Source organism: Nipponia nippon, unplaced genomic scaffold (genome assembly GCF_047370975.1).
Source record: "Nipponia nippon isolate SJK-2023a ecotype South Korea unplaced genomic scaffold, ASM4737097v1 scaffold_6, whole genome shotgun sequence".
NCBI classification, from domain to species: Eukaryota; Metazoa; Chordata; class Aves; order Pelecaniformes; family Threskiornithidae; genus Nipponia; species Nipponia nippon.
Genome location: NW_028262380.1, coordinates 46,447,089 through 46,591,267, shown reverse-complemented (window position 1 = coordinate 46,591,267; position 144,179 = coordinate 46,447,089). Strand labels below are relative to the sequence as shown.

Below are 144,179 nucleotides of genomic sequence, written 5' to 3'. Positions count from 1 at the left end.
TTCTTTAGCAAAAATCCCTGAAACTAGTGATTTCTGTAGCATACCAAGACTTTGGGATCATTTCACGTCCTTTTTCTTTCTTCCTTCTCCTTGCTGTTTTACAATTAAAAAGCAAATGCTGGTACAGGTACTTTTCCCAGTCACTGCAACCTACGTTAGTTTAACACTTCTCCTTTATTGACAAGTTAATACAACAACCTTAGACTGCTGTGAGGTGCCAAATATTGTGGTCCTTGTTCAATTGAATTACGCTAGCAGAAGTCCTTAAAATTGACAAGTTGGACCAGCAAAACTCCATTTCTCTCAGTAGAGCTCACATAACCCATTTACCACATTGGTACAGTGTGACGTCTTTAATACACCTTCCTTTATACCAAGAGTGTTTTGCTACTCCAATACCCAACTATGCTGGAGTGGTAAAGCACTACTGAAATTGAAAACACTTAGGAATCTAAATGCATACTATTTCTCAACTTTAAAATACCCTATGCAGACAGAACAATACGCTCCATCACGAGCAAATTAAGCAAGAGGCGTGTTTCCCCATTTTTTTTTCTATTTGTTATCCTCATCTTAGTTTACAGAATTTTTATTTGTGGTAGTTCCCTACTAACATTATTATTGTTGTTGTTGTTATTTGTATTCATGGTTGTACTTTAAAGGCAAATTTGTTTCTCTAAAGGAGATTTCTGTCAAAGAGATTGTATCAACAGAAGGATTAGCTTCTTTTCCTTCATGCTTTGAAACAAAGTTGGCTTTGAAGAAGTCTTATCACTTTACTAAAGATAATGTTGCAGACTGTTAAGTCACAATCTGATTACTCAAAGCAAGTTAATTAATCTTCAAATGCATATTTAATTGCATATACTATGCATCTCAGCACAGCTCAAGCAATAAGTACATTAGTCATTACTTTTCAGTAAAAGGTGAAATGAATCATAGAATCATTTAGGTTGGAAAAGACCTTTAAGATCATCAAGTCCAACTGTTAACCTAGTGCTGCCAAGTCTACCTCTAAACTATGTCCCTAAGCACCACATCTACACTTCTTTTAAATACCTCCAGGGGTGGGGATGAACAACATATAAGATTTGAGAAGTATGAATTTGAATCAAAAGTACATTAAAAGTATATCATTTGGGACCTGCAAGGCTGAACCTCCAGATGACTGGCTTTGTTACAGATCAGCATGGCTGAACATTATTATTATTTGACAGCTGCTCTGTGTCTAATGTGAATGAGTTACTGGTCATAGTTCCTGTCAGGCTGACAAGTCTCTACATAGTAATTACCACCAAGTGCCACAAATCTGCAATTTACTTGGGCAATTCAATCCACAGGTCAAAGACCAACCTAACAGCAGAGGGGCGAGACACAGAGGCAGGACAATGTGTGCTGCCCTTCCCTATGATGCATTTTCCCCGTTCAGAGCTAAGACCTTAGAATTTTTTTTGAAAACTTGCAGAGAAAAATTTTCGGGGAACTTTGAAAACTCTTAAGTTAGATACCTCTATTCAATTCACCTTAGCAAAGTACATTCAATTTGATGTCCATTACCAATGTATCCATTTACTTAATTCATTTGCTTTAAACAGGGATATTTCTACTAATGTTTGCTCTTTTGTTGCCTCTTACGATCTTTTTACTATTTTAAAGGGATACTATCAGTTTATTATTTTTAAAAGAACCAATTTCTAAACTCTGGGTTTGGCGAGAGCAACTGTTAAAAAGCATGTGTCAGTTTTAAAAAGTCAGTTACAAAGTCCTTTCTTTTCCTTTACTGTCTTTTTTTTAAGTGTAACAATTTTCTCTGGCACTTTAAATAACATGAATTTTTGATTTTCAGCTTGATGACCTCTTTTATAAAATGTCATCTTTCAACTACTCCATATTTTAGTGAAATAACCTCGTAACATTTTCCATAGCAACATGCTATGATGTAATTGCATTTGAATTATGACCACTGCAAGAGACTATGAACGAGAAAAGCCTCACAAGCAAAGTAAAGCAATAGCTAAGCACATTTTCTTTCTGCAAATACCATCTATTTCAGAATGTTTCTATGTGCACGTTTTCCTGTAATAAACATTGTAGTACAAACATATGATGGTGGTGGAAGATGCTCTCATTCTGAGAGCCATGAAATTATTTAAATTGACCATTTCTTAACACAGCTCTTCCTTTAACATACGAGAGAAATGAACTCTCTCCATTGCCAACTGGAAGAGAGTTAATTAGATTCTCATCCACCTGTAGAGCCAATTAGGCTATTAGTTACAAATAAGGCACCTGACAAACACAAGGCTTCTTCCCTCTCAAGACTTCATTTACAGACTAAAGCTGCACTTAAGAAGGCTGTTATTCACAAATGCCCATTAAAACAGGTGGTTTAGTTTCAGCTCCTGGAGATTTCAAAAGCCATCTGATGATTGGTAGATATTATTTAGAAGATAATGATTGTTCCCCAGGGCTCAGTGTTGGGGCCAGTCCTGTTCAAACATCTTCATTGATGATCTGGACGAGGGGATTGAGTGCACCCTCAGTAAGTTTGCAGATGACACCAGGTTGGGTGGTAGTGTTGATCTGCTGGAGCGTAGGAAGGCCCTACAGAGGGACCTGGACAGGCTGGATCGATGGGCCAAGGCCAACTGTATGAGGTTCAACAAGGCTCAGTGCCAGGTCCTGCACTTGGCTCACAACAACCCCATGCGATGCTACAGGCTGGGAGAGGAGTGGCTGGAGAGCTGCCCAGCACAAAAGGACCTGGGGGTGTTGGTCGACAGCCACCTGAACATGACCCAGCAGTGTGCTCAGGTGGCCAAGAGGGCCAATGGCATCCTGGCTTGTACCAGGAATAGTGTGGCCAGCAGGACCAGGGAGGTGATAGTGCCCCTGTACTTGGCACTGGTGAGGCTGCACCTTGAACACTGTGTTCAGTTTTGGGCCCCTCACTACAAGAAGGACATTGAGGTACTAGAGCGTGTCCAAAGAAGGGCAACAAAGCTGGTGAAGGGTTTAGAGAACAAGGCTTGCAAGGAGCAGCTGAGGGAGCTGGGGTAGTTTAGTCTGGCGAAGAAGAGGCTGAGGGGAAACCTTATTGCTCTCTACCACTACCTGAAAGGAGGTTGTAGTGTAGCGGGGGTCCGTCTCTTCTCCCAAGTAACAAGCGATAGAACAAGAGGAAATGGCCTCAAGCTGCGCCAGGGGAAGTTTAGGTTGGATATTAGGAAAAACTTCTTCACTGAAAGGGTAGTCAGGCATTGGACCAGGCTGCCCAGGGAAGTGGTTGAGTCTCCATCCCTGGAGGTATTTAAAAGAAGGGTAGACATGGTGCTTGAGGACCTGGTTTAGTGGTCGACTTGGTAGTGCTAGGTTAACAGTTGGAATTGATGATCTTAAGGGTCTTTTCCAACCTAAACGATTCTATGATTCTGTGATTTTGGTTATATGCTACTATTCCTTTTGCTTATTTGGAAGACTAAGGTATTTCAGTTGTAACATCATGTCTAAAATCTGCTAGGAACCTCGTATAGTTTACATACACATTGCAAATATGTTTGATGCACACTTACCATAAACAAAAACGTACTGAATCCCATGATTGACTTTCTACTGTTGCTTCAAGAAGAAATCAGGTCTTTTAGGATACAAACTCAGAATGCTTTTAGTATTAAAGTTACTTACGTTGGAAAAGGAACTACTATTACATAGGTATGATGTTTCCTTAAAAACAAAGAGAAAGATGAAAACAAGCAAATAAAACCCCTTATCTTTTAGCAAAAAAGAATTCAGCTAGTAATTGATAATTGTAAAGCCACTCTAAATCTTGACACTTGTGATTCTGCTGAATTTAAAGGGACTATCCTCAGAAAGATATAATGGAAGAAAAACTTGACTCAGCGAGGACAGTCTTTGAGAAGGATGAATTAAACAGTAGTCATCAAAAAAGTTTTCAGTGTCAGTTTGTGCTGCTTATATAAAGGGATATACTTGTCATGCAACATAATTTTTGTTGCAGAATGCTCTTTCACAGTTTTAAAGAAGCAGGGAAGACTAATCCTACATGACAGCTAACAGGCATAACCAATGTGTTAGTTGTCACAATATTTTTTTTTAATATAGAGCCTTCATTTAATTTCTTTGGCTTCTGTCTAATCATGTACTTTCAGGCATTAGTAGTAGAAAACCTGGATTTTAAAAACCAACAGCTTTTTGTGAATACTGAGATCAATTATCAAATAATTTGAGCAGATGCACAAGATTGTGTATATAAATCTTGGACATTACTCAGAAACTCTTTTGGAAGTACTTTGGAAGTGCTTATTTAACTGCTTATGGAAAGAATTCTTCCACCTTGTTCTAAAATATCTGGTACTGTCCCCAGAGGAGCAAGTATGAGCGTGCCAAGGTAATGGTATAATTTAATTAGATATCGATTTGGATGATCACATAGTACGGTCATTTGGTAGCATTCCTTCTTGGAAAGAATTTAACCTGCTTGATAAATAGTGTTCTGCTTGAAAATCTTTTCTGTGAAAGTGTTCATCTTTCCAGAGTTGAATTGGGGATGAGTCACAAAGCACCCAACTGTCAGAGCGCTACACATCAGGTGTAATTGAATTTTTTGTATCTGAATCTTCTTGTGGCACAAGAATCAAATCTCTAGGATCTAGAGGGAACTCAGTGTGGAAAGAAGTTTTAAAGTTGACTCTGAGAAGGTGACCTCTAAAGTTACATAGAGGTTTTTACTGCAGCAATAAAGTCCTCTGTAAGTGGAATCTATTAAGTATGCAAAGCACAGAGGTGCTCAACATCTGGCAGAATTAGACCTTAGTTCTATGATCTGCTCATTTTATTTTTACAGGGTAAATGGGCATTTTTGTTTAAAAATCAAAAGCTGGATGCATCTAGAGCAGACAAGTATGACATCAAAAACCAAAGGTAATCCACTTTGGCAACTTATGGCGGTCACATAAGAATTTCTTTTTCTAGGAGTTGGATGTTAAATTTTTCTTGTGCATTTTAATTGTATATTTATTAACCTTACAGTAGCATCCCACAGACCTCAGCTGGAAGCTGTTCTAGCAGTGTATGGCTGTGTTCAGGAAATGGTTGCTGGTACTGAAGTTAGGTTCAACTGAAAGAAATAACCAGTTGTTACTAAGTTTTGGTTCAGGATAAAAGTATGATTTCATCCTAGAGAAGATACTTGTAAGAGAAGAGATCAACACTGTGCAGTGTTTAGAGAGTTTTTATGCATGTCTTTAGTTGCTGTAGTACAATACAGGATAACATAAAGAAGCTGTTTAATCTGAGAGACCGCTTAGTTTCAGCTATACAGTCTTGCTGAAATGAAAGGTGAAAAGTAAAACAGTAGAAGTTCCGCATAAAATTAATAGTGAGTAAAGAAAATTTTGAACAACTATGAAAAATTGAAAGTTATATTTGCATATTTACAAAACCACTTATTCTCACCCATGTATTGGATTTATGTCTATTGAACTATGTAAAAACTGAGTCTTAGCAGTTGGAGTCAAACATCTCTCAAGGTTTTTAAACAGTTAAAATAGAAATACTGGTACCAACATAGCCAACATGTAAACATTGTAACCATAGGCTTCCTCTTCCATTGTTTAGTTTTAGCACAGAGGTCTATTTTTCAACAACATCAGTGTTACCCAGCCAGACAATCAGTCAACTATTTCCTTTGCAAAAGCATTTTCATTCTGTTCCTCCTCCTGTTATCAAATGAGTAAACAAGTTTGTCTATATAGAATAAAGGTGCATTCTGTTCTGTTGGTTACCAAGACAAATACAGTACGGAAAAATCCTTTGAAACATCCCCTCTTTGGATGAAAGCCCAGGAATATGAGAACTGATCCTCAAGAGCTCTGGTCAGATCTCAGCCCTCTGTGGTACTTAAATGCCAAGTTACCATTCCAAGCAACAGCTATTACTCAAAGACCATGTTTTGAATGACTAAGAGGAAAAAACACACCGCACTTCCGTCCCTGCAAACTGGCTGGAATATTGGCTTGGACTAAGCTGTTGTTATGCTATAAGGAGATTGTAGGTCAATGTCAGATATTAGTTCTGGAATCCATACATTTAAGGCTATGTTTTTACTGATATACTTATACATGTATATAAAACCTGACATCAAGAAGTTCTTTTTATCCTTTCTGAACTCTTGATAACACTTCAGACAGAAGACTATAGTAGCACTATCCAAATAAAAGCATCAAACCTTTTTTATTTAACAATTGTTAATATGAAACTAAGAGTTCTTAGCCAAAAGCAATCTGCTAACATCCTGCTGTCTTGCAGAGCTATTAATATACCTTCTCATTCTGATGCCAAATGTTTTAATACAGACTTTCACTAAGATTAGCAAATACAAAGTGTGCAGCCTCATTCCCTCCCCACCATATCCTGACATAAGAGTTTAGTCCCATAGGCAACACAAACAATGCACACTTGCTCTATGATTTGCTATAGATAAAGCAAGTGGAAAAAGTAAATAATCTGAATTAATATCTGCCTTTGTAAAGCTGTACATAAAGGTATCATTATTTAAGAATTCTGCCTTGCTCAGGGCATATTAAATACAAGAACTTTTTTTAATCGCTGATCGCAGCCTTTCTAATCGGTCTCAAGTGATTCAAAGTGCTCCTACTAGAAGCATACACAAGAGAGAGTACTTCAAATTTTCAAGGATGTACTCCAGACCATAGACTTTATACAGGTGTTTTTCAAAAGGCCCTCTTTCCCTTTTTCAAGGTAAGTGTAATAAATATTCAGTCGCTAACAAAATATTACTTGGATCATGCTCCTTCTCTGTGCTAGGTTGTCTCTAGGCGAAGGGTGTGTTACCCTTAACGTCACCCAACAGTGTGCTCCCCTCGTGGTGCTGTTAGTAAAAGGGTCTCTCTTCCTGCAAGAAGAAGAAGAAAAAAAAAAAAAAAGAAAAGAGAAAGAAGAATCACTGAGATCTTTACTAGTCCCAGAATTTTATACTCAGCTTTGGCACAGAAATAAATCAGAAGTATGTTCTTCCCAGTGTCCAATGGGTACTCTAAAGTACTTGTAGACACTTAGAGGTCTGCTGGAGATCTCAGTGATATGGATAGGTCTTTGCTTTTGCTATAGCCAGTAGTGAAACTCCTATACTATCAGTGGTGGAAGAATAGGGTCATTTTGACAGATTTCTACTTAGTCAGAATACAGCTTTAACTCTACATATTTCAGTGGCCAATAAAGATGCATAGCTAACTTATATATCATGAAAAACTGAGTCAGACTTTGCCCAGTACTCTTGTTGACCCTGACCTTGATCATAACTGTAATCTAATTTATTCTAGTTCAGGACTTGCGCAATTCCTTGAGCTGTGTGAAGTTATTCTTCACCTCTCTCAGGTAAAATTAGCACAAATTTCTTTCAGATTTCTCAAGGCTGAACGCAGGTTTCCAGATCCTCAGTTACTAAATCCACTTTTGTGGGTTTCTTTTTAATAACTTAGGGTTGTCTTTGTCATACTAGAAAGTAAATTTTTGTCTTTTCTCCCACTCTTGGCAATGGAGAACCATTATTCATTTCCATATTCCTTACACGTAAACCGCAAAACCTGTAATTATAAATACAACTCTAAATGTGTCAGCAGTGATTAGCAGTAGACAATTTTAACTGTGAGTGTAAAATATAAGGAAATTCAAGAACATATATGTTATAAAATGCACTAAGAGCAATAAAGTAAGTAAACTTTGGCCCCTCTTGGGTCAGACTTTTCCAGAATGTGTTTTCTAATGTAAAGACTGCTTTAAACAGCTATTGATATGTGCCCTTTAATGAAAGAAAAATACAATATTGTCTTAGACTGAAATTTCTAGGAGGAGATATGCCTAAATAACTAAAGGACGGGGAGGGGGGGAAGGCATCCAAATTACAGGAAATCCTGTCTTCTGCAAGGTTTTGTTACTACTTCTTAATCTGATGAGAAATGTAAAAAATAATGTACTAGACCTTGATTCCCAAATTCTGTGAATGTCAACAAAAAATTATGTAGCATTATTGGTCTCAAGGGTTTGGCTGCAGAGGATAAATTAATTTTTGCAAGCACAACAGTAGAATGTAAATCTTCTGAAGGGGGCCTTGCAATATGTAGAAGCTAGCTTGATGTTTTTTTCTAGGACTATATAATTTTACTGTTTGTAAATGAATTTTCATTTTTGGTAGATAAATAACTGACAACCAGTCAGATTCACACAGGAGAGAAATTACAAATTTTATTTTCCTTTCTTTGATCTGAGGGCTGACTCAAGGCTGCTCTGAACCCATCCTAGTTCAGCTCATTTGATGACTAGCTTCAGTGAGCCCATTCTGAAGCTGAGGACAGCTACAATTCAGTGATACGGTCACATCAAAGGGTCTCCACATGCCAGAACTGGGAGATCACAGCATAGCGCTGACTCTGCTGACTGCCTGCTTCCTTAGGAGTCTTCTAAACAGTGGGAAAACCCAACAAACAGAATAAACAATCTTCTGTTTTCCATCTGACAACATACAGATAAATAATTAATCATGGGAGAAAAAAAATAATAGTTTGTGATCTGAAATATATGTTGTGGAGAAATGCTTTTCAGTCTACGGACCATTTCAAAGGCATCTGTGAAAGGTAACTGCTTGATATGAGGCTTAAATTTGCTGTAAGTGATTTGCACCTTCACTAGTTAGCACTCCACAAATCAAAAACTGTTGAACACTTCTATGGAGAGATCTTGTGATGCAGGGAAGGGGCAGTGTGTAGGACACGTCTTTGTACTAGAGCAAAACAGATATCGCTCTGCAGCACATCACTGTTGCTGGCATGTGACTTGGGCTGTATATACACAAAGAAGCGCACTATTTTGAACAACCATGGCAGAACAATTTGAAAAAAATTAGCCTAAAAGTTTAAGAATATTGCAAACATTCGTTTCTTGAGAAATAAGGAATGAAAAAAAGAATAAAGCAATGAGTAATATATTTTTCTTTAGGTTATTTTTTATTTATTCCCTCCCTTCTAAGCAGAAGCAAACAATTTATTCTCTAGAGCTCTGAAAGGTTAGTCACTTGCAAGAAAATAAGGATGTGAAGAATAGCTAAGTAAAAAGAGCTAAAAATGTCAAATGCCTGGGGATAAAGCAAAATAACAAAGCAAATACTTCTGTGTTTTTCAAATTGCTGGGTATTGTGTCTTTGTGCAGACAAGTAAGCATATCAGTTTAAATAATACATTACCTTTTGCATAAGGGGAATTGTCACTGGATGTGAAGAAAAAAAAATTCAGAACTGGTGAAAGACTGAGGCCAATATTCAGCTTTTTAGTGAGCTGCTACAGTACAACAGACAGTGAGCTCTTTGCTGTCGGAAAGCACACTCCCATGCATGCCCAACAATCCGCAAGCACCAGGTAAACTCAGAGTTGCCAAGTCACGAAAGTAGGTTCTGTGTGAGAGGACACTCAGCAGGTTAATGGTAGAGTGTATTCAGAGGTTATTATACCACCCCATTCCTATACAGGGCCCAAGAACGAAACAATATTTTAAAACTGATTATTTCAGAAAGTTGACTTTCAAGTTTCTGTAGCAAAAAAATGCTTAGTGTTAGAGCCTTCTGATTTGCCATATATACTTGCTGTTGGTATTGTGAAGTCTAGAGGTTATTTTTTTTAATTTAAAAAAAGTTTGCTTTTTTAACTACTTTCTTTCTGCTAATTTGTTTTGTGCTGCTCTCAGTCTTCATGACTCCTATGCCCAAAAAGCATAAAAATTTGGAGAAGCTGGCTTGCAGAAGTGTAGATTCAACCTCTGTGTTGTCCTGCTAATTTTTATCAGTTTCTAATCTACAGTTAAATGATTGGAAGAGATTGCCTTAGTGCAAATTAGATGCAAATTTAACTAAAGACCTTCTAAACCATGTTCTGATTACACACCCTAATCTGCTTTCTAAGTCATGTTCCTGCTACACGTCGTAGTCTGCCTTCATTCACTTGATTCCTACAAACCGCTTAGTGTTCCTCCAATCCAAGCCAATTGCAAGACAGGCAGAAAGAGAATGGGGTTTTGGCTGCAGACCACTATGCGGCATTTAAACAGACAGAGGTTTTTTCACGTAGTACACTTTGTGATGGAAACCAGATTTATTGCTTAAATGACCAGACCCTTTTCACAGTTGGGCCCAATTTTGTTAATTTTGTGAAGGATTGTACATCCCAGGGCAGCATGTCCTGTTGATACAATAAATGATCTGTCCTACATTTTAGATCTATCAGAGCAATGTTTAATTAAAATGCATACGTTCTGCATTATGTAACAACAGAACTGAGGCCAGTCCTGGCTCCCAAGGAAATTATCTACGCTAACCAAAAGTTATTTTCCCTCTACACTGTGTAACTGCTTCTTTTATTAAACTTCTTAAAACCATTTTAAGCTTTGATGTTCTGCAGCTTTTTGGCTGATGTTTTCATCAGATATTATTCATCCTCCTAATGAATATGTTCTTTCACAGCAAATACTGACACTACTTAGTAATTTATTCCTGTTTTAAATTAAGTGCATTTAAAATGTATCAAATTGACAGACCTGGAATGATGCGCTTTAACCACAGGACAGAAATGGCATAAGCTGTAGTACTGTCAGCTTTTTTTTATTACCCTTCACTAGCACCTGTTAAGTGAGATGGTGGTTCATTCATTAAATTCACTAAGTCCTTCTTGCATCCTCCTTATCTGGAAACTTGTCCTCTGCTCTTACCATCAGTTTTAATGACATGTTGCTATGAATAACCTTATACCTATTCTGACTGTGAAAGTTTATGAGACAGCTTAGGTTTCGTACAAGAAATTAATCCCAGAGGATGGTTCCTTTCATAACCCTGTGGACAAGCGTAATGCGGAGGATACTGGGGAACTGATATCGGACAAGTTGGTAAAGAAATTTGATGTTGTTCTGGGAGGCAATGGTTCTATAATGAGGGCCAAGAGATTTTGGGAAGCAGTATGAATAGAGTTCCTAAGATTACCTCAGAGACAAAAGGAGGTGTAGGCCTGACTGAAAAAGCCATGCCCCTGAATTTTAAGACCATCTTATCAAGAACATCAAAACAGTCTTCATTTTAAAACCAACAAATACTACTTTTTGCTTTGGAGATTTGGATAACATTTCTAGATATTTGTTGCTGTTGTGAGGATGATGTTACAAATCTCCACATACAAACGCAAAGAAATTATTCATTTATTCAGGCCAAAGGACAATACTTTTTATGGGAGAGCTCTAATGTGCTGCAGAGGTTTGACTGCTGAAAGAAATTGGATTCAGGTTGTCAAAGATCAAGCTGCATGTTTAAGTAAATGTAATATACTGCTCTTATAGTTAGATTTCCTTTTCAAAGCCAAAACTGGCTATGTGCTTGTTCATTGTCTCTTTTACAATTACAGATAAGTAATAATTAAAATGGGCAGCTATGTACTGCAACCACTTTTTTTTTTTAGAACATCAGACACTTTTCAGATATGGTGTGTCGGATAGATTTCACAATAGAGTTCATTTCTCTTTCAAGCACTGTTAGTAATAAAACAGCTTCATAGGTTTAGACTGGCATTTTCTCTGCACTCTTGTCACGTGTAACCATGTCATATTATCACTTCCAGACATGTAACAAGTACATCTTGACTATGATTAGTTTTCTCATCCCTGCCATTTCTAACAGACAGAGGGTTCCACAACCATTTTTTCCATCATGGTTAGAAACTTTCTCCTTATATCTGTCCCAAACTTGCATATGACCACCATATGCTCATTTATTCTTAAGTCAGTACTGTTTTATAGCTCTTTCCCTTCTTTAGTGTTTAATCCAGCAGATATTATACTAAATTATCCCAGCTTCTTTTCTGTCCTATTATATGAACAGACTGTGTATCTCTTCTACTGGTTGTCCTAATAATCCTTCCCTGTTTGCACTGACATTGCTTTAAAAATTATTGCCCAGAAAGGCAGATGGAGTTTCAGTTTAATATTTTTAATTTTTTGTTTACAACATAAATGAACTTTTGGTGGGGTGTGCAAACTGAGAAGTGGACAGCAAAGGATTAGCAGTCCTAAACCGGACTCATTAATCTGAACAAGGTGTCAGATCTGAGAGAAGTTGAGGACGGGACAGAGCAGCTTTCTAGAAGCTGAGTAGGGGAAAAACAGGTAATGCTTCAGGTACATTGCTTTTCTAAGGCTGTAACTTAACAAGGGCAGTAGAGCTTCTGCTAAACTGTGATCATGGAAAGAAGCTGCCGGGGGTCAGTCTGAGAAAGAAGGTAGCTAAGTGACCTCAAACAAAGCCAGAAAATTGAAGAAAGGTCAGTTTGTTTTGAGTTTTTCCCAGAGCTGAGCTATGACCCCAGAAAAGATGAACCTCTTACTGTGTCTGAAGTGAAGTAGTGACTCTATAAGGATTACTGAGGCACGGGAGGCATAGGTGAAGGGACAACATGGCTACGCAAAATAGCTTTTTGATGTTTAACATACTTTTAAAAATTTAAGTACACTCAAAATAACATATCTTGGGGCATGCCTGGTGGGGAAGAGAACTGAAACTGAATGTAAATAGTTATTTGGTCTTGTTTTTTAATAAGTCAAAATGTGCTGTAAATATTTTTCCTTAAGAATAACTCTGAAAAGAATCAAAACATATTTGTTTGATTCTAGTCTTTGTCCATAGTGTCACAGCCAAATTCTAACTCAGGCTATAAGCATCTATGTTTTTCCTGTAACTTGTGTTAAAACAATAAACTTCCCAATTTGTCATAAAGATCTTGTGGGCTCTGTTGAACTCTGCCATATAATGTGCCAAAACCACGTTGCTGAGGAATGGCTGGTGTAACTACTTCATGTTGCTTTGTGATGGGGGAAGAGACCTTTGGAAGGACAAGTGTTACATAAAATGCAAAAAGGTATTTTCTCATCTGCAGGGTAAAAAAAAAAACTCTTTAAGGATTATGTATATTCCGACCATTGAGAAATCTACCCTTTAATTATTGGTACGTGATAAATTTGATCATGTTGTAGACTTACCCTGTTCGGTGGTTGTTTGTATTTCTGTCATCTATTTTGATTTACATTTCTATTACAAAAATGTCACAGAGAATTTATAGTAGAAGTGGCTAGTTTTCTTCATTGTCACAACTGCTGCTTGTAAACTGAATGTTTTGGCTACTTCAGGTAAGATCTAGAGTTCCAACAGACACAAACTCAAGTTTTGTGTGTTTGTATCTTTATTCAGGATAGCCTTGATAGGAGACAACATTCACGTAACTCTTGAAATGAAAACTAGCATCTAAGTAAAAAAAACTGGGTGTAAAGTGGCTGGTTATACTGGCCTAAATGCATAATTAATGACATTCCATTTACAAAAATGATACTGAATTATGCTTGGTCTTGCAAACTATCATGGCTGGGCCTACTTAAAAGAGCCTACTTGGCTCTTCTAAATTGCTCTGGGGGAGTTTTGCTCCATGGAGCAAAAAGAATTGTGAGCTGTAAGGAAATTACGGAGACAAATTCTCAGTCCCCACAAGAAGACAGCAAATGAACAGAAGTTGGGGAAAATAGCAGGAGACAAGCTTATTGGTGGCTAATCCTTCACCCCTTTCTCCCCTCCAGCCATTCCCCCCCACCCCTGCCAGAAGGTCTCTAGATTCAGACTTTTTCCTGGCACCACAATTGAAGCTTGGACTTCTGCAAATGCATTCTAGATAGACACTGTAGGAAATTAGTTACTCACAGTCTGGGAGCTTAAGAACACATTACAACAGTGCTAATGCCTCTGTATGCCAGAAGAGAAACAGACTGAATGAAAGTGGAGCTCTTAAGTTGCGTTGGCTGAATTCTGGGAGCTGTTGGACCTGCCAGCGGGCTGTGCAGGCATCTGTGTGCTGCCAGCTCTTCCCCTCTGACAGCAGTGGATGCAGAACACATGGGAGGTGTTTGAACATTCCTATGCCTGACAGTGTCTGTTTCCCACAGGTCCAATTGCTGTAGAAGTAAAAAAAAAAAAAAAAAAAAAAAAAAAAAAAAAATCTGTTAAAGTCTATTCATGTTGAGTGTCTCTGTGGAATAGGCACCTGGCATATTTTCTGATGCTTACATTTTAGGATAGCATTGGCTGCTGATTCTTCTCTACCCACACTGCTGTTTGTGATTTGAGATCACTAGCAGCCCTCCAACATTTTGACCTTTTCTGCTTTTCATTTCTGAAGAGCTAATAACAAATACTTCTTCCCTCATCTAAATAATTCTTTTCCAAGAATCTGTCATCTTTTTTTCCAAAGAAAATAAACTGTCTTCTTACTTTATAAACCTCTTATCATTCTGACTGTCTTCTTCTGGACTCTCTATTTGTCCTTTTCTTTAAGAACACATTTCAAACTGGATGTCATCTTGGCCCAGTGAGACCCCACCAGTATCAACTAGAGTAAAAGAATACCTCGTTTCTCATATGCTTATCAATATACCTCGGAGTGTCATGTTGAGATCTGCTTTTTTTGCAACAACTTATCTGCTTTGGATTTTTTGGTTCACTATAACACCAAAATTATTTTCTGCTATAGGGCTCCTAGTCAATTATCTCCCCCCCTTCACCTGTGCTTCTGTTGCCTTCTGAAGTATAGCTTTTAGTCTTTGTTGGCTTCCACTTTTTATTTCTGGATCATCTATCTGAGGTATCAGCAGCATGTTGATTGTCTTCTTTAAAGCTATTACAAAATTTTTGCCTGTTTGCTCTCTAAATGTGCATCTCTTGTTATTCAAGTACTAAATAATGGTAGACACATGAACTATACTCCCTCCCATGGGACATCTAAGGGGAAATCACGTTTGCTTTCATTTAGGATGAGACATATCCAGTAACTTTGTCCAAATCTTTGTACTTGCTTATACAATTCTCCATGACATTCTTATGAAGTCTTGCCACAAACAGGGTATAGCTACAGCTGCATTGTTCATGATGAGTTGAGATGGTTCTTTTTACTTGGTCCCCTGTCCATGGCAGGAAGGAGGAGGTATGAAACTTCATTAAGACATAAAAGATACAGAAATAGAAATCAATTCTGGTAACAGTTAACCAGAGGAATAGTGGTGATGGGGGTGGGGGGAGGGGGGCGTTAATATTAATTTAGGCTTTGTCTTAGAAGGGTGTTTTTTGTTGCTGGTTTTTTTGGTTTTGTTTTTTTAAAGTTAGGATATATGATACTTCATGTAATGAAGAATTCATGGAAGAAAATCAGATTATTGTGGATAAGTTACTCTTTATGCAAACCTGGTACTAGTTCAATATTAAATATCTCCTGTTTTCTTCTAGATTTGCCAATAAAGTCTGTGAATAATGATAACACATAAGGACATGCTTACAGTAGAGAGGTTGCAACAAGCAATGCTTTCATGTTCTTTGTGTAGGAATCGCTTTTCCAGGAATTTCACTTAGTTCACTTGTTTTCTGGTTAGAGATATAAAAACAATTCTACAGTACTTTACTGAGACCGCTTACCTGAACAGATTCCTACTACTTTGGGGATATTAGTAATTGAAGAAAGCTTTCTGAGTTTATATTGGAGTCCATCAGCTGTGCATTGAAGGCTTTTTGGTTCTGGTCCCTCAGCAGTCAACATAAACAATATTTGCTGCAGTGGTGAAGGGGGTTAGGGTGACCATCTGTAAGTGTCCCATTTATGTAAAACCCTTATTATTTTCCTATAGGAACTTGTACCAAATCAGCTGTAATTTTTGAGATCCTAGCTGAAGGACAAATGTTGTGGTTTTATATGGTCGATCTTTCTGGGATGGTTGTGAACTGAAATAAAAAAGTTCAGACTTACATTTGACCAAAGATGAACATGCTTGAATTCATTGAATTACAAAACTACAGTTATTTGATTAATTCAAAATACTCATTCTCAACTGCTCAAAATCCTTCAAATAAAAACATAACTAATTTTTTACCTAATTCAGCTTTTTTAAAAAGGAAAAAAAAAAAAGCTCAAATACTTTAAACTTCACCTCCATTTCTGCTTTAAGTGAAAGTTTAATGAGATTTCCTTCTTTCTGGAAATTGTATTCCTCCCTCACTGAATCTAACAAGCAAGAGTTATTAGTTCATCTTGTTTGCTAATCATCAGTCATCAAGCAGTAATTTTTTCTCAAGCTATTTAATTCTAAATTTCACACTCAATATGCTGAATCTGATAATGAAGTAAGTCCAGGCAACTCAATGTTATCTTTATAAATTTTGTGTGGTTGGTGATTTAATAACTAAAATAACCCCATCAGAATTCTTGCATTTAATGTCCTGGCTTGAAAACTTTCCATTCTTTAAAGGATTAAGAGGGCAGCATGTTTTCGTGTATTTTGTCAAACATCTCAGACTAATACCGCTACATTTTCAAGAATCTTAAACCATGAAAGTGCTGTCATCTGCTTTGTTTCAAAACCATTTTATGGGGTTTAGGACATCAGACAGTTTCCTGGAAAATGGAATATACAGTTTTAGACCGCTTTACCCTGTGAATGTTAAGGTCTAATTTGAACTACCTTATCACAGAATCATAGAATCGTTAAGGTTGGAAAAGACCCTTAAGATCATCAAGTCCAACGGTTAACTGAGCACTGCCAAGTCGACCACTAAACCATGTCCCCAAGCACCATGTCTACCCTTCTTTTAAATACCTCCAGGGATGGAGACTCAACCACTTCCCTGGGCAGCCTGGTCCAATGCCTGACTACCCTTTCAGTGAAGAGGTTTTTCCTAATATCCAACCTAAACTTCTCCTGGCACAGCTTGAGGCCATTTCCTCTCGTCCTATTACTTGTTACTAGGGAGAAAAGACTGACCCCCACCTTGCTACAACCTCCTTTCAGGTAGTTGTAGAGAGCAATAAGGTCTCCCCTCAGCCTCCTTTTCCCCAGGCTTAACAACCCCAGCTCTCTCATCTGCTCCTTGCAAGACTTGTTCTCTAAACCCTTCACCAACTTCATTGCCCTTCTTTGGAGATGCTCCAGCACCTCAATGTCCTTCTTGTAGTGAGGGGCCCAAAACTGAACACAGTGTTCAAGGTGCAGCCTCACCAGTGCCAAGTACAGGGGCACTATCACCTCCCTGGTCCTGCTGGCCACACTATTCCTGGTACAAGCCAGGATGCCATTGGCCCTCTTGGCCACCTGAGCCCACTGCTGGGTCATGTTCAGGTGGCTGTCAACCAACACCCCCAGGTCCTTTTCCGCCAGACAGCTCTCCAGCCACTCCTCCCCAAGCCTGTAGCATTGCACGGAGTTGTTATGACCAAGTCCAAGTGCAGGACCCGGCACTGAGCCTTGTTGAACCTCATACAGTTGGCCTTGGCCCATCGATCCAGCCTGTCCAGGTCCCTCTGTAGGGCCTTCCTACCCTCCAGCAGGTCAACATTCGTGCCCAACTTGGTGTCATCTGCAAACTTACGGAGGGTGCACTCAATCCCCTCATCCAGATCATCAATGAAGATATTGAACAGGACCGGCCCCAACACTGAGCCCTGGGGAACACCACTCATGACCGGCCGCCAACTGGATTTGACTCCATTCACCACCACTCTCTGTGCTCGGCCATCCAGCCAGTTTTTAACCCAGTGCAGAGTGCACTTATCCAAGCCATGTGCAGCCAGCTTCTTCAGGAGACTGCTGTGGGAGACAGTGTCAAAGGCCTTACTAAAGTCCAAGTAGACAACATCCACAGCCTTCCCCTCATCTGCTAAGCGGGTCACCCTGTTATAGAAGGAGACCAGGTTAATGAAGCAGGACCTCCCTTTCATAAACTCATGCTGGCTGAGCCTGATCCCCCGGTTGTCCCGCATGTGCCACATAATGGCACTCAAGATGATTTGTTCCATGACCTTTCCCAGCACCAAGGTCAGGCTGACAGGCCTGTAGTTCCCCGGATCCTCCCTCCGACCCTTCTTGTAGAGGGGCATCACATTTGCTAACTGCCAGTCATCTGGGACCTCCCCGGTTGACCAGGACTGCTGATAAATGATGGAGAGTGGCTTGGCAAGCTCCTCTGCCAGCTCCCTCAGTATCCTCGGGTGGATCCCATCTGGCCCCATGGACTTGTGAGCATCCAGGTGGAGGAGCAGGTCAGTGACTGCCACCTCTTCAACAACTGGGGTTTCATTCTGCATCCTATCCCCATCTCCTAGCTCAGGGGCCTGAAAACCCTGTGGATGACCAGTCTAATTTTATGGTTAACAGTTACAGTTTTCTATTACCTTTGACAGGGATTTGATCTTGTTGCCCCACACCTACTCTTTTCTTCCCCCAGAGAGAAGGGCTGTAAGTGTGTGTGTGTGTGTGTATATATATATATATATCTATATATGATGTTAGTGTCCCACTTCTGTGAATGATGTTCAGGATTTTACTGCACCTCTACAAATTACATAGTTCACTTGTTTAAGACTGAAAATGTAGTTCTTGTATCCCTTGTCTATCCTGTGTCATGAAATAAAACAAGGAATTTCCTTCCACTTTTATTGTGATCAATTGGTGGCAATAGAGTTGCTACACAATATTATGCATTGTTAAATAATATAGTGTTGTTATTATGGGTATTAGCATAGTTTCTCCAAAAGTAACATGCTGCATAATTCCATTTGTATAGCTCCCTCTCGGAGGAAATATGATGCTATTTTTGTTTACTTCAGCAATTATGCCAGGATCTGAAAGAGTTCACTGAAAAAGCAACTCCAAAAGGATTTGCTGTTCCTAAAAAAATCACGCTCTGCCCAGCATGTTTTGACATACCACTGGTTAAACAGCTGAATCAGTATATTCTGTGAAGATGAAAATCTTCTGAAGCAATTGCTCAACAAATGGTATGGCTCAAGAAGACAGCTTGATCCCTAGATGTACAGGAGAGCAGTGTTCTTTACAGTAAAACTAATAAAAATAACAAATAGCTATAGACTATAGTAACGGGTATGTTACAAAATCCGAGTTGGGCAAACATCTGTCATTGTCAAAAGTGATCAGGCAATTTCTACAGCAACAAGGAGGGTTAGCTCCTTCAATACAGCGAGGCCATCCTGCTCACCTGGCACAGTGCCAAATGACTCACTGGTTTGCTATGGGCTTGCTAACTGGCCTTACAACCTCTTTGCATGCACGGATTAATCTATGTGTTTTAGCCATTTGCCTGAGGTGTCTTTTCTATTTCAAATGTGACATCCCCAAATTAATACCCAAAGACTAATACTAGTGCTAAGTAAAGGTGCAGATTTACTTGAGATCTATCTTAAGTTTCTGTGGGAGAATCACATTATTTTCATTTGTTGCTGCAGATCATCCAGTTACTGATGTAACTAGATTAAAAGTAATTAAGAGTAATGAAAGAGATATTGTAGAACAACTAGTCTTAGAGAAGTTTTGTTCAAATGTCTCTTCAATTTCCCTTCCTTTTACAACAACATACACAACACTCTTGGATTTGACGTGTTTGTCTTCCTTTCCTCTCCCTTCTATTTTTTTTTTTGCCAATGCTTATTTAGGCTCCTTTTGTTCTCAGTAGGAAATAATCTAAATTGCTTTCTCCAGACTTGGCTTTCTAGTTCTGCTCAACTGGAAATCATACAAAGCAATTCTATACCTTATGGGAAATGCATTCTGTGCTTCACATGCCATTTTTTCTCCTTAACGAGAAAATACTATGCTGCTGTATGCTGCATTGAAATGCTCACTACGCTCATCTTGTCAGTATCTATTTTCTCTTGTCATTCAATAAAGGTTGTAAAGAATTTTTTACATAGATCTCAGATTATTTTGAAGATTACAAAACTGAATAGAAGTGTGCTGGATTTTTTTCATGCTAGCCAATTGCTTCAACGTTGTGAGGGAAGAGTTCCCAAGCAATTTCTGGAGAGGAAAAAAAAAAATCTACATCTTAAACATCATACTGTGCAGAGAATCATCTCAACAAAAACACACTCCAGCTTCCTTGTACTTTTGAGGTTGCACAAGTTGCTCTGTTCTTTAGAACAAGCCAACCTGTTTCTCTGAGTGCAGTTGGCTTACTCTGTGGGTTGGCGTCAGGGAAATAGTCATCATGCTGCTTCATTCTTATTTTCTTTGGGACTGAAATCCATTTGTCCTTTACATGTGTATCACAAGAATATGAAGTTTTTCTCTTCAGTTCCAATCATCTGTCCTAAAACCAAGACTGTGTAAGCTAATCTTTTACGGTCCATTAAAGGTTTTCTAGCTCAGCCATTCTGCAACGGCAATTATTTCCAAGTAAGGGACACCTAGTCCTCTGCTTTTGTTGACTCTCTTGATTTTTATCCTGAATCTTGTAAGTGTTGAGTGAAAAGTGTGAAATGTAAAGTGAGGATGACTTAAGAATACAGAAATTGGAAGTGAAACATAAAAAAATTCAGGCTTTATTTTAAAATCAGTTTACTTTTTTTTTTTTTTTTTGAGTGTGTGATTTCTGGATTCTTGGACTTTCAGTAGTGGAAGGAACAAAAGGTATTAAAACTGTAAAACTGAACCAGTGTTCAGTCTGTGATGCAAATAATTATAAGGCAGAATACTGAAAAGATGAGTGAAGGATAACCCTAGTAAATTACTAAAAACAAAGAAAAAACAGCTGAGAAAGAAAATGTTGTAGGTTTCTTACCCTAAAATTATAATTGTCTCTGGCTTTCTTTTACAACTACCGTTGCACCAAGGTAGTGGTCATTTAAAAATAGAAAAAATAATAACACAGCTGTAAAGTCCAAGCTAAGCTCCCTCACCAGGACTTTTTATTTATTTAGACATGTATCCTGAACATAGATTTCCTTCTATTCCTGGACATTGCTGCTTCACAAAAATATGATTTTGTAACCCTGCTGCTGTACGTCCTAAGGATCACTGCTGACAGTATCATGAACACAGCATTTCCCACTGCTACCACCTTATGGGCACTCAGGGTTTGTGAACCAGTTATACATGGACATGTCAAGATCAAAGCAAATAAATGATTCATTGATAGGCTTTGAGGATAATATAATGATTTTATTTATTTATGAAAGTTATATGATTAACTTTTGAGGGATTCAAAAAATAATAATTCATACTCACAAGGAAAAAAGCCTAAAGAAATACAAAATATCTATATATTCCCTGCATTATTTCCCTTATCAGCTCTGACTATCTGAGACAGGTCAGTCACCAGGAGCCTCCTCTCCCATCTGTGAGCCCACAGAGACTCCCTTCTCTTTCTGCAACTAGGTATCAGTCTCTTGCCTGGTTTTACAGACTTCTGTTGTGAAAATTATGCCTCATACTTTCATTCTCTCCCTAAGCACTTGAGAGTAACACCTTTACATGTATCTCAAAACTTGAAAGCCTTGAAATAATGAACCTTGAAATCTTGAATTGGCAGGTGTCCTCTTTGTCCTGTTTCCAAGAAAATACCATTGTTTTCTGAAGTCGGAGTAGGCTGGACAGGTTTCTCTAATCCCAGCCATTCTGTTGTTCACATACATCCTTCTGACAAATGCCAGTCTTGGTGACCTTTCTCTTTCCCTAGTCTGAAAGAGATGTGACAACAAATTATTGACTTGATATGCATTAATAAATAATGTATTCAATAATCTAACAGTTTAATATCCTCAACCAGAATTGATAAACTGTGCACAGGTGTTCTTTTTAACTGACAACTCCTGCGTGTTAACTTTTCAGTCATTTTTTTAAATAGTATTCTGTTATCATGAGGAAAAAAAAAAGTGTAATTTGATTTTATTCCATGTTTAACTTGATTTTACAGTGAATTATCTTAGAAGAGACAAGCAGCAGTTTTAAGTCCCTGCAAAAGAAAATGAGAAAAGATATTAAAATCATGTCTACAGCCTTTTAATGGGTAGATATAAATGTGCTAATCACTCTAGTTCCAAAACCATCAAAGCAAAGGCACATCAAGTAGCAGAGGTTCATGAGGCCTAGATAAAAATCCCTTTCATATATTCTGTTAGTCTATGTATATAAATTTACATTTTTAAATAGGCTTAGATATGCAGAAGGAAAATAGATTCAGCTCTGGGTTATTATCATGAAATATTGTGGCACGTCTATTAATAGAAAGTAATTTCAATATCTATTTATCTAAAGTCAGTACCCAAATAAGTCAACTTTAACACAGCACTCTTAACAGTGTTAGCACTGTGGTTTAGTGGGTGTTGAGGGACTTGTTTTGTTTTTCTTTTCCGCCTTGGGGTACTTTTGCAACATATAGGTGAATACTGGACTTCAAAAAGAGAGAATAAAACATCCTTTATTTCCATCTATTCATCCAGGAAAGCATATTTGGAAAATCTTTCTTGGAATTTTATTCAATAGATTATTTATGGTCATGATTATATCTGATTATTCAGGTTATGCATGAAAAATATATAAAAGAGATCCTTCTGCCACACTCACCTTAACTTTTCAAATTAGCTTTATCCTGGGGCTTCACAAAGATGCTAGCTGACCTGATTTGATCAGAATTCCTTCCAAGACTAAACCTGCAATGCCCTGATAATCCTACAAATGCATCTGCATTGCAGTAACATGAAGAATCTTTCCTTGCAACTAAGTGCTGCTTAAAAAATGAGGTCATACACGCCTGAGATACATGTTATAGAAAACCTGAGAATAATAAATGTATCCATTTATTGCAAGTTCTTTGAAGAACTTTGATGTAATAGGGAACTAATAGCTTACTTTTGCTGTCTCCAAGACTGTGCCTTTTGTTCTGCTGTAAATATTCAACTCCTTTTCATTTTGTAGTCAGAAGCAAAATGGTATGTCTGGTCTTCCAGTCAGAATAGTACTTTTCTACTCTAAACAGAAAAGCTTCCAAACAGTTCACATCTACAGAATTATGAGCACACACATATTTCAACAGTGTCTGTAACAACACAGCTGGTTCGGGTAATGAGTCATGAGGGCAGCCTCCCCTTCGTTTCAGATTTTGATGAAATTTCATGAGAAGACTCTCAGAGAAATTTTTTTAATTCATAAGTAGGGAATGCCAGAAGCAAATTAATTTCAGTCAGTCTCTGTTCATGATCTCAAAACCTCATGAAAGTCAGTAGCAGTATCCTCAAAGAAAATAAAGAATCATGATGTGTAGCTGAAGACCACCTTTAAGAAATTCTTCACTGGTTTTTTTTTTATACTATTTTAAATATTGTGCTGTTGTATTCCTTCTGCCATTAATAAAAGGCAGCCTGTAGTTCTTACTGTTTGAATGTGGCTATTGCCAACTAGCTACTGTTCCTGCATTCCTTTTTATAATGCTATTTGAATATGCATACCATCTCCCTCTATTAACTGCACCATTATATATTGTCATGCTGTATAAGCAATTCAAAGGGGATACTGTTAAGCAGTAACGTCCAAAAGATAGACTGCCCAAATCTCCATATGCCCTTAATCCTCAAGCCTTATTTCTTGTATAGTTTGTTTGTTTGTTTGTTTTTAAAATTCATTTTCTTTTGAAATACTGCTATAATACTACAGATCAAAAGAAAACCTGGAAGGAAAGCCATGAAAAAAATTAACTGTTTCATTAGTATTTACAATCTGCTATAGATTTCTCACATTCAGGACCACTGATCTGGAAGGAAGCTTTTTGGTTATCTGATCAAGATTCATGATGGTACAGATAACTGTATGATAAAATCTATCCCATACTCACCAGTTTTTGTCTTAGAACCACTTTGGTTCCCACATTCATTGTTATTTGGAAAGCTGTTCTAGAGAGTCTTTGCAGTGATGGTTTGGTACCTTCCAAAGAATAACACTGTATTACTTCTATTTAAAATTTTTCATACCAGTTGTAAACAATGTATTTGCATGCTAGTGTAGTCTGTGAGCTTAACAGGTCTTTCCCACCTTCCTAGTCTCATGAGGACTTCTACCCCCTGCACCTCCACCAAATATTTTCAGAAAGTAAGCCCAGCTTCTTTCTGCCTTCTGTTTACGAGGCTAAGAAATAGGCTCCTTTTGCCTTTTTCTCCTAAGACAGGTTTTCAATTCTGCTGATCATCCTCGTAGTTTTTCTGTGTAACTGAATCTGAATAACTTGGATTGGCACTCAATGTGCAAGAGGAACTCTAAACAGCATCATCTGTAAGAGTATTAATATTTTCCTGCTATACTAGAAATAATCCTTCTGAAGAAGAACTATAATTTCAATTATTTTTTCAAGGTTACACATTCCATTATTAATAGGGAAACTGTGTTCCTCTTTTGCTTTTAAATGGTCAAAGTGTACACAAACTAAAATCAGCTGCAATGATATCATTGAGTTCACCAGGTTAAACATATTTTTTAAATTCTCTAAAGCTACACAGTTAAAGGTTGGAATAAAATACTTTTTTCATTTACCCAAATCCAAATTATTCTGCATTTAAATCTACTGACCAAAGAACTTCATTGTATTGTTTTTGGATAGAATGACCTTCATTTCAGCCAAATTCAACATGATTTCAGTAGCTGTAGCTTACAGCATGCCTGAAATTGGCCACGGGTTTCTTTTGGGTTTCTGTGAACAAATGAGTCAAAGTAACTTGTTTATATGTTCTGAAATGCTAAAACTGTTGATAGAAAAGACAGCAGAGCTCTGAAGTTGATGGGACCAGTTCTCTGCTGACTTTTTCCCTGCAAACCCTTGGTACAAAATAAATGGGCACTGGTATTTTACAAAAAAAAAAAAAAAAAAATCTAGTGAGGTTATATGACACTATTTTCTGCCAGAAAAGCCTTTCATAAAAGCAACATAAAATTTGGGAGTGTCATACAGCAGAGGAAATGGCAGCTACTAATTTGTTCAGTGTTAAATGTGCAGCTGATTTTCTTTCAAAACTCTAAGCTAAAGTTGCTTTTAGGAACTTCCAGATATTCTTCATTTTATTTATTATCCTCCTCATCCTAACATCATGTTACATTTTAACGTGCAGCTTTTATCCACTTAGAAATCGACTAGTCACCTCACATAACTCTGGGGACACAAAGTTATTCTGTTGTCCATACCAGATGTAACACGGTGTAACAGAACACATTGTCTGTAAAACAAAAGTATCTAAAAATGTTACTACCTCAGATGGGCATTTTCTTTATTACTGACTAATTACTAGCCAAGTGGATGACCATGAGTAAATCATCAGTGTTTTCTGTAGGTCTGTTGTAACTGGCATTTGTAGCAAGGTGGTGTAGAGTCTTCCACACCTCACTGGAGGTCATACAGACACCCAAACCATGGTGGTGAAAAGAGGGCATGGCATTGTTGTTGCTTATTGCAAGGCCAGGGGATTATTTTTGGCAGAAAATGTAGAGTAGAGCTTGTAAGAAGGAAGTAGAGCTTAACAGAAAGTGGAGAAGTATTCAGAGCATGAATTGCTATGAATAAAGACATGATGTCTAGGATCTAGGAAGACAGAGGAGTAATAAGTAAGGACTGAGCAGGCAGCAAGAGGTAAATACAGTAGATATAAGGTGCAGACAAATCATTTAGGCACTTCAAGGTTTAGACAAAATAGATGAAACTTCAATGAGGGAGGAATTTAGCAAAAGGTTTAAAAGATAGGATTGATCTAACACTGACAAAGAGGATATAACACAGTGTGGTTTTGAAAGAAAAGCTGGTGGGGAAGAAGAGACTAATAGAAAATTTTACAATGTAAGTCGTAAGCACAGCAAACAACTGAAGAGTAATAGGAGCTGGGTTTTTACTCCACAGGAAGGATATGGTGATTTACCTTAGTGAGAACAGGCGGAGTGACAGAGACAGAAGCATTACTGGAGAAGAAGACAACAGAGATTAATTATGCATGAGAAGTAATAGGCATTCTGGGGAGATGGAAACACACCTAAAACATTAATTTGAAGAGGCAGGTAGTGTTAGGAGGAAACAATTTCAAGGTATAAATAATTGTGGGGCCAAAATGGAAGCAGCAAAGCTTGGACCCCATGCACAGGAAGAGACAGCCCTGGTGGGTGTGAGGAGAGTGCACCCCTCAAACCAAGTCTAGGGGCACAGGTCCCAGAAAAGGGGCAAACAGCAGGTCCTGCAGCTTTCTGGGACAGACAGTCCAGAGCCCCAGAGCTTGCCTTTTGTGCAGACTTGGGCGAAGGCATTGCCAGCTTTTTCTGTATAATTAATAAGCCCCTCTGCAGAAGGTAAAAGGAAACTAGGGAAAAATACAAGAAAGGCAGGGGCATGAAAGCAAGAGGGCACGGGAAAGGGAACAGTAGAGGACAACATGTAGGCACTGGTAAAAATCTGGAGAAAGGTTACAGGAAGGAGAAAAATGGGTTAAAAGGTAAGGGAGTAGAATGAGGAAAAGAGAGGAGATAGGAAGAAGCAACAGGTTTCAATGGTAAAGTGTACTATTTCTATAAATACTCTGAGAACTATAAGAGAGGTAAGAACACTCTGTGCTCTGGTGTATGGGAGTGAGATGGAGCTGAATAAAGGGAAAATTAATCACTCATGAAAAACAAATGTTTTATTCAAAGCATATAATTATAATAAATGGTTTAATTAAATGTTGCTCACTAGATATCTTGTACATGCAAGACATGCTCAAGTCTTCCTTATCTGTAAACCATTTTAACCAATTATTAACTTGTGACTCTGTTAGATTCTGAGAGGTAATATTAGAAAGGGAATAGGAGACAAGTCTTACCTACCATGTCGCTGCCAATGTTCTGTTCAAAGCTTAGTTGCTGACATTAGAAATGCAAGCTGGCCAAATGTCAGCTATGCCTGGTCTTTTTGCTTTCTCTCTCCCCTCTCCTCATCCTTTTTAAGGTTAGCAATCGCACAGGAAATAAACGCAGCAGAAGGATTTGTTTACAGAGGCCACACTTTCATACCACCTCATTAGTTTCCACTCCTTCTGAGAATGTTCACTAGGTGCTGCAGAAGGTCAATATCATCTGAGAATGGTTCAATACTGTTCTGGACCTTCTGCAAATTGTTCTGTACCCTTAGACATCCAACAAACAGCAAGACAGTTTGTTAGGGAGTGCTTTTTGTTTTACCTTGGGAGCTAGGGTGAATTTTGGAGTGACTACTGATGTTTACATGCATAAATCCAACTTATAAAACTCCGTATTTTGGGAGGGGACAAAAAGTATAGATTCTAAATCCATTTATTCTTACTGTGTTGGCATTACCCCAGATTTCAAATCATTGTGCTAAAATGCAGCTGCTGAGGTGCACGTTTTTTAATGCTAAGCTTTTCCATCTTTTCAATGGGGTCAAGAGAAATGAAGAAAAAATTAAATAGTTATCTTCAAAGCCCACCTTGCATAGAGCCAATATGTGACCTGAAACCTACTTTGAGGGAGTTGATGAATAAAAATAACATCAGTTGCTTAGTATCTATTTCTTATAGTAAAAGTTATTGAATTATATAAGGAAATATACGCAAATAATTAATATAATACTAGCATTTGGTATGTAGACAAATGATGCAGTATGTTTGTATTCATAACATTGTTTTATAACCTGAAATCAATGTTATGCACAGCCCCATATATTGGAGTATATGCCTAACTAGAAGCATGTGAACAGCTCTATAATATTTGAAGAATTTAGGACCTAAGGAACCAAATAAACATTAGAATATACATTATACAAAAACATTTTCAGATAAATGTTTGTTGCAACTCTCTATCTTTGTTAGCAGAGACATACTGTTAAGTGCAGGCAGGCTAGATTCAGAGGCTGAAAGAAAGTGAATACTGGGAGAGAAAAATGTTATACCTTTTATGTCCCAACCATAATATAGCAATCAGTGAGGTTATAATATAATTCTTCAAAATATGACTATACCTTTCCTCTGGAATCAGTTAAGTTCATTCAGATGAATCTTTCATTCCAAGGTTGTCTTTAATGTGCCTGAATAGTTTTGGCTGAGGTCCTTGGTATTCTGTTCACTCTTGCACCAAAATAAAGCATAAATCATAACTATCTGCATACATCAGAAGTCTTCATCACCTACAACCACTGTCTCTATTCAAAAATGAAACAGATGAAAGTACTAAATGACATTCAAATTATCAGCACACCCAACAGAGACAGTAGCATGAATCTCCCACTAAGATTTCTTGGTTCACTTCACAGACTCATACAGACATCTGACTGTCATTATGATCAATTAGCATAACTGAGGCTCTTTGTCATTTTAGTGCATAAGCAAACCCTTTGTTGGTTACAAGGTGAAAGATTTTTGCCTTTCTTAGTCCCAGGATCACGAACCACATGGTACCAGCTTTAGAGCACTGCAGGTGCTTGTGTGATATACAAGAAATTTGTAAAAAATCTTTTTGGTTTTTCCTCTGGTTGTAAGAACAAAGGAGAAGGGGAAATAATATTTGAAAATTTAAATTTTTTTAAGGTTTAGCATAGATATAAAAAGGTCCTTGCCTGAAAGATACTTTCTACACAGCTGCTGTGGTAGAGAGAGACATCACTGAAAACAAAGATGAGTCCTATTCAGCTAAGGACTGGCAAGGTGCTACTGCAGTTGTGTCGGTGACAAGGAAAACAGAAACCAAGTCTGTTATCAACAGAGGAAATACTATGGAAGGAGAAAGGTGGAACAAGCTGCAAAAATAAGAAAAAGTTTCTGTGTAAGCTAATCCTGTTAAATATGCTGTTACCAATTGAGAAAGTTATTTCATTGTTTTAAGGGAAGTTTGCACTGATTAAGAGATGTTAATATGCACTGAAAATGATGGTGTGTCCCCAGAAGGGAAAAAAGAGAAGACTTATGAGCAACGTTAAATGAGGCTCATGAGTGCAAGAAACTACTAGCAGGTAGCTAGAAATTCAGTGGGAAATGGAAAGGACAGGTTTTTTATCTTGTCTGATTTCAGTCCCTTGACATAGTCAGAAAAAGTTCAGAGACATTAAACAGAATTTCTTGGATGAGCACGTGGAAGGAGCTTTACTGTTCCTGGCAAAACTTCATGTTAATTATAAGGAAAACTCTGGGGACTGAAAATCTATGAATGGTTTAGTGGAAAGGTTATGATGGAAAGAAAAAAAAAATACCCATTCAAGAAGAGTTTTGCAAGACTGACTGCTCAAATCATTGAACTATTTATGTTTGTTCACTTTCCTTCTAATGATATATTAACATATTCTATAGCACTGTGGGATCCATATATTTTTCGAATGCTACTTCAGTGAAGTGATTTAAGGGAATATCTGAGATTAAAATTCCTGTGTAAATCAATGACCTTCATCTCCTTTGCCTTTATATAAGTGAAATTATTACATAAATAGAATATACTTTGAAATTTGGCAAAACCAAGGATAGGGCTAACTTATAGATGGCTAGTTCACAACTTCAAACCAGAATTCTTCCTGTTCATCTGTTATGATAACAAGCTTTGATAATATAGTGTTTATATGCAAACTTGCCCATGCCTGAGTCAGGCTATAGGAAATCAATCTTTCCTTCCTTCCTTTTGAAGCCATGTTTAGGCACTGGATTATTAGCCCTTTCTCACTACCAACGTTTCATATACTACTAAGCTATGTTGACTGCAAACAAAATTAATTGAACCATCTAGTAAGAACATACATATTGTTGCTGTACAAATAACTAATTTGGGATAATTGTGACAATTCTTTCAATAGGCCAAGATGCTATCTTCTGGAAAAGGCAGTCATCATTGCTATTCACTGGTGAAGTACGGGGGTGAAAGAGCAGCACCTCAGCTAAATAAAATACCTTAACAAATGTGGGTTGGGTAGCTACCACTGGGCCTATCACAAGCATCTGTCTGTTCCATTGCGTAGGTATGTGTGAAAAAATACTCCTTTGGAAAATGTATGCTACTTTTATTCTAATAATTTACAAAGAAACTATATTATATTATTAGGTTGCTTCGTATATCCAAGAGCATTTACCTTCTACACTACATAAATCTGTCTAGCAAAATGTAAATATTTGAGTATCTTTGAACAGGATTCTGAAACAGGGCCTGAATTTCTATTTCCCTAAGCAGATCATAGAAAGACAGTTGGTACAGCCATCAGCCATAAGCACAAGGCTTTGAGGTTGATATTTTTGTTCACTGATCCCAGTGGCTCTTCTGCAAAATGCATGTTACCTCCTGTCCTCCCTCTGTGCAGGTCATGGAAGGTTTCAGAGAGTAGAGTGGGAGACTGACTTTCTTAACTCCATCTGAAAGAGCTGCTACTTGCCATCCTGACAGCAACAAACACAATTTTACTAAGGACCCACATCAGTACTCCCCATTCCACCTATTGTAGCTGAGTAATGTTACAGGAACAAAGTCTTCTTGAGGCTGTACTTACATTACTACTTAAAATGTTAGGTGATAACAGTCACTATCTACTAGAGGCAAATCAAACACTTTTCAAAGCAACAACCATTATTCAGATATCAGTCAAAGAAAATTTAGCAAAGTTAATCAAAATTAACATAATTACTTTGGATTTAATATTCAGACAAAGACAAACAGTGCAATTGTTAGATGCTCACTATTCCTGGTTCATAATCTTTCATCTCTATTACCAGAAGTTGCTCTGTTTAAAGTACATTCTGATGTCATACATTGTGCATTAAACAGTTATTAAAAATATAAAACTGGGAGAGAGCCACTAAATCATATGAACGGACACTGTCAATGACTTAAAGCAGCAATTGTCCAGACAATACAACAGAAACCTTATTGAAGGAACACTGGAGCCACCCTGAAGGAAATACTGATCAGAAGATGGTTTCCTTCAGTCCTTTCCCTGTCTGAGACTTGCCAATATAATTATTCTTCCCCAATGGTTTTGCTTTACATGTCAATTTACACAAAAAGTGTGCAAAAAGTGGTTTAAAAAGGCCTTGTGTTTTAATGTCCGAACTTTGTATTGAAGTCCTACATGGTCTGGTGTTTCACATCCTCTGTTTCATGCTTCCTCTGTGGTCTGAGATAATGTCACTACTTGCCTGTCAAGGCAAGGATATGTTGCTGCTATTTATCATACACTTTTAATGAAGCACAAGAATACTGTCTTTATTTTAGATCCCTGTAATACTAAAAATATGTCAACAACTCTTAGTATAGATGTCCTCTTTCTAGACATTGTCCTCACTGCTCAGACTAAAGAAATGCTAAGTTAGCTTAATGACATATGCTATTACTCAAAACTATAATAAAAAAAAAAAGACAGAAGTTTTAATACCCATTCTACCTTACCACAAGTATTGAAATTTTTAGGAATGGAAAAGGAATAGGAGTATCTGTGAATTTCAAGTAAAGTTTAAAAAAAAAAAAAAGGAAAGTTTTACATTCATTCGGAAGATAAATTGCATTAAAAGAATATTTTCCTCAGAATACTTTTTAATCTGTGTGAGGTAGATATTTGTACCAGCTATCTTGTGAAAAAGAATTTGCTAACATTTTTTAAGTGATGAGTATTTAGCATGAGATGCTGATTTTTTTTGCTGTTAACTGTTAAGTTTTTATTTAAAGTTCAGTATAGTTTTTCATAAACCATATTGTCAGTGTTTTTATTGTAATAACATGCTCAGAGACATGTTATTCTGTATTTAGGAAACAACTAAATATTCTGTCATTCCTTCTTAGAAATGTAGCACAAGTACATGAAGAATTTTTTAAAGTAGTCAAATGCTAAAATCCTGAAGCAATCTTAAGAGTCTTTTTTTTCTCTCACTTTCTTTAGGGTAAACAGAGTAATCATGTAGTCCAGTTGAAGCTAATACCACTATACCCAGCAGCTGGATCACATGTAAGGACTTGAATCAGAGCACCAAGACCAAATCACGGTCAGTTGGTATTTTATCAATAAGAAAATCTATAGAATATGTGGAGGCAAGAAAAGAGTATATTCAGAAGATTCTGTAGAAAAGACAGATATAAGTAACAATAAAAGGAAAAAAAGAATACCAGCACCATCTCTTTCTTGAGATGGTAATAGAATTAGAGAAATAAACTAAGCGAGGAGCATGGAGTGCTATTTTCAAATAATCTTGCGCATCGTGACAACATACTTGCTATCCTTCTATTGCAATAATACAATAAAAAGCAATGTTTCCTGAGCTCATCAAACTGATCTCCAAAGTTCCTGTGCCAAGGAGTCTTTTATTGCTTCCTTAGGACAATGATTATTATGACATTTGAAAAGAAAATTAAACTAAAGGGAAATTCATTAACTCCTTATAATATTGGAAGGTTATAATTCTAGAAAGACAATAAACCAAAATCAAGGTTTATTTCACATCTCTGCCAGGACCAGAGTATATTTAGCTATTTAAGTCTTAGTCCATTAAGTCTGGAAAAACGGTGAATGGATCAATAAAAACTGATTGCCCATCTCTATCAGTGCTGACTGCCCAGCATACCTGAAGGGAGACAACATGGTGATTTTTCTTGATGGCTTTTCTTCAGTCTTAGAATGAATTGGCTGAGGGAAATGTCTGCCCGGGAGAGTGCTGGGCCTTTTAAAGAGTCCAAAACAAATCTATTTTCCAGTTCTGCAGTTTTGTATTATTGCCCATCTATGTGCTAGCTAGAATTTCATGCTGCCAAATCTGATCGCAGGATCAAAGTCGTAATTGTTTAACTTCTCTCGTAGGAAAAGTATTGCACAAGATGTAATCTTCTTCATTCATCTATCCCTTGTACTTAAATTGTGTGCTCTACAAAAAAAGAAAGAAAGAAAAAATCAAATCTCCAGAATCTCCAGAGAACTCACTGCAGCTCTTTAATCTAAAAATTTCCTCAGCTAAGTCAAAGCAGCTCATGGCATTTTTCACCAGCAGACCCCAATATTGTTCCAAGCAAACCCTGATACTATTGCTATGGTGGGTTCTCATGGGAAGCAATTGCCACCAGTGTGAGAGTTGCTTCTCCCTTTCCCCTGCTTTTTCCTACTCTTCATTTACACAGGGGGACCCAACAAGGAACTGAACAACAAACCAGCATAAAACATCTGCACCTGATCAGAGTGGTGTTTGAGCATATCCTGGCAGATACCGTATGGTTATTGTGAGAAAAGTATTGTGTGGGGACATGTGTTGCACTGCAGAGGACACCCAAAGGGGGCATGTGCCTGGGAGACTCTGCTGCTTCTCTTCCCAGGTAGCCACTGGGCAGAGTTTTCCTTTTCTCTTTTCTTTTTCCTTTGTGGGGCTTTTTTTCCCCCACAAAAAGAAATTTTTAACATTAGAGTGTGTGTAATCAGCCATGAACCCTCCACAGTATGTCTTTGTGCACATAAGTCTGTGTAAGAAATAAATAAGAACATGATGTGATCACTCTTTAAAAATCCATCTTGACATCCCCTAGGACTAGTATAACTACAGCAGCATAATACGTTCACCGGCAAGTGGTAACTTGATGTTGAACTGAATTTTTATATTCAGATGTACTCTGAGGATAGCGTTTTTCCTCTGTGAGTTATATTACATCTCTGCTATTTTACCATCACCCATGACTAACAGCTAGAAATGCAACAAGAAAAGTGTCTACACAACATGAAAATATGATTGCATACAATCCCATATCTCATGTAAAGCTGCAGATTTCAGGGTAAACAAGCATGTGCTTCTCTTACTCTTTACTGCTACTTTCTCTCTGAGTCTAAACAAGAATTAAAGTAATATTTGAAATACAAACAATTCTGAGGAACAACATTAAATAAAAATTACATGCTGCTTTTATCAAAGTGTAGAGACTTAAGTGAACTATATAAACTTGAATATTATTTATTATGCTTTTTTTTTAAAGGTACTTACTGTAGACTTTCTCACTGAGGGGATGAAAGCACACAGGTGCAATTAGAAAAAGATTCGGTTGGAAGCAGGTGAAGTTATATGCCCCCAGAAGCTAAATATTCTTAAAAAGAAAATATAAACCAAAGCATTGTTATTTTTACATTCTTTTATTACTTGCTGTTAAAATTATTGTGTACACCCAAATATTGTAAAACCCAAACTTGAATAAGTTATACTGCTGAACGTATATTTAGAAAAGAACTTTAAAGATAACTCAGTTGATTTTTTTTAAGCAGTATGCTTGATTTAAAAGTAGTTCTGGGCAAGAGCTTGTACAGTTTCCAACATAAGGAGACTGTAATGTGTCATACTTGCTAAGCAGGAATTCTTTCTTCAGGAAAATACATCTGGCATGTAAGAAAGGAGACCATAGACAGAGAGAAAAGAAAAAAAGAACAAACATCATAGGAATGCCAAGATGGTGGTTTTCATCAAATAGATTAACTCGAGCCAAATGGAAAGCGGTCTGGCAGACTTAAAGTGCGATGTTAGCAACAGTATTTGGTGAGTATGAGTAAAAATGTAAACATAGTTAAATTTTGCTTTACATTCTTCAGCAGTCTCCAGCATTTTATAATGGCTGCCTAGAGCTTCTCGGAGTGCATATGTAGAAGCTAACTCTAAGTACCCTATCACAGCCCCCTATAGTCAGTTGAGCTTCCCAAAAGAAACCAAGAAACTTTGAATAATCCTGTAAATTCCACTGGATACACAGGAACATGAGGTTCCTATCACAGACATCTTGATTAGGTGCCTAAAGCTGGAATATGTGAATTATCTTTCCCAATTTCCTTAATTTGCATTTTTTTTTTTTTGAGAGAAGGAGCTACTGATACAAGTCAGCACAAAGAAATAGTCTTCTGTGTGCTTCTATACATGAGTAACCAGGGGTGCTAGGAAGCCTGCTACCCACGTTTTTTGGCTCAGCTGTATTTGTTGCCAAATCAAATTCTCTGGATGAAACATCTAAATTCATCCAATGCCTTTACTTTGGAAAAATCCAGATTTAGAGCCCACTCAGGATTGTAATACTCAATTTCACCTCAAATCTCTGCAGTAGTGTTAGGAGGCCTTCTAGGTATCGTTCTCTGAATCATTACAGGGCAACGGCGTCTCCCCTGATGGCCTTAGTCAAAGAAACTATGGTAGAGCCCACATGAGCTTCATAGGCATCGCGTGTGAAGAATTTTTCTACACTATTGGTGTGCTGGGTAAGAGCCTTAGATCTCTTTACAAGTGTCTCACGATTGCAGCCCAGCTTTTTTATGACTGTTGCTTGGAGAATTTACCAACAGGGTGGACAGTGAGGATGCCAACATGAAATACATGAAGGAAAGCTGAATATAGTGATTTCTACTTTAACTCCCTGTATAAACTGGCATTTTGTTAGCAGGACAAGCCTAATAGCTTTCCTATGATCTCACAAATCAGGAATACATACTCACCATCTGTGGCCCACAATATATACTCAATTAGGAAACTACATGAAGTTTAGCAGTCTCAGAAAGATGGTCAGGTCTGTTGCACTGCCTCCTGTGCAATTGGGTTTAGACTTGTACTGCGAGGGGGAAGACTTGGATCTATTTAAGATGACATACATTAACTGACTAGATGCCCCCTCTAATGGGGGACCACAAACAAATGTAGTGATTGCAAGAGGAGCTTCATGCAGATGCTGTGGGAAGTACACTCTTATGAAAACTACTGAACAGCACGTAACAGTAGAAGTCAGGAAACCTAACATATGCGTACTGGCAAATATTTTCTGTATGCCTGTGGCATGCTGCATCTTTCACAGTGTTCATGTTCTCATCAGAAGTGAGCTTAGGAAACTGGTGTCTAATATAGTAATACAGGTTTAATGTCTCAGGGTGGCAAAGGAAATGAGAGATGCAGCACACAATTACCGTCCATGCCACACGGGGAGATTTTGAATGATCGGCTACTATGTCACATGCCGTTTTGCCCGTTTTCAAATACGGCGAAACACGTTGTAGTAATACACTTCAGGGCTTTAAAGTGCCTGCTGAGTGTATTTTTTATGTCCCTACAGAGAGGGAACTGTTGATCTGTATGGGGCATATTGTAGCTGGTTAATTTTATGGACCATGTTGAAGAGGGACTTATGTCTTTGCTGAATAAAATTTCAATTTAAATGTAACTCTCTGCTTGTTAGTCTAGAAACATGGAGTCATATTTAATTGGCTTGCATTGGTTGTTTGAAACTGCTTATTAGTTTAATACAGTGTTTTGATAAAACTGTAGCTTTCTGCTTCCTTTCAAATAAATGGAAAGAGAAGTTACTGCTAACACAGAATTGTATTCAACTTTTCCATTTCCCAATATATTGAAGTACAAAAAGCACATTTATAACCTCTGGAAATTTGCTGGGGTTTTTTAAACTATACACAAAAGTGGAACCTGAAAAAAAAGAAAATGTGGAGGCTGACAGAGAAGTATTAGTTCTTTCTTCTTTATGTAGTGCTTGATCTATCTGTGTCCCAAGAAAATACTAATGATTTTGACCAGAAATAACAGTAGTGGACCAAGAGAATGAGAGAATGGGAGTCTGCAATATCCCTTACACTCAATTAAGCAGTTATAAAGGGTTATGTGCAACACTGAAGACAAATAAATTAGTCCTTCTATCTGTATAAAGGTTTTTCAAACCTGCCGACCATTATTAGTGCAGTGTTCAAGTAAAAATTACCTTGCCAACTTACTAAGCAACTAAATATTCTTCAAATAACACCTGCCAAAGTAGAAGGAGAAAAAAAAACCACCCAAACATGAAACCAATGAAATAGGTACCACTTGATCACTTGGACTTCCTTCAGTCTCATTCTCAAAAACCTCTGCAGAAGTGGAAAAACAAAACCTGACTGGTCTGAACATTGCCACTACTTCATCTTTGAAAAGCTGCAATACTCAGGAGCTTTGCTAAAAAAACAGGGTCTGATGACCGTTTCCAAAGGAAGGAACCACTCCCTTGAAGTCACCAGCTCAGTAACTCCTTCATCATGGTGTCATAGCACAACCTTTATACTTAAGTCTTTGAGGTATATACAAGGGAAAATAGAGTTCTTGCTACCTCAGTGGTCTGGTTAATAGGGACTGTCAGAGCTCTTATCTTGGTAAATTCTGCTTCAAAGCAAACTTTCAATAGCGCTATTGACTTGACTAATGTTGTTTGTTCTGTTTTTACACCAGCCTTGCCTGCTGGCTCCAAATAAATTACACATTCACACCTGAAGATTCCCCTATCTTTTCTTCATCTCTTGTTCACACTTTTAATTGACAACTCTTTTGAACTATTGAGTAACAATACCCACTAAGCTGGTGTGTGGACTGTACTAAACTTTAGCTTGTTGTATTACAAAACTTGCAGTTTCATATACTGGGTTGGACTTTTGCTGAAAAGGACTTCAAAAGTCGACGCTAAAAAACATGGAGTTCTTTGGGGTAGTGTTATTGTGTTTTCATTCTCTGAAATAAAGGAGCAGAGTTTTTCCAAATTCTCAGTGGCATCTACACAGTATCTGTGGATGAATGCGATTCCGTATTATAGTACCTGCCATGCCACAGCTATATAATTGTACTTGAAAAATGACATTTCAGGCTTTTATAAACACATAATAATCCAAATAAAATATGCATGTCTTAGCTGCAAAATAGTCCAACTCTGATCAGATAGTAAGTAATTAATGTATATTCTCTATTCTGAGATGTAATCTAGGGCTCCTCCATGGCATCATGGTCCCAAATGAAAAAGCATACTTATGCCATTGTTGTCCATGTGGATAAATGAGAATAATTTTGTAAGTTTTAAGTCCACAAGCAACAGCTGTAGGGAAGAGGGAACATAGCACACATAATTCTACAGAAATTTCCCAAAAATGAGCCCAAATTATACGTGTGTTGACTAAAACATGGTTTATATAATGCTTCCTGTGGTCATTTATTCCACTGATTAATTATCCTCATTATTAGAAAGCCATGCATTATTTCCAGTTTGCACTTGGCTGGCTTTCTGCTCTTAACTGCTGCTTCATATTACATCTTTCTCTGATATATTGAATAGCCCATTAGTACCCAGCAAAAGTAACTCTGCAGGAATGTGTTCATATACCATAATCAAGTTACCTTTTGATCTCTATTTTGATAAACTATGGAGAATGACTCACTAAAGCTCTTCTATTATTTTTTAGTATGTTCTCAGAATATTTTCCCAGTTTTTAACTCCTTCTTCCACAGATTTTAATTTATACAAACTGTCAGGAGAGTATATCAAGTATTCATGCACTTGCCTGTTTGCAAAGATAACCATTAACCTCTCTAATTGACTTAGCCAGAAGTTCAAGGCACTTTAGGGTGAAGATCATTGAGCCAGGACAGTAGGAAGATATTTGACTTATTCACATATACCCCAAAATGTCCTTTACCTTCTTGCCCCTTTTTGTTGCTCTTATGTTAGCCACCTGATCACCTTGAACTTTTGAGTGAAAACGTCCAGATAAAGAGCATTAAACGCTTTAAAATTTAATTAAACTAAATACCCTTCACAATATCAGTAAGCACAGTTCCAACCCTGTCCTTTCTTTTTAAATTATATGTCCAAAATTTCTTGTTCTTCTTGATGTCCCTTGCTAGTTGCACCTTGTTTTGTCCTTTTCGTTATCTGATTTTGGCCCGTGTGCCTGATCTATACCTTTCTACTCATCTTCAGCCAATTTGATTCCATTTCCAGTACAGTCCCTTCTTGTATCAGAGGGCAACAAAAAGTTACTGATTAAACTCAGCTGATTTTTTATTACTCTGCCTCTCTTCCCCCCAGAATAGTATTGTTTACACTTTTATTCTAAATACTACATCTCTAAGGAGTTGCCAGATTTCTTCAGCTTTTTTTTTTTTAGATCAGTATCCCAGAAGAGTTCACGTACAAAACCTCTGATTTATGAAGTCTGCTTTATGAAGCCTGCTATTTTTATTTTGTACTGCACCAGCTTTTCAAGCCAAAGCTTCCCTGCAGCTGTATTTTCTCCAAACATGTCAAAAGTTTCAGGCCATTTTTGTTATTGTTAAATTATATGTGAATGCTATAAAGAAACAATAACAATTGAGTACATTTAATAAGCATGCAGGGAACAATGACTGCCTAAAGGTGGTAGCTTCTTTGTCAAAGTATTTTGTGATTTTTTTTTTTTTCACCTCATGAGGAAATCAACAGGAGAGGAAAACTTGCCCCAAAGGAAAACTTGTGTCACCACAGCAGAGTCGCAGCATTAAAAAAGTGCATGCAGTAGTACACATGGCTAAAAACACATGAACTGAACTAAATAGGAATCTTATGCCAAAAGAAATACAAAATTCATTTAAAGCAAATTAAAAAATTATTTAAAAAAAATTTTAAGAATAGCCTGTCCCATCTAATGACTTTTCATGATTCATCCATGAAGAAAACTTCTAAAAAAAATCTTGTATCTTGAGTTCTTTTAGTACAAATTACTCAAAATTATATCTTGCTTGATGATGAAATGTCCTAGAACAGATTTGACCTCTAGCACTTGACAATGAAAGGGATTCCACAGAAACAGAAAGAGCAGATACCTCATGCAATATCTTGAGCCTTTCATTCATATGAGCAGATTTTGAAAACTTAAGAATAACTGCTAAAAATCTACTGAATTTCTCTTCCCTGATTACTGCCTTACCCACACACAAAAAATCCCAGCACTGTTTCCCAGAATTTTCAACAGTTAGTAAGAAGAACTTTCAAAAATATATTCAATATTTGACAATCTGTTCCCTCAGTCACTTAGAAGAATTTTGATGCTACAATACTTTGTTTTGGTTTTCCAAGGTTAACATTAGTAAAAATACTCTAATTTTCTAATCCAAATGTATTTGCCTTTAAGATGCTCCAGTAACAGAAAAGTGTTTGTAAAGTTATATACTTAGGGGACAAGGAACTATTTCCAAAATTAAAGACAAAAAGAAATTACAAGTGTGAGTGAGACAGTAACATGAGAGTGGAATGAGACAGTAACATGGGAGTGACTGGTATCCAATACCAGTGCATTTCTACCACAATAACACTGTGTCTTAGGCTGTTTCCTTTCAAAATAATAAGCTTCATGAGGCTGCAGGATGAGTGAACTTAAGTCAAGTCGCATCCCCAGCTTCAGGATGGAAGTATTATTATTAACAGCAAAGACAATGCTATAACAATTTGTAGTTTATAGAGGGCCATTTCCAAGTGTTGCCTGCCTTCCTAGAATCAGATAATAGATTAGATTATCAGTGTAACACTTGCAGATATCTCAGAAAAGGAGTGATCTCTCTGTGCTGGAAAATAAAATCGTTAATGCCTACTGGTCAGCTGCTCAAGATGGGGAGAAGAAATTCATTAAAGCATCATCCAAATTCTTACTACTTTCAGATTTTTTCATGTTGCCCAGCCCATGCAAGAATTTTTTTAATCAGTCATTATGACCACTGGAAAAGGAGACTAAAGGATTAAACTAAATGCAGGCTAAAAATATAAGGAAAAAAATAATAAACTTGTGTTCAGAACTTGAAAAAATATTATATATTTAATATTATTCTGAAAATTAACTTCACCATTTAATCATTTCTTACTTGTTTTCCAACCTCTTTTGTTCTAAGAAGTAAAATAATGGAAGAATTTCATAGTAAAGGTCAGGTAGGAATAAATTAATCATCACACAAGAACAACTTGCTTAAAACTCTTCCCTCAGAAATCTGTCTTTTGGCAAATTACTAATAAGTTACTAATAAAAAACTGATTTGCAGTTTACTGATGCAGGTAAAAGAAAAATTAGTAAAGTCAGTGCAAACTTATTGTGCTGCTTGTCTCAACCAATTAACCACTGACCTGGTACCGAGGCATTGTGTGTACTACACAGAGAAAACAGAGAGATGATATTTGGGCAGCACACAGGAGCACAGTACATTGTCCTTGTATTTCCCAGCATTCGGAACTGCTAGACGAGGTGTGTCGGGGCATACAACCCTGCCTAGACCTTCTGGAGACCACTCATGGCATTGTTGCCCTTGGCTTTACCTAAACATCTTTGAACCGCTGACACTATCAGGCTCCACAGCAAGTTGAGTTCCTGCTGGGTAAAGTGTTTGGGCTAAAAGCAAATGCCCAGGCCCCTGAACCGGCCATACTAATGCAAAACTGCTGGGCACAAGATAAGAAACTGCTAGCTGTGAGAGATTACACCATAAGAAGCTGCTAAAGGTCACAGATAGCCCCCCTGAGGGATGTCTGGATTTCACCAGAGGGGACAGTTGGGGATCCTGGCATCCCCATGCCAGGGCCGGTCCCAGGCCTGACAGCACCTTCCCAACCGCTTCCTGACGTAAAGAAGTACCTCCTTCTCCCTGACGTAGAGATGCTGGTCTCAATGCCTCTGGTACTGCACAATTTGCAAGACAGCGGGATTTGAGTTTTACTCTATTATGCCTTAGGGCAATACCCTAATTAGTGAGTGGTTAGAAAAAGGCATTAAAACACATGTGCTTTTTTGTCCAGTGGTGTTTCATGAGGAAACACAGTGTGATGTGAGGAAAAACTATTTCAAAAGAGATTCAGGGTAGCAAGCACTGCTCGCTCCAGTCCGGGGGCAGGACGGTCCATAAAGCACTGCATTCTCCTCAGCATTTCCTAATGGCCACATCAGGAGGGTCCCTGCCTCGGGCTGCCATTTTTACCTGCCTTCATCTCCCCACGTGTTTCACATGGCTGTGAAGTCCAAAAGGTTGTAGTGGCAAAAATTTGGGCACTGTAGCTCTTCAGTGATTGCAGGGACATAGCAACAGCTGTGACAAAATGCGTTAATGGGGTTGATAAAATGCAGACAGTAGCCTCTGTGACAGCCGAAGGTGCTGCTGTAAATTGCATAGACTCACTTAAGCCAGCTTTGCATTAGGCAGGATAAGTATTGTTGTACTGTGGCCTTGGGAAGACATCTCAAAAGCTTGACTAGTTTTATGCTTAAAACAAAGTGTAACTGTTGTCAGTTGCAGCATTATTAAAATCTAGCTATCTGATTTTAAAACCAGGTATATGTTTGTATGGATTCCCACCACATTTTTAGATCACATGTTACAAATACTTCTTAAAAAAGGTGCAAATTTCCCTCCTTGTTCTGGAAGATTGCCAGCGTACCTCTAGCTGTGCTGAATGTGGATGGTCCTTACACTGAATGCCTTCTGCTTAGGGTTTTGGATTTATACTCTGTGTTATTGGAATTCAATTATTTATGCTCAGACTATTTCAGCACACAGTTATTGATTCATCTTTTATAATAAAAAAATTAAAGGCTTTATATATTAATAGAGAAATACAAATCTGGAGGAAGCCAACACTACTGCCAAGTCATTTAAATGATGCTTGGGTAAAGCATACATAGATCAGAAATACAATAATTGTTGCTTCTCAGAATTCTACCCATCAGTTCCTATTTATTTGTTTTAACATTTTGGGCAATTACAAAGTCAAAAAAGGAATAATAACTGTTAATCTGTATTTCCTCAGAGGCCTGAAGATAAAAGCCAATGGGTAGAAATGTAGGTAATCAAAAAAACATACATTAAATTGTGCTAGATCAAAACCTGTAGAAATGTACCACATCTTTTAAGCAAGAAATAAGGTCTGAAGCTAAAAAGGGCATCAGATATTGTTGAAATCACATAGCATCTATAGAAGTAAAATTCATTGCTAAATTGCTGCTTCCGGGCCACTGGAGACACAGTTTGTTATCTTCGGGTTAAAGCTCTTCGCTTCAACAGAATCCAGAAACTAGGTATTCATCTGCCTGAGCCCTCTGAAGACTTAATTGCAGAGCACACCTATACACCAAAATAGAGTCAGCCTCCATACAAAGCATAATGATGGCCCCTGCTCTTTCCTTTAACATAAGTGTGTGTCAGCACCAACCGGTACTGATCATATTGCCTCCTTTCATGTCATAGCCCAACGTTTAAAGCTTTTGAGCAGGAAGGAAGATTTCATTCAATTGTCTCATATCTTAGAGCAGTGCACAAGGGATCAAGAGGAAGAGAATGAACTGTTTCTTTTACGGAAGCTACATTCCTGGACAGGAAATAATCCCAGACTGAGCCAGAAAAAGAGCACAAAATATAGCATGCCACTACAATGCTAGTGGTTCAAGCACTTGTCTAGGATTTTTGTCATCTTATCCCTACCACAAGGATATTTTCTAGAATTAACATGGAAATCATCCTGAGATAAAATAAAAAAAAAAGGCTAAATGCATTGTTTAAAGTTATCTCACTATCCATTAATATTATACTTTATATTCTCAGTGGTATTAGAACATTCAAGATAATTAGAAAAAAAAATCATCAATGGGAAAAAAGATTTTTATAGTGTTAGTCAACCAAACAGGTGGGGAAAATACCAAATATTTTTACTTGAGATGTTGATTTTGTAAAACTATCACTCAGTCTTGCAAACTAGCAGTTTCAACCATATTTCAAAATAAAATCACAAAACAAACAGGAAAAAAGCTGGAGGTCATAACTTCCTATGGCTTACCATGCATTCTGCATGGTTACTTTGAAAATGTTTTCTCCACTTGCATCACTCCTAGTGCTTTAGAACTGTATGATTAATATTGAAATCAATTCCTCATTTTGGCTCAAGCTGCTCATAGAAATATTGATTTCTTTCATGCACAATTTAGTTGGAGGAAAGGAAGAAAAGCTCACCTAAATAAAAAAATCTCTTTCAATATAAGCTCCTTCACCACAGGTTATCAGCTGTTCCCAAAACCAACATCTTTCCTAGCTCTGGCAAGCAATTTTAATTTTACACTTCTCAATAGCTGCAGTATTAGATACAGCTAAATGCTATACTTTCTTTGCTGATTGCATCAAATGTGTATCTGTGTAAAAGAACAAATCTAAATAGCACCCCAAACAATGAAATCAAAGCCCCAGTGAACTTAAGTCCTGGATACTTACTAAGATTGGGAGAATGTTATTATACCGTCACTTGTAATTATATAGCGATGACCTTGGAATTTCTGAATTTCACAGGTCCCTTCTGCTCTTCCTGTTCTGTTTTCTGTAGGCTGTTGCATAAATACAAAATTAGAATTGTAAATTAAGATATTACATAAAAGCCAGTGGATTGGAAATCATACCTACTTCACAAAAGGTGGGTTCATTTTACAGTTTATTTTCTTCACAAGAGTGCAGTGGCAACTATGGATAGTCCTACAAATAATCTCTCAAATGCATTCTTCATTTCAGTGGTTCCTTCTTTTGATAGTGTCTTCTCATATTATATATTTGCTCTTTAATAAGCCCTGCCTCCTCATACTGTAACTCTCCTCCTTTTCCTTCTCATTTCTTATGAGTTCTTTGGGGGTTTGTATTTATTCTTTTTTTTTTTTTTTCACTTTAGCACGTGTTTATCCTACATGTCCAATTGGCCATTCTTCTTCTTGAATCTCAGTTAGATATTTCCTCGGTTCAGTTTATACCTTGCAGGGAACGTTGTGGGTTAACACGTAAAGGCATGGATGAGTAAGCAAGATGTAGGCAGTCCAGGAGGCTCTTGGAGTGCATTGAGGATAATTTCTTAATCCAGGTGACAGCCCAACTGTATGACCATTCTGGTATCACACATCTATTTCTCTCTGACTTTAAAGCTGGCTTTGATAATTCTTTAACACAAAGGTTAGCTGAGTTATTGAAATGCCTTGCCTTCTCAAAACTTTATAAACTGCACCTTTTTGGAGTACATTCTATTAAAGTTTGACTTATGTTGTCAATGATCATATGTTTGATACCATCTCATGTTAAAATATGTAAATATATTGCTGGGAAACATTTTATGAACTTCACATCTTCTGATATTGTATACTCGGCTATTCATATTTGGGAAGTTTGCCTTTTCTTCTAGAAGCTTAGGTGCTGTAAAACAAAAATTGCAATCCCCCAAATATAACAGTGATAACATGGAAAAAAGTCACACTGAAAAAGTAGGATGTCATATACAATTCCTATGACATTTCCAAATGGTATAGTAACTTAGCAAAGCCATCATGCCTATAATCATACACAATCATAGAAATACTGTTACAATCTTTAATCAATCAAAAGACTGAAAATGGCTGATTAGGAAAAGATATCATTGGCAAAGCTTATATGTTTGGTTATTTTGAAGGAAGTGTACTTTCTACATTCCAACAGCAGCTTTGAGTCAGGCATGTTGGTGAGCTGTTATTTGATCTAGTCAAAACACCCAGCTGGAACAATCTGGAGAAAACTGGGGAAAATGAGGGAGGCAGCAAGTAAGTTTGCTCTGACTGAGTGCCTTTCTGCATGCCAGCTATAGAAGGACAGCTGGACAGGGTCACCAAACCACCCAGCAGCAGAGAGTACCTTTTGCAGAAGAAAGGAGGAAAGCATTTCAATGAGCTCAGAGCTAGCTAGATACTGCTGCTTGTACACCATTGTCTACAGCCAAACTAGTGTCTCATTTACAAACAACAAAAGACATGGAAGGGACAAATAGTCATCCCTGAATCCTTCCTCCTCTTCTGCCTGCCTTTTTCCTGTGGAACAGTGAAACTCATTGTCCGTGTTCCCCTCCGTAGCTACAGTCACGGACCTAGTGAGGGAGTTAGGATCACTCTGCAGCTGGGAGCTGGCACTAGAGCCAAACTTTGTACAATTGCTTTAGCTTAAAACAAGGTTGGCAGAACTTGTTTCTGTTTTGAGACACTTGGTGGATATACATATGTACTGAAACAAAATTCTGTGCTCTCCCTGTAATAAAGCCCTTCAGGAGAGAATATCTAGCTCAGGTAGTTTCTCCAGCAGAGGAAAGTCTTTCCCCTTTCTCCAGAAGCAAATGCCAGTAATCCCAGCTCAGCTGTGGCTGTGCTGATAAAGACGGTCTGCAGAGGGGAGTGAGAAGTCAGGAGGCCCTACAGCAAAGGTGCCTGTGCAGTTAGCTTGGTCTGTTGTGCCAGGTGTCCCAGGTTCTTCAGGTTCTGGGAGGTAAATCCTATTAAATTTCTGCAATTGTGCAATGGGGAAGTGTAATCTTTATGAAAAGATAACACATTCTTACAATACTAGTTGAGTCACAAGTGTCTGAGATAGATAAAGGAACTGCAGTACAGCTTACTGCTTGGAAAGAGCTGCTGTAGATGAGGTCTTTCCTTATCTTTCTGTGCTTAGATGGTTCAGATATTCTTGTACTTTTCCTGAGAGGCCCTTTAGTTTGCTCTGCTCTGAACTCAGGGAACCTGGTGTAGGTGTTAAATAAGGAATATATCCTCCAAAGGTAATGGTTGCCTGGTAAAATATAAACATCTTATTCTCAGTCACACTATCTGCAAAGGATACTGATGGAGCTTTGAAAGCAATGTAAATTAATTATAATTAAGCCAATTATGTTCATTTGCACAGTTAAATCTTTTGGATTGTAGGATTGACATACATAATGGAGAATTTACATTTTAAATGCTATGTTCTGAAGCCTTATCTGTTCATTAATTATTCACATTGCTATAATACAAAACCTAAAGTTTGGCCATCAAATGGCTGAGAAAGCAAGAGGTTCACTTCTTGGGGTATCATTTCTAAATATGAACTATACAGTCTTCATGACTGCGGATGGCAACATGGGCTCAGTTTTACTTTCAGTACTTCACTCTGCACTTCTTGTGTTTCACTAGGGCAACAAAACAGCTGACAATCTAGTCAGTGTTTTTAGCTAAAAATTTACTTTGCTTAATGAACAACTCTTAGTTATAAAGTCACCATTGCCATGTGTATTGTCTTGCGGGTCTTTGATTTGATACATGACATAAAGCATCCTTGAAACTATTCTTACTTAAATCAAGGAAAATTCCTACATTAGGAAACAGCAAAAATATCTCTGAGACCCGTACTACTTAGTACTTGGAGCAGCATGGTAATAGGTAGAGTTTATATGCATCTATCTGCCCCATGTAGACTAAAACTTAGAGATACCTTTGCTCCCACCTGTACTGAATCTGCTTGAAGCTTATCAGCTGTAACATTGGGTGTGGTAGAGTCAGAGCTTGAGGTAAAATATTTGTTAACCTCCAAGGGAGCAGCTGCAGCCTGTGAGTAAGTAAACATTTTTTTTCAAGCTGAAAAGGATTTCTAACTTATTTCCACAGTAGCAATGATTTACAGCTTAGTTTATTTTTATTTTTCATGGTGACAGTTACAATGATGATACATATATTTGTTTGCTTGTAGGAATTTCCTTCTATACAGCACTTAATGTGAATTATAGAAAAAAAGACTGCAAGGTCTTAGAACTTCACTAGCAATGCTTATCTGAAAGTGCTTCATAATTACTATTATTTAATTCTAAGCCCTGTATGCTCAATTTAATTTCTAACACTTTGTAATAGAAACATGAGGTAACTTTTCTCAGTAAAATAATAGCCATAATTATTTGAATTTGGTGAAACAGTTCATTAGTGTCTTCTGAGAGTTTGTGGTGTTGGTGGTACAATGTTGGATGAATGTTTGGGGGCGGGGAGGTTTCCTCCACAGATCTGACCAGTAGGTTCCTACAGTTTTAAAACTGCAATTTTAGACCAACTTTTTAGACTGGCACCAGATAGCTGTAAAGACAGAAAGTCAAATTGCGAGCATTTGTCAGTAAATAGTAAAGAAGTCAAATAGCACCTTTTTTGTTCCAGTGAATTCAGTTTAACCTGCTCATTTCTTGGAATTCAGAGGTAAACATCTTCATTATAACCCATACTACGGTTTTCTATGATTTTTTTTTATTTCAATTGTAGAATTGCTGTAAGTAGAAATGCAAGCAAATACTGACCATTACAAATAAGGTGGAATGTCTTTTCAAAGTTGTTTGAAACAAAAACATAATTCTGATGTGTTATTTCTTCGCTCTGTAGGGAATTAGCATATAAAGTCTACTGTTTTCTTGAAAAGAGAGTTCTAAACCACCAAAATCATAGAATCATGGAATGGCTTGGGCTGGAATGTTACAGCTTTTTTACATTTTAGGCAGGAGGGAAGTACTTATTGGCTTTCTAATGCACAGAAGTGCTTCTTCAAAAAGAAGTGAAAATGCTTTCAAGTAAGGTAAGCCAAAACTATTTTTCAAAAGCTAGTAATGTCCTATTTAATGTTTTGTTCTAATAATGAGGTTGCCTCTCCTCCTTTTTCTGCTCTGCTTTCCAGAGTTCAGCAGTGTGCATTTTTGTAACTCTGTCTTCTTGGTTTAAATATAATTACACTGAGAGAATGGGCTGGAAAATGCTGCTGCTTTATGTATCCTTACTATGAATGTATAAGAAATTCAGAAGAGGGAAGATCTCATTGTTTTTTTCCATAAAGCAAATGTTTGCAGCAAAATTAACCTTAATGAGTATCCTTGCTAAAGGTCCTTGAAAAAGAGGAAGGCTGGAAAGTGACAACTCCCATTGGGGCAGAGCTTCAGAAAATATATGTGGGTGGTATGTATCACATTTTGGTGTTTTCCCTGTTTACCCTGAGGCAGAAAATCTTGAGCTTTTGTAGTTGGTCAGACTGGTTTTTGAAGAAACAACTTGCTGGATTTATTTATTATCAGGTAAAAATAGTATATTCCAAAAACATATGTGGTTCCTACACATCTCAAATGGAGGTGACTAAATCAGAAGCAGAAAGCCATAGAAGAAATTATACCAGAAAAAGAAACTTTCTCTAGAACATCAGTTCTGTCTCATCCTGCAGTAAAGAGGTAGAGCTTTAATTTTCCTTGAAGGTATATTTCTCTTATTCTTCACATTCTTGGTTCAGTTTCTCCCTCTTATTTTCCCACCTTGGAAACCCTTTTCAGCTCAGGCATTAACCCTGCAGTATCTAGGTGTTATCTTAACTCTTTGTTTGAGGCAACTGTGGTTTTACTTGATATGGTCCAAAACTAGTACCCACCTTATAAAAGAAATTTTTTATAGGTCCCTAATCCTTTTAATCCATTTTTGCCTGGACACTGCCTAGTACTGGTGTTGGTACAGTAGATGGCAACAGTCTTTTGGGGCTTCCATAGATAAGAACCTTTTGGTTTAATCCTTACTATATTTTATATTCTTTTATATTAGAAATCAGGAGACTGATAGTTTCTAATATCTAATTTACAGACAACTTTGCCATAGCAACAGTGTAGACTTTGCTTTTGACTATGATATAGATTCTTCCCATTCTCTAAATTCACCATTTCATGTATGTGTCCATATATGCATGTATTTCCTTAGTCTGAGAGGCTTTCTTCCTTAGGTACCTGACATAGCTGCTGACATGTTACCAGTGCTCCCTGACCCTTGTCATCCTGGTATGCTGTTGAATCTAACAAGCTTTTAAATAAAAAAAAAAAAAATAAAAAAAATCTGAACCTCTTTGAGGGCAGATAAAGTTTAGCTCCTTGTCTCTAGTTCACCTCAGCTGGCCAACTCATTTGAAAATTTATCTTGCTGTGCTGATAAGTGTTAGCCTTCATATCGTAAAAAAAGATTATTAACCATGTGACTGTATATGTGATCGAGTATACTGTTATCTACTGGTAACAGTAAAGTCAAGGGCCAGATAGGAATGTCTCAATGCATTTAAGTAAGGAGAGAATCTGTGAAAAGTCTTATTCCCATACAGTATATGTTTCTGAACATCCCTCTTTGGTCTTTCAGACTGTTTTCTTTAGCATTAGTCATGAAGAGTGGTTAATGTGTAAAAATAGTGACATGCTGTTATTGGAAATAAATTACATTGTGCATTTTTCTGTATTTCAGTGAGTGACTGGATTGCTACAAAGGGACTGTGTTTATAAATTTCACTTCCCCTTACTTGAGAAACCACCAGTTTTTATCTAAACTATAGCAAATGTTTAAACAGATTTGCCTAAATAAAACTGTACTTTTCAGGCCTCTCGCAGTATTGTGACTTAGAGAAAAAAAATTAAGGAAAAAAAAATGGAGCTATTGATGACAATTCTCTGGACCTGGCTGTGTTTTGTGCAGCAGCAGCTTTCCTTGGGGCAGACTCGTGTCCGCGCACATCCCAGCCTTCTCCTGCTGCAGAGCAGACCCCATCCTGTAAGGGAGAGCCTGAGGAGCCGGTGTCCTCCTGGAAACTTTGGAAACTTTCGTGTCTGTATGCGTGTGTGTGTGTGTGCCAGACAGGGGGGAGAGAGGGAGACCTAGCGCAAAGGAGAGTAAAGGAGGGAAGGCAGGGGAGAGAAGGGAGCTTGCTTCATGCACTGCTGAAGGCTGTCAGAAGCAGACTGTACAAGCAGCGCGCTGGCGTGCAATTTAAGGGACAGCGTTCATTGACTTTATTCATTGAATTGCTGAAGGACAGATATGACATCCGACTGCTGCTTCTATATGTTCTTGCTTATTGGTACCAAGGGTAAGTGTATCTGGCTTTTTTTCTTGTTTTGAACATTGCAAAGCAGATAGCTGACAAACTTCAGTAGTGGATTTTTTTAAAAACTATGATATCTTAGTATTATTTTACCGCTCATGGCAATTATTCTTTGATAGAATCGAAGTGTAATGCAGTCTCTCAAGGTTACTAGCTACATGTAAGGATCAAATATTTTTGTACTTAATGCTTTGAGAGTTACAATTAATAGTTATGAGTTGAAATTAAAAAAAAAGAAACAGTTTAAACATTGCATAAATACTTGCTGTAAATATTTAATGAAGGTATATATAGAACAGAGTCATTTCAGATGCCTTGAAATCCACATTTTAGACTCAGTTCAGTAGTTTGTAGTGATACTGTACAGTCCTACTAGAATTAGTAATTCTCAAAAAGTAGATTGTGTTCAGGTAACAGGAATTTTTACCCTCTGATTCAGCATGATAGGCAATATAGCATGCAAGATGGAGACTGAATTAGATTTACGTTTTCCTTCAGATGCAAATCCCTTCAGTGTGGTGGGAGTTACACCTGACCTTCTCCTTACTTTAGTAATGTTTTCTTCATTCCATTCGAGTACCCTGTTTGTAAGTGCTGCTTTCGACTTCGATAAAGCTGTCCCTGTGAAGCTGCTGATACTGATCTATATGTTGGATTTTCCTAATTATTACAAGTTTCTTTAGTTGTAATTTTTATATTAAATATTGCTTTTGTTGCACTGTCAATACTAAAATAATGTTTTAGTAATTTTGTAGATTAAATAGCAATATTTTAAAAAGCAAACCTTTGCAATATCAACTGTTTTGTTAAACTAACAGGAGCATAAGGTTGAATTCTGCCACATTCTTCTGTATTGAACAATAGCTTGCTCTCTTTCCTGCTTTTAAATTAAAGCTTATGGGGTTTACATGTGCGTACTACGCTGCTTAGCATAAGATTTGTAAGGGATATTGCCCACATTAGGAGTCTGGGAAAGAGAGGTCCATTTACACTTATATTTATGGTTGCAAAGCTTAGCTAAATCTGTGGAAAAACTCTAAACAGTTGTATTATGTTTTGGAGGAATACATAATATGCAAGCTGCAAGCATGAAAAAACAGGGATGTTAATGTATTTGGAATTAAGCAGGCTATGATAATGAGATCTTATCAAGCCTGTGAGCTTCATAAGCATCCATGTTATCCATGAGCAATAATCCAGTATTTAAAGGTAGTTCTTCAAGGTATGCAGAATAAAAGCTAAAGGATTTCAAACAAATTAAGCCTTTCACATTACTGCTTTCTATATCAAAACAGTAAAATGTTGAAACATCCATGCAAGATGTGCAAATTATTATTGGTATAATTTCTGCTGGGTTAAATTGATCTCAGCTATGGAATTTATAAAACATATCAAAATATATTAAAGCATATTGCAAAATAGGATATCAGATGACAGTGAATGACTATGGGCCTTCTAGTGTTATAGTTATGATGGCTATTACCTCTTAAGGTGTTTGTTGGCTCATCATATATAACGTATTATAACACTTCTAAGAAAACCACATGGTTCATCTAGATTTGTTAAAGAGGGAAGCAGTGCACTCATAGATTAAAGTATGTGCGTGCCTGGAGTCTCTGCCACCTGTTAGTGCTCTATTTTGCACCAAAATGGGTTCCTGCTTAGTACCACTTCTCCTAACCTCCCTCAGTGCATAGTTCATAGCTTCACTGCCTTTCAGGGTTTTAGCCAGCAATCTGAATTGTAATCACATCTACAAGTTGGCTGATTTCATCCACACAATAGATTTAAACTTTGCTCAAGTCTTTAGGCTAGTTGATATTAAAACAAACACTCCTGAAGTAAGTATAATTGTGCTTAGAAATTGAATTTGTTGTTTGTGAACTGCTAGAAGTTCAGTGGTAAAGTTTTGTTGTGTTTGGTTTTTTTAATTTCTAGAACTCACAGATGCTCCTAATTCTTTAAAAAGTAAAATGAGAAATGTCTATTGTACAAAAGCTACTCTTGCCTGACCCATCCATATCAATTCAACCTATGCCTGCTTAGTTTTCCATTCAACAGCTAAAGTTGCACACAAGTAATCCCAATAGCTGTTTTATTTTGCTCTGTTCCTTCAGATTCCTCATTAAATCTTTTTATATGAAAAGCTTTTCTTCCAAAATCCACATAATCAAACTAATTCACATAATCAAGCTTTTTATGCACCAGCAACTCTCAGCAACTGTCTGACTGCTTTCCCATGCGGAATATACCATACCAGGTAGAGGGTTTCTTTGAAAACAAAGCAGCATCTATACCATGGTTTTCAGCAGCACAACAGCATCAATTGTAACATGGGGAAAAGTAAATTTTAGATTCCAGTTGTGGAACTGGCAGCATTGAATGGGTAGCCAGGATAAACACCTGCCTGGGTGGCTCGCCCCCCTTGCAAAGCTAGCTGGTCACTTAGGCATGTGACTGGTGTTGCACTGGCTGCTGCCACATCTTCTCTCTTAGTAAAATAATCAGCTGTAATCACTGCAACAACCATAGTGCACAGTTGTGTCCTTAGAGTCACTTTGATTAGCTTTCTGGGGACAAAAACTATTTTGTCCTCCTGGACTTTGGCTAAGTCGCAGACTCTTAAACAATTCATTTATCAATCATTAAGAAAAAAAGAACAACATTAGTATCTAAAGCTATTCAAAGTGAATTCCAAAAGGGATTTGGCAGGCTCCTCGTGGAAAACAATTGCGACTGTTACTATTTTAACCCTGTATGCTCTATGCCCCTACCTGAAGATTTCCAATCCTATTTCTGCTTGTGCCTACAGTTCCCCTTCCCTCCTCTTTCTGTTCTTCCCCTTCTGTATTTTTTTCCTTCCCTTACCCTCTCTTCAAAATGCCAAGGAAAACTTTCTTAAAACCATATGAAACGTATTAGCCATTCTAGTGCTGCATGCACATGACAGCTGTTTTCAAGGCCAAGATCTCTTACACCAAATGCTCTCTCTCAAATGTGGGAAAGAGACCATCCCAAATAGTTTGGAGAAGTGCATGTTGTGCAGGATAGTGCTCCTGTTTACGTAGTTTGTAACAAATTTTAAGATCCCTTCCAAATTTGTAGATAGGAAAGTGAAATTTCTTCAGCCTTTGCACAAGCTCAAATAATCATTGTGTAATAATAATTTTTGGTTATTTATTTTCTGTCATTTAACTTGGGCATTAATCTGACTGGCTTACCTGTGGCTAGACGAATAATGTGCATCTTGTATACCTATGTGTACAACAAAAATTAATATCTTTACAGAAAATCAGGGAGGAAAACTAGATTTCCTGAGGAAATTTTCTGATGTTAGAGGGTAGTGAAAAGCCTACACAGTGATAAACTAAAGCTCTGAAAGTTAGATCATTGTCATCTGCACAGGCTGGTCCGCCTGCGACTGCTGCATGGGCAAGGATGCTTTCACCTCTCCATTGAAAGCACTAGGGGCTACCCAACTTGCAAACCTGTCTTGGCTGTTTAGAGCAACTCTACCAGACTTGAACCATTTGCTCTGAAATTTTATATGCAATGTGGACTTTTTTTCACCTTGAGCAAGAAGACCAGCAAAACTCTACCAAAATAATTTCATTTTTTCAGAAAGTGAGGAATTGGTACTTTGCCTATGTTGAACAATTCTGTGAATCTTGTATTAAGCAATGCCTTTTCTTAAACAAATAAGGACTTCTGCAGTATTCCTCTGCAAATCACTGTGTCTGAGAGAGAGTCCTCTGACAGGCCATCTTACTAAAGCTAATGAGCCTGTTCAAGCCTAGTTGCGGTAGTGTAAAAATTAACCTTCTCTAATGGATGTTCCTGGATGCTAGAGACCAGTGTGAAACTCATCAGAGGAACTGTCACCAGCGATCTCGGTGAGGGTTTCCTGGTGGTGCCATGTATCCTATACTTCGAAGCCATCAAATTAGACTTTGAAATGACTGGTTCAAAGTGGGGAGGTGTAAGCAGCTGAGAGAATCACAAAGTCATATTGGTTGTGCCTGAAAGACAGAGAAGGTGAAAATGTATTGGGAAGGACTGAGCAAGGAGACTGAAAGCAGGAGAGGAAGGCAGGACGAGGGAGAAGAGAGGTAAGGGAAAAGGCTAATCAGAAAGGCTATTAATCTGGGAGAGTAGAGGCTGAGGAAAGGGACGTGTGAGAGGGAGCCCGCAGGGAAGAGTGAATTAATTAAAGGAGAAGGACAAGGAGCTCTGAGAGAGGGGAGTATCTGAAGAATAAAGTCAGAGGATGGTGAGACCAGAGCTAGGACCCCATGTGGACAGAAGGGGATGAGAGGATGGGAAGCAGGTAGTGATTAGGCAAGAAAGGATGGAAGTGCGGTAAGCAGCCAGGGTGAGGAAACGATGAGACTGAGCAGAAAAAGGAGCTGTGCTTGGTGGGGTGAGCACTGTGCTACAAAGCTGGAAGGAAGCTCAAGATTGTCCTGTTGCTTACTATCTCCTTGCAAAATGTGTCCTCCTGCGTAACACCTCTGCTCAGAGGCTGGTAATTAGTGCTATCGGATCACTCTGCCCTCTCAAACACCGAAGGTCTGGAGAGCTAAAGGATCTGAACTAGTGATGCAGCATGGTGTCACATTATGCAATGTCAGAGGAAAACCAATTTCCTCTTTTAATAGCCCGGGATGTTACCTATATCAAAGAACATTATCAATTTTGCAAACTCAGTGCTTAGGAATCAAGATGAAGGATGCAATCTTAATTTGTCCTATGTGCACATACTACATTTTCTTCACGCTATAGCTCCGCAAAAACTTGTGCTTTTTGTACTGCATTTGAAGAATGAATGAGAAATGTATAGTGAATTATGCTGCCTGTGTGACCTCTTATTCATTTGTTGTAGAAGATAAAGATAAAATGTGAATGAGGCTGGGGATAACAAAATGACGGCCGTGTGATGAAGGCAACTGAACTCTGCTGTGGAAAACTGATTTCTGTTCCTTTTTCTTGCCCCAGACAGTGATGCTCTAAACGCTTTGTAAATGGATAATAATTATATGGCAGGTTTTCTAGCTTTTTTGGCTTGATCATCCTGATGTAGCAGTGTTCATTTCACAGCTGCCACTGAAATCTGTAAAAGCTGTGCTTTAAGTAAAATATGAAGCCAATTCTGAAAGTAGGAACCTAAAATTAACAGAAACATTTGCCATACATATGTTAATGTCTCAGCTCCCCGTCTGAGCAATAATACCATATTCTAAACTGTAATCTAAGAAATCTGTGAGGACTTCAAAATGGGAAGTCTAATTGTTGTAGCTGTATGACTGAACTAATGAGGAATTTAATATTGTAACCTGTAAGTGGTTAGACTGTAGACTAAGCAGCAGGATATCGGTGATCCATTAGAAGACTACTCAAAGTGTAGGTAAAGTGCCTGTAGCATTATATCGAAGTGTGTTTGCAGAAATGTATGAAATTTAAAGATCTGTGACAGAATTTGAATGTATGCTGCCAATAACTGATGTCGCACATAAAGAAGTGACTGTATATGCAAAGAAGTAATGCACAATATTATGCTCGCTAACTGCTGTGTTGCCCTCAACGCTCATGAGGGATCCAGCATGCAGCTGACTTGTGTGACAGGGCAAGATACAGATACAAGGAAGAATGACTGATGGAAAAGCATGGGTTTGAATGAGTCTCTGGAGCCATCAGCTGTGGCCTGTTGGGGAAAGCTGGCCCTGGGAGGGCAAGTCGTCCCTGAGTACCTGATGTCAGGGGAAAAGGGTGGCCAGGCAGTGGGAAGGAAGAGTCCCACAGCAGCTACACTGATCCTGCAGGACTTGTGCACATGAGATCACTTACCAGAGTTTATCCAGAGAGGACGTTAAATCACCCAGTCCTGTATACCACAGGTCATTGTGTTCCACCCACGTACTCTGTAGCAATCCCAAGGCTTTATTTGGTCAAAATGTTTATTCTCAGTCAAGTAATTGTTTCCTCCAGAGGAGAACAAGTGCCACTACAACACTAAGGGTGGCAGAGGCTGTATGGCAACTGAGACTTGAAGATGTGCATAGGTCTGCCAAAGCAGGTGAACGCTGCCTTTTTCTCCTCTGCTCTGTAGAGAAAATAAAAGCACTGACTTGACCTGGGAGAAGAATCTTTTTCCCGTCACAGACCTGATTGTCAGTGTTGTGCTGAACGTGCAGAAAAAAAGCACAGTGTTTGGAAAGACGGTGGTATTTTTTTACTTAGAAATATATATTTTTTTCTCTTTTACTTTGTTTTTCAGTTGCAATTAAAAAAAGAGATTTAAAAATTGGTGAGATAGCAACTGACCAGCTCTTCTTTGGAATCAACTAGTAAGAACAGCATCCATTCATGAAACTTAAATTCTGGCCCCAACATAGTTAAAGCCAAAGTTTGCGCTGTATGGAAAAGGAGAGACTATGATAATGAATTTAAAAGCCATGTGATTGTAGGTCAAATGCCTTGATTAGTCTGGAGAAGTTAATAGTAATACAGTCGACAAAGATGATCTGCATTTTTAGAGGTTTATTCAAGAAGGCCCATCTACCATGAAAATACACTCCCTGATTTCAGTTTCTGGTCTTCAATTCCATGTTAACACATGTGAATTGACTGTTATGTTGTCTTACCTAGGAACTATAGGCACTTGTTTTCAGAAACTTTCATTCTTTTCTAGTAGTCAAATAGCGCTGCAAGCCTCTAGTTCTTTTGGTATTTTCTTCATATTTCAAAACCTGTTGAATAATAACATTAGTTTCAAAGTGTTTCTCAACTAATTCCTTTCAAATTCTTTCTATGGCTGGTTTGCAAATATTTTCATATAGAAATGCTGCTTTATCTTCGGTACAGATTTTCAGCATCAAGCAGAAAGAATACAACCACTTTCTTCTTTCCAAATATGTATCAGAACAGTATTGAATAGCTGCGCTTTTCTACACTCCTAAGACTTATGTCATGTGAGGTTTTTCTTTTTCTTAACGTTTTAGAAAAAACAGTTATTTTAAAATAAGTACTGATTATTTCTCTAGCATGCCTACATACACGTTTTTAGTTTTTATCACTATTTGATTTTATTTTCATTTTTTCTTTTTTAAATCTTTCATTTACATATTCACTGCCTTCACATCATCTTTTAACCAAATTGATTTCTTGCCCAGAGAAATAGTTCTTGTACTTATGGATGTGTAGCTTTGGAGAATCTAACAGATATTTTTAAATATTCAGTCACCTCAACAACTGTTTTAAGTACTGGAATATGATCTTGTAAGTTACAAATACGTTACCCTGATATAATTGCCTTATTCAATCTATTAAAAAAAAAAGTGGCCAGATTGTGATGTCTGGTAACACAAAAAACTCTTTTTAGGAATTAACTCTTCATTGAAATAAGGTATCATAACAAAAATACTTCATTTTACATGTGAAGTTTTAAGATTTACTCTCTGGACGTGTCCAGCAACATCCTGTACATTTTATTTAGGGAAAGATTAGGAGTTAAGAATATTTGATATGTCTTCACTGGGTAGACTATAGGTAATTGTCTAGGTCAAATAAAGTAAGGATCTTACAGTTAAAAAAAAAGGTACTGTCTTTAATATGATAGACAATAGAAGTACACAGACACATTGACTTTAGATCATAAATGTCCTTTCGCATCCTGTTTTGTGTGATTCGAGATGTCTGTCAAAGCTTTTAGCTATGGAACTTTCAAAGCCTTGGCAAAAGCTGTGCTCCAATACTCTCTGTTCTCAGTCCCCTTTTCACTGTCATGATATGGCTATCACAACAGCCTCTTATGATCCCCGCTGAGACCGGGGCTGTATTTTTCTAGGCAGTCTTCTGCATGCCTTGCCCTGAAAAGCCCACCGTCTTGGTCAGCAAGTCAGAGGTGGGGTGAACAGAGACCTGAGGGAAAGGTGTCACAGGGCCAGGGCGATGCAGCAGATCACTGTTGGAGCAAACCTCACCTTCTCCCAGCCCTGCGTCCTGCCTCCTGTGCCACGCTAGAGGTGGATCATGATAGCACTACTCTAATTTAAGCTATGTTTCACAGAGCATGCTTTCACTTGTGTTGATAATGAGAAAACACTCAGTGTCAGGAATGGACACCATCATGTGTTGATTTAGCTGAAGAGGGGTTGAAAGGAAGAGAAGGAGGAGCTATACGCTATGTGGAGTCAAAATCCATCAGTAATCCATGTGAGTGTATTGTTTAGCCAAACTGCATCTAAAATGGAGACAAACTTCTGAATGTAATTTCTCGTTATCTTTTCTAACTTGGTTTGCAAGAATAAATATCCAAATAACTTACACCTATGTGCTGCTAATGCAACGTTTCTTTATGTACTTTAATAATTGTATAAAATCTAAAAGTTATAATCTTAAAATCTGTAAATCTTAATCTGCATGCACGTTTTTATATAACATGCAAAAGAAGAAATAAGCCAGATGTCTCAGATTGTGGTTCAACCAGCTAACATTATTCACTTTAAGAAAGTCAGAAATCCTATTAGCTTGAGATAATTTCTGGTTTATGGCACTTTAACTGGAGTGTCACTATTTATAGCATTGAGTTATGTTTACTCATAGTGAAATACAACAGAGACTGGAAAACTTGTGATTTTTAAATTGAACCAAATATTCATGAGTCAGAATCCAATAATAATGCATTTATTTAAGCACAGTGTCTGCAAATTGCTTTTTCACAAAATAGTCCTGTGAGCTCTGAGAGGACAAATTCTCTAAAATACTTTCAAATTGTTTTATTTCAAAACAGAACAACAAGGGATTACATTTTTATAATACTTTATGAAAGTGGAATGTCATAGATTTATAGGGCACAGCAAGTCCCAAATCTGAACTTGTAGTTCTATATTAAATTTAAATTCTTAATGGTTATAAATGGTTCTTAGTAACAAAAGTATGTGAATAAATAACCGGTATCAGATAATCCTGTTTCACGCTCACCAAAAAATAATATCTTTTTATTGTTACAAAATTATTCTTAAGTGTGCTTTAGAGCTTCATTTTAAGTTATGCTGGCTTAGTTCCATTGTAAGAACTATCATTAAAATCTTTTTAGCCTTTATTAAAGGCACAATGAACGAAAAAAACAGTTTATGTTTCATATTTCAAATACTTTGTGTAGGGCTCTTCCATTCTCTCTCTGGAGTCTTAGAAAAAGCTTGAGAGTATTTTACAAAGATTTATTTAAGACTGTGTTACTTGGGAGAAGAGGAAAAATGTTGTGGCTTCTGAAACTGTGGCTTATGTGCAGCTTGCTTAGTTCAAGCGACTCTGTAGCAAAATAAGAGACTAAAGAGCAAAAGAAGATGGAGAAAGAGAAAATAAAACCTCCCTCTGCCCCCCTTCAGGTTCTTTTCCTCTGCCTGTGGTTGGGCTGACGGTTCTTAAATCTAGTTTTCTATCATGAGTGTTGCAAGATGTTCATTCTACCAGTCTTTATTTTTTTTTCCTCATCAAAAGAGCATACCAAAGTTGGTGTGAAAGAAGTTACAGCTAAGTCATGCGATTTTTTTTTTTTTTGGGGGGTGTGGGGGGGGAAAGGGTAGGGAGAAAAAGAAAAAAGGAAGACAGTTTTGCCCTTTTTGACTTAGAGAAAAGTTAGACAAAATGTTATGATCTTTTAGATTGTTTTCTGTTATGAGAAGTTAATAATAGTCACGTAATTCTTTGCTATTCTGCTCATTTACAAATAATGTATTCTTAGAACACCATACAATTAGAATATCAGCAAGTCATTTCCCTGTTCATTGCCTTTCTAATTTCATTCCCATTTTCTTTGCAGCTTTCTCTTAGGGCTTTGCTACAAATACTTTGTCTCATCTCCTGGATTTTTTTTTACTTCCATGCATGAATGCACATGCACACAAACTCCTCTCCTGTATATGATATTGTGTCATGCAGGTCACTTGAATCTGCCTTTTCTTTATGGAAACTTAAGAGACATATTACAAACATCTGTTGCTTGTTAATTGAAATAATTGAGTTTTCACTAATCAGTGTTTCACTTTTGCTTACTTTACTTATGGCACCTGAGTGAGTTAACTTGTGCAAAGCAAAAAGTCTGAAGTGAACTTCTTTACAGTAATCTCTACTTACTGTCATTATGTATTTAAATTCAGAATGCTGGCTATCCAGATGAGGTGAATGATTGTTGCTTGAGGGACACTAATTTATTGATAACCAGCTGTCCTTGATCCTCTTGGCTAAAATACATTTTAAATTATTTGATTGCTCAGATTTAAAAAAAACCAACTTCATTAGCTTATTACTAAACATGTTATGAGATAGCAAAATAAATGTAAGATATTTGGCAAATACTGCTATATAAGAAACTTTTTTCCCTGGGATTACAAAACATAAAAAATGCCATTCCTGGTGTGAAGCTTCAGAGATCTTTCTTTTTCTTTTATACATGTCTTTAAATCGCTAACTCTTACAAATGTGGTGTTTCAAAGGAGGAAAAATATGATTATTTGAAACAGATTTCTTTTATCTTTGGGGCTCAAAGAGCCAGCCCAAGCACACTCCTCAGTGGGTGTGAGGAAGAATCAGCTCCCGGGAGGGGAGTTTTCCTTGATTTTGATGGCTAACCATTGCCTTTCTGAGCCTTTCAGGTGGAATGGTACTGACTAGCACAGTGTATTTAACACGTTTACGTTGGTGCCTTCATTTTTGTTCTATATCTAATGCCACCTGAACAAAACCCTAGTGTTTCATGTGTCCAGCTTTAGATGTTATATTGCACTGCTATGAAAAAGAAATCAGTGAAATTGAAGGAGCTACACCAATGCAAAACAACACTAGGGCAAAGGAAAGCCTACCTTGATGTGTTTTCTATTGGAAATCATGTCAGAACACAGGGATAGAACTTATTTCTAAACAGAAATAATAGTCAGATATCATTTAAATTCTGTGTATTTGAGGAGAGGAATAAAAGGGGAAGCGGAGTGACAGAAAGGTTTGGCTCTGCTCATTAATTTGTGTCTTTATTAGACATTGTGCTGAACCCTCATCCTCTGGGAATGCCCTACAAAATTTGAGTTTGCGGATAAAATTCATTATACTACATATTGGGGCTTTCTCAGATAATATTATCTCTTTCAGCTCTTTCTGTGTATCAGAATCTTTTTTATTCTAAATTCTGTGGAAGCAGAACAAAAAGACAAATTAATGAAAGGTATAAGAGCCAAATCCTCTGGCAAGGTGCCACGTGACCAGTCTGAATTGCTCTACTGGCAGTTTCTGGCCCTGGAGTAGATTTATCTGGCAGTTATACAAAGAGGATCTTCCAGCACTATAGCTGGATTAATTAGACTGAATTATCTGTGGCATAACTGATAACTAATTTCAGTAATGTTGTTATGAGATTGGAGTCTATATTTTCAAAAAGAGAGTACAAATTTTCTGCTTTGGAAAATGCTTCTAAAATGAAAGCATTGTGTAAACCCACAGCAAGACATGAAGGTACTATATGAAATTAAAATCTAAGATAATGACCAAATTGGCATGCAATATAGGCAGTCATAACATATGCGTCTTTTGTGCTAAAATCCTTTGCACTATATCATGTTTAATGAAAGCAAACACTTTATATAGTCAGTCATAAACTTATGTGTGTACTTCAAGTACTACATAATCCTAGAATGACATTTAATATGGTCTACTAAAGATCAATGTAATGCAATAAAACTGAAAATGTAATTCTAGTTGCAAGAGCAACAGCCAAAATGTAAAAAATTGCTGGTGTTTTAGAAATGAAGCTGTTGCAACCATTTGGCATTCTGAATAAATGCCATTGTGTCACTTGCACCCAATAAAATCTAAAATTACAAACACGATGCATATGCTATACAGATATTTAGAAAATGCTATAGACATCAGGGCTGAACAATCAGCAAAGGAGGAGAGGTGCAAATTACAGAAAAGGCAATGTAGTGATAACAGTTTGATTATACTCCTGTGGGGATCCTGTACAGATGTTTAAATCTTTTAAGCCACTGATGCTTTGCCTTAAGGATTAATGTTAAAGTATCTGTCGCCACTAGAGCAAGGTCTATTTTGGTCTACAAGTTTTGCTCAAGGGATTACTCCAAACGTGTACATTAACAGCATTAAAGTTCAAGTGCATAAAGTTACAAGAGTTTTTTACTCTTATATGAAACTAGAATCTATTTTCAATGTCATTTATGGACAGTTTTTAAATGTTAATAAAAATAATTTTAATAGTATGGGATTCCCATTACATACTCACAGAAATCACTAGAAAGCTTTTCCTAAAAGAAGTATCAGGTTTAGGAGAGCCTTTATAAAATTACATACTGAAAAAAACCCAAAACATTCCCACTGATAAAGCTGTAATAAGTAAAATAAAAGCATGCAAAAGTTAACTTCATATTTCTATCCTGAAATACACTGGACTAACTTCATTCTAGTCTCTGTCATTAATTGCTCCAAAATTCCCTTGTTTAGTGGGAAGAAGCTGAATAATTCAGAACAAAACCAGGAAAATTAATGTAAGACTGAACTAAAAATCATTCACTTCTAGATATTATTGTAATGGAAAAATCCAGATAACAAATTCTTTTTTAAAGAATAAGATCTTTTTAAGATGTCATATCTTCTTTTTTTTCCCTGCCATTTGGTGATTCAAATGTTTCTGATCAGAGTTGGTCAACCACTTGTCACTCCTATTGTTTGTCAATCATTAATTAACCATCGTTTAAGTTAAAGGAATTCATAGTTATGAAGCTGTTTTATAGCCTTGTTCTGATGATTTATCTTTGAAAATAAGGGTTACAGGCCTATGAGGTCTCCTCCTCTGTATTACGCTAAAGGTTTTTCAAAGCCAGTTCACATACCCTTCAAATACCTTTCAGCAGAAGAGGAATTTTTTTAATCAACTATCATTTTGAAGTATTCAGTCTAGTACAAAAATGACAGACAAAATCGATTCCAACTTTAATGCTTTCTCTGTTGACTCTTTCTGGTTTAGTTGAAGAAAACATTCTGTTTCAAAACAAGCATTTCAAATTAATATTTTCAGTCTTCTCTTGCTCTAGCCCATTTCCCACTGTGTCTAGAAGTACAGCAACTAAAATAAGCTATGGGAGGGTGGGAAAAGTCCCACCATTTGATGAATTTGCATTGATCTCTTTGAAAAACTTGGGCTTTTGTGGGTAAAATAATTTTCTGTCATAGTAAGTACAGGGTGGATCCTTCAGTACCGTGATCATTCCTCAGTCCTTGTCATCTAAGGACTCCTTTTTCAAAACAGTTGGATTTCCTCAGCCCCAGTACTTTTAAACTGATAACTTACTCAAAGTGAAGAAAAACGTGTTAGCTTATTTGGCTGATGGTATTTGAGAATCATTTTGGACTCATGGCAATGGGTCTTCATGCGATTAAAATTTTTGAAAATACAAAAATATTTTCCTGATATTATGATATGCCCTTATTTGAACCTATGCACAATAGAGTTGAGACTGGTGTGACTAGCAAGTACCAAGCAATGAGTAATGCTGCTTTGATTAGTTTAATTGCTTATAATTCAGTCTAATCAGCCCAGTATTGTTCCTATTACAGAGTCATATTCACTTGTTTTATGTAAGCTACAAGTAACTGTGTTAAGTTTGTGTTCTTCTAGTCCCTTATTTGGTTTCTCAAACAGCATTTGTGACCCAATCTCTGTTTTCAAAATTTTGTGCCATTTTTCAAAGAATGCACTAAACAGTGAGCTTCATGAATCAATTTAGTTGGAAGGAAACCCATGTTCCGCTGGGAATATCTTGTTCTTGGCTTTCCCAAATGCGTTCCCTCTTTCAATTTCATTTTATGAGCGCTTAAAGAGAGGCTACATATTCTTTCCCCAGTGATTCTGCATCCATGCAACAGAGGAAAGAGCCTTACCATCGTGTACTAGATGACAACCCAACTCTTGCTTATTCCTTCAAAAAAGGAAAGCAGTGGTAAATTAGTCTTTTATTTTAAAGACTAGCAGGAAAAGAATTATCCACTTTCTTCAAGCTAGAGAAAAGTTCATAGATATCTGCCTTAGCAATAAGTACCTTGAAGCAGCAGGTCTGAACAAGCTTAAAGTGTATGACATGAATTATTGTTTTTCTTTTTGAAAGTTAATTTGCAAGATCATGAACATGTACTATTGGGTAGAACGTTATTCTGCAATGAGATGGCAAATATCTTGTCAGAAGACGCTTGTGTTTTTGCCATTTGTACTGATACAGTTCACCTATTTTTTTCTATTTGTTCTAGAAACATTGCAAATATTTTAATATTTACTCTGATCATCATGAGGAAAAAAAAATTTTGCTGATACAGTGTATCTGAAATGTGTGAAATTATCTCTATGTCACCAGAAGGCAGGAGATCATTTTCTGTGTGAGGTATATAAAGAAAATATTTTTTTACTTTGAGTATCTGTAACAGCAAACCTTCTGACATAATCAAGTCTGTCACAGATTTATACTTTTCATCCTCATAATTGAGACCTAAACTAATCTGTCCTGAGTTCCACCTTTTCTCTAGTTTCTACCTTTGTAGCTAAATTCTTTATACACAGTTTAAAAATTTGTAGTCTTCCTTCCTCTATCAGTCTACGTTTGCCACATCTCTGAAGGACATCAGGTTTTTTTCTGTCGACTGTGCAAGATAACAATATTAGCCCAAACTTACTCATTATAAAACACAAATAATTTGTATTAATCAAGCCTTGTTAGGGTTCAAGTTCATTGTTTTTATGGTTTGCTGGTGGTACTTCTTTTGTATTATAGGGGGTCTTGTGCTTTTACAATGCTAGTTTGGCAGTAAGAAGCAAAGCTGAGATGTTCTATCCTGGATGAGCTGTGAATGAGAACCTATAAAAAAATAGAGGTACCTTTGAAGCTTGATATGCATATGGAACAGGGTCATAACCTATGGATTAGTGAAAGGAGTACAAAATAATTTTTTTCTTTTTCCTGATTTAACATCAATGTGAAAGAGCCAGTGACATGAGGTGATTAAATAGTCATTAATCAATATTTTTTAGAGCTATTCTATCAGGAGATTTAGCTGCTAAAAAAATGGACAATGAAACAAGATACTAGAAGAGTGGTTCAATTTTTTCAGAGTGGAAAATCAATAACAGGTAGAAAAGTCAACATCTTTAATACTGCATCACAAAGATAGCATGACAGATCATTATCTTGGCGTGATAAACGCCAGTGTCAGTAAAGTTTGTATTTGCAAAATAAGAAGCATACTTTTTTGTTGCTGTTGTTGCAATGCTATCTTTATCCATTTTCCTCACATAAAAGACACATTTTTAATTTCCTTAATGCAGAAGAGAAATGTTTGAATATTATCTAGCATTTTACAATGGATTTTACTGTCTTATCTCCTGTCTACCATTGTCAGCTTTGCCAAATATTTCCTCAGAGGTTTGGGGGTTTTCCATTCATAAATCTCCTGCAATCTGCAGGGTCCAAACTTCTGTCTTTTTTTACATAAACAAAGTGAGGCTAACAAGTCAATGGAAAAAGAACAGTTCTTTCAATGATTCGACTAGGATGAAGTGGTTAAAGTGTTGATGCCTTATTATCTTCTTTCCCAGGCAGATATTTACATGCCAGGGTAATCCAACATAGCACAAAATGAGTAATGCAGAGATTCAGAATAGATATCATCAAGGCTATAAATTTACAGAGAATTCAAAACATTAAACACAGTGAGGGATTATGTACTCTTTCAGAAAGAATGATTTCTAAACTGTGACAGTAAATTCACTGAGTAGTTCAGGGATTAATACTATTTGACTAATTAATAATAATTTCGGGAAAATGCTATGAAAATCCATTGAATGGTACTGTGAGAAGATAAATGCCATCATCTGAAATTTAAACTGCATGGAGTTCAGCCCATTTAAGCACAAAGTTCAGCTAAATCTGAATATGCCTCCACTGTTCAGGGTAAAAGGCTTGATAAAATGCAAGGGGTTGTTTCGTGTTTGGTTTTTGTTTTGGTTGGTTTTGGGTTTTTTTCCATTTATGTTTATTTTTTCCATATTGTTATCTTTTACCAGGTGTTTCAGTAGTTACTCAGATTGTGACAGGTAACTGCACTGAAGGGAGCCTCCGTTGTCTGTGACTTCTTTTTTCTTTTTGCAGCAAGAGACTTTAAGTACTACACATATTCTGTTTGCTTAACACTATGCCTGCATAAAATTTTTTTGCTACTTGCTTTTGCATGGAACATGTTAAACATAATATTCTGAATACAAGCGCAGAATAGCAAAGAGGTTTATGAACAACATGCAAGTGTGAATTCACCCTAGGATTAGAATATACACTTATTTTTGGTACCTATACATAAGAGGGATAAGGAACTAAGGCAAAAGTCTCTTTGAGTTATACAGCTGTGGATAAAAGCAAATCAACTTTTCAAAATCGTATGGTGATTGTTAGCTGGAATATATGACTTACTATGCAGGACGCTTCTGGCAGCAAAGATAATTCTGTGCATAAGGGAATAACGAAATATTTATCTCAATTTCCTCCAGATACTGCTCCTACGTATCAATTTTCCACAGTTGTAAACATTGTCAAGGGTTTAACGTGTGAAAGTTCTTCCAGAAGAGATTTCTTATGAATCTGAAGTACTTGATTCAATTTCAGGAGATTCCCTTAGTCCAGGAGAAAAATAAGGACAAACATCAGATGTTGTATAGTAACATATTCCTTGTTAATCTGAGAAAGTTTCATAAGAGATTTATGCTTTGTCTTATGAAAATACCCTGGAAAAATAGTTGCTTGTTTCAGAAGTGGCAATTTGCTATCTGAACAAGCGTCACATCACAGTTAATGAAGTTTGTGTAGAGTATTTCAAGTGTTCTAAGACAGAAATGAAATTTAAAATGTAATTTGTATTGCAATTTTTATTTTTTTTTTTTTTGTGACAGCATCCACTAAGTCAAATGCTAGCTATAATGAGGAAGTGATATTCCTTTTTGAAAGTAGTTCAAAAATTAAATTAGCAGGCCCTTGCAGAATGGTACTTCACTAGGTAGGCTTACTGAAGCTTTGGGAGCACCAAGAGCAGTAGGTAACATTCTGTGCTGATGATGCTTTTCTCAATTTCTGATATATTGGAGACCGAACAAGTTTCATTCTAAAGTAACTTAAAACCCTCTCCATAGTATGCTCCTGGGAAGAAGTTGAGCTTGTACAACAAGAAATCTGAATTGGCACCCTGCAATCCATTACAAAAACAGTAGATCAGTTGCACTTAACCTGGAAAAAGTGGTGGTGGCAGAATTTGTCCCTCAGGTACACTGGAGGGACTGGTAAGGCATCATGCATCTGCAAATGTGGGTAGTTGGAGCTGCTGTAGTACAGAGAACTGAGGAACAGAGGGCAGGTAGATTCCTCCAGCTGCCCTGACTGTCCCTCATCAGCATCCCTCTACCTTTCCCCTCAGCACTGCTTGAATGAAGTCTCTGTATTCTGTGAAATTACTTCCTGTAAAGCATGGGCTTAGCAGAACAGCATCTGTGTATCTCAACTTCAGACGAGATTCTGAACAATATCTCCAAATTTTTTGGACCAGGCTGACAACTCTTCTAAAGGATTCATAATGGCACCTTTATGTTGTCTTACTCGTTCTTCAGCAAAACCACAGATTTGATCTTACTTTCCTTGTTCTTTGATCCTTGATCAGTTTACATCTAGTAATTGCTTTAAAATTAGAATACATTTAAAAATATATCATTCTGACTTTGTGTAAAAGGACTTATCTATCTGGGTCTAAAATTTCAGCGCAAATTAATATAATCCGTATCTGCGTAGCTTATCTGGTATATTGCTATAATAAATTAATCTCTAGTGCAAAGTGAAACAATCCTTTTTATATAGTGGCCTTAGGCCGTTTGTCTTATGATAGGCATTTCCATCTTATTACTCGGATGTGTGGGGAGGAATTACCTGGTTGCTTTATATCAAAGCAAATTTATATAGCCAACAATATAAATGTTTTTTGCCAAGTTAACAAGTACTTAATATACTATTGTAATTGCACATCCAATGAACTAATATGTATTTATCACTTGATATTCACATTCAAATGCAAATGAGTATTTATAAAAGCATAATCTCAAAGATCTTTAAACATTAAGAGCACATCTTAATGTAAGCATATTCTTTCTGTTTCTATTTAGTCATCCGTGACTCTTTGGAAGATCATGTTTCTGGAGTTGGGGTCAGGTGCCCCCTGGGCTACTTTCCGTGTGGCAATATCACCAAGTGTTTGCCCCAACAACTTCACTGTAACGGTGAGGATGACTGTGGGAATCAGGCCGACGAAGACAACTGTGGTACGTGGTTGAGACTTTTCTTTGTGTCTAGCACCTCCAGTGACTGAAACCCATGCAGTGCTCACACTAAATAGAGAGCTGCAGAGTGTCAGGAATAGCAAAGTTAAATGTTTTGCGAGGATACAGCAGGTCTTTGGTTCAGCTAATAAAGCCACCGAACAAGCCATTTCCTAGGAAAGAAAGATGGGACCACATTTTTGTTTGTGTATGGTATCAGTTTATCCAATTTTATCCCTGCTTTGAACTTGTTTGCTTGTGTCATTTTGATGTGTACAAATAGACGTATGTGATCTAGCAAAGATCTCTGCTGAGGAGAGGCAGATGTATGTGCTAACAGAGTTTATATAAAGCTTAACGTGACTTTTAAAGCTGCCTCAGAAACATAATTTAGAAGAATTTTCAAGGCTTTTCAGCAATCATTTATGTCCTAATTTGGGAGAAAAACCATGACTGTGTGAGTGTGCTGTGCAAGCTGCCCTGCTACCAGGCTTTGGGGTTTGGAAATGTCAAAATCTCAGGGAACACACGTAGTCAGGTCACTGCTGCCTGCTGTTGTGATCCTGGTTGCTCCTGGCCCCACTGATTGGTAGCTGTGAACTTGACTTGGTTTGTAGGTTTTATGTCTGCTGCAAACTGAGTAGGGCCAGGGCGCAGGCTTTGCACTGGCACTTACCTGTCCACACTGCTTATTTGTGAGCATGACTCCAGCACAGCTTTACTCTGTGCTGAGCAGCAACCTCTCATGCAGTGCCTGGACACAGCTCAGAGGGTAGTACAGACCTGGGATAGTCTGGGAAAGGCCTCTGTATATTTTGAGAAGAGAGCTCACCATAGCTCACATTTCATAATGAGCTATGACCACAGGGAGAGAAAACCAGACCTTGCACATTTCATTCACTGGTATTATCAGCTTACTAACAGCCTGGATAGTTTCAGAACTACTCTCCAGAGCTGCTGACCCATGGCAGATGGGGAAACTAGACTTCCTATTCTTTAGTAGCTTGCCTGTAGACATGGAGGGCAGCCAGAAACATGGTGCCCAGGCTCGTACACTGCCTCCAGCTCTCCAGAGCCAACAAAAACATCTCTCTGTTTGCCTGTCTCAGCCAGACATGCTTCCGTCAGAGCTGGGGGGAAGGGGGGGGGGCGGGGGGGGGGCGGGGCAGAAAGAATTAAAATATTAAGTGAAACTGCCAAGCTATGTTATCAAAAGAAATTTTCTGAAAGACATTTCAAACAAAATACGGTAAACATATTTTTCACAAGTGTTCTCAGCAAAGTCAATGAGGTTTTGAAAATAGTTGTTCTCATAGTATATCTGTGAAGCTGATTTTTGTACCTATCTGTAGTATCTTATTCTTATGCCTATCAAATTTCAGCGTCTTAATCCATATGAAAGTCACTTTCAATTCTAATCCCATCTAATGGACACAGAGCTTTTTCTAGTTTTAGGTCATTTACTGATGCCATAAACATACTTTCCGTTGCCAGTAATCAAAATCCTGAACAAAATTTGCTCTTGTTTTATTATTCTTCTGTAATTATCTTGCCCTACAGTGGCAGAAATTGCTGATGGTGGCGCTCTCTTATGTTTAAGAAGTTCAAGAACCATAAACAGTTGGTTTATCTATGTTTCATTTCTGTATAGTACCAGAAAGTCTGTCATGCAAGGACTTGCTAAAAGTGTACAGCTTAATCAAATGGCAATTAAGATATACACAGTTTCATAATGGGATATACAAGACAGTATAACCTGAGAGACAATTCAGCTGCAATATTGAATCTTCTTCTGGGTATAGTAATTCAAGAATGAGTTAGCCTCAATTTCTGAAAGCCTAAATTACAAAAGATGAGAAGTGTCGACTTACTAGGAAACCTAAGCTATTAGTGTTTTTCTCATATCTTGACCCCATATTCTCATTTAGAAATGCATGCCATGTATAATGCATGAAGGTCATATTCAGCAGTAATGTTTTCTCAAAAACTGGTGTTGCAGTCAAACTTTGTTGTTCGAATAAAGGAAGGGTTGCTTCCTTCCCTGAGAATATGAAATGTCCTGATGAGTTTTTCTGCAGTGCCCCTATACTGTAGTAAGTGTGTGGGTCTTTGTGGGATAGCTCTGTTTTGTGACCATTCATCTTGCTTAAAATCCAAGAAAGGAAGCCTCATTGATTAGCTCCCAAGATGAAGAAACTATCCGGCTATTTTTTTTGCTCCTGCTTCCCAGGACCACTTTAGTATGCCTGCCTTATGCCAGCAGTTATACCTGGTTCCTTCTACCCATTTTTTAAATTTACAACTAGTTTCCAGTTGAAGTCATTGCTCCTGGTTACAGAAAAGCAACTCAAAATGATATTATTCTAGTGTAGTAATTGATTCATGCAGTACCATTGGAAAATTTAACCTTGACCACAAGGTACTCTAATTAAGTAGCTCAGCTTTTAAATTCTTGCACACTTTCATCTTGCATAAATTTGAATAAGAGCTTTGAAGTGGCTAGTCTACAACATTCAACCCAACAAGTGTGGGGAGGGACAAAATCAGTGTAGACCCTCAAAGGAATTCAGAAATACCTTTTTTTTTATTATTATTAATGCATATATCTCAAACACAGCTAGGTAAAGCAACTGCTTTACTAACAATTTGTTCAGTAATGATAAAGCACTATCTTCAGCCTACAGAAAAAATGTTATAGTGAAGACTTGCATATATCTTACGTACAAACCAGTGTTATAACATAAGGAAACACAAAGCAAAAATCTGTCATGGACAGTAGTTCTTTCTGTGATGGAAAGAATACTGATGAAGAAGAAAAGGAAAAAAAACACTTCTTTTGAAAACCGCAATACTGCTGTTTGAAAAAAACAAAACCAAAACAGTTACTCTAAACATAAGAAAATCCAAAGTCCATCTGTTCAATACAAGGCCCTAAGTGTGCCGAATATTAACAGCAACTGCAATTACTGAAATGGCACTTTCAAGAAACATCAGCTTCTTTTAATGAAACAAGCAGAGAAGCAACTAGCAAAAAAAGCACATGTAGATCTTCTAAGAGAGTTACTTTCTGAAAGTCTTTAAAAACCCTTGAAACAAAAAGTAAAAGGCATCAATGCAAGAGATGTGCAGGAGGAGCCTCCGAAAACACTAAAACTAGTCACTCCAATTATCTTGTAGCAATTCTGTCCCTTTCCTCTTTCAATGAGCAAAGTTCTCTCATTCCCACTTCATGCCTATAGAGATATTTATTGTTTTAATCTTTGAGATGATTTGCAGTATTAGTCCCATTTCATGCACTGCATGCCCAGTAACAGCAAAACATTATTCTAAATATTTGAAACTAAACTGCATCCTCACTGATAGATGTGTTTTCAGATGTGCTGTAATCACCGTTCACATCCAACCCAGGCACATAAAGTTTGGTTTCATGGTGCCTTCTTCAAATCTGCTTCCTCTTTCACCTCCACCATGCTCTCCATGTCCAAATAATAAACATAAAACTAAGGCCCAGAGAAGTGAAATGACCTGAAATTAGGATCATAGGCAGAGCTGGGAACAGACTCTAGGTCTCAGACTGCTGTGCAAGTGCTTAACCTCAGGGTGTGGACATCCTGCTGGTTAGCTCAACTTCAGCATTTCTTCCACTTCTGTAAAGGAGTGAATTGTAGCCAATAATGTCACAGTAGAGTGAAGTCACTTGTCTTTGAAAACTCACATGCCTTTGTCACCTAGTTGAGTTTCCAAAACCAATAAAATACAGTGTGTGACTTCCTAATGGGGAAGAGCTTGAAGCAATGTAGTAAACTGCAATAAGAGGAGGATGCTATGCAATAAGAGGAGGATGCTAGCAATTTATCATGCCCAAAGCAATGGGAGGCTCTTTTTGAACTATGACTAGATAAACTTAAATGCACATAGAAAATATGATATTACCTTTTGAACTTGAAAACATAGTCCATCAAGTAGAAGTGGGTGTCTCTGCAAATTTGTCATGAATATATAGCAACAAATTTTTCTCTGCTGTTCTGCCCCGTGCTCATCCTTTCTAAAGCACTGAGTTCTTAAAAAGACCAAGTGCATTGTTAAACAGTTTAGCCTGTATCAGGTTTCACTTGGAGTTATTTTTGTATCTGTTAGCAAAACCCAAAATGTGTGGAAAAAAAAATAGCAATTCCAGCGTCTTTCTGTGCCCAAGCTTGATTAAAGCTCAAGTTGGCAAAGCAGAGCGCGTTTGGTAGTGTTTTGTCCTACTGAGACTGCATTTGATTTCAAATGTAATGGCTTCTGCCTAATTTTCCAGGGAAGAGCTTTTCCTGTTTATTTACAGATGTAAGATTTGATTCTGTAGCTACCTGATGTTTATAGATGGGAGGTTAGAACGCTTGTTTACTTCATTGCTTTTTTAAACGTGAGCAGGAAGGATAAATACTAGGCATAATCACAAATTCTGCTCAGCTAGTACTATGGCAGTATTGACAGGGGAATTGTTCCTGAAACAAATAAAGAGTATTTCTTATATCGAAGACATTATTGCTGCAACGTTACTGTTAATGTATTCTAAACAATCTCTAGGCAAAGCTCTTTGAAGCCCAAAAGCATAGTAAAAGTGCCAAGTACGTACTCCCAAGTGCTTATTCACAGAAAGAAGCATTTTGGAATCTCTGCTTTGACAGTGATACTTCATGATAAACAAAACAAAACTAAAACCAACAACAATAGATGAAAATAACAGTTGATTAATGCAAAACAAAAACAACAACAGTATTTGTGATGTAGCTTTTCACTGAGTCCATGTGTGTTTTTATTATCTTAAAGTGCATGTTTGCTTAGATGAACAAATTCTGGCAGATGTGACAAATTTCAAAAACATATGAAAAGTTAAATCATAACATAAATGTACTCTACAGATCTGGACAGAAGACAAGTACCGTTGCCAGTAATCATCTATGGATTTTCTTTTTCAAAATACCAACTCTCTGAGTAGCTTTAGACAAAAAAAAAAAAATCTTAATCTGCTCCCTAATTAAGTATTTACATTTTAAAACTTACACATAAGCACTTTATATTTTCTTTTTTAAAGTTCACTGATATGCTATCTACTCGGAGGGCTGAATGAGCAAACTTTTGTCCTAGATAAGGGTCAGCTTTCTCTGAATAAAATTTTCGTACTATTACAAGCAGTGATAAAAGTATGATGTTATCAGTCTAACAACTTTCGTGTAATTATCTCTTCTAGATACATCACTGGATCAGTTATCATTTTGTAGCCATATCATGCTAATTACAAAGTGCTCCAAAATTCTGAATACAGTTAAATTTTAAATCACTGAGAGACTGAATATTTGTTTTTCCTGTGTGATCTTCTAAGATCTTTGTTGCAATTGACCCTAATATTCCAGCCATTCTGCTGAATAGCCAGCACGATTTGTTCACTGTAACTGTAAATTAACTGTGATGCTAATACGATGCCAGTTTCTGGGGAGAAGCCTCCCAGTAAATTGCAGTGTAGCTTACCTCAGGTTTCTTGTTCCAAAACCACGCATCAGCTCTTGAATTTAGTTTGGCACAAAGTTGTAAATGGAGGAATATAGAAACATAATCAGATCTCAAAAGGTACTGAGCTTTTCTCCTTTTAGGGGAAACTCTGGACTTTACACCCTACCTGGCCAATTTGACAACATATTTTGTGACATGTCTTGAAGTTTAAGATTAAGCCCTACTGCTTTGTCTCTGATATATTTAGCACTATGTGTCAGCATCCCATAGTTACATGTTCTGAAAATCCCTTGGATCTCAAGTACAGGTGCACTCATTTCTTTATAAATAGTCCTGCTTTCAGATTCAAAAGTTTTTCCTAACTTCATTAGGGTTTGATAGTACCCAAACACGCAGTAAAAATCAATGTAGATAACTACATTTAGATTTACGATGTTCTGTTCTAATTTGAAATGCAAACAATAAGACCGATATAGAATCTCCAGTGACACCACCTGCTCTTATGAGGCAAGGCTGAGCCTGGTGAGAACTGACCTGGACTGACTCCACTAAAATCAATGGAAAGGCTCCCACTGTCTTCAGTGAGCAAAGAATCATAACTTACCTAAATTAGGAAACTAATGAAAAACTTAGATGTTTCAAAAAAACAATGTTTGTGACTCATGTGACTAGCATTCCTAAATAGTACTGGATAAGACTGTTTGGAAGCAGTGTGCTAGCAGTGATATTTTTTTTTTTTTTTTTTTTTCCTCTCTAGATAAGATGAAGAAATCTAGGTTGTGATCTCCTGCAACTGGTCACAGAAACAGGAGAAATAAAGTACAGTATCTTGCCATGCAGTCTGTGATATATAACTCTCATAAATAAACGGCTTAATTCTTCTTTTCTTAAACTTAATTGGGAATTGAGTAGATATGGTTCACGCTTTGTTTAAAATTAGGGTTACTGTCATTTCACACTACTGAATAGTTCTTATGCTCCATCTCAGAAACGGTTGTTGAAATAGGTTCTTCATTTATTACTAAGAAATCTCTAGAGGAAATAGTTATGTGCAAATAACACAGGTGTAAGTCGTGTTTAGAATAAAAAGTATTTTAGCGTAAGAATTGTTAAAAATGCCAATTCTTATTAGTTTCAAAATGAAAATTGCATGCATTGGGCCTAATTGCTTGCACCTCTGTAGACTGCATTGTTGCACTGTGAATGGGGCATTAAAAAAACCAGTGACTACTGTTACGTATTTGACTACCACTCTACTTACTAGCAATAATAAAAGGGGAATGGAAAGAACACCATGCTAGGGTGTTTCATTTTATCTTTTTTCACAAGCAGCGTCTTTAATATGTAGTAGTTAATGGAACAAAGTAGCTTAGGCTACTTTGAGAGCACAAGTTTCCTCAGTGTTCAGCAATTTGGCTTCTGGACAATTTTGCTGATAGTTCTGCAAAACTGTTTCTTGGCAGTTAGGCAATGGTTGCAGTGTGTCTGCATTTGTTTTTTAATTACAGTGTCATAGCCACATTTTTCCAGTCCAGTGAAGCAAGAACAGGCATGCAGATTTAATTTAAGATGTTTCTGAGTCTCTGGAGGAGTTCTTCACTGGCTAAATGTATTTACCATTGTATTCCTCCCAGGCCAAAGAGGTCTCCAAACAAAAGGCAGCATTCAGCTCCCCAGATGTAAAGTTCACTTAGAGATGTTCGTTAAGCTCTGTCTAGCTCATAGGCTGGAAATCACAGACAGAGGTTTCTGAAAGAACTGGGGTAGAGAGCGGCTGTTTGAAGTCTTGCACCTATTTACCTCTAAAAGCATAGGCCTCATCTGTTACTGTGTGGCATGCAGTCATCGGGTGACTGGCTTGCCTTCCTAAATAAGTTACACCATACTACCTCTTTTTTAAAAGGGCCTATAAAATTCACCAGGATGAAAGTAATAACAATCTATATAGATGTCATGCTGTTTTCATATGTGTTTCTTTGAAGGTCTATAAACTTACAGAGAATTATTGCAGTTCTGTAGATTCATTAAATCATCTTCTAGATTTCCATAGCAGAAATCTAAATTTCTGTGGGATGTTTCAAAACTTCTATACAAAAGATATATGTTTTAATATTACAAGATTGCTCATAAGGGATGAGAAATTTCAGAGGGTCTGTTTCCCGTTTTTGCCTCAGCACATTGCAGAAGAGCTTGATGACTTTATAGTTCAAATTAATATTAATAATGAATACTGTTACAGTTGGTCTCATTTTTTCCTGGCACGGCAATTTTTTCCATCATACTTAAAATGTGAGATTTAAATGTATGAGACACCATTCAGTTTTGAGCCCTAGATAGTAAATTCTGCTTATGAAGCAAAAAGAAAACACTTGGAAGTCAGCAGCATGCTCAAAATGTAGCAAATACTTGGCAAAATATCAAATTTTCAAGCTTCACGTGGAAGTTTTTCGTATATGGCCAAATTTTATTCTCACTGTCATTGCCATTCATCCGCAGTATATGGCACTGAAATAATCAGGTTTACACTGATGTGCAAATATCAGCAAATAGAATAACTTTGCTGAAGTTCTGGAGGCTTTTAATCAATTTCATTATTGAGATCTTTAAACATTGTTGATAACTAAGAGGAACTTCTATATTTCACTAGGTTTTTATCTCTTCTGGTCTCCACTGTAATGGCTTACTGCTAAGGAACTTTCAGGAAACTCAAGGTTTTATAGATGTATTCGTGCTGTTAACTTATTTTAATTTATTCTCTCACATTTATTTAAAAAATTGTAAATACTTTGAGAAAAACAGAATAGAAAATCTGATTAATCTGTATGGATTAAAAGTATTTTTATATAAACTGGAAACCTCCACTATTCAAGTGTTTCACAGGAATAAAGCTACAATACTGAGAAGGTATTTATCTTTTGGAAATTTGAGCCTGCCTATTTTCTTAAAAGTTGCACTGGATTAATTAAGTTGTTTTAAAATCAAGAATAAACGCGTGTAAGCATGTAATCTAGCTCATCCAGAGAAGTGTAAACTTTATTTGAATTGATTTCATTCCTGTCTGTTTTTCTGTGATTGCAATGTCACATAGAAGTAGTCAAGCTACATTTAAAATAATCAACAAGTACAGGAAGCAGTCAATGTGCAGTGACACACAGTTTGGTGTGGGGTAAATTGCCTTTGCCTTGACTGGTTGGTGTCCAGTTTATACGTTCTTCATTTTTTCCACTTGGGTATCTAAATTGGGGCTGTGAAATTCACTCCCAGGCATTGCAACACTCCTCTTTCTTTGTAAAAACTCAGTGTTGTTTTAGTCTTACTGTAAGTTATTAGGCTGTATCAGTAGGCCCCAACACTGTGGAAAAAGGCAATAATATTCCTTCATCTGTAAACATTTTTAAAAGAATCTCTTCTTGTCTAGAGGATACAGGTTTTCATTGCACTAAAAGATATCTTTGTGAAAAGCCTTAAGTCATTTCTTACAGCAACAGAAAGTATCTTTGAACAACTGACAGAAAGAAATATGTCCATGGGTTATGACCACCAACAGCAAAGGCAAAATCAAAGGGTGACACAATGTCTCTTTAGAGTGCTTATGCATTTAAATGATAGCATTTCTCTGCATAACAACTCAGGAAGACATGGCCGAGAAGGGGGAAACTGTATAGATAACGTCCTTTTCATAAGCTCCAACATAAATAAGAGATGTATTTTTGAGTAAAGCTGATATTTTCTTGGATGTGTCACTGAACAGATTATTCAAATCTGTAGTTTGTCAGGATTAACATACTTATTCTCTTTCCCATCAGAAATGGCAATTGACAACTCTTAGCAAGGAACAGTGTATTAATCAGTAGTCAGATAAGTCCCGTTTACAATTACTTCTTTCACTTATCCCACGTAGGCAAAGATTTGCTGATGCCTTGTTTTCTCAGATCTCATTTTTACAGAAGTGCAGCCAACATAATCTATTTTAGAACTGGCTTGGGAAAAAGCAATTTCTCATCTGAGCTGTAATCCCCCAAATGACAGATTTGGGATTTCAAGACCAGTACTCTTACCAGTCACTTCTTAAAGTGTTTGGAGAACATTGTCTCGTCAGAGGTAAACAGGTCACAAACCTACCATATAAACTCTAAACGATCACAAAGTGATTTACAATTCTGGTGTTGAGTGCTTCACTGAACAGTTGTGCTGAATATAGTTATTTGCACAACACATTTTTCTGGGATTTGACAAAACAGTTTGTATAAAATAAAGACTGTCCCAGGCTTGGGCACAAAACTTGGCCCAAAGCAAACATTTGTGAATGCCAGAAAACTTTGAATAACTTGTTTTGTTATATTCAGTTATGCCTTTGTATTTCTAGTAGAAGGCAGGAAAATCAATGCCTGTTATTTGCCTGTTATTTCAAACAAACTGACCAGAAACTCCAGACAACTGGAATGCTTCCAGTACAAAATAATCCATCTTCTCCCTTCTCTGTGCTTTTTTTCCCCTTCTAAGGCCATGCAAAAATACACAGCTGCCTCTCAAGTTCCTTGAAAATGCTGCTGAACTTCCCCTTCACAGTGAACTGCTCCCTCATTCCCATTAGTGTAGGAGGCACTGCTCATGCTTTTTCTCTGCAGATGCGAACTGCAGTGATGGTCACCTCTTGTACATGTTTTGTTACATGGCAAAGCACTTTAAAAGTATTAAAAGGTGGAATAAAATCTCATCTATCCACTCTTTAGGGTCAGAAGCAGGGAAATGAAGAAAAATGATACTTTATATTTTCACTGGCTTACAGGAGGATTAGAATTTATTACTTTTAACTATATATTCAGAATCTGCAGATAAGTGGTTAGTTGTCCAAAACCTTCTATGAATGTAATTATGAATTAGAAAGTCCAAAAATATTTTGAGACTGTATTACTGACTGCAAAATATTTATATGCTATGATTATACTCCAAGAATAATCTCATTTTTAATACATCTTTACAAATTTCTGTTTAAAAATCCTCAGTGAAAAACTCCTTTCTTCTTGAATCTCGCCTCCTCTGCATACATTGTGTTGCTACTAGTTTCTTCAGTCCCAGCTGCTGAGTCCAGTCTTGCAAATGAAAGTCAATGGATGTGCTGCAGTTAAATATTCAGGAATAGTGACAGGGGAAACCTCATTACAGCCCTAACTACAGGGCAGTAGGTTTATAAGGTACTCACCGCTTGGCAAAGGATTTCTCATCACCTCATCAATTAAGGATTCCATGTTGCAGCTTTGTGAGCTGGTCCTAAAACTGAACTTCTGCTGAGCATTTAGAACAGGCAGGAGCAATATTTCTGCAGGTTTTGCCAACACCTTTCATTTTGTCCAAAATACATTAGACTGCTTCTGAATATCAGCTGAATGATCTAACCTGGCAAAACTGCTAATGGATCAGAACGTACCACGTGCTCTCGAGGAAGTTAGTAAAATGTGCTTAAATGCCTTCTCTGGGTGGGAAGCTGGCATTCTTGCAGGGCATGAACTAATTCATGTTAATTTTTGAGTGAAGAAGGCACTTTTCAAGTCTGTCTTTTCTCTTAATGGAGATATTCCTGAAGACAGAGATTTTGCGTTGCTTTGAATCTTTTATTGTTTCAATTTATGCATAACAAGCGAACAACTAGGTAAAAGATAGTTTGCCTGAAGTTACTTAATCTTTCATAATAACTATTAATCAGCATGTATAGTACATCTTTCCAGCTTAGGCAGCGAAGAGGCAGGCAGCTCTCCGAACAGCTCCGTCTGCTGACACTCCATAGGCAGGCTTCGGTGGGTGCTGTCAAGGTAACTCCCCTGCCTAGCTGAGAAAACAACTGAGTCGTAATCTGGCATGAAAAAGGAGATGCCATTTCAGAATGGGAAAAGTTGCAAGGAAGTAAATCCATTTTATTTCTCCCTGCCTATTTTGAAGCCAATAGATAGAGTAGTAATGTTTACTTGAATATGAAAATTTATACAGAAATGTCCATGAGGAATGGTATTTAAGTGTAACTAAACTGTTACCATGCGAAAGGGGTGGGGGGGGAAGACCGTTGCTAGCATATCATAAAAGTGAAACTAAGACTGTAACGACTAGCAAAGCAGAGCTATCCTCAGAGTTCTCATATAAATGTTGTTTGACAGTAGGTATCATTAAAAAGTAATGCTTTCAATTATCACTGATGCTTTGACTCACCAGCTAGTGAGTGCCATCCTAAGGAGCATTTCTGCTACTGGTGCATATTCATTACATGAGATGTTTTGAACTAAAAGGTGTTGTCAAAGCTGAAGAGAGGTCAGACTCAAATTAATAAAACTAAAATTGGATTACATCTTTTAAAGATGAAGGTTTTTTTTTTTGTTTTTTTTTTTTTGGTGGTGTGTAGTTGTGCCCTGTTTTGGAAGTGGTTACCTGATCAGTTAGTTTACAGATGTTAGATATACAACAAACTTCCAAGGAAGAGGTCTGTAATTATTTCCAGCACCACTGTACCTGGAAATCCCCATTTCTGGGAAGGAACTGAAAGATCTGCTCTTCGATTTTCGCCTTTATGGTCGCAATCCGCTCTGTTCCGGTACATCTATGCACCGTGACCAAACTGCTAATATGGAATAATGCTTTGTTTAAGAAGATGCATATTAAGCTTAACTTACACTGACTTGAATATGTTAACACCACATCACCCATTATCTTGAAAAGCAGTGTTCGTTTGGCCTTCATCTAGGTTTTCAGGAAAGAAATTATAGGCTGTGATAGTGTGAAACAGCCCTCTGAAAGAAGTAGTCAGAGTCGTAGTAATCACTTGAGCTTTCCTGGACAAAGTGACAAACCTGCACGTTTAAAGAGGTAGGAAAGTATGGTTGCCTCTCATTTTTAGACTCCTATGTAAAAAAATTTCTGAAGCAAAAGATTGTACTTTTTCAGTGCAACTGTCACAGAAAATGTTGTTGAAGGTATAATAAACTGTTCCTACTGTGGAGCTCATAATCTCTGCACGTATCTGCGATTAGACAGCTGTATAAAGATAAGGTCATCTAATGGTCTATGAAGTGTTCTGGAAAAATCATGTTATTGAGAGAAAAATTGAGGCAAAAAAATTGATGCAACTAAATTTCCATTCTAATGTGTCTTCTGTTTGTGGTTTTTTATTAGGAGACAACAATGGATGGTCTCTGCAATTTGATAAACATTATACAAAGGACAAATACAATAAACTGAAATCTCTGTATCCATTTCAGTCAAAGACACCTGAGTGCTGTAAGTAATTACAGATAGTATTTGTGTGATTATTACCGATGATTCCTAGAAAGAAATACATAGCAAATATGCTTATCAGAGAGAGAAATATAGTGCAGTTTCATTTATAGTAAAACAGAATTAATGTCTCAAACGAACAAATGCATTGAAGCTAATTTCCGCTCCATTAAGAGTGATCCATTTTCTGTAAGAGAACTGTCAAACATATGCCAATTAGGAGGGCAATATAAACATGTATCTGAATATATTAATACAGCTGGAAAGACCATGAAACACACATCTTTCAGAGTGAAATGAAGGCAACATTCCTCCAAATTCACTTCTTCGTACATCAAATGATTCTTGCAAATCCCCTCCACTTCTGTGGGCATTTGTCCCTTCGTACAGATTTTCTGACTCTGCTGTCTACTGTGAGCACTAACTTTAAGCACAGAGATGGGGGGAGCAGGGAGCAAAGACTTCCTGACCCATTTTCATCCCATTTTCACCTGGACAGAATTATGCTCATTCTAGTAAATATAAGAGGACTGAACAATCTAAAAAAGAGCTATAAAAAATTTGAAAAATTGCCAGATTCCTGTATATCAAGCCTATAGCTCAAGAGCTTTTACAGGCTCTTTCACAGAGGTCAGGAGGTAACATAATTTTTTTGTGTCCCTTTATATTTATTGTTAGAGTCTTCCTAGGTCAAAATCAGTTACATAAAAATGTGTGTCTTAATTTCTCTTTAACACAACCTGATATATCTGTCTTTGTGCTCACTCTTCTTTTACACCATATTTCTCTCCATCCCATCACATCCAACGTGCCACAACCACGTTCTTGCTTTCGCACAGTGGCTGGTGCTGTGCCTGCAGGGTGTACCTGCCAAGGGCTGGAGATCTTCTGCGATGCTGCCAAATTGCGTGCTGTCCCGTCAGTCTCTTCAAACATAACCATAATGTAAGTAGAGAGAAAAGCAGTCTCTTGCTCTGTTCAGGCTTGACTATCTACAGCCTTATAATTATGACCGGTTGGCTCAGCTGGTTCTTGTGGAAGCATAGTGTCTCTCTGTTGACAAGTCCTTTAATGTTTTAAGTATAGATTTTCCCCACATAAAGGGAGAGAGAAGGAACTAAAAAACTCTGTGTGAAGTGATCATTTCATGTTTGTAACAGTGACTTGAGTTAACAACAGTTTCAGGAAATCTCAAGAAATCTTCAGAAGAAATGTTTCTTTTTAAGACACAATGCTTAGGACTTTTTTATTATTCTATGATCCTGCCAATATTCCTAGTCTATATTCCTGCCAAGAAAGTCAATAACCTTGAACTCAGTAGAACTACCTGCTTGAGAAAATCTTCTTAGTTCTCATTTGATGTCTCTGAATATGCTGTTATTTAAAAGGATTTAATCTGGGCTGGGTCATCATACAGATGTGTATGTGTGATGTGTAAGCCAAACTTTTTGAAGAGATCAGGGAATGGTTGATATTGCTCTTAGTTTGCACATCACTGTTTGAGAGGCTGTTTTCTGTGTGGTGAGCAGAGGGCAGCATCGCCTGTCCTTACCTGAGGATCTTCCCTATAGAGCAGGGGTACAGACCTTTCTGTTCAGTACCACTTTGTGCTCACATGTGGCTGAGGCTCTCCTTGTTGGGTCTGTTTTCGAATACCGCAATACTTCATAACGAAGATTGATGCAGAATGTTAAATATACATTTAAACTGGCTGTTGGCTCAGAGTCAACAGAGACTTCAGAAATAATGGCTCAGTTCTAGCTTTAGAAAAAGCAGTCAGTCAGTTCAGCTGGCTTTCGGGATGGACTCTCTTCTAATCCAACCATGCCCTGAATGATTTTTGTTCTTGTCAGGACACTTGAGTCAGTACTCAATGGAGATGGGGGCATAGGGACACATGCACTGGGAAATAAGCTCTATATGCATTTGAGGTTTGAAATAAATCTGTGGTTTAGTTTATACTCAAATCTTTTTAACTCTTAGATTTAACTATTATTTTGTCAGTTGCTCTGGGGACATGGAAGAATATTTTTTGATGATAAAGTATTTGGCTTTTTAAATAGATACAAATATTCAGACAAACAGAGGTAGCGTATTCAGATGGTCTCATGTTGCTTTTATTATTTAGCAGTGTGAAAGCTGCTCTTATTTAATAACAGAAGTGGCAGTACTGTGGGAAGCTGGGAGAGTAGTTTTACTGTGTGCATTCATTCCTACAGGTCTCTTCAGATGAATCTGCTAAGGAAACTTTCTGCTGACATTTTCAAGAAATACCAAGACCTTAAAAATCTGTAAGGGAGTGCTTCAACTTAAAATATCTGTTTAGTGCCTTACTTATTCATCCTCTCCCTCTCACATACATACACACACACACAGAGCTTAACATCTAAGTGACAACCCTCAGTTTATACTCAAAATTCTGTTTTGTCTTACCCTGCAGTACCTCATCTAATCATGTAACCTGTTTGGCTCAAATAGCTTGACTTGACATCTCTTTTTGCAAAATCATAATTTCTGCCTATTTAATTTTTTATATTGACTATTTTATACCAGAAAAATGCTAAACTTTCATTGTGTGTGAAGGAAGTTACATTTATAATGAACAGTAATATGCCAAAGGAGATTAAAGTAACTTAATCCATTTATTCTGCAAAGCAAAAGTTTGGAAGCTTAAACTTCCCATTGTCATGGGAAGCTCACTCACATGGCACTTGGTTTTACTCCTAATTATGTCTGGTACCAATGAGATAAAGCCCCAACTAGTCAAATTGTTATGGCAACACAATACTGTGTTATGTTTTATGATGTGGAACATATGTGTTGTTCAAAGATCATAGCCTTTAACAAGTTTGCTTTATATAGAATCAGTGAAATGAAGAATTAAATGCGAAAGCCTAGAGCAGGGCTCCAGCGTCACCAATTCAAGGCACTTAACGTTCCTAGAAAACTCACTGGAGTGTAACTCTTGTGGAGACTGTGCTGTACTGCACCACCATCTGGTGTTCACAAAGTTAAGTGCCATTATTACCTTAAAGTCTTGAAAGATAGGTTTTCACTAAAAGAAATACTTCCATATCTCTCTGTACAAACCATTTGTTTCCAATATTAATGTCACGCATTTCTGATCGATAACTGCACATTTGCAGAAAGCTCTTGAGCAGTGTTTGACGCAAACCCGCTTTGTAAAAGCCAATGTCAGATTTCTTATTGCTTTTTAACAGGAATGCATCTGGGTGCCTTATTAACTGTAATTTAATTAAAAGGATTTCTATTTAAATATTACTCAGTGAATAACACTACGATGCTTTAAAATTATTTGAAAAGGATTTAAGGTTTGCAGTTGATAATGTTTTTGAACTTATTATTTCACCAAAGTAGATAAAAAAACAGAAGGAAAAAATTAGTATTCCACAGTTTACAGAAAATTAGTAAGATTCGTTTTACATTTTTATTATATTATCTTAAAAATGCAGCATTTTGAAAATTCTCTGATACTATCAACAGAAAATTCAAAAACACATGTTAATCTGAAATTGGCCATGCAAAATGTTGTTGCTTGGAGCAGGGTTCTGGCTAAGCATTCAGATCAGGTCACACAGGTGAGAGCTGCAAGGTTAGGACCTAAAACAGGAGACTGTGTACAACCACTTCGTTGCTCATCTCAGACAAACCAAGCGTCCCTTTGAATGGATTTTGTAATGCTGCTGGGAGGGGGCGTATTTCTTCTAACACATATTTGCAGTCTTTGCAACTATAGCCGTGAAACGGGTATTGTCAAATTTAAGATGTAACAAGTTTGACAGCTTCTTTTCAAGTACCACACATGCATTCAGTTTAGTTGATAGATTTTAATTGGTTATTTATGCTTGCTTTGACTTTATGTGCTTAGAGAATTAATTGTTCTTGTATCTTCTTAGGTATCTTCAGAATAATAAAATCAGAGCTGTATCTGAACGTGCTTTCAAAGGTTTATACAACTTGACAAAACTGTAAGTATTGCTTTTTAAATACTGAAGTAAAGAGCAACGGGAAGAGCTCTGAGAGTCCCTACGGATATCTCGCTCTTATTTGATTCAATGTTAGGAAGTTGCAAAATGGTCCAAATCTTTAACTCAATGATTGGATGGAGAAAGCAAAGATAGATTAAGAGCTATCTGTGCAAGTTTATCTGACAGGACAATACTTTGAAAATACAAATAGGCTCCGGTTCCTCAAATCTGCAGAATGGAAGAAGGAGCCAATATGGTAGTTACCTGCACAAAGTCAGAAAGAATGAAAAAAGAATGAAAGAAAAGCAAGAGCTTCTGATGAATCAAAACCCTTTAATGTTGTATTTTGGTTCACAGAAGCAAACCAAAGTACCCAGTATAGGTAATGAAAAGAACACGGTTTTGTTTATTTTGCAACAGCTTTTTGAAAGATGCTTCTAGCTTTTAAGGCAAATGCTCAGTGAAAGAGATGATACATAAATTGTGTTCTTCAGTTCAGCTTTTTGTTTCTGCAGTGTTTTTAAGAGGAAATTTTTTTTTTAATGTTGTACCTCCTCTTTTTCCATCACATGAGTGTGGTTGATTATCTGTTATTATAGCTGCTGTTATTACCTTCCCAGACCATTTATAGTACACCTGCCCTCCCCTTCATTTCTGAGGCTTTCTTTTTCCATGATTCTGGTATCTACATTTGACTAACATCCTTAGCTGAGACTGAACGGGTTCCTGGGAACATTCATGGAATCACTCCACAGAAGTAAACTGGAAAGGGCCTAAAATATGACACAGTGAAAATATTTAGCTTGCTGTGTTTTCTTATAGATAAGACAAAATGTTCTACATAATTGTTCCAAAAGTCCTTACTACAGAGTCCTGCCTTATTCTCAAAGAAGGACATGAAAATTACCACAAGGAAAAATGATAATTATGAAAAAAATTTAGCAGTATTCTGATAAATTGTGAAGGAAAAATCTTAAAACTCATTTTCATGCATCTGATGCTAATTAACTGTTCCATTTGTTTATCTTTTGTTGGTCTTGTTTCAGATACCTGAGTAACAATAAGTTAACCAGTTTGAAGCCTGGTGTCTTTGAAGATCTCCACAAACTTGAATGGCTGTATGTTGTTTTCTTATTTGTATGTTTATTTTCTCAAGGAATAATTAAAGCAAGAGAAAGAAATATTTGGATTGCTATCATTTTTGTGCATAGTAGTACTTTATGCGAGATAATAATGAAGGAACTCCTGTTACACTGTGCGAGGTAACAATCCAATCGACTTTAGTGAGGGCAGAAATTAGTTCTTGGGCCTTAATGGCTCCAATGATTGATGACTTTTACAATACTAAATAACGTTTATTAGCAATTGCTTGTTACAAATTAATACATGAAATAACTCAGATACTATCAACAGTAGAAAGAGAAATTTTGAGGCAGGTCTTTCCCTGTAAAAAGTGCTTGAAATGTCCCAGACAAAATGACTGCCATAATCTGAAATATTGGTTTGTTACTGTTTTTCAGAAGACGAAAATGAAATACTATTTTGACTCAGTGAAGTTATTAAAAATAAGCAAATAATAACATGCTTAACGTTTTTCTGTGTGTTTGAACTGGATTGCTGGATTGCCATGGAACACTGTTATTTGGTGCTGCTTTATTTTCACAGGGAACCCATTCAAAGTGTCTTGAACAAAGAATTTTAAAAACTTGCAAGAAAACACTTTTTTCTAAGTTGAAAGTAATTACTTCCTCTAAGTTGTTTTTTTTTTTTTTTAATTAAATTTTTCTGGAAGGAAATTAATTCGATGAATACCCTGACCTGCTAAGGAGAAGTGCATTAATTTTTTAAGTAGTTTGAATGGACATTTGAAGAAATCTACTTCAAAGTATGTTACTTTTTATCATCTATTCAATTTAAGACTGCAGACAGTTATAAAACTGATACATGTTTTGCTGTAATTTATAGGATAATCGAAAACAATAGGATAAATCGGATTTCTCCATTAACATTTTATGGACTCAAATCACTTATTCTCCTGTAAGTATTGAATAAGAACCAAAAGTGTTATTTAAAAGAACAGAACAGAAAGGCCAGCTATATATAAAAACCTTTTTATGATGACTCTGCTTGCTCACTACAGAGTGCTGGCAGTACACCAGCAGCTTTTTCTTACCCCCAGGCAAGATGTGCTGGAGTAGGATGATTTTGGCAGCAGTGGACATGCAGTGTCTGGAAAAGTATAGGGAGGTGGGTGGGAAAAATGGTAAAAAAGCAATGCTGCTGAGAGTACAAGGACATGGTAGCTGCAGCAATGGGTGCCCCTTGCCCTCCAGAGCTGTGGTGCAGGAGGTGGCGGTCCCATAGCTCCTGCCTCCTGGCAGCAGCCCGACCTCCCTCCTCGAGACCCTGACCGTAACCTGCCACTGCCCTCTCCAGACCCAAACATGAGGGACCCCCTTCCCCTGCAGCCCAGAGGGAAACCTCCCTCCATCTCCCGCTTCCTCCGTCACCAATGGAAGTTACATGTTACGACAGAATAGTCAAAATATTTGTACTGATTTGCTATGTTTTATTTAAAAACCAGTGAAGTGAACATCTTTCCTTTACCTGGCAATTAACAAGTTAAGGATAAAACACTGCTCCGCAGAATGCCATAAAGAAAATATGTAGAAGTTTAATACTACCTCCAAGACTATGAGAAATTAATCAAGCTTTGACCGCCTTTTTTCCAAAACTGCAAACGTAAGAGACATGAGGTTTTTCTATAACACAATTTTTGCCAAATATAGCCAGCTATACTATTTTCCTTTTTTTTTTCAGAGAGATGATGAATAATTCACTTGCTCGTTTGCCTGATAAACCTCTGTGCCAATATATGCCAAGACTAAACTGGCTGTAAGTCTACCTTATTTCACTAGAAAAATATTATTTTGTTGTCTTTGTATGGTGTTTCCACACCACTTTTTCTAACTGGGCACTGGACCTTGCAGAGTGCCTGCTGGGTCACTGCAGGCTTGATGACCTGAAGTCATCAACCAGGTGTGCAGAAAAATTAGACGTCTGGTTCCCCTTCTCTTTTGTGCAGTCATGAAGTTCTGGTAGAATTTTTCTTTAATTACCTTAGAATAACTGACTCAATTTATTTTCAGTGATTGGTGTTTTGTTTTTATATCCCAGAGACCTTGAAGGCAACCATATCCATCATGTAAGAAATGTCACCTTCATCTCCTGCAACACTCTAACTGTACTGTAAGTAAGAGGATATGCTAGCCAGCCAGAGTGAGACATGCTTGTGCTGAACAGTCAAATGATTCCTTACAGCTAATATAAAAGTTTCATGGTTATTTAGATCTCAAGGAGATCAAATTAAAATGCTTGCTTTTAAATGAGCTCCATACAGATCAACCAATGTTTACATTTATAGCAAAGTTCAGCATTGATATATGCAACTGTATGAAGCGATTTTGACTGATATTAAGATTTAGAAATTTTCTAGGAGGCAAAAATCTCATAATAAAAAGCGGCAACCATAGGAAATGCATAGCTTGCTTCTTCATTTTAAAGAGTTTGATTGGCTGGTTGGTTGGCTGGCTCAGAAATTTTAGAATTTTCCCCAAAGTTTCTTCAGTGATGTTGTAATCATCTTCAGAAAATACCTTGAGCCTTTTGCTAGATTAGTGTGCTCCATGGTACCTGTCACTTTCAATTTTATACTCTTCTGCGGTACCTATATTCTTGGCTTTCTCTTTGCTTTTAAAATCCAGGTTGTTCTTTTAAGGAGCAAGCTCAGTGGCAGATGAGACACCAGTGAAGGAAAAGTTGCATGGCCATGTGCCTGTGTCAGAGATGCAGTTAGGCCACAAGCCTTCTAGCCCACTTAATATTCCTTCTGCCTTCTGTCAATTTATACCAGCCTCCTATGGATGTGTGTGTGTATATATATATATATATATATATATATATATAGGCACAAATACATGCATGTATAGGCAACAAAAGTTATTTATCAAATGGTAGAATGGTAAGCTTCTCAATCCAATTAGCTTGTTAACTGAATTGGGCAAATATTTGAAGATGCAGAGAAGAGAGAATTTTTAAAGTTTATAAAAAGTTTTCTCCAAAACCAAATAGATGTCAAGAAACAGCAACATAAGAATGTTTTATTCTTTCAGGGTGATGAGACGAAATAAAATCAACTCTTTAAATGAAAACAGCTTTTCTTCTCTCCAGATGTTAGATGAATTGTGAGTTAATTTCTTCTCTTACTTGTAGAAAAAGTCACAAAGTTTTATAATTTATTTTGCAGATATCATTTATCAGAAATTCTGTTTCATATAAAATGCTCTGGAGACAGCACCCGTCCTCAGGTTTTTTGCTGTATATTTTACAGGGAAGAAATAGTCAATAAAATACATACTCTGTATCAATAATATCAGGTTTTTTGGTCACATGATTGTTATGTTCCCTGAATAGAATAATATTAATTAATCTTACATTACCACAGTCTACGTGCATGTGACCTTTACTCCTCTGTCCACAGTTATTAGGATTTATTTTTAGGGAAAATAAGGAGCAAGGTAGAGAGAAGAACTAAGGGAAAAATACGCTGGCTAGCCCATGTGAAAGAATGCCCACCATGAAACTATGTTTAATTTATTTCCAAGTTCCTACAACCCAAGTTAAGGGTATTTTACTTTCTTTTTGATGTAAATAAAATTATAATAAATTAAGTACCTAATGGCATATCTGAACTAACTAGACAAAGAGAGATCTGATGGATCTAGCTTCCCACCTTGTTTTAACAGCATTCTTTTATAGTCCAAGTTTCTGATAACCTATGTAATAAATAATATCCAGTTTGGCAAATAGAATAAAACTGTGTGTCTTGAAATTGCAAAGCTGTTTGGTAAAATTACTGAGCCTAGTAAGACCTTACTGTATCCTACCTGTGGCTCTTCCTGCAGAGATCTGGCTAGCAACAAGATTGAATCACTTCCTCCATATATATTTAAGGATCTAAAGGAGCTTTCACAACTGTAAGGATTCTTCATTATTATTATTATATATAACTGTATATTACTCATTTCATATGATTCTTTCAGTCATGAATGCTGGGAAAGAAAAGAGCACCTTTGTTTGTATGCATCATTTAAGCTCTGCCTAAAAAATACTTATCCCAAAAATAATTCTATATAACATTTTGCTTGGAACAGTTTTGTAAAAGATGTATATTTTCATGTCCCAAAAGATAGCAAGTTCAAATTCTACTTTTTTCTAGATCTTGTTAGTATATACAAAATGAGTTATGCTAGCTGTATCATGAGAAATTAATAATTTGATGGGAATATTTAATGTGATATCAGGATCTGGCTCTAAAAATAGATCATAAACATGTAAAAGCATCATATAGATGCCTTGTTTGCAACTGCTTTTTTCCTGTGAAAGAGTTCCAAAAAAGCATGAAGTAGTATAAAACCAGAAAGACATTCTCTCTTTTTCCCATGACGCATATTCTCAAATGCTGCTGCTGGAAAGTCCCAACCTTTCTCGCATAATCTGAAAGAGGCACTAGTCACAAAATTGAAGACCTCTCCAGAGGAGAGGAGGTAGTATGTGGAATAACTTATTTTTGTGCTTCTCCAGCATCCTTGGGATCCACCACAATACACCAGGGCAACTAAGTGTGTACAGTTGCGTTTATTGAGTTTGTGGGTTTTAGTTACAATATCAAAATGAAAACATAAGGAAAAGTTACAGGGAGCAGAAAAAGGGGAGGTACCTAGAAACATTCTTGCACAGAGTGATAGCATCTAATGCTAACGCCTAATTTTACATTCCACTGCCTCCGTCTCTTCTTGAACTCACATGAATGATTAGGAAAAAATAGATTTTAGCAACTAGCAAAATCAATTGTAATTCATTTCGAAATGCATGCAGTTCAGCTAGGTTCTTTTACTTGAAAAAACAAGTCTGGGAAGTTTAATAACTAAATATTTCTATAGCCAAAACCGTTAAGCATCAGGCTGGGGGAGGCAGTTGTGCGTGCGTGTGTGTGTGTGTGTGTATGTGGTGATAGCGTGCCTGTGAAGCATCTGACTACTCATTCCACGGGCTTAGCAAGCTGAATAACACTACGTGAATGTTATCATTTGCAGTTGTAACTGCCAATTGTACAAGTCCTTCCTACAGGACTGGAAAAGCAAATGGATTATGTAGTTTGACTTTGTTTGGAACAAGCTTTAAGGAAGATCTACAAAGTTACTTATGTCTCTGTTGTATTTACAGGAACCTTTCTTACAACCCAATCAAGAAAATACAAATAGACCAATTTGATTTTCTAATTAAACTCAAATCCCTGTAAGTATCAAGTTTTTATATTTTAGCTATATTTTCTTTGTGATTATGCACATCTTCTTCAGAAGGACATGATCCAGAATATGCTTTATAAGAAATTGCCCTTGCAATAGTTTATAGTTATGTTGATGATCCTCAGCAATTAAAGCCTGGAAAATAATTACTAGCAATACTCAAATTTTCCTTCCTGAAAATATCAGTTTCATAACGGACATTTTTCCAACAAAAAGAGATCATAAATTCAGCTTAGAGAAGGACACTGTCTTTTCTGCTATTACAGAACAAGATTAATGCAACCCTCATTTGACTTTGCACAGTTTGTTCACAGGACTTAAGGGTCATGCAAGGTCCAGTTGGGGCTATTAATGCCATGGGCAGGTACCATTAGGATATGTAAAGACAGGAATTGTAAAGGAATTCAGTACATGTACAAGTTTAGGGACATATTTCCATTCTTACAGAACCTGCTGCTAAGACCATGAAAAGAACGATATAAACCAAGTACGATTCAGCTCCCATGTCAGAGGCAGTTGGGACTTTCACAAATGTTTTTGAAGAGTTTAGGGGTAGTTTTTGTGGGTGCACTAACACAGCAGCTCTAACTTGAATTCTGCCAGCTGAGCTCTTCCTAAAACTGTGTGATAGTGAAGTGACAGTCTTGCAAATCTGAAACTATCCTGAGGTAGATTTAAGTACATCTTTGTGGGCCACTGCATGTCTGCAATAACCAGCTTGGTAGAGCACAGCGTTGGTTCTTGTCAGTCATCATTTCAAAGTGGTCGTGGAGATCCAAAAAGAGATGTTTCCTTGGACAGGGGCGTAATAAGAGTTCATGATTTGGCCCCCGAGCTGTAACCAGCAGTGCAGATGCCTTTGTTGATCAGTCCTGCTTCCTCACAGTGATTTGGAATCCAGTGGCCAAATTCAACTAAATTTAGTAAATGGCTAATGACCTGAAAATGCTAAATCTGTACAAGTTTCATGAAAATAAGCAGCTGTGTACAGAAAAGAATAATTAATTACCTCCCTAACAGTAAAGCTACAACAGATATTTTATCTATTATTTAACACCAAAGAACTCACGCCATTGACTGACCACAACCTTCCATATTTTTAAGCTGGGAAAGCTGTTAAATCTTGAGATAGATCTATAGGAAACTGTATGTTTCAGCACTCGGTTTGTAGACCACCAGTTGCCTCTATCCTAGTTTAAAATAGTAAGAATAGCAGGGGAAAGCACAACCCAGGATTCATTGCAGTGCTTAAATAAAACTAAGAAGTTTCCGTATTTGGGGCTTTTTTCTTGTCTCCTAACAAAACTGCTCACCAGCCCCAAGCAACTAAGCAGTAAGATTGGTACCTTTCTCCACTTTTGCCTAAATGTGTTCAGAATTCATGGGAATACTGCGCTTAAAGCATTGAACAGTCAATTCAAATAAGGACCCCCACAAGAACCACTAAAGACCTCTGACCAGTTGCAATTTAGAAGACATGTTGCTCATCTAACCAGCGGATGGGATGGACTAGAAGAATGCAGAAACTGAAGTTCTAAAAGAACGACTTACACAGTTACACTTTTCTGATCTAGCACTGCACGGGAAATAACAGTGCCTTTTTCAATATATTTAAAAAAATAAAATAAAATAAGAAATCCCATCTACGTGTCACAAGAAAGCCAGCATTTTCCCTTACATGCCGTGTTCTGTGTCCCAGCTTCCTGCTGCTCTTGACACAATGAAGACTGAATTCCTGCAGTGGTTTGTTTGGCTAGTAAAGCACTCCCTAAGATAAAAAACAGAAGAGACGTGAAATATTACTATTGGAACAAGGTATTATTTTCCCAGAGATGATGAAGGAACATCAGTAGAACAATACTTCGGAAGGGCAACATAATAATTGGAGGCTGCACTGCTGAGAGCACTAAAAGAGCCTTCTTCCTGATTTTGGAAGAACAGCAAGTTTATTAGAATTAACTGCAATTCATTTTATTTCACTTTAGCTTTTACGCAGACTTTCTGTTCAAGTTTCAAAGGGATGACAGATAGATGTAATTAAAGTTCATCTCTAGTTATATATAATCATAGAAACACAATTAAATGGTCATAAAGTTTGTTCTTTTACTACTGAGTTTCTGTTGCCTTTTATTGAGAGTATATTGTTTACAGCAGCTTGGAGGGCATTGAAATTGCAAACATCCAGAGAAGAATGTTCAGACCCCTGAGAAACCTTTCCCACATGTAAGTAACTCAAGTTGCGCCAGGGGAGATTTAGATTGGATGGTAGGAAAAACTTCTTCACCGAAAGTGTTGTCAAGCACTGGACCAGGCTGCCCAGGGAAGCGGTTGAGTCCCCATCCCTGGAGGTATTTAAGACTGGTAGATGTGGTGCTTGGGGACATGGTTTAGTGGTGGACTTGGCAGTGCTAGGTTAACGGTTGGACTTGATGATCTTAAAGGTCTTTTCCAAACTAAATGATTCTATGATTCTAAGTAGATTATTCCAGTTTGCTTTCTTTGGTCTGAATTTTACAATTTACAGAACACTGAATAATTAAAAACAGAAGTGTATGAGAAGCAGCATGCGAGCAGTTGTCAAATTTGACAGTTTTTAATTAATTTTTCTTTTTTCAGAGTATGTTTTCTGTGTAGTTATTAGAGGGTTTTGATATTCTGGTAACCAAACTAGAACCATCTCTTACCTGTTTTTCTTTCTCACAACCAGATATTTTAAGAAATTCCAGTACTGTGGATACGCCCCTCATGTGCGCAGCTGTAAGCCCAATACTGATGGGATTTCATCGCTTGAGAATCTTTTAGCTAGCATCATACAGAGAGTGTTTGTCTGGGTTGTATCTGCCATCACCTGCTTTGGAAATATTTTTGTTATCTGCATGAGGCCTTACATCAGATCGGAGAATAAGCTCCATGCCATCTCAATAATGTCTCTCTGCTGTGAGTACTCCATGCGTAAAAGTAAAAGAATATTGTTTTAGTCTGCTCATAGTGTGTATGATATTTGTTATTATAGTATAGTGACATATTTCCAGCACTGGATTAACTGAACTTTCATGCTGTTGCAAATGATAATACAAAATGCTGTACCTTATGCACCAGGAGGTGTCTCTGGCAGCTGATAAATTCCAAAGGTTTCATGTTTGATTTTAATGTTGTGGGTATTGTGTGAAATTCTCACTTTCTTCAGCAAGAAGAAATACAACTCCAAATTTTTCAAAGGCCGATAAACCTAAATATTACTATGCATTTTTGAGTAAATAGCAATTTGTGTGTGTAAACATTGTGTTCAAGACTGTTATTCTGTTTTTTGTATGAGCAAAATGTTATTTGTGCAAATATAGAAAATCAATCCCTCCTAGCTCTCCAATATTTAGGAATTAGGGGTTTTTTTTTTAGTTTAGTCCTAAAAGCAGGACAGGTTTATGGATGAACTATTCAGCAGTACAGTCACCATAATCTCAAGCACCCTGTCTCAATACAGGAGAGTCTGCAAGTATTTCACAGATGCAATTAGTTGCATTTTGAAAGGTAGTTGTCAACAGTGTATAAAATGATTGCAACGTTTCTAAATACGGGAGATCAGTGATTTTGAAACTTTGTTGTTTAACCACGGGAACAGTCTAAACACCACGCAAAACTTCCAGCCAAAATACCCGAGAAGCCTTCAGCTCGATGTTGGCAGCTCCTCGTCGCTTACTAGTCATAAAAGACTATGCGCATCAGTTTTGACCTAGCATAAGGTGGACAAACAAAACTAAACTTTGAATCCAGCAGAGATGCCCTACTCAAAGCAAATTATCTTGAGCCAAATGTCAGTATCAAAAGGAATAAGACATGATAAAAAGTGGGTTGCACGAATAATTCTATAAATGAAGCCATATCTTTTTCTACTTCCAAACCAATTTTATCCGAGCTTCAAAAAACCAGGTTGCGAACAGGTATGAAACATAGACTGTCAGTCCAAATGAAAATTAAAAAAAAAAAAGGAAGAATAGAACTGAATGTACTGCTTTAATGGTAATTCACAATAGCATTCTAACTATAATATTGATTTTATATCTATATATTAGCTGACTTATAAATATGTAGTCATATATACATCTGTATGTCTGCTTTCCAATATACATATACACAGAGAATGACAAATTCAGATGTGTAAATAATAATGTTAAGCACTGTGCCCACAGGTGCTGACTGTCTGATGGGAATATATTTATTTGTGATTGGAGCTTTTGATCTTAAATATCGTGGAGAATACAACAAGCACGCTCAGTTGTGGATGGACAGTACTCATTGTCAATTGGTGGGATCGCTGGCTATTCTGTCTACGGAGGTGTCGGTCTTACTGTTGACTTACCTGACTTTGGAAAAATACATCTGCATAGTTTATCCTTTCAGGTGTCTGAAGCCCAGAAAATGTAGGACAATTTCCATTTTGGTTCTTATCTGGATAATTGGGTTTGCTGTTGCTTTTATCCCACTGAGCAATAAGGAATTTTTCAGGAACTACTATGGCACCAACGGCGTCTGTTTTCCCCTTCACTCAGAACAATCAGAAAGCTCAGCAAGTCAGATTTATTCTGTTGTCATTTTTTTAGGTAAGTTGCATTTCTTCTTTATATGTGATTAGAGCTGCAAAGGAACTTAAGTTTCAAACAAATAAGATAGCTTTCCTGTGATGTTCACACCTCATATTTAGATGCTCCAGTAAGCACTTAAAGACTTTTTCCAGTCTGAATATTTTGCTATATTAGATAGATACTTCCGTATCTTAAAATGCACGAAGGGCTGAAAAAGTAGAAAGAAATTAATGACCATTAAGTTCCTGAATGAATAGACTTTGTCAGGGAAGTAGAGCAATGATAAGACCAGAGAGGAACTACACAGTTTGGATCAGATGGCAGTCATTTATCAGGTGACGATGAATGAAATAAATACCTGAGGAGAGGCAAAAGTTCAGTGTTCAGGTGAACACAGACTCAGGGCTTCTGGCTGCTTAATTCTATGGGACTAGCAGTTTAGATGAAACATTTTTCTATACTACCCAGCCTGTAAACAGGTGATGTGAAATTGCCATTATGCTATTAAATTATAATGAATTTTAACTTCTTAAACAGGTGTAAACTTGGCCGCTTTTATCATCATTGTGTTTTCCTATGGGAGTATGTTCTACAGTGTTCACCAAACAGCTATTACAGCTACTGAAATTCGGAATCATATTAAAAAAGAGATGATCCTTGCTAAACGTTTTTTCTTCATTGTATTTACTGATGCACTATGTTGGATACCCATTTTTATTTTGAAACTCCTTTCCTTGCTTCAAGTAGAAATACCAGGTATGTCCTTTCTTTTGTGAGGCTGTTTCAACTGTATCTGTATGAAGAGTGTTGCTTCTGCTTCAGAAGGAAAAGAATTGAATGTATGGAACTATATTGGTATAATTATCTTATGTATCTATATATACATATGCACAATATAATGAACTATATAGTTTTATTACTGCACTATATTGCTATAATCATCAAAGATTAATCACCTTTGAGTCAGCCAAAAAAAAAACAAAATTCAAATTGTTCAAGTCTCTCTCCATAGCATATCTATAAAATGTACAAAAGGTATTTGAAAACCAAGGCTGAATTGCATTGGCTTTTCTCATCTTATGGCTTTTGCTGGTTCTGTTGCCTAAATATGGCTCAGGACAGCACAGTATTTCCTAACTTCATTTAAGAATATAACTCTTATCCTGACATAACTTTCTTTTACCAACTGGTACTTATAGTTCAAAACTTTGTTATATAAAGCTGTGCTTACCTTCTTTATGCTACGAATATATTCCCATGTAAAAACAGCGTAACCTAAAAGATTAAAAATCACACCTTATTTTTTCCTTCTCTTTGCAATACAAGTACATGTCAGGAAAAAAAATAGCCTCTTTATGTAGGGCTTGTAAACCCTGTTAGAAAGAACAGGTGAATGTGCACAGTACCATCAGCAATAGCGGATTCAGACTCAACATGCAGATATATGTCACTATACTACGTTGGCGAGAAAACATTTTAGCTCAGAGAATTTTGCCTTATGTGTTGACCAGGAGTGTTGGGTGTTACCTTCTCAAAGTTTTGACTTGCATCTCAAATGTCTGAAAGTTATATTGATTGTGTCAAATTTTTTCAGTTATTTTAAATCTTCTAAAATGCTTCTTCATTAAGTTATCAAAATGCTTAAGAAACTTTAAAGAAAATATTGTTACAAGTGGAAGTGTATGTATTCTGAGTCAAGAGACCTTGAAGAAATACTGCTGAAAGGCAGGGTGATCTTGGGTTCAGCACATCAATGTTCTGCGTTAGATAAACCAGATTAAACAGTAATTACTCATTTCATAAAATTAAAGACATCACAGATAGTTGTCTAAGTTTACAGAAGTTTTAAACCCCGTTTGGTAGCATTGCTTTTGCTTTGGGGATACGCTATCACAGCTTTTGAACTAAGCATCTGCTTGTTTCCAGAACTGTAGAGAATGTTACGGGCATCACTAGGAACGTATTGATATTGCAACAAAGACGTAAACCCAGAGGGCAGGGGGGAAAGGGAGAATGAATTAAGCTGTTGGTACCGCTTGGAGCGGTTCTATAATTGTTCTATAAATCAAACGATGCAATGGAGCACACCCACTAACACCTTTCAGCACTTTAATCCTGTCCCTTCTCCACCTGCCCCTCAGGCAACAAGCTGACTTGTCTCCCCAGTGGTAAGGAGGAGAAGGGGGTGCTGGAAAAATGCATGCAGGCCCCGACACAGGCAGGAGAGCAGGAAACCTTCAGAAAGGAAGATGGTGTAAACATGGAAACTCTTACCAAAAGGGCAAGCAGGAAATAAGGAGGATGTACACAGTGCCTTTTGCAGGGGGAAGAATGGAGAAGTCCTGGCGCAGAGGAGAAAACCAGCCTCTGAGGGGACACAGGGACCGGAGGGTATTGCTTCGTGGGAGGACAGGACATCATTAGGCTTGGGTGTCACTGGTCATGGGAAGAGGATGGGCAACAGACATCACAGGAAGAGACAGGGAGCAAAGAAGAGACAAAAAGTTTTGGGGCAAGAAAATGGGGTTCAGCCAGAAGCAGCAGCGTGCCAGGGCAAAGAGGGAGCTATGGTACAGAAAAGTAAGAGGGCTCAGTGGAACTATTGGGAGAGTACAAAACGTCAGGTTTTGCAGGGAGTCCTGGGAACAGAGGGAGGTAAGAGGGCAGTGCAAGCGTAACAGTGAGAAGAAAAAGAAAAGTACCTGTTGTGACATGAACTCAGCCTAAGAGCACAGGACCACCCCTCTCGCCAGGAAGCCATGCTGCACCGGCATCGAGTGCTTGCATTAATTAACGGGTACAAACGCTGGAATGCATATTACAGCTTGCTTTCTTTTTCCCTCCCTAAGGTACCATAACTTCTTGGGTGGTGATTTTTATACTGCCAATAAATAGTGCTTTGAATCCTCTTCTCTACACTTTGACTACACGACCTTTCAAAGAAATGATTCATCAGGTTTGGTATAATTACAGACAAAGAAGATCCAAAAGAGGTAAAGGCAGTCAGAAAACATACAGTCCATCATTCATTTGGGTAGAGATGTGGCCAATGCATGAACTCACGCCAAAGCTAACGAAGCCCGTGCTTTGCACAGACTCCTCTGACGCTTCGGTGACTACACAGTCAACAAGACTAAATTCATACACGTAAATACATTTTTGAATCTTCACGGTGACATCTGCACTGTTAGCTTCACATCTGTGGGCTTACTGCTTTATAGCAATGAGGACAAATGAGGGCGGTAGGACACCTGAGCTTCCACAGCAGGAAGAAGAGGGAGCAGCGTGTCTGTTTGCAGGTAGAACTGACACAACAATAATTTTACCATCTCACTACAGGACCTGACATTTTGACAATGATCAGAATGAGAAGTCAGTTGTTTGGTTTTTTTCCTCCCAGAAGCCAGGAGTGTGGAGAAAAAAAAAAGAATTGTCATTTAAAACATCTCACCCTGAAAGCAGAATGTTTCAAAATCATCAGTCTTGGGGGGAAAAAATACATTAAACTTTTTTTTTAAACGCCCCATTTCAACAGCTGAATTTTTTTGAGTTGATTGGTTTCCTCATTAAGAACTTTTTTTTCTCCTCAAAATTTCTGACTGGCTCTATTTGGGCTGCCCCAGCTCTCAAAAGCTGTAGGGAGGAATAGCCCTAAGAAAAATATTTAAATTTCTTAATTACACCAGTTCATTATATTTGTCAAGGCCAAACAAGTGAAAATTCTATTCCTTTTAAAAAATTACCAACTATTTCACTCAAGTAAAGACAATCCTGAAACTGTAACGATCGTTCTAATTCAGGCAGAACCAGAACTGTGGGAAAGAAAGAAAAAAAAAATAGGGTTTTCTCAACTGAGTGTCCCCCAGCTACAGCTGGTGGAAGTTTACCCCTTCAGAAGAGCAACCTTCCCTGGAAAGACTGGACTGAGTATCCCAACATCTTGATGCTGCTCTTTTCCTGTTTCTTAATGGACTACCGTAAGTAGCTCCCCACAGCTTGCAGACTTCAACACATTCCAGTCTTGAGATGTCTGTCTCTGTACATGGAATAATGGGAGAGAGCCAAATAGAAGATTATCAGTCTTAATAGGTGTCGTGACATCTACATTTTAATCACCTTGTGCATCTGATTGGATGCATCACAGTTAAAGTAATTTAAGGAGCACAGCCATTCAGCACTTTTGGGGGCATTATTTTACTTCCTAGCGTTACAAGGGTAAAAAAAAAAAAAATTCTATTTTGAAACAACCCTCTAGAGGCATTTCCTTCACATATACTTACTGAAAAGAATCTTTTCCATTACAAATTACTATAACTTCCCTAGTTCTTTCAGTACCGTGCTCACATTTCAATGGCCTGGAAGCCCACAAAGGTAAAAGAAACACTTCTTTTGCATTGATGATTTGAAGCTTTTTAAAATGAAGTTAAAAGATACTTCCAGTGTTTGCACTTAACTTCTTAACAGCATAAGAAGTAGAATTAAAAAAAGTGTGACTCACACTTCAACTGTTTACAGAACTTTAGATTATCTTGAAATCGAAGATTGTTGAGCATCTTGTTTCCACTATTGTATGTTTTATTGAAATAAAAGATTACCTGCTGAACAAAAAGACTTCTTTTCCAAGTTGTTTAGCAACATTTTGGGTTGTGGGGTTAAAAACAGCCAAGTGAAATCCTGCCACGTGGATTGCCTTTAACTGGGGCAATTAGAACTCAATTGAACAGAGCTTGTGTACTCTGAGGAGCCAAGCCTTCTCAATGACTGTAACTGCTTTCGATGAGACATGCAAGGATGTCTGTCCTTACCATTACTTCTGTTTTTCACTTAAGTTGATTATCGATATATTCAACGTCACCTTTGTTTCTATGAGTAACACAAGAATACTCATTATTTCAGAATTTTTTGTAACATCTTTATTGTTTTGGTAAGAAAACTACAGTTCGCCTTTTAAAAAGTCCTTCTAATAGTAAAAATAAGGCTGACTAATAAATCATGGTACAACCATGTTCTTCTGCAGCCTCCCATTGCATTTCAGCATTAATTTTTCACATTGCTCTGGTAGAGGTACAGGAGTTTCAGTACAGCTATTTATTGCAGAGTAGCAATCATTCAGACCAAAAGGTTCTGTTAACAGTAAGCACTAGACTAACTAACTAGGAACTGCTTAAGGCAAAGACATAAAATAGGACCAAATACTTAAAAAGCTCCAACGCGCCTCCCGAGAGATGGGAGAATACATTTCACAGGTTCTTTTCTGACTGATGGAAGCTTTTACTTATAGTTCAAAATAATCCATCCCATCAGTCAACAATGCTGCTAAACTTGTACCATGCAGACGTATATGGTCCATCATAAGGCACTTTATGACAACAAAAGATAGTGTAAAATCATTTGCAGTAATCAAACATCTCGCAAAAGATCTGCGGCTTTATAGAAATATATTGCAATACGGCTAAAAATAGTAAGGTTTGGGATACAGGGCTTATCTAAAGCTCAAAAATAAGCCACGACTTCCCACATTATCCCATCCCCAACACGAAGAAAAAGTGTGCATAGAGAAAAACTGAAGTTGGTTCAGCAGGTTTCTCTGGAGTTGGCAGGGCTTCCGCTGGTGACAGCTCTTAAAAAAGAGGGCTGACAACACCCCCTTGCAGGATGCCACTTCCTCACCAGTAATGAGTTCTGGACGCACCACACATACTAACTTTGCATCCACCACATTAGCAAGGGAAAGAAGAAAAAAAAAAAAAAAGGAGAGTATTTCATGTATGAGATTGCTTGAGCTGCAACTGGAGAGTCTAAAAGTCTCAATTGATTCCCTAAACAAAGTTATTTTGCTCAGTGACTTACATACGACACCCATACGAGTCATCAAGTATTTCTGAAAGAACTCCGGGCTCACGGGGGGCTGCTGAGGCAAAACGAAAATCCACGTCAACTCCCTAAGAAAGGTCGCTTAAAAAAAACCCGCATTCCAGTCCCACAGAAGCGGGCAGCTGCGCGCGAGCCGGCCGGGCGGCCGCGGGGCAGGGTCAGCCGCTGGGCTTCAGGGACTCGTAGCCCTCCCTCAGCAGGTCCCGCCATGTTCTGAGGAACCGGGCGTTCTCCGAGCACTTGCTGGCGAGCTCCTCCACCTGGGCCGACACGGCCGACGTCGCCTCCAGGATCTTCGCCAGCGAGAAGGCGGCCTGGAGGAACGGCAGAGAGGTTGGGGGGCGCCGACGCCCGCCTGGCCCCCCCAGGCGCCCTCCGTGAGGGGATCCCTCCCTCCCCGCCCGCCGCGCCGGCACTCACGTCGCCGATCTGCATCTCCACCTCCTCCAGCAGCTCCCGCGTGTCGCCGGCCGGCAGCTCCGGCGGCCGCGACCCCTCGCTCCCGACACGGCTCCTCCGGGGCCCTGGGCCAGGCGAGCCCTCCGGCGCCCCGGCGGGCGGCAGCGGCCCCGCCTCGGCCATGTCCCGCTCCGTGCACCGGCACCGCCCGCTGCCCCGCCCCGCCACCGCCGAGCCCCGCCCCGCCATCCCGGCATGCACTGGGGAGGCGCGCGGGGCGGGGCGGCGGGCGCCGCGCTGCCCGCCGGGAGCGGTAGTCTTTCCTGCCGCCGTGCCTCGCAGCCTCGGCCGGGGCGCGGCCCCGCCTGCAGCGCCCGCCCCGCAGGGACCTCAGCCCGCCGCCCCGCCTCCCCCCGTTCAATATTAGAGAAGTGAATCGGTGTCTACCGGCCCCAGCCGTTGCCCGGCGGAGGAAGCTGGGACGGGTCTTGCCGCCGGGTACCCTGGGAGCTGTAGTCCTGCCGGTGGGGCGGGGCGGGACCTGTGCCCCCTGGCCGGTAGGCGAGTGCGCAGGCGCGGCGTGGCCGAGGGCCGGCGGGGGGCGGTCGCGGGGAGCGGAGGGCGCCGAGGGGGTCGCCGGCCGCCGCCATGCTGCTCTCTCGCTGCCCGTCCTCCAGCCGAGGTAACGCGCTGGCTCGTTCCGGAGGCGGCCGACCGAGGGGCCGGGGGCCGGGGCCGGGGCCGGGGCGGCCGCCGCTCGGCGGGGCGGGGCGGGGCGGGGTGGGGCCGGCGGCTGGCGCGGCGCGGAAGGAGAGCAAAGGTCGCGGCTGGGGCGCGCCCGGGCGGCCGCCGGGCCGGGAGCGGGGCCGGGGGTGGCGGGGGGTCCTGCGGGCGGGGGGCGCCGGGCGGTGCCGGCGGTGGGACGGCTGGGGCGGCCGGCCCCAGCGGCCTCTGTCCGGCCGCAGGTGCTGCCGAGGGAGAGGGCAGAGCGGGGCGCGGGCGCTGGCCGAGGCCGAACTGGCGGTTATTACCGCGCTTTATCCGTCCGTGACGTAAGAAGTGTAACTTTTTTTTGAGTGACGCTACGTGTTACCCGTTTCGAAGGATAAAATAAATCAATTGCGTGCATGCCCTTACTGACGAAATAATTCTAGAGGCAGCATCCCGACAGCAGTTACTAAAGAGCTGCGGAAGAATAAAGTTTCTGCTCTGAGATTGCTTGCGACCCGTCCTGCAAGCGCCCCACGCCGTGCTGCCGAGGCTGCCAGCTCTCGGTCGCGTGGTAGCACAAGTTCAGTTCGCTCCCTGGGAAGAATCTGCCCGTCCAGGGTTTGGACCTACCTTATGATAGAATCATAGAATCGTCAAGGTTGGAAAAGACCCTTAAGATCATCGAGCCCACCCGTTAACCTAGCACTGCCAAGTCCATCTATACCACGTCCTCGAGCACCACATCTATCCGTCTTTTAAAAACCTCCAGGAATGGAGACTCAACCGCTTCCCTGGGCAGCCTGGTCCAATGCCTGACTACGCTTTCGGTGAAGGAGTTTTTCCTAATATCCAACCTAAACCTCCCCTGGTGCAGCTTGAGGCCTTTTCCTCTTGTCCTATCGCTTGCTACTAGGGAGAAGAGACCAACCCCCACCTCGCTACAACCTCCTTTCAGGTAGTTGTAGAGAGCAATAAGGTCTCCCCTCAGCCTCCTCTTCTCCAGACTAAACAACCCCAGCTCCCTCCTCCACTCCTCATAAGACTTGTGCTCTAGATGCTTCACCAGCTTCCTGGCCCTTCTTTGGACACGCTCCAGCACCTCAGTGTCCTTCTTGTAGTGAGGGGCCCAAAACTGAACGCAGTGCTCAAGGTGCGGCCTCACCAATGCCGAGTACAATCAGACATATTCTCAGCTGAATTTCACTTCTTTCGCGTGTGTGTGAAATAATTGACATTTTTTTAACTATACTGTGTAATTCATAGCACCATCAGTTCTGCTCAAATAAAAATATCTCAAAAATGAAGTTAAGGTGTTATGTTTTAATATATATGTATAGGTGTAGTTACCGTGCTTGTAAAATACATTGTTGCTTCTCAGATCCTGCCTGGTTGCAGGTAAAGGATAATTAAGAGTCGTGAGATGGCATGATAATAGCTTTTATGTTATGTTTCTTAAGCACAAAATTGCTGTGAAGAAAAAAGCATGGATAATGCTTATTACCTTGCATATAGGGAGCAGTATTCTGACTGTCACTGTGCAGAGTGATGACAGAGGATGTTTGTGCTGGCCTTGCCAATCGTCTTTCTCAACAAACCATTTCAGTCATAAGATGTTGGTGTTTTTACTTATGTAGTTTTGCAGAAATACTCTGCTTTAAACATGGTATTCTCTGTCTTCACCCCTGAAATTAGAGAAAGGGAATCCATAAAGGAAGGAAAAACAGCTGTCAAGGTGCGTTAGTTCACAGAGCTTTTAACTATAACTAGTTTTGGTGCTGACCGTACTAGTTTTCTGAGTACAAATTGCACACATCTTCATAATTTTTTTTGTGAAAGAGGAAAATCAGAATAAGATTGCAACATGTAATAGCTCTTCTGAACAGAGTCCTGTTCTGATCATTTTAAACTTTCATTTGGTCCATTTGCTTAAAAAGAAATTCCAGTTTGTTCTTGCAACAATTAATGTATCTGCAGCAAAGGTAAAGATCAACTGTATCTACTGTTCCTAGCTTTGGCTAAAGTGTACTTGGGTTTAAGTCTGAGCTTTTATTGTAGACCATGACACGTACTTTAGATGGACTGTCTGGTATCAGTAGCCCAAACTGTGTGTCTCAACATGTGTTGAGATGTCAGAAGGGATGAACTCGCGTGTCCTGTCTCTGTAGTTGTTTGGTCACTTTTAATGAAGTCTGAACTAAATCTGTTGAAGTTGAAAATGAAATAGGAGCTTAAGATGTGTTTCACCTGTGTACACACATGTTATCCTATGTCAGCTGTCAGAAATAGCTGGCCAGTGTATTGAGTGGTATTATGTGAAGAATGCTTAAAGAGAAGCTCTTTACTCTTTTTGTTTGCTTTTTTGGGTTTTTTTGTTTTGTTTTTATTTTTTTTTTCTGTTATAAAATTATACAGTGCATTCCTAACTTGAAAATTTAAAAATCTGTGTTTATGGTTCACATCACCTGGTAGCCTTTGTGGGGTTAACTGTCATATTTGTTGTAACACTTGTGTCTATGAAAAGTAAAAAAATTTGGAAAATGACTGATTTGAATAATTTATTTCTTGTTTTTGCAGCACGTCAGTGCTTTCATGCTCTAAAGTTGATAAAGAGAGACTGCCTTCCATCACTGCACATCGCAAGATGTGCATCTACTGCCTCTGTGCCTCGCATAACTACACATTACACAATTCATCCTCGGGACAAAGACAAACGATGGGAAGGTAAGCAAAAAAATGCATTATTTAAAAGCTTCTTTATTATTATTATTATTATTGTTGTTGTTGTTGTTGTTGCTCAGTTTTAAAAACACTGAAATGTGTTGCTGTTTTTTTCTTTTTACAGAAATTCTGTACTCTTAAATACAGTACTAATATTCCAAATGAAATTTTGTGGTTGCTATCTCACAATGAGTGTCTTTAGTGCTATAAAATGGGATCAGATTAAACTTGATCCTAGTTATTTAAAGAAATTATATAAGCAGCTTTTGCTTTAGTGACTACCACAACAAGATTTAGTTCTGTCAGGTATGTATCTGTTGGATTTTTACAGTTCTTACCATGAGAGTTTGTGAGAAAATAAGATCAATATATATCTCCAGGCATTCCAGTCTCTACATTCAGCAATTTTAATGGCTTCAATTCCAGGAAAGATACTGATTAATTAGTGTAAAATAAAGTAACTTGTTCTGAATAAGGGTCTTTTTTCTTTTTTTTTTTTCTCCCTTAACTAGAGTTTCACTGAGTGTCTTTGATACAGCTAGCCAACTTAAGTGTAACATTCTAAGATGATACTTACTTACGGTGCATAGAGATTAAGTATATGTTTTCATGGTATATCTCCTTACAACTTAAAAAGACCTAATTTTACATTGGGATACTAATATCCTCCTGCACTCTTCCAAGTACTGAAGTGGGGATTCTGTTAAATATTTAGCCTCCTGTTATGCAAGGCAATACTACTGCAATACCCAGTAGCCAGTATTACAGAGCAAGGTTTAGTGAGAGAGAGGCTGGGGGAAATGGAAGTTTGATTTATCGTACTATCTTTTTTCTATTAAAGGGGTAAACATGGAAAGATTTGCAGAGGAAGCTGATGTTGTCATTGTTGGAGCAGGCCCTGCGGGTCTTTCTGCAGCTATTCGACTGAAGCAGTTAGCCGCTGAGCATAGCAAAGAAATACGTGTTTGTCTGGTGGAAAAGGCTTCTCAGATTGGTGCACATACGCTGTCTGGTGCTTGTCTTGAGCCAAGGTCCTTAGAAGAACTCTTTCCAGACTGGAAGGAGCGGGGGGTATGTATGAACATCTAAACACTGAAATTAATCACTAGCTTGTAATGAACTCCTTATCTGACTCATTCTGGTATGATTTAGTACCTTGATACTTAGTACCATTTTAAAATATGTTTATCTGACAAAACAAAAAAAACCCAACCTTCTTTTTAGTCTGTTTCCTCTAGTTCGACAATGCTAAGCTTTTATGTGTACGCAGATATGCTGTGGCCTTTGCTCTTTTATATAGTAGTCTTGCTGCATGTACGCAGTACGTCTGGTGCATCCCAGGATTACCGCATTACGCTTACCGCATTTGTGCAGAATCTGGCTCCCGTGCACAAGCAGCAAGATGGTCGATTCTTAGCAATGTCAGACATGTTGCTTCTATACAATAGTTCTTCATAGTGTCAGGAAATGGTGCATAGTACGCTGATCTTTGTGCAGACATAGTGGTGTAACAGAGGCCTAAGATGCTTTTAGGAGGGAGGATAGCAAGAGATGAGCTGCCACCTCCGCCAGAACAGCCATGATTTGCAGCCGGTTGCCTGCTGTCAGCTCAGAGCTGCAAGAAGCGGGCCATCAACTAGTTGTTTTGTCTTACTGGGCTAAACATGCAAGTTGAGCTGCCTTCTTTAGAACGGTCTAGAATATTGATGTAGTACAAGCCTACGTACAAACTGTAGAAGTTATTTGCAAGTCCCTATCCCAAGTTTTTTACCTCAATAGTTGCATTAATTCTTGCCTGATGAGTGCCTCATAAGGTACTTTATCTTCTCTCTTGTGATACTTTCCTATGGAAGTGCTTTATTAAACCTTTAATTGACTGCCAGTTCGATTGTTTGATTTCATTTTATTTGTTGTTCTTTTCATTGGATTGGCTAGAAAAACGTAACCCAGTACTGTTTCTGTTTTCTTTTTTTATGTAGGCTCCACTTAATACTCCTGTAACTGAAGACAAGTTTGGAATTTTAACAAAGAAATTTAGAATTCCAGTGCCGATTCTTCCAGGTAAAGTTTGGTGAGGTGGTAAAAAGTCATCTTTCTCAGTATCTTTTTCAGTTTTTCCATGAATGAAACAATTGATTTGATTCAATGTAGTACAGCAAGTGTATGTAGAATGTAATAGCTTCCAGTGATAGGGTCCCTGTAGATGACGGCTGTAATAACACATGACGTTACTGTGAAGATAGTAGTTGTAGAAGAAGATAAGACATCTCATGTATACACCTTTTGTTATTTTGCTTAGTGTTCTATGTTTTACATGTGTGTGTCTTTTTTGTCTAGGACTTCCAATGGTTAATCATGGAAATTACATAGTACGTCTGGGCCACTTTGTGAGTTGGCTCGGCGAGCAAGCAGAAGCTTTGGGTGTTGAGCTTTATCCAGGCTATGCAGCAGCTGAGGTAATAATGACATCAGTGTGTATAAGAAAAGCATTTTTGGAACCCCCTTCACTTGACTGCCAGTTTATTTGTACATTCACAACATTCTTCTTATAAGAATTGTATTGTGAAAACTCTGTTTCAGTGTCTAAATTCCCTGGCCCAGATCCAGCAAAGTGCAAGCAGATCATACACTATATTAATAAATATATAATCTTCAAGTTTGACCATTAAAGACGTAGCACTTAGAAGTTCTGCATTAGAACTTTTTATGAATGAATTAAAATGACAGATCATTAAAATGTTTTTGTTTGTTTAAATATTTTCAAAGGTTCTCTTCCATGAAGATGGTAGTGTGAAAGGGATAGCAACTAATGATGTAGGCATTCAAAAGGATGGAGCACCTAAAGTAAGTAGCTATCTTCCCCATAACTAGGGGTCTAATTATGGAAGTTGTGAGATATCTGCTTCTACTGCCATCAGTAGTCTTCCTGCAGCCTAAGAAAAACTGTACCTGTCAGTACCTGTCTTCCCTCTCTGTATATTAAAATTACCTGAGAAAGTTCTGGTCTCAGAACATAGTAAACTTCTTCTGAGATTAGTAGTAAAAGCCTTTCCAGAAAGGAGGTTTATTTGAGGGTGACTTGAAGGGAATATTGTAAGGGTGTTTTGGCATATGTGAAATCAGGAAACAAAGGAAAGAATTCCAGGAACTTCTAGAAAAAAAGGTGCGAAGGTGAAATAGAAAGCTGTTGTCCAGCTGGTAACTAGCAACATGTAAGAGAGTGTGCTTCTGGCTGATTTGTTTTCTTTGATATTTACAACTGCAGTTGCGTTTGTTGACAGTCTGTCTACCTTGTTGGGGCAAGGTACATACTGAATCTTTATACCTTTTTGCTGGTTGGTCACATATCTGTATCCAGAAGGTGACTCCCTGCCCTAAGTGGCAGACTTTGGCTGATTTTTAGTGGAATCCAGAATGTGTGGTAAGCGTGTCGCTTCCCCGTGCAATACGTAGGGAGAATTTGGCACCTCAGAATAACTTGGAACAACTTTCACACAGAATTATTTGGCTACAGAAATTATGGGTACAAGTTTTTTCTTAAGATTTACTTTCTTTTATAAGGTTTCTTACTAGTTACATGGAGTTTCAAAGAGGTATTTACTTTGACATAAAAGTGTGGGCTATTTTTCTCATTTAAGGCAGGGGATGAGAAGAAGAGACTCATTCTTGTTTTAAGAGAATATAGGCAATGGGGGAGGAAGGGCTGGCAGGGAAAAATAATATATTTTCCCAGTGTAACATTGTCTGTCCCCTGTAAGGAATAGGCGCTCTTCTTTTCAGGTATGCATTTTCTCCAGGAGGAGGCGCAAGTAACGCATGCAACTTGCTGCAGTAATAAAGCTTAATTGGGAGTTTGTTTTGGTTTTAAAATGGCAAGGAACAATGATTTTTTTTTTTAAAATTTTTTTTTAAAGCATCCTCAAAATCTGGATTTTTTTTTTCCATTTATTCTGGAAGAATGTGCCTGTTAACTTTTTTAATGTACATAATTAGTGTGCCACTACTGCAGACTTTTTGACTATTCAAGGGTTTTAGCTGTCAGTTAGGTCAGCTGATAATACCTCCAGCGCATAAAAGTTCAGGTAAATAAACGTAGTTTGTATAACCTTCAAGGCAAGAATATCTTCAATGTGTTTGTACAGAGCCTAACCAAATAGACTGTGGTTAATGAATAGAGTTTCACCTTGCAGTCAGCACCAATCAAACAAAAATGCCCATGGTAAAAATACATAGTAAGAAGTGACACACTGACTCTTGTGTAGATGCTGGAGAGGGATGTTAATGGTGAAATAGAACTTTGCACATTACTGAAATGTTTGAAATTCATTAATATCTGATATTTACAATGTGGAGTTGTAGTTAATGGATTTATTTTATATAAATCTACTTCAATTTGGACAGTATATATTTTTCATCTTTAAATCAAGTAGGAAGTTTCTGTAGTTCTCTTAGTAATTTGTAAGATTAATTAATTTTCAGGTTGACAATCAGAAATTCAAAGAATACACAAAAAATTTGGCAAAATCTTGTAACTCCTGTTTAAAAGTAATTCCTGACTAGAGAGAACATTTTCATTTGCTAGCCTTTTTCAGAGATTTCCAACCAGTAAGTTACAAGCAGATTTCACCTGAGAGACAATTCAAAGCCAAAGCAATAAGCTTCTGGATGTATGTTGGCTTACCCTGAGATGGTTTCATTGGGTACTGCTGGATATCTACATCCAAAACTGGTTTCATTATCTTTTTCAACATTAAACTTTCTGTCTCAAATCAAGCTTTTTTCTTTTTTTTCCTGCAAGATTATGTATCTTTAGAATCTTGTATCCTTACATTGCAAATATAATCTAGTAATATTCTCGTCCAGTGCGCTCACATATGGAGGTGACGTGCTCATACGTGACCGTGCCGGTTCCCCTTATCTTGCTCTCAATCTCATAGTTGGAATTTTTGCTGAGAAATCTTTTTATAATGGTACTTAATGTTAGTTTAATTTTACTGTATGTTTTAACATGTAAGATTGGTGTAATATTATAGTAACTTTCTTCTGAAGTAGTGGGTTCTTTTGGGGGCAGGGGCGATGCAGGTTTTTCTGATCTGGTGTGTCTGTCTAGCCTCTGTCGTATATGGGGGGGGGGCACTGTTTTGTTGTAACGTGACTTCATGAGCAAAAATGAAAATGTGAAGTTATAGGTTAAGATTCTTTGTTCTGTCAGGGTTCTTTTGCACCATATGAACGAGCAGCTGTGGTATAAGTATCCTCTGATCTGGAAAAGATTCTCTTTTGCAGTAACGAATGGCGATTCACTGTAGTGCTGCTCTACTGGAATCCCCTTACAAGATTTGCCAGGGGTGCATCATGGTTAGGTGGAAAAGACAACTGGACTAAATCCATAGCTTGGAACGGTTTGTAGGTTCTGGGCAGTGCCACAAAGTAGTGTAAAATCACTTTCTTGTCCTGCAGTTTCTTGCTTTGGGTTTGGTGTGGCACAGATCTAACTGCTGATGAAATGCTCTACTTTTGCAGGCTACCTTTGAAAGAGGCTTGGAACTCCATGCTAAAGTCACGGTCTTTGCTGAAGGTTGTCACGGGCATCTAGCCAAACAGCTCTACAAAAAATACAATCTAAGGGAGAAATGTCAACCCCAGAGCTATGGCATTGGACTGAAAGAGGTATCACCTGCATGATTTTAACAATTAAGGAAAATACTGTGAAGCTATAAGGTAGTTTCTATTTGCTTTCAAGCTAATTTATGTAAGACATTAGAATGACAGGTTTTGAGTTACACTTTCAGACTTCAGAATCTTTGCTATTCTGAAGCTGATCAGAGAAGATGCTCCCTGAATGTCGTGACTGTTTTCGTTTCAGCTGCTGCTTCTCTTATATCTGCGTTATGCTTAGAAGTACCTGTGAATCCACTCTGTTAGTGTCTTAATTTAATTTCAAATTACATTCATTTGTGAAATCCGTTTTCAGTACTTTTACTAAATGAGAGAGGGATTCATGCTGCCTAATTTTAGAGGGTTTTAGTACCTGAGGAGGGGAGGAAAGGGTTACTATGGATTTTCTGTATATTCATTAGAGAGAGAAAGAGAAAAGGGCTGTTCCAGATGATGACTGATGCTCTTTGAAACACCTTCTGGGTGACCTTTTTTTCCCCAAAAAATCCATTCACTGGCCTTATAAAATTGGGATAAGGATCAGGTTTCCTTTTTGAATTATTTTATACTCAGGAAATATCACTCATGAAAAAGAGCTGTATTATTTAGAATATGTTCAGAGTTTGACTATAACGTATTTTTTTATTTATTACTTTAAGCATGTACTTCCAGCTACTAAATGTTTGTTAAATAATTAGTTTACACTTCTGCAGAGAATAACCACTCTGTAAATGTTCCTGTGTATGACATGGTCTTAGTTACAGTTTCTAATACCTAAGTTGTCACTAAACCAGGGTCTTGCTGTAGAGTTCCTTTGCTTCCACATGAGACTGTCTCTGCTTTAGCAAATAGTACAGTTCAATAGGAATGGATCTGTAAAGTGAAGCAGTTGACACTGATGAGCTGATATCCATACTGTGCACATTTCAGGGTTATTTTTATTTCTGACTAGCTTTGGTCTAGTCCCACGGACCAAGTGCCTTTTCATGACTGGAATGCTTTAGATCAGCTTCTGGAGCCTGTCTTACAGTTTAGTTTCACGTGAAAGGAATCCAGTTCATGCCTTCCATGGCTGCTGTATGATGTGAACCAAAGCACAGTAAGTGGGGAGGAATCAGGAGTCCCGCTCAACAATGTGCTCCTTAATCTAAGCTGGAACATTAATGTAGATGTGCCCTCCATGCTTGAGCTGATCTAATGGTGCTCAGCTGCCTTCTGTCATTAGACTGCACCCACCACAAAGCTCCATGGTGAAGAGATGTTTTGTGAAATGAGTAGAAAATTGAGTCACTAGTGGAAAAGTGAAGATGCCTCTGTGAGTTCACCATGGGTCAGCTGAGTACTGGACAGGTGTAGGAGAGAGCAGAGAGAGGACAACCTGTTTGACAGCAAATGTTTGGATCAACTCAGACATATTGTTAGCCTGACCTTGAAAAACTTGTGAGGAAATTGCAGTGATTCGTATGAAAAAATAAAGTTTTTAATGAAAAGAGCCAATGTAAACATTGCATTCCTTAGCAGAAGTGTCTATCAAAGTCACTGATATAAAGGGTCTTGTGGTTGAATGAAAATTTTGGGTATAGTGCTGGAGTCTCAGTCACGTTTTCTGATGCACAACATTTCAAGAAAGAGAAGTATTAGGGAATTCTTAAATGGTAATCCAAAACAAGTATTTGTATTTATTACCCGGTATTTTGCTGTATGAGTTTATGCATTGGTCATAGCAGTAAATTAATTTTCCTCTCTATTTAATTGTGTGTTTGTCTTTTGTTATATTATTGAAAGGCCATTACTTTGCGATAGAAAGTAATTTTTTTTTTTGTGATCTTCATTTCAGTTATGGACTATTGATGAAAAGAAATGGAAACCAGGAAGAGTAGAACATACTGTAGGCTGGCCTTTAGACAGACATACATATGGAGGATCCTTTCTTTATCACTTAAACGAGGGTGAACCTTTAGTTGCTCTTGGATTTGTGGTAAGCGAAGTTGTTTTTTTCATGCTTGCTTGTTGTTGTTTGGTCTTTATTTTAACGCAATTTCTTTTCTGTTTTAATGTTAAGATGAAAACACAAGAATAGCGACAGACCAAATTTAGTACTTTCTCAATCTTAAGTGCATTTATTCTCATATTAGGGAAGGTTAATTTGTTGTATTAATCTGTCTTTAATCCAGTGTTGTTTATTAAGAACAAAATGGAAAACTTCCAAATACGTTTATTTGCGAACCACACAAATTTTGGTAAAGCCAAAACCCAGATGATTAATCAAAACTGTGCTCAAATTTTTGCAAGTTAGGAAATATCTAAATCACATACACTTTGTACAATTCAGTTTCCTCATTCGTGTGTCAGCCTTGGGTATATATGCACTTTACGAGAGAAGCATATAAAGTGGAAGCACTCTGCGGTTCCACAAGGAGCATCCCTTCCATTTCCAAGATCTTCAGTTTGTTCTTATCATTCTTCACCCCCATTCAACTTGCCTTCTTTAGCAACTGTCTTTCTGAATTGGACAGGCAGCTTCTTCCCTTTTACTGCCTCTATGTCAGAAGCATTGAGATCACTAGAGAGACTGTGTCGTTCTGCCAGCCAGTGATGCCAGAGACAATGGTAGGAAATGTTTTTCTAGCACCTACGGTCCTAAATGAAGCATGCAGTATTTATCCTGTGCGTGTGCTTTACACATGGACCTTGTAAGAGTCAGGAACACGATCTGGACTTTTAGCAGCATGGGATTGAGGTGACCCTTTGGTCTCCTAGATTTTGGAAGAATTCCCGGGGGGGGGGGAGCGGGGGGGGGGGGCGAGAGCTGTAATTTTGTCTAACCGTTTTGTAAAAAACATGGAAAAAAATTGTTAGCTTTTCTCAGACATGCATACTTGTCCTGTGCAGATTTCCAGTACTGGAATTAACAAGTATGGAAAGTAGACATTCAAATTCTGTTTGTTTTTAGAAGGGTAGAGAGCTTCGATTCTTACAGAGAATGCTAATCAGTAATGTTCATATTATTTCCAGTTCAAATAGAAGAAAATCAACTTCTGTTTGAACATACAAGGACTTTTTTGTCTTTGAACTTTACACCTATGTCAGTCTGAGCTGATTCTTGTAGTAGGATTATCTTGCACTTGTTTTGAAAATTGTTCGTTGACTTTATCTAGCAAGGAAAGCAGAGGCAAGCAGTGCTAGCTGCCAGAGAAATCAAGGTACTATTTGTTGCTGACTCATGATATATTTTGTTATTTGTCTCAACTAAAGCTTACAGGAACCAGAAATAATCCCTTTCTCAAAAGAGAAAATTCGGCAACATAAGTCCTTTTAGAGTATATTAAAGATGGGAAATGCAGAGTATATCTTTGGGCAAATTCTCAAATGCATAAGATCAGAATCTTAGGCATCCAGCCAATTGGCAAAGTCTTTTTCCCCACATTTTCTGCTTTCATCATTGCTACCCTGTGCTTTATTACAATGGCTCACCTAATTGGAAATGATAATTGACTCCGCTAAACGATGTGAAGAACTGTTTAAAATATGTGAGCACAAGGACATAACTCTAGAAATAATTGTTTACCTCTTCTTCCAGCTTTTCTAGGGCAAAGAGGTTTTGAAACACAAATTTAAAACAAGTTTTCTTGTTTATCGTGCCCATTAAACCATGCTTAATTTAATTTCACTATTTTATTTCAAAGACAGATGGACGGTGGTTACAATGCAATTAAATATTCTCCATGCTTCAGGTTTCAGGTAGGGCAGAGAACAGTCTTATAGCAGCAAATTCTCAGATTTGCTTCTACTATACTGTTAATAGAATGCATTTTTGGCAGTAGTTTCTCCAAATAGGAAGAACCTGAGGTTGGTTTAGTATAAAATGGATATAAAGAGTTGATGTGGTAATACATGATTGTTTTCTTTTCAAACTTTTTTTGAAATTTCATACTTTATTTTCAGTAATGGTTTTTTTCATTAATTTTTTTTTCTTTTGCTTTTTTTTTTTTAAGGTTGGTTTAGATTATCAAAATCCCTATTTGAATCCATTTAGGGAGTTTCAGAGGTGGAAGCACCATCCTAGTGTACAGCCTACTTTGGAGGGTGGAACAAGGATTGCATATGGTGCCAGAGCATTGAATGAAGGTGGTTTCCAGGTAATTTTTCCATGAAATTTTTTACTTTGAGTTCTTTATAGCCATGTTTTCAGTGCTGTAGATATCGGTTGCATGCTCTTGGGAGACAACTGAACTATAACAAAGATGAATAAGGCCAAAAGTTTTGCTGGACAGAAAAGCTGTGTTATCTTGCTGGATACTGGCTGCTGAGACTTGCTAGACTTAGGCTCTGTCATACTAAAAATCTTCAGACATAGTCACTTTACTTTCTAAATGAAATATGAAGTAGAGTTCATATTGCAATCAAATGTGTTCAGCAGCAAAGAAGCTACAGGTAATTCTTTGTTGTGCCTGGACCACTGGGGAAGAGAGGGTAGCACCACTCATCTGGGTTTTTTTGTGGGGTTTGGGTTGGGGGGGGGCATATTTTCCAAATTACTTGTTTATCCTAGCAGAGGGAACTTCTTTCCAATGCTTGACCCTTAAGTCAGTGATGGTGCTGAAATTGTTATGTAGTTTGGCAGATAAAAGTCTTCACCTCCTCAAGTATAGATACTTTCGGTATCTTTCATGCACAACTTTGAATTTCTGCTTTCTTGGGAGATGGAATTCCTTCTTGATTTTGTTCCCTTAAGGAGTCCAAAAGGTGAAATTTTAAAAATGTATTCATCAAGATTTAAGGTCAGTTGAAAGGGCTGGAACAACTTGCAGGAGAAATAGTCTAGAATTTATATTTAACAGCTAAAGTCCTTTCAACCTGTTAGCTTCTCATGTGGGAATCCTGAAACACAGGATATGGCTGTGTGTCCTGGACTCCCAGATCCATCTTCTAGATGCTCCTTTCCGTTTGGAACTTAAAACTAGCCTGAGTGTTCACAATCTGCAGCCTGTGTGGGGCCATTCCACTCTGCTCTCTGACTACTTTGGCTTTCTTTTTTGAACCTCCTCTTTGGTATAAATGTGGCTTTGTGTAGCTTTTGCAATACAAGTAGAATTCCAGCAGCAGCATAACTCTTGGCTCACAGTCTGGTGGAGTTAGGCTTTGACACCAGTGTGTGTGCCTGGGACTGAGTCATGCGGGTTCATGAAGCAACTTCTTGATTACACACGTGATACACATTTAATCAGTCTGTGGGTTGATTACTTTGTCCACTCTCAAGTGGAAATATGTCATATCGTGTTGTAATACGACTGTGTTACTAGCTTATTTCAGAAACCATTGTCGGTCCATTATTAACACAGATAAGATACTACATGCCGGGATGTTTTAATATAGACTTTTATACAAGAGAGGCTTCTCTTTCCACCCTGTGCATTCGTTTCTTTATCACAGATAGTCATTAGTGAATTTCTGGCTTTGATGAAGTAGCCAGATTGTGACTTCAGTTACATACTCCTTATACTGCTTGAAACATATGGCTGAAAGAACGTGGCATTTTTTAAGTCACTTACAGACATTGTTTGTGCTAAGTTACACAGGCAGTAGGACTACAGCTCTTGTGCATCTCTGCCTCATCTTTGGACTTCTGTGCTGGACTTAAAACAACATGTCACTTACTTTTCACTGTTCTTAATATAAAAGCATGGGGTTTGTGGGTTTTTTTATTTCCTGTAGATAGAATTGTCTAGTTAATCATGAAGTCATACTTTTAAATGGCTTTTTTTAATACACGCTTTCAGTAAAAAAAAAGCTTTATTGATGAGTCACTTAGGAAGATTTTTAAGATTAGCTCTTCTTTTGCATGTGTTGCTTTGATTAATAACTGTAGCAGTCTGACTCATTTGCATCACTGGAGTCCAGGAATATTTTCTTACGTAAGTCATTCTGTAGCTCCAGTTTTCATTTTGGTGACAGATTGCATCAAATAGGTGTATAAAATTACCATCAATCTAGACTTTTTTGTCTGTTACAGATAACCTTATGACCATGTTCTTCAGTCTTTAACATATAGTGATGCTAAGCTGGTGTGAGAGAGAGCGCGTGCTTGGATGTTTCCCTGGTTTTGTAGGTTTTTGGGACATGTGGAGGGAGGGGACAGAGTTTAATAGACTACATCTACACAGCTGTTTTTTCTTTTGTTTATTAAAATTGCAAAATCGCGCACTTAAAATCAAGAAATTCCCATGCAGCCTCTGTTTTGTCTCCATTTTATCAAAAACTTTGGAAAGATTTAAAGAGTTTTGTGGATAAAATAAAAGGTGTTACTGTTGTTGAGCAATGTATATTATGAATATCGGGGAAAAAAAAACTGTATATTGATGACCCATGAGAGTGTCGAACATTAGACTCGCCTAACGGATTTTTCAACCCTGAGCTGAGCTAAGGGGAGGAGAATGGGGTTCCCCGTCTGCTGGGGGGGAGGGCTCGGCAGGGAGCAGGAGTCTCCCCTTCTTCCCTCCTCCAAACCAGTCTTGTTTTGTCTGTTTGCTGCCAAGAGGGTGGTGGCTCCTTCAGGTGCTCAAGGTTGAAAGGATTTCACCCTGTATCTCGGGCAGGGAGGGCTTGTGCCACGCTGGCGTGATGTGTTCCTGCAACTCGATAAACTGACTGTGAAAACAGGCACCAAGTGCCGTAGTACTAACAATGAGAATTACTAACAAAGCTGCAGAACGTGTAACCTTTTGTGTTATATGACTAATCTCATTTATGCTTTGACAGTATGTTGGTCACTAGGTACCTATTAGGTGAAACAGTTGCAGAAGAAAAATACTTGATCGCCATCTTTTTACATATTTCAAAGAGTCAGTCAAGAAATCTTTCTATCATTTTGTCACTGCTGCGTCATTGCATCCTAACAGATATGACAGAATAACTTTTTTCAGCCAAAGGTCTTGCAAAAAGAGAGGACATCCTACATACTTAATTCCTCTGAAATACTGTTATATACCTGAACTTAGGACTTCTGGTCACTGAAAAGCAAGTTTAAAGTTGTAGTTGTGTTTTCAGCCTAAACTACCTTTCCTACAAACAAAATCGCTAAGTCTGTAGTTAAACAAATTGCCCAAAACACAGGGGAAATGCTGTGTAGTAAAACTTTTTTTTAGTGACTACTATATGAATATTCAAAAGTGGGTGAATAGTAAACAGATAACAATTAAACAAGCAGAAGAAACAAAACAGTTGTTTCAGATCGTCTTGAGTTCCAAGGGATACTTTTTTTTTTTTTTTACATTTTTCATGGAATAAAATTACTTGTTTGGGGTCAAGTTATTTAGGCTATTAAAAAATGAATTCTTTCAGGCAGCTCTAATAAAAGCAGGATGCTACATTCACAAGCGCTGCTCAGTGCTAAAAGACTTTTGAAGGAATGCTATGTTCATAACTAACTTAGCTTCAGCAGTTTCAGACCTAGGATTTGATCTCAGCTTTCTGCTCAAAGTGCTGCAGTCAGTCTGTGTTTTGAAGCTGTTCCCTGTCTAAAATCTTAACCTCATTGGAGGAGGGTAAGAATAACTATCTTGGTAGTTGAGGTATTCCTTGGTTAATACAGGCATATAACATAGTATATTAATACTATAGATCTGATGTTTGCAAATCATCTAGCTGTCTTAGGTTTGTGAGTTGGCTACCCTCAATGACATGATGCTTCTTACAGGACGGGAGTAAGACAATCATTTTGCACCAAAAATATATTTGTTGGCTGCTGACCAACTTCTAAAATAAGTGGGACCTGGGCGGGGGGACGGGGAGGGCACTGTGCAATTTCATAGAGAAAAGATTTGTGGAAAAAAGCACCGAGTAATAAACTGTTAGATAAGATGCATACCAATTACTGTGTCGAAAACAGGAACACAAATGTCTTTTTTTCTTTTTTTTTTTTTTAAAAAAAGAACTCACTTAAACTTGAAGGAGGAAAACAGTATTGGTGGGTCACATTGCTACCGTCTTGTTGCAGGCAAAGCAACTGGAGAGAGGATATAAGGAAAACGTTGTCTTGTCATTACTTTATACTCAGCCCCAGTACAATGTCTGTATTCTTATTTGCTTACTATGCCAAAATTCCTTGATTAAGTAGAGTAACTCTGGTGTATTTTTCGATAGTGCACATGCAAGTCTAAAAATGTAAAGGACACTCAAACCTCATGCCAGTTTAATTTCCACAATGTTATTTTCACTCTAAAAAAACCCAAACAAACCACCTTTCTTTCCCTTTCCTTTTCAGTCAATACCCAAACTCACCTTCCCAGGTGGATTATTAATTGGTTGCAGTCCTGGACTCATGAATGTTCCTAAGATCAAAGGGACACATACCGCAATGAAAAGCGGCATGTTGGCTTCAGAAGCCATCTTTAGCCAATTAATCAATGAAAATCTCCAATCAAAGACAATAGGTAAGATAACTGTACTTTGATTTGTAATTACCTTGTGTTCAATTGGAACCACCAACGGCTTAGCAGTAACTAAATGTGTCTGAAGGAATTAGTTGGGAATGCAAATACGTCATGAAATGAGTGTGGTGGTTTTAAAAAATATCTATTGTTTATTTACGATTTATACTGTTAAATGATTTAAGAAAGAAATAAATTAATGAAGTTTTGCTTAGATATTCTTAAGTATTGATCTTGCTGCTAGAACCAAAATATGCCTTTAACGAGTAAGTGAGCTTACACTTCCTGCATAAGTAAACAAGAATAGTATATATGTCATTCCTTCAAATACATTAAAAATTAGCACTTTATGATTCAAAAAGTGTTACTGAAAGACTACAGAATCAGAGAAAAAAAAGGAACAGATGAAATGTAAGCAAAACAGGGTGAGATTTTTCAAGTGTGCTCTTCACTGTTTTAATTGCTGGGATACTTTTTTCCTTCAATCCTCTTTTGCTGTCTTTAATTTTATAGTCTTCTCAGATTTAGACTATGTGTATTTCCTATTATATATAATGCAAGCACACTGAAGTAATCACCTGATCCTGACCACATTGTAGTGATTTACTTAAGCCTTGGTTGTTCCCTTAAATCTGTTAACAAATGCTGTACAGAGAGAGAACCCAATTAGAGTGTCAGTCATTCTGGAAGTGTACGCTATAGCCAGGTGCCACATGATGATTATTTTAGAAATCTTTTCTCTGTAGTGGTGGATTCAGTCCTGGTGAGCTCTCGTTCAGCTGAAACATGCAATACACCTTGCCACAGAGGGTATGCTGAACAATTAGAACTTCAACTAGTATAACAGGCTGAAATGCATAGAACCCATCTGAAGCAATAAACACTCTTATTGGGTAGTGTGCCACTCATTTGGTTATGGACAGGTTTTATAAGCCGTTTCCAGTTTTGTCAAGACAGTAGAATATTACAGCCCACTTTCTTTGTGCATAGACAAAAGTTTTTTTCAGAACCTTATGTGAGACAGAAAATATAGACTGAAGCATGTTTTCATGGATAGACAAGGCTTAAAACGTATTATTTAGAACATCTATTCCTATACAGTAGTAACGGAGAATGGTGAAGGGGAAGCTCTCAGAAAATTGTCATTTGAAGAAACTTTTTTTTTTTTCCCTGAGATAATTACTTGGCTTTAACTACACTGCAGTAGATATGTCAAGTGTGCAATGTCTAGTATTTGTAAAGAATACAATCAAAGAGTTTAAATCAAAAGTTTGTAGTCTAATATATCTCATTAACTTGTTGATTACAAGGGCAGAAAAATTGTTCTCTAGCACTGGCATCATGCACTGGGCCATAGTCATAGTTACTGAAATCGGAATCTTTACAGTTGTCTAACTTGTAAAGGAAAAGCTGTTGAACTTGGCAGCGTTAAAATTACAAACCTGGCTCTTGGATTGCAGGTGAACTCTCCTGGTCAATTCTTAGATTCTATGAGGAAGTAGCTGTTTTCCCATAGAGATGCCAATGTAGCCACCTGGCCAGTTATCTTCATATTTTGCTGAGGTTTGAGGCAATTTAATGCTGCTTGTGGGTCATTTAGTAGAGGCTGCGAAGGAGCAGTAGGTATCTGCTGATAACTGCCAACAAAACAGATCTTGTCAAGAGGCTGAAGTATGTTGTCTAGTATATTCCTACCTTACTATTTTGAAATTCTTTTTGCTGCCTTTGTTGCTAACAATTGCCTTTATTCAGCGATTATTTTTTATTTCAAGGATAGTCTTTATGTACTTAGGTACCTAACAAGTAATGTACTGCCTTAGGACTTGATGTGCAAGAATATGAAGAGAACCTGAAAAAGTCCTGGGTCTGGAAAGAGCTGTATGCAGTTAGAAACATCCGACCATCCTGCCATAGCGTACTTGGTGTGTATGGAGGAATGATTTACACGGGTATATTTTATTGGATACTGAGAGGAATGGAACCATGGACATTAAAACATCCAGGTAATTTTGTTATCTCCTGAAAGAAGGTACTAAATGTGTATGTCAGTCTTTCCTGGTCTTAGTTGAAGCTAGAGTACATCTGGTCAAGTGGTGAGGCCTTAAAGTGTAGAAAAGAAATCAACAATAAGGCAGTGAAGCAGACTTTGTCATATTACCTAGTGTTTCATGTAAATGAAGACATTAAAACACTATTCTACTTAGCGTAGTTTTTTTTGTCTCATGAAAAAGGCTACCTTTTATGAAATACTTCATTCTGGTGACAAGGGAAGTTAAAATAGCTTAATTAAATTGTTCTCGAGTAACTGCAAATTACAGTAATTCCATACTGAAACTTATTTATTAAAAATATATTTAGGACCAGATTTTGCTCAGCTCAAGCCAGCCAAAGATTGCACGCCTATTGAATACCCAAAGCCTGATGGAAAAATCAGTTTTGATCTCCTGTCGTCTGTGGCTTTAAGTGGTACAAACCATGAACATGACCAGCCTGCTCATTTAACTCTCAAAGATGACAGCATCCCTGTGAGCAGGAATTTGGCTGTATTCGATGGACCGGAACAAAGATTTTGTCCAGCAGGTAGGTAATAAAAATGTGTATCTGAGCTGTTTTTGCAAGATAAAAGAAGACTAAGTACTTCAGGAAGAGTCCACCTGGCCTCTTACTTACTTCAAGCATTCTATCCCAATCCTCCTCCCAGAAGAGGGTTCAATGCAGGTCTTAAAAGATATTATGTTAACAGTACTGTCATGACAAAATAATTAGTAGACATGGAAGAAGGCAGTTGAATTCCACTAGTAATACACTTCCCTCATTGCGCTTGCTGGTAAGCAGTAGAGCATACACATGGGGAACCAGTTCAGTGAAGTGATAGCTCTCTTTTGGTCTTTGCAGGAGTTTATGAATATATTCCTCTGGAAACAGGAGAAGGATCAAGACTGCAGATAAATGCTCAGAACTGTGTCCACTGCAAAACATGTGATATTAAAGACCCAAGTCAGAACATTAACTGGGTAGTGCCTGAAGGTGGAGGAGGACCAGCTTATAATGGGATGTAAACCGACAGGAAATCTCTTCAGTGATTTCTGATCACCAATAAATAAGCTGGAGTATTTTATGCTGCATTGTAATTAAAGTACAGCACTGACTTGAATGTTAAAGAGTTTGAGGCTAACGTGCCATTCTGAATTTTAGGTATGACTGTTGCACTAAACGGAAAGTCGGTGCCTTCTGGTTAAACCCTAGCCTTATTTAAATAGAACTTCTTTACAGGAGTTGTGTGGCAGGGAGAAGAAAGTTCTTCTCAGGACTGACAAACCAACTTTGGATTGTGGATTTATTGCTGAAGTTCAGTGATAACAGGAGCCGTATCCAGAATCGTGGGTATGGTGGAAGAATTTAGTACCTACTCTTAAAAAGTATCTTCTCTCTCAATCTGGAGTGAATTTACTGTATGTAATCCTACCCTGCAGTAGGGAAAATACATCAGTCTAGAAAATTGTCACCACTTTTAAGTGTTACACATTTTACATCAAATCTACAGTTAATTTTTTTTCCCTGATGATAATAGGGAGCCCATCTGCAATACAACCTGTAAAGCAGTTTAAAAAAAAAAAGTGTAATACTTGCACCTTCATTGTATGTCTACCAGCATTTTTATTCCTTACAAGAAATCAGGCCTGCTCTAATAAAAACTCTGATACAAACTGCCTAAATTGTCTTAGTGTTAAACTGAGCTTCTTAGGAAGCACTAACTATTAAGCTGCAAAAACACAACCACTACTGATTTACATGTTAGAAACACACCTGAGTCACAAAACACAAGTTATTGCAGCTTAAAAAAAGAAAAAACACCTCACCTTTGAACAGTTTGTCTTTATTATTAGATTTTTGAGTTGTAAACACCGAAAACTGCAGTACAGGGCAAATGAAAGAAGCAGCTCCATTTATCCTTTTGCATGAGTTCGTGCATAGATTTAAAAGTTTAGAAAAAAATCAAGCAAACATTTTAGCATAAGCTGCCTTCTCTTTCTCCTTTTGGGCTTTTATCTTCTGTTTGATTCTGAGTGTTTCCGTCTGGATAGCTGCTTAAAAAGAAAATCCATGATACTGTTATAGTAATCTCTTTACATTAGGTCTCATATGTCAAGACCAGGTCACACTGCTGCAAATTACCCATATTATTTTGTATAACAGAACGGCATTTAATCTTCTATTAGGTGAGATACTAGCAGCAAAAAACCCTTGTCCCTTACCTTGTTTCACCTGGTAAGGTAACCAGGTAGAGGAGGGTATAGCAAGCATAGTGTTGGTGCCAACACAGAATTTATGAGCTAAAAATTTATGCAATTAGACCAGGATATTAAGAAAGTTAATAAGGCCCCTGTGAGAGAGGAAGATGTTTCAAGAGGCGTGCTGTTGACCTACGTAAGCAGGTTACCCAGTGCACCAGAAACATCACTGCTGTATAAAAACAGGTTTTCCACCTTACTGGGCTCTGTGCTCAATACCTCAGCATTTAAGCTGTTAGAAGCCAGCATTTTGGGCATCACACTGGTATGATTTCCTACTAAATACTACCCTGGTTACATTGTTACATTCTTAAAAAAATGTAAAGGATCTATAAACAAACAGTTTTATTTTACCTTTGTCTTCCGGGGCTATTTCATGAGCCTTTTTAAGATCAGCCTTAAATAAAAGAGAAATATAAATCAATGTTCTGATGAAATGTCTAGATTTTAAAAAAAAAAATTAAATATTGTGATCCTTACCAATGCCTGATCGAGATCTTTTATTCCCTGCCATCCTTGAGCCCGTCTGTAGAGAGCTTTAGTATTTGCCGGATCTATTTTAAGAGCCTGTAAATTTAATAAAATTGTCACATTAACATTTCATACACTTCACAGCCTCCCATCTCCACAAATGGCACAGTTCACACCAGCAGACAATCTCCCAAGTTGGTTTGAGGGTAAGCTGTCAAAACATTAACTGTGTAAAAAGGAATGGTATATTGTAGCACACTGAATAGCTAGCTAATCAGTTTTAATACCACTGCACCAGAAGTGGTCTTTTGTGCAGCACAAGCATACATGGGGATAAAATGGAACCTCTGTGTGTGTATATATATATATATATATATATATATATATATATACACACACACATGCCTCTGTCAAGGCAAAGGTGTCGCTGCAGGTCAAGTTATCCTAACCTTGAGTCTCACAGTATAACTCCCTGTATTGCAGCGCCTTCCTTCACACCAAAAATACCTCAAATGCCATCATAAAGAAAACATGCAGATTTCCTGTAAAGCTTTTTGCACTGTAGGCTAGAAAGATACATACAAGCGATACATCTCATGCTTCAGGCATCTTGCCAAGCTCCAGCCATTAAGCCTTTTTTTGAGCTGAATGGTTTCACTAATGTGTATATGCCAGCTCTAATATGATAATATCAAAATAAGAAATACAGTGGCTGGGCAAAGAGGTTGTTCCACTGTTTGATTACTTACATTATTTTTTAAAAATACCTCAGTTAATTTGGCTAGCTAGGTGTTTTGTTTTCTTGCCTGTGAAGATTGCATTCTTTTTTCTTATTGCCGATAGTTCCATAGTGTTGTCTTTATTATTATTTCAAAGAATATAGTTTCTTAGTGATTAGAGGAAATCTCTTTGCATGAATGTGTGGCTTTATTAATTTCATGTATTAATTTTAATTCATTAATTAAGAATTACAGACATTAGAGGATGCATCCAGATTTTTTTAAATCACTTCAGTATTGGCTGTTCATATAGCGTAAGTATTCCTCTGGGTGCTCATCCTGATCTGTCTCTATAAAGCCCAAAGCCTCTTCTGTGTCAAGAATTAGAAAATTAGGCGTCTCTACTGTGTACACGTAAGTAGCATTCCTTGGTTTTAGCTCAACCATTGTGCTTACAGCTATTTTAAAGCAAGGTTTGTTTGAACAGGTTCAGCCATTCGTAATTCCTTATTTACACCAAATAATGCATGCATTACAGATTGTTAATTTAAAATGCTTTTGGCTTTAGGAAATCATAAAAGTGAAAGTGTATAGTTTCTCATTAACAATTACCTTGAACTCTACTAGTTAATCTTAGGAAACTGGTGTTCTGCTTAAAACACTGATACGCTGTTTAACATTTGTGATGAGGTGTAAGCTAAAGACATTACAGAAGTCTATTACAGCTATGGAATTGCCTTTATCTAACAATTCTGTAATCTTAAAAAAAAAAAAAGGAAGTTTTTTTTTCTCAATGGCAAGTATTATGATTAATAATTTCTATTTATAACACTTAAATGCTGTTTCAATTTTTACCATTTTTCTAGATGACAGATATCGCATTACAGAGTTTTCTTATTTTTTTTCTTTCCCCATCCCCCATTTGTCCATTCTGAAGACAGGTTTTTGAAAGTTTTCCATGTGGTAACGCCGTCAGCAAGCTAGAAGGCAAGCCGGCTCTCTAAAGACCCCTCGCCCACAGATTAGCCGAGACTCCTGCTTTCAGCATGAAGCCCTAGGAGATGCTGCTCAGGATCCTCTGCTAACAGGTAAGAGCATTCTTTACTCTGTTTCCTTCAAAATTTTGGAGTTTTACTGAATTATTTAAAGTTTCCTCAAATGTACTAAATTCTGTCAGTATGTCTATGTCACTGTTCTTTTTTTTTTCTTTCATTCTACTATTTTTCAATATTTCCATATTTATTATTTCCTTCCTTCTTTCTTCCTATTCACTGGTTTCATTTCTCCACTAAGCCCACCTGAAAGGGCTTTAGTTAGAAAAGTCACTTCAATTAATAAAATTCAAGACCATCAAATCTAAAAGCAAGTAAAATGATTTGCTCATACTAGTCTTCCAGAGAAAAGTATTCCTCTATCACTGAAGACAGTTTAACTCTTTGTAATTTAAAAATTAGCTCTGCTCTTAGGAAACAAAACTGACAATGACAGTGTGTGGTTTTTTCTGGCAGTAAGCAACAACCCTCTTTTGTTTGTTTCTAATCAGTCATTTCAATTTCAAAATCTTTTAAAAAAGCCACATACTGGAAAGTTAGTAATAACTTCACAATCAGCCTTCTACTTTGTTTACTTTCAAACCATCAGCTTGTCAGAAGACTTTTATAGCTCTGTAGTTTCAGTCTCCATTTTCTATATAGGCCAATTGTTAATCAAAATACTAAACATTAAATTTACCTCTGAACAACTTTCGATGGCTCCCTGCCAATCCGACAGTTTTAGTTTACAAGCGCCAATGTTTAAAATGCAGGTCAAAGCAACAGCCTTTAACTTTGGTTTGTCTGCCTCCTCTGCCGCTGCTTCAGAAGCTTCTACATACCTGCAGAAAAACAGATTTACAAAGAGCAAGTATTAGTGTTGCAACTTTCATTTTGTTCTGCCCTTAGCTATCTTTCCACAGAGAGGCGTGAACTAGCCTCTCCAAATTGTTATTTTTAAAGCAGCTTCAATTCCACTATTACAAATATTTATTAAACTAAATATGTAAGACCTACCCTGACAAAAAAAGATTAACTCACTGGCGAATGTTTTCCTGTAACTCCTATCCCTCCACTGTACTAACAGCATTCTTTTTCTTAGACAAATGCACTATTCTAGATGGCATGAAACCATTAGAATTTATCGCAATGACTGTTTATTCTCAAAAAACATGTTGCTCATCAGTGGCAAAATGTCAACACCACCACTGCACCTTCCACGTTCACAGGAAGCTTCATCTCTCCTTCAGTTCCCTGAGTAATATTTTAATTAGTTTAGGCATTTATGGCTAAAATCTGAAGCTAACTTTACTTTGTAAAGGAGGGTTGGTTATGAGCATTAGTAACTCCACCTTCTTTCCACTGTCTTCCTTCACAACTTTTTTCCTGAACTTCAAAACTGACGCTGGTTCAGGACTGAGCCACATCATTTACTGCATCTCTGTTTCATAGGCAAACTGACAGGCAAACTGTATCTCATTCTTCTTAATTTACAATGTGCTAATGCTGTCAGATTTTTTTATTTCAAGTGACAAAGGTCTGTTGTGGATATAAAAGTTCTAACTCTTTTAACGGCCTACTTGATAGAATTTCTGTGGTTTTTATTTAAAACATAAAAATCATGTGTTTGCATACATTCACATTTTAAGCATGCCTTGATTAATGCAGTCTTTGCAGCTCAGTGCCTACGTAAGTTCAACTTTTGCATGCCTTATCTTTTGAGTGTTGCGTGGTTTGTATACAACTTTGGACCACAGGAATAAGCAATACTTAAAAAGTAAATTAGACACAGTCCCAGTGATTTTTGCCCTTGCTGGGCATCATGCAAAAGATGAGAACCAGAAAAGAGAGAAAAGGGTAAAAGCTAAGGAGAGTTATAATACAAAACTGTGTTATGTTCAAAACCAGAATAGAATATTTATAAATCACACTGAAACACGAAAGACTGCAACGACTCTGGGAACAAAATTAAAGCTTCCAAGTCAAAGAAATCAGTAAGATGAACATCAAGGGAGACAATAGGAAGTAATACTTTTTTGACAAAAATGTCAATTCTGCCACATGGTTTGCTAGGTGAGTTGTACATAAGACATGGGAGAAAAGAGCTATTCTATTCCTATCAGTTCTGGTGAAGTGCCAGCTAAAGTACACCATCCTATGGAAAGTATTAGATTTTAAGATACAACAACAGGGCATATCCACAAAAGTATAGCCTATAAAGAAGAGCTAGAATGATCAGATTTGTTTAGTCTAGAAAAGTTACTATCCTTTCCATCCACAAGGACAAATAAGCACCAAATAGAAGCTGTCTACTCAAACTGGAAGAGCCATCATTGGGTGTGCTTAAGAATGAACAAGGCAACTAATTGTAAGGGATGGCATAATTATAACTGGTATTTACCCAAGAATGCAGGGAGGAAATGGACAGATACAACACAAAGTTCCTTAAAGATCCATTTGAGCCTTTTTTCTGTATGATTTCTAAAAGGTTTACATAGAAATCCTATTTACTTTGGGGTTTCTGTTGGTCTGTGATGGACTTTTTGAGGGCAGGGGGAGACGTTGCATCTTGGGTTACTATCTGTAATTACAGGATTCATTTTTATGCTTCAGAAAGACATCTGTTGTTTGAAACCCAGTCAGTTAACAACCTCAGCTGAAACATTAAATATGCCTGAATTCTTCTTCTTTCATTATTGTTACTGCTAGTTAACTGGTGATCATTAAGAAGGTAAGGATAAAGGTCAATATAACTTCAAAAAAGAAAAAAAGTTTTTAGGAGAACCTCATATACATAAAACAAAAAGCATGAAAAGAAGAAAAGAGCAGTATGGAAACAAAAGCAGAAAGACCATGATTTTGAAGGGAAGTCTGAATTATACATGGAGTCAGGATGATGGTATGGAGCCTCAGAAAAATTAATAACGAATTAATAAGGGTCACATTTGGGGGTACTCTCTCTTGAACTTACCCATTTCCTAAACCTACTGTTTTTTAAAAATCAGAGAAGTATCTCCCTCCTTTCCTGTCCATTAACTACCCTGTGTATACTATTGTGCTCTTCTTCCCAGTTATGCACCAGCACAGCAAGAGTACTAAAAAAGGAGCTTTTTGTCCTTTCTAAACAATACTTCCTGCCTATAGCTCTTACTTAGCAATGAGTAGAAGACCTACTTGAATAAGTAGCTAAAAATCAACTAGATGTTTTCCAGATTCAGAAGGCTCTCTTAAAAAAAAAAAAAAAAAAAAAGGAAAAATAAAAGAGCACAGCAACAGGCGTTTTTTAAATGCGCATATCATTGGTTGACTGCAGTATTAATTTGGGTTATAGGAACTACCTGATTGAATGATGATAGCCTTACCGTAAACTTTTACTATACTTTTTAGCTGCCACTGCCCAATTTTGCGATTTGAAGAAAGTATTTCCTATATTCTTTATGTCTTCTGCTATGGCCACAATCTTGTCAACCTAATAAAATAGATGGAAAATATAAAGTATGAATGTACTTATGAAAGAAGTCTTGAATTACTTAATGTTTAATAGTAGGATCCCATGTCCATCGTCTTTCAAAGATTATTATAAAATCTCAGAATAAAAATATTCCAATTTTAGACAAATACTAGCTTCAAACCACTCCTATAATATGCTCTACTTTATGTAACACAATAGTATGAAAGATGAAATTCCTAATGGGTTTTCTACAGTATAAAGGCTGAGAAAATACCAGAGACAACATAGCAGTTCAACTCCTTCCTCTAAATGCTGCTACCCACACAGAGCTATATATAAAAGGTGCTGACCGTTATTCATAGAAAAGGCATGTTAACAATCAAAGTATTCAACCAAGACTGCCTTATTCCCGAGAAAATTTTGTCTTCTGCTTCCAAAACGGCATTAGTCACCTGAACTCTGCCTGCTCTCGAACTAGAAGTCATATCAACACAACTCTCCTTCTCTCAAAACACTTAAAACATTTATGGAAGGAGAAAGAGAACAACTGCCTGTCTTTATCAAATCCATCGTTTCTATTTCCAGAATGGCATACATTTCAAGTGTTAAGTTACTTTTCCAGTGGCAATAAACAGTTTATCATTACTGCTGTCTATACCACAGTTGTCTTAAGCTCTGTCAAATGTATATATTGCCATTTGTAATACTATCAGTTTACACTTCTACCCTACTAGAATTAATGACCTTGAAAAAAAACGATCACAGCATGAGACCAACATCACTATGGTTTCTGTAGTTAGTTTATATGAACAAGTTTAAAGTTAGAGGAGGCAGGCACCTGCCAACTTCAGTTCTGAACCACAGCAAATGCTATCCAAAAACATTTTCACAAGTTGAAGTGCTTCTCAATAGCCAGATACAAGGAGTTTCTGGTTTCTAGCTGTAATATTTTTTTACTATTCTATTTCTATTTGGAATCTACACGTGCAGCCCCCTTTTTTTCCCCTCTCACAAAACACTTTGATTTACACAGTTTGTCTATTTCACTTTAATGATAAAGTAAAAACCTGCAGAAGAGCTGCTTTCACCAGTTTGCTCCCTAACTCTCAACAACAGGTCTTCCTTCAGTTTGAACAACTTGAAAAGCAAACAACTACTGGGAATTGAGAAAGACTAGCTCTGATGTAGTAAAGATCTTTTAAAAAGCTTGATCTTTTATTATTTCTAGTAAGTGAGTCAAAATCTTTTTAAGGGTGGATATTTAAAAAGTTGCACAGAAAACATGTGTAGGTACAACATTAAGTTAGTCATCTGCAGGACGGAGTTCTAGTAATAGCAATTTGTCACTACAGCACAAACAAAAGTGAAAAAGAAATGAAGAACAGAAAACAATTAAGTGTAATAATTGTAAGTAATTTTGGTTTTAGTTACTGGGGAAAAAATCAGCTGCAATTAGCACTGAAAAAAAGAGATAGCAATCCCCTCCCCACAGCATTCTCTCTCCTAAAATTTAATGTCACCATTTAATCAGGACCTTGATCAGTTCTTAAGAAAAAACGCTTCGTGAACATCATCACAGACATCATGTAACTCAGATTACCTACAAGTCTTGCATTCTGTAAAATGCCTTAAAAGAAAAATACTTACATCTTTCAAGTCTATATCTGAATCTTCAGGAAAATCTGGATGAGCATCTCCAGATCCATCCTGGGGAACAATTCCCCAATCATCTCCTTCCTTTAGCTCTCCACATTCTGCAATGACGCACAACTGAAAAAATAAAGTGTAAATAGCAGTATTGCTTATTAAGACAATTTCCCCCAAGAAAGACACAACTTCTGAGTGCTGTTTAAAATTCAGTTAAAATGCTTTTTCATCTGTTGTTTGGGTGCTTTGATTTCAGAAACCCACCACATCATTAGCCTATCCTCATCAAAAGGCTTTTATCACAGAAAGTGTTGCCTTCAGAGGAGCAGCATTCCAAGAATACCATACCCACGCTCCACGGAAAGGCTGGAAGAGGAACCGGCAGCAAGGTGAGCTGCAGCAAAACACACGACATCGAAGTTCTACTACACTGGAGAAGACAGTTCTTTCTCAAACTGCTAAATCTTTGAAAGTTACAGAGGTATTAATTTTTCAAACAACCACAAACTGACATGACCTACAAACTGACTGCTCTTCCAGAAATACAACTTCTGACATAAAATTCACAAGAATTACATAACACTTAGGTAGGGTTGTAAATTCCACCTTTTAATTTCATCACCCATTCTACACTTCCAGCTGTGCATTTGCACCGTCACCCTGATAAAAGGCTTCCACCCTCACAGCTGTGCTGAACAATAAATCAATTGTTTGTGCAGGGGAAATTTACAGCAAAAGAACAAAAGCCTCTTAACAAGGACAGTAAAATGGAAATTAACACTGTTAGTAAAAATAACCAGTTAACATTTAATAGTTCTAAACATTACACCAAGCACTTAGAAGAAATGAATATACATCATATAATGGAAGGATAAACATCATCCCAAAGTGCTTGGGATTTTGCTTACCTTAGCAGGACTTTCTCCTTTTACTTCAACGTTTTCTAATATTTTAACTACACCCATTCCTTTGATCACTTGGCCAAACACCACATGTTTCCCATCCAGGTGAGAAGTAGGCACCGTTGTAATAAAGAACTGAGAGCCATTAGTACCGGGTCCTGCATTTGCCATGCTCAGCAGCCCTGGTTTATCATGCTGCATTGGGGAAAAAAAAACCACAATCAACATATAAAAGATCTGTTATGAAACCATACGTAAGATTCTGTAAGGCTATTTATATAGAGAGCAAGGACAGCCATAATGACAAATGGTAAACCTGACAGTTACATACAGTTGGCAACTAATTCTACCTATCATGACTGAAGAGGGCAAATTGCCCAGCTCTGCATCTTTACTTGCCACCTAGCAGTCTAGCAAGCAGAGCCACATGTGTGACTTGATGCTGTAACATCTGTCTGCTTCTTGTACGCTCAATCTCCTGCGCAGCTGCCGAGTTTAGACAGATCACCTGAGAGACATCTGAAGTTCCTCACTGGATTGATTATTCAAGACTGGTGGCCTCAAGAAACAAAGCAAAACACCACTTCAACCACCTTTAATGTTACACTGTCAAAATGGTATGTATTGTTAATTTTGTAAGGGCTACTCGCACAAAGTATGTTGTAGAACTATGGGTTTTAGGGGACTGTGGTCTTTATTTTTTAAAGGTTAGTGGGGTTTTTTTAACTCCTTCACTTTCCTAGAGAGACAGTTTTTATTCTGTTGGGATTTTTAACCATCTAATTATTTTGGCTTATGCTACCAGGCCACAAACTAACAAAAATTTGTTAAACAGCCCAACATGAGAAGATTTTGTTTATCTTGTTTCCCGTAAGTACTTTTTCCTTCTTTGAACTAAGAATTATCTTGCTCCATCACACAGATTATTTCATTTTCGCTTGTACTGCAAAAATGTACTTTTCATACGTGTTGTGAATCTCTTGTTGTTAAACTGGCATGACACAGCCATTAAGATATTATTCTCCCCAAGCTGATGTGGTTATTAAGTGCAAGGAACTCCGTTTAACAAAGTCAGTATGTTATACCAAGGCACTGGTACATGACTGAAGCATGCAAGCTGTGGTATTCCTAAGAAACTTGATACTGTGGGGAGGAGGGGATGGCGAAAAAAAAAAAAAAGTATGACAGCACAGAGGAGATGGAAGCAGAAATTGCTGTGAAGTAGACCTCCGAGCTCGACGGGAGGTTGATTAGTTTGAGACAACAGTCTGAGACAGCTGTATTTAAGCATCTGGTTTGTCCCCACATTCTCTACCACTTCAAAGAACCTGTTGTTTTGAAAACTTTTCCCACACAGTGTTTGGATTTCCGTGGTGGTAGGGAGAACTCCTTGCCTGAGGTGTTCATCCGGTCATATGGCACAATGAGTCTGAATCTTTCAACCAGGATTTGGCTGAGGAACTCTGGGAAAAGGTTGTACAACTGAGAGCTAGACTTGTACCTAGCCAACAGAAAGCTACTGGAATAATCTTGGCTTTGGCTCTTCTAATCTTGAAACTCATCCTGGAAATCAGAGATGGCAAATGACACAGAGGAAGCCTGTGTTCCACAGCAAGAGAAGGCGTCTGGTAGCAAGCCTGCAGGAATGCAGCCTCCAAAACAAACATCTGACATTTTGCATCATAGTTGCTGGCAAACAAGTTAATCAGAAGGGTTCCCCCGTAGGACATTTTTGCAAATACCATTTGCGGCTGGTCACTGATGCACTGCCCAAGAGGCAGAATAAAACCTGTAAATCTTACTTTTCTTTTTTTTTTTTTCCCCAATTACAACTAATGCTTGACAGCAATGGTTTGTAAACAAAGAGCCAAGTAACAACAAGCTCTGGTGTTGCCTTACACCTACATGTTTACCTTTTGTCTGTAAAGATTTGGAGGACAAGTTGGAAAGTTATGGACAGCAGTCTGGTGGCTCTTCTGATCTTCACACTTACACGCAGCCCCATCTCATTTGGGACCAAGTCTCAACATTAGTCCCATGATGAGAGTCCCTATTTATAAACAAGACTCTTGTCACTCATGCATTTTCTTGCCACGAGTGTTTTGAAAAACACTGCAGATGATAGTGTCTTTCCCGTGATGATTTCTGCTTGTCATTTTGTGAGCTTATAAAGCAAGTAAAAAAGTCCAGACAAAATCAGATTCTCTGACGGATTCCAGGCTTGCAAAACTGTGCCATGGTAACAACACTGCTTGAGGACTGTGTAAGTTGGGTGTTCCACAACAGCATGGCCATTAGCTGGAGAACTGACACCAAGAAAAGCCTAGTGGGATTGATCTGACATGGTAAGCTGACTACTGACAAAGTCTTGCGGTTTATTGCAATTTACAGCAAACCATACAAACAACATAAGAACAAACAGGTAGCTCCAGTGTCCTCAAGTGTCAAGAAAAACAACTCATTGTTGTCCAAGACAGTGGTTTGAGGACACTTTGCAGGACTGCTAGATTAAGTGCAAGATCCAGTGAATTTCTACATAGTAGCAGCATTTTAACTCCCACTAAAATCCTAACATACTTGGCCAACAGATGATTGGAATTGAGCTCCCAGACTCTGTACAAGATCCAAGTGAGTTCTTCGAGTCATCCCTGGCACATCGACAACTTTTGTTATAGCTGAGCAGTCAGAGAAGTACAGAAATGGGGATCATCTGCGTTCGTTCATAATTACCTCCAGATCTCACTTGACAGTACAACCAAAAAAGTAACGATGACACAGTCTCCTTCTTCAGGGAGCTAGAGATCCTGTGACAAGGACCAATGCAGAAGAGTAACTTTAAGCAGCAGTGCTATGGGCACCACCGTTGTGAGTGTCAGACTTCAGAGAACATCTCTCACAACTGCAATTAACTCTATGACGAGTGCTGGAGCTACACTTCCAGCTATTGCTCCAAACTTGGTCATGGACTTTGATGCCTAATTAGTGGAGGATTGCCATATTTTCTTTTCCTAAAATACTGTTTGAAGGCAAGCACAATTGCAGTCAGGGCTTTGTTTTAGCCACGGGACAACGTTGACTGTAAGTTTTTTAGTCAGTGTTCTTGAGGAGTCATTCATATGCTATCACATAGTAACACGATATGAAAATGGTTAATGCCAGTGCTGAGAACTGTTACACCTACAACAGCGGGTGTCCTGGCTGTTGTAAGGGGTACTTGCAGAACATGTTATTTTTGTTGTTTCCAGGTAGTACTCCCACATAGGTTCAAGATACTGGTAGTTCAAGCACAGGGGATTTTTTTCCAGCCACACAGCCCTTTATGTACATCTGAGAACACAGATGAGCACTCAGGACAATTATTGTGGTTGCCACTTTTTGCCAGAATAGCTAAGTCTGCTATCCAAAAAATGTAAGTTACAGTGTACAGGTAATACTTAAATTTGGAGATCTTCAAATACTGTATAAATTGTAGGCTTAAGGTACACAGACCTGCTGTACAGTATGGTGAAAAGCAGTCCTCTTCCCTTTCTGGAATACCCATTTTTAAAGAAAGGTAGAACTAAAATGCTTAAAAAAAAGATTTAAAAATACAGAAGGTAAACATTTGTTCTTCAAAAGCATAAAAAAGAAGTCAATCTTGTGTCAAAAGACAGACCCTGTAGGCATCAACTGCATTTGATTTTGATGACAAAGAGAAGCCTGAAGAATGGTAATGGACATTTCGACGGTTATGCCTTTGCAAAAGAAACAAGAGAAGACACAGGACACATCCTGAGAAAACTGTTGTTCAAAAATTGTACTTGTTGTGTATGTAAAGCACATGCACCTGCAGTCTTCCTGGTGTCACAAGATGTCGATGTCGAGGAAAGACAGTTTTAGAATTTCCTACTCTTGCAGCAGAGCTCCCTCCTCTCTTCCCACAGCTGGGCTGACAAAACTGCTTGTGGGACTGCACTAATGGTTGCTAGTAATGAAATAGTGAAGCTCTGATACAGGAGTGGGAATAACTAATGGGAGGGGTAGGAATTTCTGCCATCAAAGCCAGCATCTCTTAAAATGACATCCTCAAATCAAGATCTTTGCATATTCAAAAACTTGCTTTGTTCACAGCACATTTTTCCAACATTTTGGGTGAAAAAAACCCCAAACAATCATAAACAGCCTTTTACTTCTCGTATCATTGAAAATAACTGTAGTGGGGAAAATGCTGTCTTTTAAATTTTCCTTTGGATTAATTCTGCAATCTACCATGGATTCCCCACTTCTTAAATAAGAAAGGTATTTCTCACATCTAATCTTATTACTGTTATTAGTATATGAAAAAAAGGCATAAAATCCATTTAATGCTAACATAATGTATATGCTTCAGAGTGACAAAATTTGCCACTCTTTTAAAATAAATCCCTACTTCAATGAGAGCTAAAGTACTGTTTCAAATTAATTTCTGATGGTGCAGTTAAAAAGAAAATTTAGACTATGGTTGTCTTTGCCTTAATGAGGTTGACCTCATTTTGTATGTATTCATACATGTATTTGTTCTGTATTCAACAAAGACTTCAAGGACAAACTATAGTTCAGGGCTTTTTTGCTGCATTCTTTCCACTGCTCAAAAATACATTAACCTGCTTTAAAATACGTTAACTAATTCTGAACTTGAAGAAAAATAAAAACCACTGAAACTTTAAAAACTGAATACAAGTAGTATTTTCAATAGAGTACCTTATAATGAAAGTTTTCATCTTCAAATTTTTCACCATATATACTTTCTCCACCTGTACCATTTTGGTTTGAGAAATCTCCACCCTGGACCATGAATTGCTTAATAACTGTAAAAGAAAATAATTATAAAATACTGCAGCAAGGCAGAAAAGGCATAAAGAAAACCAATTCAGAGATGAAGAGCAATCCCTGTCACCAGCACCTGCGCCTAAATAAAACTGAAAACCACCTTTTATTTATCAAGTCTCCCCTAAGTACTCCTTTTCAGTTAAGTGGACATCACTTGATATTTAACCCTTTACCTGAAATCCATTTCAACCTATTCACAATTCATAGCAAACTAGTTTTACTATTACTAACTTACTGGTAAATTTATAGTTTGCTACTGTCAATGCATGGTAAAAACATCTAGTCATTAGGAGGATCAAAAAGTCAAAAACTTACTTTCAGTCAAGTTATTTCTTAAACAAGTGCTCCAAAATATTATTTAACATTATTTCAAGTACTGATAACGGACTACTTCTGTTACCAACAGGGAAACAGAGGATTTCATAGAACTTACTTCTGTGGAAAGGACATCCTTTATAATGGAGAGGTTTTCCAGTGGTAGGCCCTGTTCCTTTCTCTCCTGTACATAACGCACGGAAATTTTCAGCAGTTTTAGGTACAACATCAGCAAATAATTCAAAGACAATGCGTCCAACTGCAACGACAAAGAGAGAATGAGACATATTTTTAAGTCCCGTCCTTGGCATAGTGATGTGTTGAGCATGACAGGGCAAAGGAAATCAGTGTTTCAGACTTGATTATTTTTATTTAGATTACTATTAAATTTACATTTTGGGGTTGTTCCATGGCAATCGCTGGCAGTTACGTCAGGTTTTTAGCAAGGTTATTACCGACAATGCATGCCACTATCAAGAATAACTTAGGGGGAATAAAGACAGATTCTGCCAAGAACTACCAAAATGCCAAATGCATTTTCTGCCAAAAAAATGTGCATGGGAAATCACACACATATCTATTAAAGCCAAATTATGTATTTTAACAGGCATACTTATTTTATGTCTATTTTAACATACATATGTAGCTTGTTCAATCAAAAATAGATACCATAAAAAAGACTGTTTTGTGGAGACCTTTATTTGATCAAAAGGCTTATGCCAAACATGTACACCAACCTTACTCCTCATTCTCTTAAACCCCAATTTTACTAAGACACAGTAATACTTAACATGCCTATGAATAATTGCTATTTACAGTTACAGACGCTACAAGCAATCATTAAATCCAAAAATGTACATGTTTTAACTAAAGGAAGTGAAACCTGAGTAGCTAACAGATCCTGTAATAGTTGACAAATGGATTCTGTGTCAAATGCTCATCTTTCACAAACTGGCTTCTCAGAGAGCTATTTCTCACTCCTAGCAGCCGCCATCAGTTGATGCTCCTGTTCTCTCATCAGCCTCACAGTCAATTAGTTAACATAACTTCACTCTACCGGAAGCTAAATGTAAATATATTAATTCTAATTAATACAGGAATGAAAACAAATTAGACAACTGAAAGTCAATAAAAAGCAAATCATCGTACAGACTTTCTTCCTTTATTCTTTTGAGTAGCAGAATGAATAAATCAGAAGCAATATCCTGAGAAAAAGGCAGCATCTACCTTCACCCATGCAAATTCTGAAAACCTATGCTTTCAAGTACCATCTCAGCTTCTATGTTGTTTTCTTCTTATTTCCATTTTGACCGTTTGCCCAGATTTTTGAACGACCTCTGGCAACACTGGCGATGCCAAGAGAATGTCCGGGACCGACGGTTTGCCGGAGCTTTTACCGCGGCAGATGACCACCACCGCCCGGCGCACCCCAGGCCGGCGGCGGCAGCCAGGTAAGGCCTGGCAGCCAGGTAAGGCCTGGCACGCTGAGGCACGTCCCCAGGACACGGCGGGACGCGGGGGGCGTCGCAGCCTGAGGTGCGGGCGGCTCGATCGAGGCCGAGCTCGGCACACCGACAGCACGTGGCGGGACGGGGTAGGAGCAGGCTGCCGCCACAGGTACGGTGCGGGGCACTGGGCCCGCCCGCTACGCTCAGCAGGGCGAGGCTGCACGGGAACGTGTCGCAAGGGTCCACTGATGGCGGCCTCTGCGCCCGCTCCCCTGCATCACCCGCGGATACTTCCCTCGGCCGGGTCGCACGGGGAACGGGGTGCCAACGCAGCCATGTTGCCTTTCTCTCCATCTCCTCGGGCCTGTTCATTCTGGCGGGGAGACCTCAGCGGGAGCGCGCAGGGCGCCGCGGGAGGTCTCCTCCCGCCCCACAGGAGGCCCGATCCCGGCGGGGCCGCGTTTCTCCTCCTGCCCGGCGGCGGGTGTGCGCGCTCGCAGCCCGCGGGGACAGCGCCCGGCCCGGCGCCACGCCGCGCCAGCGGAGCCCAGGGCTCCCTCCCCGTCCAGAACGTTCCGCCCCGCGGCCCGGCCCGGGCATGAGCCGCGCCGCTCCCGGCCGCCCGCCCGGGCCCCCCGCGTTCCGCTCAGGGGCGCCCGGGCCCCCCTGCCCCGGCCCCGGCCCCGGCCCCACCGCGCGGATCTCGCCCGGGTCCCCACCGCGAGAGTCCCTTCCCGCCCCCTCCCCACCTCGCTCGCCCCCGATGTCCACATCGAAGAAGGCGCGGGGGTTGCAGGGCTTGCTGGGCCGGGCGAGAGGGGACGGGTGCGACATATCGCCGCTGCCCGCTGCCGCGGTGGCTCCGCCTGCTCGGCCGCCCGCGATTCCGGCCGCCGCGGGGTCGGGGCCGCTCCCCGCTCCTCCCACCGGCGGGGGCGGGCGGGTGGCGGAGCGGGCCGCGGCCGCTGCGGGGGAAAGAAACCCGCCCCCGGGTTAATGGCGGCGCGGGCCGCGGCTGTCAGGCGACGCCGAGGGAGCGTGGCCGGGCTGGGCGTCTCTCGGCGCCCCCGCCACGGCCTCGCTCCGCTCCGCGGGGCGCCGGGCGGCCGGGCGGGAAGGCCGCCCCTGGTGGCGGCCTGCGGAGAGCGGGGTGCCGCACGGCGGAGCCAGGGTCCCGCAAATGGCTGCGGGAAGGTCTGCCTCTGCCTCCTGCCTCTCAGCGGCCTTAAATGACTTGGGGATAATCTGCAAAGAAAATACGTTTCTTTCTTGAGGGTGTATGTGTATGCAGAAGGCCTGGAAAGCCAGGTAAGGAGAGGGATTTTTGATTTTGCCTGGGTTTATAGTTTTATGAGAGAAATGCAGGCTTTGTGAAAAGCTGTGATCCACGGAAAAATGGGCAAATTGTCAAAAGTGACTATCACCACATAAATGTTTAGAAACACTGAATAACTCTAGTCATCTTAAGGTCTGAAAGCAAAATGTGTTTCTTCCCAAAGTGGGAATGTCACAGTAAATGCTCCGAGGCAAACCATCTCTTTCAGCCACTTGTGTTGACTGAGGGCTGTGAAAGCCATCAACAAACTTTGTTGGGGCTCCTCAAGACGCAAGATTCCCAAGCAGATGAAGGGTCAACGCGGGCGCATCCCGTGCTCACAGGCATCATGAAGGCAAGGTGTGTGTTCAGTCAAAAGCAGAAGGGGCAGAAAGAGTGCTGGGCTCTGACTCTTGTGAACTTAACAGTCCTTCTGGGAACGCTGCTGATCAAAATGAACCTCTCTATTCCCTGGACTTCTCTAATCCGTCTCGGAAAATGCTACATTCATTCTTTGATTCATTGTATCCTCCGAAGGCTTCCTCCTCTAATTCATGTCATCTTTATATGTTTGGACTTGAGCTTCATCAAGCTGGTTTTCATCTCTTTCTCAGTATGTTCTCAATATTAGACGTGTCAGAGGGCAGTTGTAATTCCCAGATTGAAAGCAAAGATAAAGTAGCATTAATATTAATAAGACCACAGTCCATATACTGCATCATGATCATTCCCACAGCCTCTGTACAGATGTTGGATAGAAAAGGTGATCAGTACTGAGAGCTGTTGCATACTGCATCTGGGAACCCTTAACAGAAGCAAAAGCCATCTGCTACCATCTGGGAACACTCAGTGAGGAATCAGTGGAACCGCACTAAGGCATTTCTCTCTCTGAGCCAGGTCATCCAGCTGTGTCAGGGATTTCGCATGCTCCACAGTGTCAGAGGCCACCAGAGCTCTGAGTCATCTGTAAGTCACCAGGCATCTGGCCACGGTCACTGGCTGAGATATTTTTATCATTACGCTTAGCATAGGTGAGGTGCAGTGGCGTAGGCGAAGTGATCTCAGTGAGGCAGTCGTTAGCCAAGCAAGTACAGTCTGGAAGAGATTTCTTTAGCAGACATCAGAGTAAAGTGCATTTTGTTGGTGTGTGTCCCCCGCAAGAGCTGTTGGCAGGTTCCTCTCAGGAAGAAGCAGTGAATCATTCTTCCAGGAGCAGCCCCTGCAGTCTTTCTTCTTGGCCAAGTTGGAATAGTCTAGATTCTAGATTAGTAATTCATGTTACAGTAGTTGCTCGGAAGTCCCTATGTGCAAGGTACTTTAGAGGTACAAAGAAAGAGGCGATCCCTGTGCTAATTTGGAGATGTGAGATGAACAAGCGAGAACTAAAGCAACTTTCTCGGTGTCAGTAGGAGCTTCTGGAAAATATGTGAGCTGAATGAATATCTCCCAAGCACTGCAGTAGCATAATTACTATACATATTAATTTACAGTCATTGACAGATTGTAAAGGTATAGTGTGACTTCTGTCAAGAATTTACTGAGTAATTTAATGTTCAAATTAATATATGAAGTTATGCACTAAATTGATAGATAAATAAGCTCTTTCAAAGTCAGACTTACTTTATAAAGTCCTCTAAAATCTGTTTTCAAGCAATAAAATTGCCTTTGTGATCCTCTAATGCTTTGTGATCTTGTAATTTAAAAATATTTCCTATCACCAAAAGATCTCTTATATTTAGACACTTCCATTAGTTTATGTAGTAAGTACTTGTAAAGCAGTATGTTGAAAATACGCACTATAACTGAATTGTCTGTTAAATGTTTTAATTCAGATATTTATTTTCCTGCACATACAGCTTTGGCTACCTGGTAAAATTAGTTTGAGTATTATCATTAGATAAACACATGTTGGGGGTGCTAAAAACTTGAAGCCATTCGCTTCAAGTACAGGTTTCCCCTCCACCAAGTACTTCATACTTGCTGGACTATGACACTCCAGCCTAACTGAACTCAAAGATCAGTCAGAGAAAGGGATGTGGATCTTGTATGTCCAACCAGTTATAAAATCTTCATTTTCACCTCGTCTTCCCTCCCTGACTAAAGAAGCTATCATTGATAAATGCATAGAGATGCATGTATCGTTCTAAAACTTGCAGTCTGATGGAAGACACAATAAGCAAATTTATTTCATAATCATTCTAGCCTGTCAAATAGCATTCACAAAACAATAAACTGTAAAATAAAGATTATTTGTAATTGTTGCTGATTGTGTAAGATAGGCAAATATGTACACATTCAGACGAGGAGTTTTTGCTTTTTGTTTCATTTTCATGCTCTTTTTTTTCACCTCTAAATCTCTATGTGACACTGTGAAGAAAATAGAAGCTTAAAGATGTTCATTGCACCAGAAGGTGAGTGCTTTGGCTCAGTGCAGAACTGCCTTGTCTAAGGATATTAAAAGCCCTTTTGGTTTGTATAGGAGTAATCGTACGTTTGTGGGGTTTTCACTGGACTGAATTGTAGCTTCAGAATATGGTCCAGTGGACTACTGATGGGATCCACCTGACAAGCGACTGGAACACATACCTCACCAGCTTTTCAGACCAGCTATCAAGAAGCTTCCAATATGCAATTTTTTGGTAACAGTCTTGGTAAGGGTGCTTTCACTGCTTGTTGTGAAACAGAGCAGCCACTCACTCAGCCTTTCCTGTGCCGTGTGACACACAGGGTGCATCATGTGCTATTGCCATGTGACCTGGCACGTCAAGCATGTCACCTTCATGAGAGAGACATGAGACAGGAGAGTGAAAAATAAATCTGTTTTCTCATCATCGGGCTTATTGTTCCCCATCTACACCAAGTCTTTTTCTGCATAAAGCTGAATAAAGAGGTCCCAGATTGAACCCATACTGAGCAGTTATTGACTCTGAGCCGATTCCTCTAAGCTGAGTTAAAATGCAATGTTAAACAATGAAAGAACCATATGTTCTTGTCTCAGGATGTTTTAAAAAGAAAATTGTCTACACGGAGCTGACATAATATGACAGAAATTGAAAGAAAAGTCATGCATTTACTCATCACTAACTTTCAGATATGCTGATCCCTGAAGAAATGGTTTAGCTAAGAACCAAGCAAAAATAAGCAGACTTTTCAGCTATGTATTTTAGTTCTGCTTAGAACATGTTTTAGAGCCAAATAACCAGAGAAGCATTTAGAACCTCAGGACATGAAGAGGCACGGCAGAGAGTGCCTATGATTTCCGATAACAGTACAAACCATGGCCTGCAAGAAGGAGAAGCCCAAAGTGTTAGCTAGCTGCTGGCCACTGTTGCCACAGTGCTGATGTGGGATGTCGGTTTTGTTGCTAAATTCCTGCCCTCACTTTTTATACAAATGTATGTCCTGTATATTACTGCAATTTCATGTAAATGTATAGTGCTGTTTATCATAGTTATCACCAAAAGGTATTAA

General features: G+C 38.2%; 4 protein-coding genes and 1 long non-coding RNA gene across 12 annotated transcripts; 3 read left to right on the top strand and 2 right to left on the bottom strand.

Moving 5' to 3' along the window:
• The first annotated feature begins 45,924 nt into the window (after positions 1 to 45,924).
• Positions 45,925 to 100,510, top strand: RXFP1 (relaxin family peptide receptor 1). Of its 4 annotated transcripts, none has more exons than XM_009474760.2 (22): positions 47,243 to 47,380; positions 47,666 to 47,704; positions 47,997 to 48,074; positions 48,174 to 48,263; positions 48,376 to 48,448; positions 68,635 to 68,790; positions 81,442 to 81,546; positions 82,383 to 82,488; positions 83,763 to 83,834; positions 85,461 to 85,532; positions 86,579 to 86,650; positions 87,498 to 87,569; positions 88,353 to 88,427; positions 88,710 to 88,781; positions 89,705 to 89,776; positions 90,497 to 90,568; positions 91,818 to 91,889; positions 94,055 to 94,123; positions 94,608 to 94,837; positions 96,088 to 96,498; positions 97,018 to 97,236; positions 99,330 to 100,510. In XM_009474760.2, exons 3-22 carry the CDS (start codon positions 48,060 to 48,062, stop codon positions 99,629 to 99,631), a joined length of 2,427 nt encoding a protein of 808 aa, XP_009473035.2. In that variant the 5' UTR covers positions 47,243 to 47,380; positions 47,666 to 47,704; positions 47,997 to 48,059; the 3' UTR covers positions 99,632 to 100,510. The 4 variants fall into 4 exon arrangements, with proteins under 4 accessions (XP_087593389.1, XP_009473035.2, XP_087593387.1 ...); XM_087737261.1 differs by having other exon boundaries at positions 94,052 to 94,123; XM_087737263.1 differs by lacking the exons at positions 47,243 to 47,380; positions 47,666 to 47,704 and adding an exon at positions 45,925 to 45,977 and having other exon boundaries at positions 94,052 to 94,123.
• An 847-nt stretch (positions 100,511 to 101,357) lies between these two features.
• On the bottom strand, positions 101,358 to 102,990 carry CUNH4orf46 (chromosome unknown C4orf46 homolog). Of its 2 annotated transcripts, XR_015699922.1 has the most exons (3): positions 102,775 to 102,990; positions 102,331 to 102,668; positions 101,358 to 102,184 (listed from the first exon to the last, which is right to left on the bottom strand). XR_015699922.1 is itself a non-coding variant. In XM_009474902.2 (2 exons), exons 1-2 carry the CDS (start codon positions 102,934 to 102,936, stop codon positions 102,513 to 102,515), a joined length of 318 nt encoding a protein of 105 aa, XP_009473177.2. In that variant the 5' UTR covers positions 102,937 to 102,990; the 3' UTR covers positions 101,359 to 102,512. The 2 variants fall into 2 exon arrangements, 1 of the variants encoding a protein (XP_009473177.2); XM_009474902.2 differs by having other exon boundaries at positions 101,359 to 102,668.
• A 299-nt stretch (positions 102,991 to 103,289) lies between these two features.
• Positions 103,290 to 123,979, top strand: ETFDH (electron transfer flavoprotein dehydrogenase). Of its 3 annotated transcripts, XM_087737266.1 has the most exons (14): positions 103,319 to 103,435; positions 103,908 to 104,291; positions 106,039 to 106,185; positions 107,024 to 107,253; positions 108,162 to 108,243; positions 108,520 to 108,638; positions 108,949 to 109,026; positions 111,706 to 111,852; positions 113,678 to 113,818; positions 115,836 to 115,979; positions 120,104 to 120,272; positions 122,090 to 122,272; positions 122,628 to 122,849; positions 123,165 to 123,979. In XM_087737266.1, the coding sequence occupies exons 2-14, from the start codon at positions 104,273 to 104,275 to the stop codon at positions 123,326 to 123,328; spliced, it is 1,845 nt and encodes a 614-aa protein (XP_087593392.1). In that variant the 5' UTR covers positions 103,319 to 103,435; positions 103,908 to 104,272; the 3' UTR covers positions 123,329 to 123,979. The 3 variants fall into 3 exon arrangements, with proteins under 3 accessions (XP_087593391.1, XP_087593392.1, XP_009473036.2); XM_087737265.1 differs by lacking the exon at positions 103,908 to 104,291 and having other exon boundaries at positions 103,290 to 103,435; XM_009474761.2 differs by lacking the exons at positions 103,319 to 103,435; positions 103,908 to 104,291 and having other exon boundaries at positions 106,002 to 106,185.
• A 146-nt stretch (positions 123,980 to 124,125) lies between these two features.
• On the bottom strand, positions 124,126 to 140,358 carry PPID (peptidylprolyl isomerase D). Its single transcript, XM_087737267.1, has 10 exons — positions 140,143 to 140,358; positions 138,064 to 138,204; positions 137,502 to 137,608; positions 132,789 to 132,977; positions 131,881 to 132,003; positions 130,145 to 130,251; positions 127,483 to 127,624; positions 125,042 to 125,128; positions 124,916 to 124,958; positions 124,126 to 124,354 (listed from the first exon to the last, which is right to left on the bottom strand). The coding sequence occupies exons 1-10, from the start codon at positions 140,225 to 140,227 to the stop codon at positions 124,266 to 124,268; spliced, it is 1,113 nt and encodes a 370-aa protein (XP_087593393.1). The 5' UTR covers positions 140,228 to 140,358; the 3' UTR covers positions 124,126 to 124,265.
• Positions 125,593 to 140,136, top strand: LOC148051448 (uncharacterized). 2 transcript variants are annotated; one of them, XR_015699924.1, is made up of 4 exons: positions 125,593 to 126,839; positions 132,137 to 132,269; positions 133,269 to 133,399; positions 139,268 to 140,136. It is a non-coding gene; the product is annotated as an uncharacterized LOC148051448 (long non-coding RNA). The 2 variants fall into 2 exon arrangements; XR_015699923.1 differs by lacking the exon at positions 139,268 to 140,136 and adding an exon at positions 134,140 to 137,475.
• Positions 140,359 to 144,179: the final 3,821 nt, after the last annotated feature.

Bases quoted from the DNA above. Each gene is read 5' to 3' on its own strand.
- RXFP1 (XM_087737263.1), top strand. The intron at 85,533-86,578 runs GTAAGTATTGCT...GTCTTGTTTCAG, and splicing joins TTATACAACTTGACAAAACT to ATACCTGAGTAACAATAAGT. The intron at 94,124-94,607 runs GTAAGTAACTCA...TCTCACAACCAG, and splicing joins CTGAGAAACCTTTCCCACAT to ATATTTTAAGAAATTCCAGT.
- CUNH4orf46 (XM_009474902.2), bottom strand. From the start codon at position 102,936: ATGGCCGAGGCGGGGCCGCTGCCGCCCGCCGGGGCGCCGGAGGGCTCG. The intron at 102,669-102,774 runs GTGAGTGCCGGC...CCGTTCCTCCAG, and splicing joins TGGAGATGCAGATCGGCGAC to GCCGCCTTCTCGCTGGCGAA.
- ETFDH (XM_009474761.2), top strand. From the start codon at position 106,002: ATGACTGATTTGAATAATTTATTTCTTGTTTTTGCAGCACGTCAGTGC. The intron at 115,980-120,103 runs GTAATTTTTCCA...TTTCCTTTTCAG, and splicing joins TGAATGAAGGTGGTTTCCAG to TCAATACCCAAACTCACCTT. The intron at 120,273-122,089 runs GTAAGATAACTG...GTACTGCCTTAG, and splicing joins TCTCCAATCAAAGACAATAG to GACTTGATGTGCAAGAATAT.
- PPID (XM_087737267.1), bottom strand. From the start codon at position 140,227: ATGTCGCACCCGTCCCCTCTCGCCCGGCCCAGCAAGCCCTGCAACCCC. The intron at 132,978-137,501 runs GTACTCTATTGA...TCCCCAATGCAG, and splicing joins ATGAAAACTTTCATTATAAG to CATGATAAACCAGGGCTGCT. The intron at 130,252-131,880 runs GTAAGTATTTTT...CTATTTTATTAG, and splicing joins CAGATATAGACTTGAAAGAT to GTTGACAAGATTGTGGCCAT.